Source organism: Dryobates pubescens, chromosome 9, assembly GCF_014839835.1.
Source record: "Dryobates pubescens isolate bDryPub1 chromosome 9, bDryPub1.pri, whole genome shotgun sequence".
Classification (NCBI taxonomy): domain Eukaryota; kingdom Metazoa; phylum Chordata; class Aves; order Piciformes; family Picidae; genus Dryobates; species Dryobates pubescens.
The window spans coordinates 4088280-4232458 of NC_071620.1; the positions used below are offsets into that span (position 1 = coordinate 4088280).

Sequence of the window (144179 nt, forward strand, 5' to 3'; positions counted from 1 at the left end):
GTTCTGGGAAACCTCAGTGTTTTAACAAGGTAAACTAATGACAGCTCAGGAAAAGCCATCATGAAATCAAACAGAAGCTTAGCAACTAACAGTAAACTGAACTGCGTCACTAATGTCTACTACAATCCATGCTTTAATATGCTAAACAAGAATTTCATTTGAGTTTCAAAAATCTGAGCACAGTTCAAAACACCACACAAGCTAAGACTCTTCTCCAAGTCACCTATCCAAATAGTGTGCACCAACATTAGAAGAGTCAATAAAGGCACATTCTAGTCTCAATTCCCAAAGTTATCTCTTAGGATGAATTGGTCTAAAAATAGATATTAGTTTCCTAACTGCAGCCAAAACTAGACAGTGTCACTGGCCCACACAATTTGCTTTTCCCATGATACTCCTGGTCCTCAACATGTTCTTTATATCAGTGGTCAAGCCAGACCCACTGCTGTCACAGGGTTCTTAGAGCTGAGAAAAGGGTAACTCTAACAATGTCATGCAGTGCTCCTTCCTTGCCATGCTTTGAAACTTACTTATTTTTAATACAACAAATTTCTGTGGTTCTGAACACTACTGTTTGAAGCTTGTACAGCTGCTGAACAACTGGTACATTAAATATGCTGAAGTACACTAAAATTAAATCATATTGCATTAAATATATTTAAACCATTAACATAATGCTATTGTTAAAACAGACAGCTGAGGTGGCTTAACGCTATCAGTGTCAGAACTTAAATGCAACAGAATCCATTAATCAAAACATTATGCTTTATATAATGAATTAATCATTCACCTGGCTTTCAACTGCCTCTGAACAAAGTATTCCATGACACAACTTTACTTACTGTACAGTTTAAATTAATAAAATGCTTTTAACCAAGGAGACTAATTGCAGATTACCCACTGAAATACAAACATTCCTCTGAGCGTGTTCCTTCTCAAGAAGGCTTTATGTCAGCATGTAAAATAAACTTGCACTTATATGCTGCATTTCAGTATATAACAATAAAGCCACTATCAGTGAAATAACTATGGTTAAATCTTAATTGACTGAGTATGAACCGTGTGTATCTGTTTTCAGCATTTCCAACCAGTGGGACACTAATGCATTGAATCTGACACAGAAGAGCACTATCTACAGGGAAGAAATATTTGTTGTAAACCAGTAGCATATTATGCTTGTAATGAAGCAAATGTATAGTTTATTAGATAGTTCAGAACGACAGTCTCTCTGAAATACAAATTTAACAACACTATTGCATAGTAGAAAAATGTAAGGGGGGGGAGGAAAAGAGAAACAGCTGTTAAAAAATTGAATGTATACAAAGAACTATTGCTGAATTCTTAAGTACAGTTTGCATACAGCTTAGTACCAAAAACCCCAAGACAGGATTATTGAAAGTAAACCCCACGACTACATTGTTTTTTGTGGTGTTTGGGGTTGGTTTTGCATGTGTGTGTGTGTGTGTGTTTTGGGGTGGGTTTTTTGGTGTTTTTTTAAAGCATCACCACTATTCAAGGCTTGGTTGCATTTTAATCATTCGTATTTCATACATCCTTTCACACAAAAGGCATCCAGAGTTTATGGCACCATTTTTCTTATTTCCAATCATGAGAAGATCTGTTGCTCCCACGTTCGCCTCAGAAGTGTATCCCCTGTGATATCTCTGAAGACATTCTGAGTAGGCATTTCAGTTATTTCCATATCAAATATAAAGACACTTAGTAAAAAAACTGTGTAATTCTGAAGAACAAATGCTAGTTTATTTCACAGTGATTTCAAAGGCTTATTACTCCCTCTTTATCCATTTCCATGCTAGAAATTTTGAAGACTGATTGTCATGATTATGCAAGGACAGGGAAACTGTTGAAGATTGTACAGAATCTTGACTTCACAGCACTTTCTGCTATTTGCCAATTGCTTGACAGCCAAAATGTTTAGCGGTAAGAGTTTTAACTTCTACCCCCCTACCCCCCAAAAAATAAACATAATAATAAGAGAATAATAATCATCATCAACTCTGTTTCCTTTTAATTTCCAAAGTCTTGTGGAAATAAAAGCCAGGATTAAGAAGTCGTTTTCATAATTATGCTTTCATTTCAAGATCAGATCTAAGGCATACATCATTCAGTGCAAAGTCACCCCACAACAGAGAGAGAAGACAAAACCCCCTTCATTCTCCTCTGTGGACTCTACAGGTACATGTGCAAAACCCAGCAAGACTGAAATAAAGATGGACACAGCGTACAAGGTACTTGTGCAGTTAATGTTTTCTTCTAACATTTTACCAAAACCCCAAAGTTTAAAAAAAAAAAATCAAATCATACACAGATGACTATTTCTATAGCTCTGAGTAGTGTCCCAGTGGCCAGCAATCTTAAAGCAGTTATTAAAATCCAAGTAAGAGTCCACAAATAATATTACCGAAACCATCTATGTTTCCCAGAACAAGAGCAGCATTTGTTGTCACAATATGGCCATCAGCATTTACACACACAGGTACTAATGTAAGTCAAGCCTATATTGTGTGTCTTGAGACTGACCTTACAGAAGGAATACAATTACAGTGTTTTGCTAACTATATATTCAACATGAAGAAACATAAATAGTGGTAGGAACACAGCTATAACCTCGAACACAAATCAACCAGAAATTCCATCAAGTACTTCCGTGCAAGAAATAGATGTCACAAGAGATGCTCTAAATATTTTTACTGTTTATTTTCTTGCTTTTTTTTCCCTCCTTGCCAACTGCAAGGGATAACTTTGAGACCTGGGCACAACAAAATGTAAAAAAAAAAAGAGAAAGAAAATGGAACCAAAAGGCACATACACATAACAAAAGGGATTCTTTTGTTAACCACCCAGTAGGCAACAGATTCTTTAGTGCTCACTACTTCTGCACTTGTAAAACACTGTTCCACGTGCATTTTTCAAAACAAGCTTCCTGAGCAACATGGGCATGTCCAGTATTAATTTTGCACATGGAGTGACAGACAGGTTGAGTGACCCAGTGCAGTTCAGAGTGAGCTAAAGTTAGTCTTGCCTTCCAAACTGTGCCAAATTAAGCAAGAGGATAAAGATCCAGCACGCTACAAAAACTTCAGAGGAAGTGAAATCTGGAATGCAGCATATGAGTGAGCACAAACCTATTAACCCCTCAACTTGACAAAGCCAAGAAGTTTTCCACGTTGCCAATTACTTTCTGTGTTCCAGTTAAAACTTTTCTGATGAATAAATACAGAGTAGGCATCCTCTTCACCTACAACTAATAATGTACTCTTGAAGCAAGGACCAAACCTACAGAAGACAAGAGTCAGCAGTTTAGCACGCCCTACATTCACTGTTCAGCTGTCTCCTGGAGAACGAACATAACCTTCTGGTAACGTGAGAGATGTGTATTGTACAGATGTGGCAGTTTCCACAATGAAACTCCAGATACAATTGATAATATTCATAATAAAAAACATAATTCTACAATCTATCTGAATACACGTGTGTCTGTGTGTATATATATATATATACACACACATACATACACACATGTATATATATATATACAGAAAATGATCTCATCCTTTGTACAGCTATAAACATCTGGCTGACATGGTCCATAAATTTTTTTCTCCTCTTTAGGACTGATCTTTTAAATAACAGAGTTTTAAAAAGTCCCTTAGATTTTACTTATTTTTTTTTCCCCCCTAAACACTATTCAAAACTGAAGAACTATACAAATCACCATACAAATGTGGTTGTATTAATAGTTCAGAAAGTCCAATTCTCCCATTTGAAATGAAATGGAGACCAGTGTACCTCAGGGTAAGTAATTCATCCACAAACAAATTCATTTTCTCTTTCCATGTAAATCTTCATATGACTTTATCTGCATTTCCACAAAGCAACAAATAGACTAAATTTGCAACACTCTTGCAAAAGGGAGTTGCATTTCACTGGGTAAGAGTGATTTCTGCTGAAGAGCAGCAAGTCAACACTGGCAATATCCGTGCCCTTTTAAGCTTCACACCTTGAATTAGCAGCAACATACTTGATGGGTTCAGTAGTAATTTTTCTTCCAGTATTGGATTACACTACTTTGCATATACAGTAAGTCAAAAGTGTAGTACTTGTGCGCAATATTAACCCACATTTACACCTGAAAACTCATAAATACACATGGAAATGAAGGTGACGGAGAATCAAATCTCATTTTAAGTTAAAACCTTTTCAGTCCACGCGTAGAACAGCAGTGAAAAACACATATAAAGGACAGCAGAAAATGAACGAGTACAGTAAGTAAAGCTGTAAGAAGCAGGCCACTGTTAAAAGGGCAAGTTGTAACTGCAATAGGTCAACAAAAGGTGTATGCAGACTGTACAAACTGCATAAATGCTTAAATGCAGCATTGTTTTGCACATCCCATACAACAGATGTGACTTTGTTAAGAATCCTATTAGAGCAGCTGGTAAACATACTAATAGACAAATGGCAAATGAATATGTACTTTCTCCAGCTTTTAAAGTACAGTAGTTATGGATTAGCTCTTTAAAGCTCTTCATCAGACTTTTAGAAGCCAAGGTTACATTTCCATGAGAAATGTAGGTTTCTGAATAAGAATGTTACAAACATTCACCTTCCATGAGCTTTCATCTATACCTTCTGAAGCTGAATCCTTTCAGTACTAGGAGTTTCCTTTTCTGCTCTTTCAAAGGAAACACAAGAACCTCTGTAACTTCCAAAGTGAAGGGTGTTTTAAGGCAGTAAAAGATATGTTAGAAGTTTCCATGACTCTTTATAGTTGTCTATGTGAATAAAGCGTATTACACACAACTGCTCTCATACATTTATGTGACTGTTACACTGTACAGAATATAACAATCTCGAGAAATTTAAAGTGCCACAGTTCAAATGTGCTTATCTGTCTTTTCATGGGCTTCTAGGCCATTTCAGGTGCTTTCAGAAACAAGCCCTTGCTTTATTTAAAGAGCAGTCTTCATAAGGGGAGAAAATTCATCCTTCACTGTTGTGCTAACTGGAATCCAGTGGTCGAACCAATTCTTCTTTGTAAACACGAAGAATAGCTTCACAAACAAATTTGTATTGACTCTGCGTAAGAAAAACAAAGAAACAAACAAATAAACGTTTAAGGATGACCATTAGCTCAAACTCCTGATTATACAGCAGTATGGAATAGGACTAACACTGCTCCCTTTTCTCCTGGAAAGGAGACACTAAGGACGAAGGAGAAAATCCAAGTCTCCTGGCTGCATTCACAGTAAACAAAAGTAACATTTACTCTTCTTTGAAGGACAAGCATTAAAGATCACACACCAAGGAAAACACGGTCCCTAAATTTAGAAGAACACATAGGAATAGGAAACAGGAAATTTGTATGAGTCTTTTGACTACCTTTAACCAGTTATTTACATTCTTTATAATCTCATCTATTTTATTTTTTATAAGACATCTAATTATTAGAAGTATTCTAACCTTGCCAGTTCTGCAGTTACATTTTATTTGGTCTGTTTTAAGCTACCAAAACTAGGTTTAAAGTTACCATATAGGATATATAGGTAAAACTGCCTTGCTAAAACCCTTTTGGTTTTCTTAAACCACCTACAGTACTGCAGAACGTGGATTCACTTTCTTTTCAATTTATGATCAGGCCACATGCCTCCTTTTGTAACAGAATGGGATCAAGAGCTTTGGAATGAGTATTTCTGAAGAGCAGCAGCCATGTTAATTCTTCTGTCACCCAACATTCCGTGCTCCTTTAGTTCATACAAAGTCTTCAGAAATTAGATTAGTATTCCTTTTCTCAATTATACTATTGCAAAGCCTATTTCTTTCATGATCTTGTGATGTACTTATTTGTTAAAAGCAGTTAGCCTGTGAGCCTGTTTTGAAAAGTGATACAAGGAGACATTAGCAATAGGACTAGTGCAGAACAAAAATCCATGTATGCTGAATGAACTTTTATGACTAACAATCTCAGAACCACAAGAAGATGGAAGGGTAAAAGAACTTACAAAGCTCACAGCATAATTCTCCTCTTCTTCAAAAGCACTTATCACTGTTGTCAAAACCCACAAATTAACACCAAAGGGATGGGATAGGATAGGATAGGATAGGATAGGATAGGATAGGATAGGATAGGATAGGATAGGATAGGATAGGATTGAATTAACCAGGTTGGAAAAGACGTTTGATATCATTAAGTCCAACCTATCACCCAACACCATCTAATCAACTAAACCATGGCACCAAGCACCCCATCCAGTCTTTTCCTGAACACCTCCAGGGATGGTGACTCCACCACCTCCCTGGGCAGCACATTCCAATGGCCAATCTCTCTTTCTATGAAGAACTTCTTCCTAACATCCAGCCTAAACCTCCCCTGGCACAGCTTGAGCTTTATCCAAAGCTCTGTGCCATGTACTCATAGAAGTGCAGCTTCACTTTTTCTAAATCCCTTTTTACATCTTTGAATTGTTCTCCCTGCTCCCCTGTATGTCAGCTCTCCTCAACTCTCTAGGAGCACCTGGAAACACTCTCCAATAACCGAAATGACAGCTATAAAAAAACCCACTTGAACTGTGAAAGACCTTAGGTTGCATTTAGAAAACTGCAGTTAGGAATGCTACCCTTGTCCATAACACGAAGTACATTTTCTCTTAAGTACAGAAAGTCTTAAGGGAAACTGGAAATTAATTTTCAGCATATCTCTTTTCCTGCCTTTTCTTTCAACCTTTCAGTCAATTACTCCCACCTTCAGTATCACTCTTTGTCCCTATTTCTTAATTACCTTGACTTTTCATTGTTATTGTCACTTGCATGTTTCTACTGCCTGAAAAAGCCAAATGTGATGCTCAGTTCTCTGTTCAATACTTCTGTTCACTTGTGTGATCAAGCTGCTGAACAAATAAGAATGAGCACTTCAGAGCTGCTTCCTCTGACTCAGACTACTTGTTTTCTTTGCTCTTATCTGTTGCATGTATTCTTACTGCTCTCTCAGCTGATAACTAATTCTATTATGTAAGTCCTAAAGCATGGCTTTATGTATTGTTTAGCATCTCTAATTTCTCCTCAGTGGAACATAATGGTTTAGTTTATTTTTTTTCCCCAAAAAACTGAAAGGCCACTCAGTTACACAACTTTTGTTGTAGCTTTATTACTTGGGTTGCAACTTTTGTGTTCTTGCTCATGGTGACCAAATTACAGGCCTTTTGAGAAACTACAGCTTTCATGGGATTAACTGCAGACACTAAACTGACCAGTTAATAACTCTGATGAGTCTATTCGTACTTAAGGAGTAGGCCCTGTCTGATACCAACCCACAACATCCATCTGGGTGCATGCATCATCTTAGAATTGGAGCACACACAATTCCCACAGGGCAGCTGAACAAGCTTCAGGCAAGGCTATTACAACTGAACAATGCCTAATGACTTATCCCAGAAGCCCTAAGCTGAATAGCAAACAGCAGCAGGGCTAGCTGGAATACAGGCACGAGAATGTGATAGAGCACTCAGAATATATCAAAATGCTATCATGCAGCGTTTTTGGTATTCTGGTTTCTCACAGCTGAGTGCTTGCTTCTGTGTCTCATCTAAAGCACGGTTCTGCTTACTGGCTTTTCACAAGGGTGTCTGCATACTTTGGAAATAACAAATGAACTTAGTTTCAAAGTATTGCTGCTACAGATCATCCCTCTCCTGACTGTGCTGATAGAAAACTGTGGAACACAGGAAGCAAGGTAAGGAATCCTATTTTACATAATCAGTTTTCTACACCTGGGGTTTGACTGTCAGTGTATTTTTTGCTACTAGCCATATTCTTCAGTTACATCAAACTGCAGAGTGCAAGGACAATTCCTGCTGATTTGCATTTTAACAGGAGGGATACAGCCTCCTGGCAAGCTGAAGTTTACTTCAGGCTTTCATGTCTGGTTCATGAAAATTACCACCTCTAGAAACTTTAAGCCTGGAACTGCTTGGTTCATTTTAGAAACTACGGGGCATAGACAAGTACAACTCCCAAAATCAGCATTCATATTTCTCATCTCATGACATCCTTTCTCATAACCTCAGCTTCCATTTGCTGTGAGAAGCAAGGCAGGGGACTATTCAGACAACTCCCTCCTCAACCATACAGTTTAATGCACTTCCAGAGACTGCACTTACACAGCAGCAAACATCAGTCCCAGCAATATGCTTGAACAATCTGTGTTCACAGAGCAGTAATGTTATAAAAGCAACCATAATTCCTGTTACTTTCATACCCTTTCATAAAGCAAGAGTTCTCCCCAGTCTAGTAAATCATAATGCAGTCATTAACCTGCAGTCATTAACCTGTTAGCAAACAGAACTTGTCTTCTCAAGCTGTATTCTTCCTTCCCTTGGTCAAATGGAAATCAAGGCATTTTCTTTTGAAGATGAGAGAGAGAAATGTCCAACTTAACTGTTGACTTCGTAGATCTAAACCCTTTTACTTCCATTTTTACTGAACATTTAGTTCTCTGAGATAATGTATACTGAATACTCTGTCATGCAGCCTCTACCCAAGAAAGCAAAGCCTCCCAAGCCTTCATCCTTGGTCTGTAACATGTTCAAAGCTGACACAAAATTGCTCTCATGATCTCTAATTGTCTTTGCTCAACTTTGATCTTAAAATAACCTTCTATTTCCATATTCTAGTTATTGGTAACAGTTAACCTTTCCTGAATTTACCTCCTGCTCTTTGTTTTCCCAGATTGGAGTAGTGACATGATTAAGCAAAATACAAATATTGTTCCCATTAAATTTGTCCTCCTAAAGTGGCCTCTGGTTAATCCTATCCTATCCTATCCTATCCTATCCTATCCTATCCTATCCTATCCTATCCTATCCTATCCTATCCCATCCTATCCTATTGAAAAAACACTTCCCATTTTCAAATGATACCACAAAAGTTTAATAACTTCTGTAGTGGTTTGAAAGGAAAGGCTCTGCTTTCCCTCCCCCACTGAGAAAGAGACCATGGCTAAACCCAGTCGGAGAAATGAGAGTATATTTTACAAGGAAACAGATTCTATGTAACACAACAAATACAGGTATTTTACAATATATACAGGAATATACAGCGAATGAACTCAACCAGAAACCAGACCCCCCACAGAGGGGGCTTCCCCCTGTGCCCCCTTCACCCCCTACCTCCCTTCTCCCCCAAAGAGGTAGAAGAAGAGACGAGGATGGTTAGTAGGACAGGGGAAGAAGCGGACAGGCCTGTTACAGGGAGGGAGTTAGTTCTTATCTCTTGGCAAGAAGCCCAGAAGCAGATCCAGCCGAAAGGGACAGCGAAGGAAGGAAGACTGAGAGAGAGTTCCCAGCTCCCCTGGATCCAATCTCACCTCCCCCCTATACTTGGCCAATGAAATTCGTTTAGACTACCAAAATATTTTATAAACATTTAGCCAGTGTGCCCCTTCCTTAAAGGCACAGCGTCAAACGGTCACAACTTCTCATAAGGTTCCCTGCTAGAATGAAAAGCAAAAAATCATTCTAGCTTCTTGCAGAGAATTTAGGCAAAGGGCCATGGTTTGTGTAAGTCTGCCTGCAATGTACAGAAATAAAATAAAATAGAAATAAAGGTAAGAAATATTTACAAAACATTTAAATACACATCTCACAAGCAAAGCAGCCTTTGCTACCACACTCTGTTATGCTAAATGTAGGAAGCATGAAATATAATGGCAACTGCAAAGGCAATGCTATGGGCTGCTTTCTTGGTAAGGAGATTAGCCTCCCTGTGAGGAGAGGCTGAGACATCTGGGGCTGTTTAGTCTGGAGAAGAGAAGACTGAGAGGGGATTTAATAAATGCCTATGAATATCTGAGGGCTGAGTGTCAAGAGGGAGGGGACAGGCTCTGCTCACTGGTGCCCTGGGATAGGACAAGGGGCAATGGGTAGAAACTACAGCACAGGAGGTTCCACTTCAACACGAGAAGGAACTTCTTCACTGTGAGGTTCACAGAGCCCTGGAACTGGCTGCCCAGATTGGTGGTGGAGTCTCTCCTTCTCTGGAGACTTTCCAGACCCATCTGGATGTGTTCCTGTGTGATCTGTACTGGATTCTATGGTCCTGCTCTGGCAGGGGCATTGGACCTGATGATCTCTGAAGGCCCCTTCCAACCCCTAACCTCCAATGATGCTGTGAACTGAAGACTTGTACAATTAGATCATTTTAAAAGAGATAAAACCCCGGATCTTTTTTCAAACGAGGCAAGTGCAGTACACATACAGAAAAGGAGGCTTCCCCTCCATCACTTACTGATGTTTGCACCATCATAGCTCGCTGGTCTCGCATCTTCCGCACGATGTCCAGAGGATAAACAGGTCGGTTGTTCTCGATTAAGCACATGGCCGTCTCCATAGTGACCAACACACCGGTGCGACCGATGCCAGCGCTGTGGGACGGGGCAGAAAAGCAGGCTTTACACGGGGTGTTTGCAGGGCACCAGATTCATATCACAAGCTTAATACTAGAATGCTCAATAGCCTTAAGACCTTAGTAAAATTAGAACTCTGTGTGAAGCGTATTGGTAAAGCAGACTCAGGAATATTTCCTGCCAACTATTGATTTTTTTTAATTAAAAACCCCCTAAAATATCACTTAAAGTAAATGGATTTTTAACAGTCAGGACTCCTTACAAATCTAAATGTACTGGTTTAGTATTTTTGACTGAAAAAAGGCAGGAGCTAATTGCCTGCTTTTTACAGGCACTTGAACAGCAGAAAAAAATCCCCACCCCTTTGCGGTGCCACTCAAAATGAAGTTACAACAGTGGCAGAGGATAAAAATGGAGAGCAACTTATATTGCAAATTATCACCTCTGTGATAATTACATGACTAAGCCATTTCACCAAAAGGTTGCAGGAGAAAGGGAAAGAAAAGAAACCCATCGTTTATATACAACACCAGGCTTCTGCTTTCCACAGCGAATGCTGGTACTGCACAGCTTAACATTTTTATGTCATGCAAGGAATCAAGCAAAGGTTCATCCTAAGGCTAAAGCAAATCTATAATAAAAAAAATTAAATTAACACATATGTACCTGCAGTGAACAAGGACTGGCTCATTCTCTACTCTCTTTGGTCTCATACTTGTCACAAACTCCAAGAAGTCCATGGAGTCATCAGGAACACCATGATCTGGCCAAGCGACATACTGGAGATGGGTGACGGTGTGCTGCTGCCCTGTCTAAAATACAGACAAGTTTTGGAAAAGTGTTCAGTGTTATGGCTCCTGTATGGATGTGCACTAGATATCAGCCATGCTTTCCACACTAAGTGCATTCTGCAGATACAGAATAAGGAATAAACCAGGTTGGAAAAGAACTTTGAGATCATCGAGTCCAACCTATCACCCAACACCATCTAATCAACTAAACCATGGCACCAAGCGCCCCATCCAGTCTCTTCTTAAACACTTCCAGTGATGGTGACTCCATCACCTCCCTGGGCAGCACATTCCAATGGCCAATCTCTCTTTCTGTGAAGAATTTCTTCCTAAAGTCCAGCCTAAACCTCCCCTGGTGCAGTTTGAGACTGTGTCCTCTTGTTCTGGTGCTGGGTGCCTGGGAGAAGAGACCAACCCCCACCTGGCTACAACCTCCCTTCAGGTAGTTGTAGAGAGCAATAAGGTCTGCCCTGAGCCTCCTCCTCTCCAGGCTAAGACCCCATGGTAACCGGGATCTCTACAAAATAACCTTTTTCTGCTCATCTTTGCTACCATTATGTAGTTGAGCTTTACCAAATGATTGCACTTAAATTTTTTCTGAAATGCCATAGACTGAAAAAATACAAAAACATGACTAGAAGATGTCATTAAAAAGTCCTCTTTTGCAAATCAGTGTGTGCTTAACCAGAACCTCTTCAAAAGAAACGAGGTAACACAGCAATTATATGCAACAGTTTGAACGGATTCTCCAAAACCAGAAGCATCTGAATGACAGTGTTCAGGTGAAACGAAGACTTGATTCATTCTAAAATTATCTGAGTCTCCAGTCACCTTCCATGTGTGTAAAGAGCATCAAGCCATGGATAGCAGCTAAGTGCCAGCAGCACAACCAAGGATCCCCAACAGCCATCTGTAGCAGCAAAAGACGGTTTACAAGCTCGGAAGAGTTAAATTTTACTTACTAGTAATTTGGGCTCAAAATTAGCAAGTTGCATAGTTTGGGTTTTTTCTATAACAGTTCACAGACATTAAGCATAACAAGCATGTTACATAAGACTTACTCAAGGTAAGAATGCACTGCAAGACCATGCATTTTAGTCCACAGATGATGTTTCTTGTGTGATTGTCTTAATTTTCTGCTACATGCCCTATTAATCCCTAGAGACCAATAGATTTGTTAATTGTCACAGGTATCATAGAATCATAGAATTAATAAGGTTGGAAGAGACCTCAAAGATCATCAAGTCCAACCTGTCACCCAACACCTCATGACTACTAAACCATGGCATCAAGTGCCACGTCCAATCCCCTCTTGAACACCTCCAGGGACGGTGACTCCACCACCTCCCTGGGCAGCACATTCCAATGGCTAACAACTCTCTCTGTGAAGAACTTTCTCCTCACCTTGAGCCTAAACTTCCCCTGGCACAGCTTGAGACTGTGTACGAGGTATGCCTCAAGTGTCAATACATTTTTCTAGTTATTTATGTTTTGACCAAGTAATTTTTCATTCTTTTTGTTGATCCAAACTGACCATTACATCACTCGCTTTGAAAAATGCACAAGTATCTGGGGTCAGAGTGGCTGGAGAGTAGCCAGGAGGAAAGGGACCTTGGGGTACTGGTTGACAGTAGGCTGAACATGAGCCAGCAGTGTGCCCAGGTGGCCAAGGTGGCCAATGGCATCCTGGCCTGTATCAGGAACAGTGTGGCCAGCAGGAGCAGGGAAGTCATTGTGCCCTGTACTCAGCACTGGTTAGGCCACACCTTGAGTACTGTGTCCAGTTCTGGGCCCCTCAGCCTAGGAAAGATGTTGACTTGCTGGAACATGTCCAGAGAAGGGCAACAAAGCTGGGGAGGGGTTTGGAGCACAAGCTCTATGAGGAGAGGCTGAGGGAGCTGGGGTTGCTTAGCCTGGAGAAGAGGAGGCTCAGGGCAGACCTTCTTACTCTCTACAACTACCTGAAGGGAGGTCGTAGCCAGGTGGGGGTCAGTTTCTTCTCCCAGGCAACCTGTGACAGAACAAGGGGACACAGTCTCAAGCTGTGCCAGGGGAGGTTTAGGCTGGACTTCAGGAAGAAATTCTTCCGAGAAGGAGAGATCAGTCATTGGAATGTGCTGCCCAGGGAGGTGGTGGAGTCACCATCACTGGAGGTGTTTAGGAAGAGACTGGATGGGGTGCTTGGTGCCATGGTTTAGTTGATTAGATAGTGTTGGATGATAGGTTGGACTTGATGATCTCAAAGGTCTTTTCCAACCTGGCCTATTCTATTCTATTCTATTCTAGTCTAGTCTGGTCTAGTCTAGTCTAGTCTAGTCTATTCTCCTAAAATGCCTCTTATTGATTAATAAAAGAATCATGTGTTCATCAGAAAAACAGCACATGCAGCTTACTATAGTAAGTAATACCCATATAGTAAAAAGGAAATTTAGGCTTGAAAGGTCAACATTAATTTTGACTTTTCTCACAATGCAAACAATTAATTTTGCATTTCACCTTTTCATTTGATGTTGGTTTTGGTCTTGGTTATAATACAATCTTCAATCAAAAAAAAAAAAAAGAAGAAAGAAAATAAATTTCACCACATGGAATTATACTAATGCTGAAATGGTCCTATAAGAGATCTCTTCTAAAGCAAGAAAAGGTATGCTCTTTGTTAATGAGCTTCACAAATAAAACCTTGAATGCTTAAACTCAGTGAGCTGTGTTAAAGCCTAGTTTCTGAACAGTAGATACCTTGTCAGTGCCATTTGGCATCTCTTTGCACCACTGTTTTCACTTCATTATGCTTCTGTACATCCTTGCCATAATGCTTTTCATCTACTTTTATTCCTCAGCTCTTTACTATTCAAAAGTAATTTGTTTTCCTCTACCATAAGTATTTGACAGAATAGAACATGTTCAGTGCAGACACATTTCAGAGAAGCTTTTAAAATGCTTCTGCAGTGTGGCAGGTTGAAGACACTTTTCACAGTCAAATTTATATAGATTTCTTTGGAAAGAGCAAATACAAGTTGTCCTTCATGTGCCGAAGCAAAAGTTTCAGTGAACCAATCTAAGAATCCTTAACATAAGCAAACTCAACATTTCCCCTCACAAACTGTTGTATGACATGTATTTGGCAAGGAAGACAGATGGTGTGGAAAGCCTCAGCCCAAACAATTCAGATGTTTAAAAAATACAGAGAGTCTAATTTCTGTTTGTAGCAGAAAGTGTTGGCAGTACACTCATTTGCATTGCTGCCTTTGTTTTATCTAATATCAATTTAACAGTCACTAGAAGGCCTTACATGCTGGCCATTCATAAACAAGACACCAGTCATTGGAGGTCTTTAGGAGGAGACTTGATTGGGTGCTTGGTGCCATGGTTTAGTTGATTAGTGTTGGGTGATAGGTTGGACTTGATGATCTTGGAGGTCTCTTCCAACCTGGTCTGGTCTGGTCTATTTCTATTTCTATTTCTATTTCTATTTCTATTTCTATTTCTATTTCTATTTCTATTTCTATTTCTATTCTGTATCTTGCAATTTTACTTCCTCTCTTCAGCAAAGGGCAATACTCTTCCTTTGCAAAATGAATTCATGCTTTGAATTGCTGCATAAATTGAGTTTTTTCTCTCTTCAAACCACCCCTTCTTCCATCACTAAGACACTGAGGTGCCAGAGTGGTTCCAGAGCTGGGCAATACAACTTTTGAAGGGTATAGAGAACGAGTCTTATGAGGAGGGCCTGAAGGAACAGTGATTGTTTAGTCTGCAGAAGAGGAGGCTGAAGGGAGACCTCATTACTCTCAATCTGAAAGAAGGTTGGAGTAATGTGGGAGTTGGTCTCTTCTCAGGTGATAGAACGAGATAAATGGCCTGAAATTGTGCCAGGGAAGGTTTATATTGAATATTAGGAAAAATTTCTTTGCTGTAGGAGTGATCAGGCATTGGAACAGGCTGCTCAGGGAAGTGGTGGAGCCACCATCCCTGGATGTGTTCAAGAAACATGCGGACATGGCAATTCAGAACACGGTTTAATGGCCATGGTGAGACCACCATGGATTGATGGTTGGACTCCATCTTTGAGATCTCTTCCAACTGAAACAATTCTATTACTCTATGACCATTGTAAAATCCATGGAAAGAGATAGCTTTTAAATTGAAAAGTAGCTTCTCTCCCAAAATCACTCTACTGGCATTGCCATTGTCTGCACAATTGTGCAGACAACAGTCCACATTATGGCACAAGCAGTCACCTCAATTACCTTGTCCTGGGAGCACCTCTCCTATGAAGAGAGGCTGAAAGAATTTGGGCTCTTCAGCATGGAGAAGAGAAGGCTCTGGGCAGACCTTACAGCTACATTTCAATGAGCAAAAGGGACCTACGGGAAAGCTGGAGGAGGACAGTTTAGAAGGGCATGGATGAGGCGCAATGGTTTGAAACTGGAGCAGGATAGATTTGGGTTGGACATGAGGAGGAAATTCTTTAAAATGAGAGTGGTGAAATACTGGAACAGGTTGCCCAGGGATGGGTTTGAGGCCCTGTCCATAGAGACATTCAAGATCAGACTCGATGTGGCCCTGGGCAGCCTGATCTAGTTGGATGTGTCCCTGCTCACTGCAGGGGGGTTGGACAAAATGATCTTTGAGGGTCCCTTCCAACGTGATGTCATCTGAGAATCTGTCCATTTTGCACTCACATTACACAATTTTTTCCTTTGGTCTCTTTGTTCTGGTCCTTAAAGTGTTCTGAAGCACAACAACCCCATGCAGTGCTACAGGCTAGGGTTGGAGTGGCTGGAGAGCTGCCAAACAGAAAAGGACCTGGGGATACCAATTGACAGCCAGCTGAACATGAGCCAGCAGTGTGCCCAAGTGGCCAAGAAGGCCAATGGCATCCTGGCTTGCATCAAGAATTGTGTGGCCAGGACATTGAGACTCTTGAGCATGTCCAGAGAAGGGCAACGAAGCTGGGGAGAGGCCTCGAGCACAAGCCCTGCGAGGAGAGGCTGAGGGAGCTGGGATTGTTTAGCCTGGAGAAGAGGAGGCTCAGGGGAGACCTTATTGCTCTCTACAACTCCTGGCTGTAGCCAGGAGGGGGCTGGTCTCTTCTCCAAGGCAACCAGCACCAGAACAAGAGGACACAGTTTCAAGCTGCACCAGGGGAAGTTTAGGCTCAAGGTGAGGAGCAAGTTCTTCACCAAGAGAGTTGTTAGCCATTGGAATGTGCTGCCCAGGGAGGTGGTGGATTCACCGTCCCTAGAGGTGTTCAAGAGGGGATTGGACGTGGCACTTGGTACCATGGTCTAGTAATCATGAGGTGTTGGGTGACAGGCTGGACTTGATGATCTTTCAGGTCTTTTCCAACCTGGTTGATTTTATGATTCTAAATATGAAAAAACCTAATTCCTTGACCGCAAAACCCCCAAACTTATTTGATTTTCTTTCATTTTGCTGCAAGACAGCATTCAGTCTTGGGGAAAAAAAAGGCAGGAAATGAATCCTTATTTAATTTCATGAAGCTTAGAAATGTTATAAATATTTCACACAGTTGCAGTGATTTGATTATTTTCAGTCACAGGTAAAGAAGCATTGAGTTAAAATGCATCTTGAAAAGTTTCTTCTTCCTCTAGTGCACTGATCTAATATGAACAAAAGGCCATGAGTACCGTTTCATAAACTGCTCTTTTGAGCTATTTCCCCCTAAAGGCAGACTTGAAATCTGTGCAACTTAATTCACAGGAAACTCTTCCACAAATATGTTTTTTCCAACAGAGATCAAATCTCTTGTGAGTTTGGAAGATATATCCATCTTACTACTAAAAGACACTTGTCTTCAAAAGGACCAGTCCAGTGATGCTCACAATTAGTTCAAGGAATTAATGAAAACCTGTTTGGAATTCAAATTACTTTTTATGCATTCTTCAAAGAACACAACAGTATCTGGGAGAGGTACTGAGTGTTTCAGAGAGGAGCTCTGCTGTGTTTTAACAAGCTATAAAGGTTTTTATTTCCATCTGAAATTTCCAATGCATGTGTCATTTTTCCTGTATGAACAGCTCGAAGTTGAGTCATCTTTTGAGTAGTCACTTCAAGTGTATGATTAAATTTTACTTTAGTTAAACTTGCCCTTAATTACAAGTCAAACCAACAAAAACCAAACAAAAACACCAACAAAACGAACCAAACAAAAAACCCCACAAAAACCCCACAAACCCCAAACTCCTGAAAACAATCTTGACCTCACCACAAGCACAAATCCATATAGAACTACCTCTACCATGCTTTTGTCCAACCTAGATGAAATCTATGCAAGCATACACCTTTACATTAGCAATGATGTTCTCACCTGAGAGCTATCACAAGACAATTCACACAGTTGAAGATCCTTTCACATCTGTTAAGATGCTCACAAAGGCACACTATATTCTCACACAATATGTGTATCAAAAAATTAACAACTCACCCATTTTCATTATGATTTTGACTTCCTAAATTGTAGCAAATAGACATCTAAAGTGAAAAGTCACTGACCACTGTCACCAGTGAATTTACTCAAAAATATGCACCAGTTTGGTAAGTACTAAGCAATAACAAGTATTTGAAAAGAGTAAATTGATATTTACATGAATCGTTAGCTAACCAAAGTTAATTGGCAATCAAGTAAGCGGAGTGACAGGCACTAGAATTTGACTACATATACTCAGCAGAACTGTTTTAATGAGGTTAAGTTTTTCTCTGCTGACATTCAAGTTCATCATCTGACTTAACTGGCTGAAAAACAGAAGCAAAAATCATGCTGCACATTGACTAGATAGTTTCCCCTACCTGTACACCATCTTAACTGAAATACTTAAGTACTGGCCTCTCACACGTTTATGACTACAAAGGAAATCTTAACCATGTAAAATACATCTGGAGGCACTGTCAAGTGTTAGATTCAGTTACAAATTTATGAGACTAAAGGATTAGTCACCTTGCTGTAAAAACATCAATTAAATGTTAGATTTTAAACCAGGTTATTTCATTTTTCTTACTACTAGCAATTCTAGTAACAGCAAAAGCTACTTAACTATACAGAAGTTTAAAAGATTGACCAGTACTGGATCTGTGGAACTGTAAATAAGCATTTGGTCAGTACAAATTGATTGCTTACACACGTGTCTTATGATACCATAAACACTTTATCTTTTCAGAAAGTACTTATGACTGTAGAATTTTGAGAAAGAGATGAAGACAGAAGTGTATAAGAAATGTGAGACAACTTACAAACAAAAGCCAAACTTCATGCCCTGGGTTCAGCCTGTGGAAAGTCTAGATGTGATCTGAACACACGCTTCACAACAAGCTGATATGCAAGAAGATCTCCATCTATTTACAGCACAATTTATTATAGAACTTCAAAAAATATGTTTATTTGAACAAGCTCTAATGAAATAATCATCCTATGTGCCACACATTGAGTACTGTGTTCAGTTCTGGGCCCCTCAGTTCAGGAAAGATGTTGACTTGCTTGAACGTGCCCAGAGAAGGGCAACAAAGCTGGGGAGGGGTTTGGAGCACAAGCCCTGTAAGGAGCAGCTGAGGGAGCTGGGGTTGCTTAGCCTGGAGAAGAGGAGGCTCAGGGGAGACCTTATTGCTGTCTACAAGTACCTGAAGGGAGGTTGTAGACAGGTGGGGGTTGGCCTCTTCTCCCAGGCAATCAGCAACAGAACAAGAGGACACAATCTCAAGCTGTGCCAGGGGAGAGTTAGGCTGGATGTTAGGAAGAAATCCTTCACAGAAAGAGAGATTGGCCATTGGAATGTGCTGCCCAGGGAGGTGGTGGAGTCACTATCACTGGAAGTGTTTAAAAAGAGACTGGATGAGGCACTTGGTGCCATGGTTTAGTTGATTAGACGGTGTTGGGTGGTAGGTTGGACTTGATGATCTCAAAGGTCTTTTCCAACCTGGTTTATTCTGTGTATAATACATACATATTCTTTTACAAAAACATGTGTGTATATATACACATACTTGTGTATACTGACAGAGATGTGCATGCTCAGATACAGAGTCTGTACCTACCTGTCTCTGCATGTATTCATTCAGCTTGTTTGGGGGTAACTAAAGATAACAGACATTTACCTCAACATTTGTAATGACCATTTCTCTAACAACATAAGCAATTGTGCAATCTTCAGAGTGGCATCTGACACGAAATCTGCCATATTCCATTGCATCTGGTGGATCAGGCCAATACTGATGGCATTTGGTCTGCAAAGAAAAATCAGCACACATCAAGACTGTATACAAGCACTATTATAGCCAAGCCACTATTATAGCCAATTTCTCCTCCTATAGTTCAGGGATTTCAAGGAGTGATACAAAAATCTGTTCTGGTTTGTCAGTGAGGTGTTTATATCTGAATTTGAAAATGACATAACAAAGTATGCTAAATTCTCTATAAACTTTTGCTTTAGTAATTTATAATAGGAATTCAGATAAATTGGATGCAAGATGCTTTCTGTCTTGTACTTATCTGCAATTGCTAAAATGACTTCTCAAGGCACAATGTAGGAGGAGGAATGGATGGGTTTATTCCACTTTAAGAAAAGTGTAGGGGGCAAATTTATAGCTAAATTCAGCCACCTAATAGCTGATTATAGTGAAGACAGAGCCACACTTTTCTTCAAAGTGAACAACAAAAGAACATGAGGCAACTGAAAAGATGATGCAAAAAGGGAAAACAATTCTGTGAGGATGGCCGAGCAAGAAACGACATGTCTAGGAGACGGTGGAATCTGCATCCATGGAAATTAATCAAAGCTTAACTGATGTTGCACTGTGCAACCTGCATGAGGTTCAAAGCTGTTTCTGCTGTGAGCATAGAGGAGTTGACCAGATGTCTCCACAGGTACCTTCAAACTTGACTTATTCTTAGATCCTAAAGCTAGATCATGCTGCAATGCAAAAAGTATTGCAAACCAGCCTATCCCCCCTATTCCAGCACTGTAGTCTCATGGCAGAGAGAAGGAGCAAGGCAGGCTCCATTTCTAAAGACCCTAAGAGTTAGCTCATTCTGCACAGAGAGAGGGAGCAGGAAAAGGAATACTCAATATCACTTTCACCCCTTAACACACAGCCTCCAGAAGTTCAGTGTGCCTGATACTTGTCTGGCTGCTTCCATAAGAATGGCTTCTCTTCTCTTCTGGAAAGCAAGTAGTAAAGGTAATGCAGTCACCCTAGCAATGTTCTAAAGATTGGTCCCCTAACTTAGGTATTATTTTTTTGGCCGCTAAGAACAATGTGTCACTTTAGTTTTAGACAGGAGTTCACTGAATGGAAAAAATAAAGGTTGCATTTTGCCATTTGATCATATTTTGTGTTCCAAGGTAAACCTATTTGAAAAACACAGAGTAATGCTTACAAGTATTAGTAGCAAGAACATGCTACAGAAAGTTATTGCAGGTTCAATTATCCACAGTAATTTGGTCACACTATGAAAGTTGCCCTTCACACATTTAAGAGAAAACTAAGCTCAGAAACTGGAAGAACTTATGAACAACTTCAGTTCATGAACATGTCATTTGTCAAAAAGATATACACTCCTTTTCTATGTCAGATGTAAGACTGAAGACAGAGACATTCACTTAAATGACTAATGCTATCTAAGTTCTGAAGTTATAAAAAGCCCAGAAACATACTTATTGATGCAGGAGAACGGAATTTGCCCTCTGCCTCAGCCAGGTTTCATGTAAGGCCATAATGGCAAACTTCTATGTGCATGTGAGCATACTTGATGTCCTTTACCTGTACTTTGATGTTCATGCAGTTTGAGGTAAACCAAAATACAAGTGAGAGCTGAAGTGGAATTCAACCTTAAAATTATACCCATGAAATATCCCAAAATAAAATATGTTAATCAATTCTGCATAAAACTATGAGGAACCATTTTCCCTCCTGCATTCTGTTGCTGATAGTAAAAGGCTGATCTTCAGATCTCTACCCCTGTGCTGCTAAAATCATAGTCTTCCTTTTTCTGGTTCACCTAGAGGCAGGTAAGAGAGGCATATCTAACATGTAATTACTGTAGAAACAATCCTAATGCAAATATCTATTCCTCATTTTCAAAAAGCTAAGCTTAGAGCAGCGCTGATGACAGAAAATCTGCCACCTCATTTCCAAACTGAGCAAAGGCTGAAATGTTGTGAAATAGACTGAGCTTGAAAATGTATTCCAGTGAGAAACTAGATCAGTGAAATCTTTGTCCACTGTAGGCAGCTCAAGCTTGCCCATCAATAAAAAGGTTTCAGTGTTCCATGACAGTAATCAAAGATTTTCATCTTCCACTTCTGCAGCTTGATCTTGGAGTCAAATTGCCATAATACAAGTCCACTGCACTTACAAGAAAGTAATACTGAAGAAAAAGTCCAGCTGAGGGATAGGAATATTCAAGGGATTTGCAAAACCTCAACTTAACAAAAGTTGCCAGACACTGTACTGAAACTATATTGTGTGTGGCCACAGCAGCTGAGCTGTAATGGTTCTCTTTACTGCCTCTAGATTTTAATTATTAGTATTATTACTAGCTCCAAAAGAAAGCCAACAAACTGACATTCCCAACACATTTCTATTTCAGCCTTAGCTAATTTGTATTGCCTATCAATTTGTGATCATTGCCTGTGCCATCTAGAACTATTTATTTTTTTTAGCAATTTCTTTTAAGACTATTACAGAGTGGAAAGAGGTGGAAAATTAGGTTAAAATGTCGTAATTCTGGGGGGTTTTAGGGTTGAATTTTCAATGGCTTGAAATCCAAACTTTACCCACTATGCACAGAATTGTTGCTGTACTAGTTTACCTGAAATACTTTCCCCTTCAAGCAAAAATAATGCGTCCACTTATACCAAAAGGACATTATTGGAGGGGAGAAAAAAAATATCCTAGAACACAAATCTTAACACCACTGAAAAGAGATATTCTAGAAGGTAAAATTTCCAGGGTTTGTGAAAAGGTTTGGCATTTGCCAATGGGGATACTCTGCTTTGAACATACATCTCCTTCTATCTCAGAAAGTTCACCCACAAACTGCAGGAGTTTTGTTTACCTTGCAAGCAAGCAAAACTGAGAAAGCATTTGGTGTATAAAGGTACCAGTAGTATGCTTAGAAGTTCATGACAAAATGCCTCAAAGGTTCCAACTCACTGGGCAAAGAAGAGACTAGTACTAATCTGTATTTCTCAATACAAGGAAAAGAAAGCAGTAAATTATTTGGACTGCAGATGAACACCTTATGTAACCAGACCATGGTTAAAATCAGTTGCTTTCCAGCTTTCACATATTTCAATCAGGAATTACATTGATGCTTTACTATCTTCACATATCAATCTAATGATTGATGTGTGTTTAGGATCTCAGTGCCAGATAAATTTGCTAATGTAGGACAGATCACATAGGAAATAAAGGCTACACTGAAGACATGCAAGAGCAATCATCTTTCCCACTTCTTAAAAAAATCCCAACTGTTCAAATTTCAGCTTCTAAAAACTTCAAACCCAATCCCTTTATGTATATCAATAATGTACAAACTTCATGTTTAAAACCACAAAGGATACAATAAATCAAAGTACATTTAAAATACACCAGATATTCCTTTAGTTTTCACTGTGATATTCTGAAATTAATAGGGTCCTATGATTAAAAAAGAATTATCAGAGAAATTCTATGAAAGAATCCAAACCATAAATAAAATACAAATAAAAAGTAAGCAAGTTAATTTCTGACTACCAGACAGCTGGATTGTTTTCAAAGGTGTAGAACAAAAAGAAAGTTGTAGAGTATCTGTTCCTCTAAGTTATACAGAAATCTTAGCATTCAGAGAAATGATTCAACAGAATAACCTGGACTATTTTAGTCTTACTTAAGCATAACAATAGGGGGGAAAACTGTTTAAAGGCACAGCACCTTTCTACATCATAGAAAGAACCTGAACACTTACTCGTCCTCGTTCAGTGAGAGTTGTTAACATGATGATCAGTGACAACTTGTGATCCCAGACTACTTGCCAGAAGTGTGCACACGTGTGTGGAAGAGGCCCCTGAGTTGCAATGTACCTGTTCACAATGCCCGCAGAAGGAATTTCCATCTATAAAGAGAAAAGTCTGCTTTCACTACTCAAGCACTGTTTTAATTCAGCATCTCATTCAAACAATTGGTTATGTGAAAAATGTGATTTAAACCAGATGTATACTATAGATTCTATCATCCTGAACTAGGAAAACATAGAATCACAGAGTGGTCTAGGTTGGAAGAGACCTCCAAAGGGCATCTAGTCCAACCCTCTCTGCAGTCAGCTGGGGCATCCTCAACTAGATCAGTGTGGTGGTTTGAGCCTTAACTTGAGCTCAAGAGCTCAAATGGGGACAAGGCTGAGAATCCCTCCCCCACAGCCCCGCTCCTCTTTCCCAATAGATAGAAAAACAAAAAGGAAGGGAGCAAATCCACCAAGAAATAATTTGGGTTTGGCTTGGAATCAGAGTATATATATATATATATATATATTTATGTAACAATGACAGGCAGGGTTCACAAGGGTAAGAAACAAGGATGGATGAGAAGGGGAAAGAAATATGAAATACAGAACCAGTCCTTTGCAAAGTGTGGAAGCAGCAGGGAGGACCATGTGGCAGGGGAGCAGCAAGCCAGCAGCAGCTCTCTTTCGTCCCCATGAAGAAGGAAGAGAGCAATGGCTGCAATGTCCTCCCTTTTATACCCCTGCTGGACAAGGCTGGGGGGGGACTGGAACAGACCAAGTCAGTTTCCCAGGGGGAGAACACCCTGGAGGGCAAAAACTCTCACATGCCCTCCCCCACTGTTTTCAGGATGGGCATAGCCTACCAGAATCAGGCTGCCCAGAGCCCTGTCAAGCCTCACTTTGAGTATCTCCAGGGATGGGGCCCCAGCCACCTCCCTGGGCAACCTGTTCCAGTGTTCCATCACCCTCAGAGTAAAGAACCTGTTCCTAATATCAAATCTAAATCTGATCTTTTTTAGTTTGAAGCCATTGCCCTTCATTCTATTAGAGCAGGCCGTTGTAAACAGTCAGCCTCAGCATTTGCAGTATATGGAAAGGCAAACAATTGTTACTGGTTAAAAAATCTGCACGTATCACAGTATACACCACACGCCTGCATTTCATGTGCATCAGGATGGTCAATTGTATCACATGAGACACTTCAACTTTTACATTTACAAATCCCCCAAATATAAAAATGAAAATCTCCTTATTCCTCAAAAATGATGCATTTTGCCTGCTGTTGTAATACAGAAAGTGAACACATGCAAAACGTTTTATGACTTACATTCACGTAATTTGCATTAATGTAATCTTCATCTCCACGCAGTATTATCCTTGTTGCATCATCTGCACACAAACACACGAAAGGGAATAAAATGAGCAATCAATGGGCATGTTTCCCTTTTAGTCAGTTAAAAAAAAAAAGGCATTATAGAATCATAGAATCAATAAGGTTGGAAAAGACCTCAAAGATCATCAAGTCCAACCTGTCACCCAACACCTCACGACTACTAAACCATGGCACCAAGTGCCACATCCAATCCCCTCTTGAACACCTCCAGGGATGGTGACTCCATGACCTCCCTGGGCAGCCCATTCCAATGGCTAACAACTCTCTTGGTGAAGAACTTTCTCCTCACCTTGAGCCTAAACTTCCCCTGGCGCAGCTCCAAACTGTGTCCTCTTGTTCTGGTGCTGGTTGCCGGGGAGAAGAGGCCAACCCCCTCCTGGCTACAACCTCCCTTCAGGCAGTTGTAGAGAGCAATAAGGTCTCCCCTGAGCCTCCCAATCCCAACTCCCTCAGCCTCTCCTCATAGGGCTTGTGCTCAAGGCCTCTTACCAGCCTCGTCACCCTTCTCTGGACACCTTCAAAAGTCTCAATGTCCTTCTTAAACTGAGGAGCCCGGAACTGGACACAGGTGTAGCCTAACCAGTGCTGAGTACAGGGGCACAATGACTTCCCTGCTCCTGCTGCCCACACTGTTCCTGATACAGGCTAGGATGCCATTGCCCTTCTTAGACACCTGGGCACACTGCTGGCTCATGTTCAGCTGCTGTCAATCAATACCCCTAGGTCCCTTTCTGTCTGGGAGCTCTTCAGCCACTCTGACCCCAGCCTGTAGGACTGCCTGGGTTTGTTGTGGCCAAAGTGCAGCACCTGGCACTTGGACTTGTTGAATGCCATCCCGTTGGACTCTCCCCATCTGTCCAGCCTATCAAGGTCCCTCTGCAGATCCCTTCTACCCTCTAACCAATCTACATCTGCTCCCAACTTGGTGTCATCTGCAAATTTGCTGATGATGGTCTCAATCCACTCATCCAGATCATAAATAAAGATACTGAACAGGATGGGGCCCAGAACTAATCCCTGGAGGATGCCACTGGTGACTGGCTGCCAGCTGGATGTGGCACCATTCACCACCACTCTCCTGGCTCAGCCCTCCAGCCAGTTCCTAACCCAGCACAGAGTGCTGCTGTCCAAGCCATGAGCTGACATCTTGGCCAGGAGTTTGCTGTGGGGGATGGTGTCAAAGACCTTGCAGAAGTCCAGGTAGACCACATCAACAGATGCACAAACAGCAGAATACAAACAAAAATAGATTACACTTTAGAAAATAAACTATACAGTTTTATTACATAGTAATATACAATTATATAACATATAACATTATATATTGTATATTTATTATATATAGTATACATTTTATAAAACATACAACTGTTATAAAAAATAAAAAAGGGAAGAAACTGTAATTAATACTTACAGGGTAGAACATCCTTATATCTATTCTTGTCCATATTATGAGGTAACTTTGCAAATGTAACAGCCAACCCTGGTTTCTTCCTATAAAGTTGCTGCAAAACATAATGAAAAATGGAAGGGTTTTGAGGGATGTGATTATGCTATACACACAAAACAGATTCATATGAAAAGACCTAGACTGTTCAAAAAAGATTATAATAATTTCTTTAATATTTTTCCTACCTATATGCAAAATTAGCCTGAGAGATTTTTCTATTCCATTTGGCAAGAATTTTTGTTATCACAGTATCACCAGAAAGAGACCTCAAAGATCACTGAGACCAACCTGTCACCACAGACCTCATGACTAATTGCTAATCTATCTATCATTGCTAATCTATCATCATCTTTAGATGAATTTCTAAGGAAAAAAGCCAACCAGGAAGTGTGAGTGATTGATAGAAACCATTTCCCTGCAAAGCTGCCTTTTTGTTACAAACCTGTAGATTGGAAGGAATAGAGAGCTGAGGATGGAAGAAGTGAGCAGTAAGAGACTTGAGAAGAGAAAATAGTTGCAGACTGGCATTTTAAAGAATCAACTGTAACACAAAAACATTTCAGACAAGCTTTTGTTTTCTGAACTAGACCCACCACATTTAATCCCACAAGTAACTGAAAAAAAGCAAAGCTTCAATGTATCACAATCACTTCACATGTGATTCTCTTTCAGCTGCCTAGGGAGCTGGTAGAGTCACCATCACTGGAGGTGTTCAGGAAGAGGCTGGATGGGGTGCTTGGTGCCATGGTTTAGTTGATTAGATAGTGTTGGATGATAGGTTGGACTCAATGATCTCAAAGGTCTTTTCCAACCTGGTTAATTCTATCCTATCCTATGCTATCCTATGCTATCCTATCCTTATCTTGCAAACTTCATCTGGAGTACAAGTGTATAGCCAAAATTTTAAGGTCAGAATGCATAAAATGCATCTTGCAAGAGACAACAAGAGGTACAGAGAGGGAAAAAACAAGACCACTTAAGAAATGTAATTATACAACTACATTTTTTTCTGTATTACATATACAAAAAAGCAACTTATAACTGAGTTACCAACTTGGCTGTGCCAATGTTAATATGCTTCATTGAACACTTGCCAAAGACCTTATTCTATTTTACATGCTTAATAAAGACTTAGACTCTGGGTCCATACATAAAGTGGAATGAAACAAATACAAGGCTAGAATCCCCTATGTTGTTTGAGAGAAAAAGAACACAAGAAGTTTATTCTGCTGTGAGATTTACTGGATCTTAAGACTCTGTATCAAAGCTCATGATGTTTTTCAACCTGAACAGCCATAAACAAGCCATATGAGTACTTGATAACACATGCAACTGAACAGCCTGAATCACTTATAACTCAAGTTCCATTTTACTAAAGCCAAGAGGCAATTTCTGCTTTTTATGGGAGACAAGAATTTAATGTTAAGGAACAATTCTGGATCTTCATTATTGTTGCCTGGCAAAAAGTTATTTGCCACTGACAGACCTCTTAAATTCTATTTAAGTAGAGGAAGATAATCTAGAAAAACTTGAATATTCACAGTCTACTGGCTAATTATTTTCTGTTTTACTAATGTGAATGCAGAGTTGGAGAGCCACCAAAGCTGATGAGTTGATGCTGAAATTATTTCTTTTCTTCAAAATTATCATGTTTGGATCCACAATGGCAAAACAAGAACATACACATTCTATACTCCCTTGTCACTAGAGAAGCAGTTAAATGACCTTTTGGAATTTCTTATGATAACACTGAAGGAACTAATTTCATAAAATATTAGTCAGTTTTCTATGACATTTCATGACATAGAATCATAGAATTGTTAGGATTGGAAGGAACCTCAAGGATCACCTAGTTCCAACCACCCTGTCAGGGGCAGGGACACCTCACATTACATCAGGTTGCTCAGAGCCACATCCAGCCTGGCCTTAAAAACTTCCAGGGATGAGGCTTCCACCATCTCTGTGGGCAACTTGTTCCAGAGTCTCATCACTGTCATGGTGAAGAACTTATTTCTAACATCCAATCTGAATCTATCCATTGTAGATTTGTTCCATTCCCGCTAGTCCTATCATTACCTGACACCCTAAAAAGTCCCTTCCCAGATTTCTTGTAGGCCCCCTTGAGATACTGGAAGGCCACAATTAGGTAGCCTTGGAGCCTTGGACCCTTCTCTTCTCCAGACTGAATAGCCCCAACTCCCTCAGTCTGTTCTCATAGCAGAGGAGCTCCAGCCCTCTGATCATCCTTGTGGCCCTTCTCTGGACATGTTCCAGCACCTCCAGATCCTTCCTGTAACAGGGGCTCTAGAACTGGATACAATACTCTAGGTGGGGTCTCACCAGAGTGGAGTAGAAGGGGAGAATCACCTCCTGGCTATGTGTCTCTTGGTGTAGCACAGGATGTGATTGGCTTTCTAGGCTGCAAGTCCACGCTTGCAGCTCATGCTGAGCTTCTCATCCCCCAGCACCCCCAGGTCCTTTTCTTCAGGGCTGCTCTCAAGCCAGTAGCTGCCCACCCTGTATCAGTGCTTGGGATTGCCCCATTATCTTCCATTATTCCGGGAGTGTGGCTGGAGCCTTTGCCAGTGAATACTGAAGAAGTCATTGAGAACCTTAGCTGTCTCCATATCACTTGTCAGCAGCTCACCTGTTTCCTTTCTGAGGGGGCCCACACATTCCCTAGTCTTCTTTTTACCATTAATATATCTAAAGAAATTTTTACTGTTCCCCTTGATCTCCCTGGCTAAATTTAATTCTAACTGAGCTTTAGCTTTTCTAACCAGGTCTCCTGCTGCTCAGGCAGCTTCCTGATATGCCTCCCACTCTAGTTGGCCTTTCTTCCACCCCTTGTAGAGTTCCTGTTTGTGTGACAGTGTGTCCAGGAGCTCCTTGCTCATCCAGGCATGACAACATGACAAGCATTATTTTATTAATCTATACAGCAGTTCTTCAAAGTCTCATTCTATATACAGGGAAATCTCAAAACAATGTAATGTGTCTGAGAAGTAACCATCAGTTGTTTATAGATTGCCAGGGAGGAACAATACAGAAGGAGAAGTTACAAATGTCCTGCAAATGGAAATTAACATTCTAACACTTTCACATCTACCTCTGAGAAGAAGATGAGGAATGGCCAAGTTGCTCCTGTTATTTCATGAAAGATGGCAACAAGGGAGAACTTGAAACCCTAACTTAAGGTATTAAAGATGCTTTAGAACATCACTGAGTACAAGTACAAAGTACAAGACTGACCTCTGTCAAAACTCCATTATTCTACTCAATAAAATACTGAAGAAAATTTAGTGAGCTTTGGGTATTTGAGGTGGAAACATGACAACTAAAACACATTTTTCTCAGCAGATGATATTTTAGGCAAGACTGATAACTAATCCCTCCCTATCCTACACAGCGCAGGGTGAAACTAAAGGGCAACCAGAACAAGAGGACACAGTCTCAAGCTGCACCAGGGGAGGTTAAGGCTGGATGTTAGGAAGAAGTTCTTCACAGAAAGAGAGACTGGCCATTGGAATGTGCTGCCCAGGGAGGTGGTGGAGTCACCATCCCTGGGAGTGTTTAAAAAGAGCCTGGATGAGGCACTTGGTGCCATGGTTTAGTTGATTAGATGGTGTTGGGTGACAGGTTGGACTTGATGATCTCGAAGATCTTTTCCAACCTGGTCTATTCTATTCTATTCTGTTTAATTCTAAGTCATATTTTTGCTTTCTTGATGTAAGACTGAACAGGAGCAATGAGCTTTCCAATTAACTAAGCCCTTACATTACTGGCTGGTCACAGCTACTGGTCAACATTAATAGCATTTGAGAGCTGAGTATTACTTACCTCAAACTGAATTAGGACAGTCCCACTTTCCAGCCCTCTCCTTAGCTGTTCCATTGACTCCTCCAGTGTATCACCACCATACTCAGAATAGATAGGAAGAATAGATTCTGAGAGATTGTGAGAATCCACTTCATCTTCTAATTTAGGCTCCACAAATTGTTTAACGACTGAAAGATGCAGTGAAATTCAAAAATACATTACAAGCAGCGTTAATGCGTTTGCAGCACATTAAAATTCACCAGCTTGCAAGAACAACAGAATTTGCAAAGACAAGGCCTCAGGAAAGCAAAGAGCAACAAATTTAATTGCTTTTCTTCATGTACTCTATTACTGTAGAAGCTACAGAGAGTAGAATGTCCCTTATAATCTTTCACAAGATGAAACCCCCCAAAGAATCTACAAAGGCAAAGAACTTCACTTTCAAGCACAATGGTGTTTTGGTCTATAACTCTTATCTTACAGAATGAACTGCTGAATAGGGTGATGAATCACAACATCCACCACAGTAAAAAAGGAATTTTAACTAAAAGCATTTAGAGAATTATTAATAGAGTATCTCTTTAAGAGGTTTATAGAAGCTTGGACCTCCAACAGCAAAACAGACTCAAAGATTGTTTAGTCCCTTGCCATTAGCAAAGCAAGTGAATAAGCTTTTGCAACTGCTTATGCTAACACTGAAGGAACTAACTTAACAAACTAGTAAAACATAAATGACTAGTTTATGACATTCTTTGCTAACATTAAAAAACATGACAAACATTGAGCTAATCCACATAGTAGCTCTGTTTCTATGAAAGCCTTTGTATCATCAAATGTGTTCAGCTGTGGTTATTCTCCGCAGTGATCAGCATGGCTTATACATGCCAAGCAAACGGGGAGCTGTTCAGACTCATACCTATACAACAATTGACGTGGGGCCACAGGTTATCTTTAGCTAAGAGCAGACTTCTCTATTTGGAAATAGGAAGGGGACAAGAAATGTTAACAAAAGACAGTCTCAAGCTGCGCCAGGGGAAGTTTAGGCTGGAGGTGAGGAGAAAGTTCTTCACTGAAAGAGTTGTTAGCCATTGGAATGGGCTGCTGAGGGAGGTGGTGGAGTCACCATCCCTGGAGGTGTTCAAGAGGGGACTGGACGTGGCACTTGGTGCCATGGTTTAGTCATGAGGTCTGTGGTGACAGGTTGGACTTGATAATCTTTGAGGTCTCTTCCAACCTTGGTGATTCTGTAAATACTGCTGAGACACAGTGGGAAGTCCTAAAGTAATAGGAACAGGACTGCTATTGGAAAAACAAGATCAAGATCCCATCTCTCTTCCTAAAAACCCATGAAATTTTAAACAAAATACATGCTACAGGAGAACATGTAATTTAAGTAGTTTTATTCCCTCCTGTTCCACAGAGATTCCTTCAGATTTTTAAGTCAAATTCCTTCAGATTTTTAAGTTCAAAAAGACATTAAAAAATGGATTGGATGTGGCACTTGAAGCCATGGTTTAGTTAGTCATGAGCTCTTGGGTGATAGGTTGGACTTGATGATCTCTGATGTAGTTTCCAACCTTATTGATTCTATGATTCTATGGATTCTATGATTCTAATCGTGTGTGTTAAGGTCTTACCCTAGCTATTAAGGAAAGCAAGTAACGAACTAAGTTCCCCATCATCTGACAGCTCTTTGGATCTGCATGTGTTTAAACACAAAGCAAGTAAAACCAAGATGGACAGGTTTCCCATATTTTAAATATACAGGCTTAAGGCGCTGCATGTTTCGGAGATTGTCTTCTGTCTGCTGGCAGGAGATTAGGAAGTAGCCAGCACAGGTCACAAAATGTCTACTGTAAGAATGGAAAAAAAGGGAAAAAAATCAACAAAAAGGCAGCTTCTTTGGTTTGTTTCATTGCACAATTGTACTCAGCACTGGTTAGGCCACACCTTGAGTCCTGTGTACAGTTCTGGGCCCCTCAGTTTAAGAAGGACATTGAGACTCTTGAATGTGTCCAGAGAAGGCCAATGAGGCTGGAGAGAGGCCTTGAGCACAGCCCTACGAGGAGAGGCTGAAGGAGCTGGGATTGTTTAGCCTGGAGAAGAGGAGGCTCAGGGGACACCTTATTGCTGTCTACAGCTACCTGAAGGGAGGCTGTAGCCAGGAGGGGGTTGGTCTCTTCTCCCAGGCAACCAGCACCAGAACAAGAGGACACAGTCTCAAGCTGCACCAGGGGAAGTTTAAGCTTGAGGTGAGGAGAAAGTTCTTCACAGAAAGAGTAATTGGCCATTGGAATGTGCTGCCCACGGAGGTCATGGAGTCACCATCCCTGGAGGTGTTCAAAAAGGGATTGGACATGGCACTTGAAGCCATGGTTTAGTAGTCATGAGTGAGTCTTGGGTGACAGGTTGGACTTGATGATCTTTGAGGTCTTTTCCATCCTTTTTGGTTCTATGATTTTATGAACAGCCCATCAGTATTCACATATCTGCAACTGGGGATTTGTCAAATTAGGCTATGTTTAAAAAGAACCCCATGAAACCACAACCAACAAACAACAGCCATTTGTAAGGGACTATTTTTTTTTTCTCATAGATTTTTAGGCTTGAAAAATAAGACTATTCGTACTAATTCATCTGCTTTTTAGCACAGACCTATTCCCAGTGCACCGAGAGCACATTTATGTAAGCGGGAGAGGGAACGCCACCAAGGTGAAGAGCAGCAGTCTCAAAAACAGTAGAAGTTAATCAAATTAGCCCAGTTACCTTTCCGCCTGACCAAAAGCGCGAGCTCTCTTGTGTGAGATTCTCTGCTGGCTTTTATGAACATGACCACCTGGTCGTGCGTGTGCTCCGAGATATCCCGGCCATTTATTAATACTATCTGATCACCTTCATTCAGTTTTGGAATGCATTTATCCGCCTGTTTCAAGACCAAAGAAACACATTAATATTGTTGCATGCAGTCATATAAGCAGGAACACATCAGGACATTAAGTTCATTGTGCAAGCCAAGTGTCCAGAGTCTTCCTGACAAAGTCTCATCTTCTGTAACAGACGTTCTATCAAAGGCTTCAGATCTAAAGCTGTCTTTCTTGCTCCAAAGCATCTCAACCAAGATGAAAAGCAGTACAAAAAGTGTACTGGTAGCTATAAAATGATTTTGTATTTATCAAACAGCCATCACTGCACTGCACTGCACTGGTTAGGCCGCACCTCGAGTACTGTGTCCAGTTCTGGGCCCCTCAGTTTAGGAAGGATGTTGACTTGCTGGAGCGTGTCCAGAGAAGGGCAACAAAGATGGTGAGGGGTTTGGAACACAAGCCCTATGAGGAGAGGCTGAGAGAGCTGGGGTTGCTTAGCCTGGAGAAGAGGAGACTCAGGGGAGACCTTATTGCTCTCTACAACTCCCTGAAGGGAGGTTGTAGACAGGAGGGGGTTGGTCTCTGCTCCCAGGCAGCCAGCACCAGAACAAGAGGACACAGTCTCAAGCTGCACCAGGGGAGGTTTAGGCTGGATGTTAGGAAGAAGTTCTACACAGAGAGAGTGATTGCCCATTGGAATGGACTGCCCGGGTAGGTGGTAGAGTCACCATCATTGGAGGTGTTCAGGTGGAGACTTGATAGGGTGCTTGGTGCCATGGTTGAGTTGATTAGGTGGGCTGGATTAGTTGATAGGTTGGATGCGATGATCTTGAATGTCTCTTCCAACCTGGTCTATTCTATTCTATGCTATTCTATTCTATTCTATCATCAAATTGCTCTTAAAGATGTAAATGTTAAGACACCAAGCCTCAGCAATCACTGCTGATAGCCATTTGAAAATGAATTTCTGGGGAACGGGTTTTGGGCACACACTTTTCATGGGCACACAGTTTTCATGCAGTGAATACTGAAAAGTCAAAACATAATTTTGATGAACATAATTTAAGTAATATGTCAGACATTCTCCAGACATGTACTTTTTAAAATGTAAAGAAATCTATGCAGTTTTCATCTCTCTGTTATCTAGCAGATTTTGTTTGGTGGATATGTAATGATGTCTACAAATACAGAACATTTTTTCCTCACTTCGTTCACTGAGGTTTTAACAAGAAGATGCAGGTAAGTAGCCTGCATTTGTGACAAATCCTTTTGCTACCTGTGCTGCAGTGAAGACTAAAGCAAGGTTTTCTCCATCTCAAATGAAATCTTACATCTTCCCAGGGATACAGCAGTTTATATTAACTGTTGAACATTACAGTTTGGCTTTATTCTGCCACACTTCCTAGTATGCTTAGTTCTAAGTTCAGTGCAAAGCAATTCAAGATATGGCTAGAACATGATGATGATATTATGAAGATAATTAAGGGACTAGAGCATCTGTCATATGAAGAAAGGCTGAGAAACCTCTGAGTGTTTAGCCTAGAAAAGTCTATGGAGGGATCTTGTCAATAAATACTTAAGGGGAAACTGCAGATAAGATAAGATGGAGCCAAACTCTCTTCAGTAGCACTTAGTGACAGGACAGGAGACAATGAGCACAAGCACAGGAGGCTTCATTTGAACATCAAGAAACACCTTTTCACGTGAGGACAAATGAGTACTGGAGCAGGCTGCCTGGAGACACTGTGGAATCTCCCACCTTGATGTATTCAAAAGTCATCCGGACACGGTCCTGGACAACTGGCTCTAGGTGATCCCTGAGCAGTGGAGGTTGTACAAGATGACCTGTAGGCCCCTTCCAACTTCCTGTGATCACTAATTAGAATGTGCAGGACTCTATAACCTTTTGAGTCTTGAGTAGTATAATAAATTTCTTTTCATTTGTACATCTTTTTTTCCTTTCTTTTCATTTTTTTTAGATTTTATTTGTTATATAAATGCTACTCTCTTTTCATAGTTCCCTGTATTTCTTTCAGGCCAGTGCAGGTTCCTTTAACTGTATTCATCTAAATACAAATTAATTAGCCTAATGAAAGAAACCATCACAAATCCCACAACTGGGAACAAGTTGTTCTAATTATACCTGATCCTGATTACACCTTGCCTGGCTTCCAAAGTAAGTTTATCAATGGTGTACTACATTACCATGCAGAAGACTGGAAGAGATGGACAGGAGAAGTGAGAATGAAAAAAATTCAACAAGAAAGTAAATTAATAATAAAAAAATAAAAACAGAGGCAAGGATAATAAAGGGGAAAAAAACTGGGAGCCACTTGTGTCAGAGAATAAAGGGAAGAAAATTCAAGACATGTATGAGTGCTACAAAAATGAAAGATGTATGCAAAAGGACAAAAATGCCAAGCAGAACAGCTGCTTGAAAACTTTTTTAAAAGGAGCACCTTCCCCCAACTTTTTTCCTAAGAAATAAGGAAAGAAAATAACAAAGGATAAGGGAGACTGACAATGGATAGTCAAGGATAAGGACTGGGAACAGCCATGATTTTTTTTCAACACTGACTTAACTAGGAGTTCACAGCATCCTGAATACTCCCTTGCCGTATTTTTGTACAATTTCCAAAGGCAAGATTGAAGAATGCAACTATGAATGACTGATTGATTGATTCAATTGCTTGAGATACTCTGAAATATAATTATTTGAAAAGGTAAGTGATACAGAACCACATCAGGTCAGTTTAGGAGAGTTAAGACACAAGAACAAGGAGGAAATGGTTTCTGATCTCCTATATTTGTCTAGAATTTAGATTTCTTGGCTGGTTGCTGCCTATTATTCTGTATCACAGAAGGAGAGTAATATCTTTGCTCAAAGAAACTTCATTAATCATGTGACATGTTCATGCCTCAGCTCTGTTACTTCAATCATCTGACAACATAAAATGCATCTTGAAGGAGATTGATTTCCTTCCATGTAAGCATAATTTGCAGATTTTTCAGCTACTGAGTTTTACCACACAATTAATTATGTCAAAGGCTTCCTATCCTATTGACAGTCCCAACGTTTCATCTTCTGCTTATCTCCTTGTTACCGCTCCAAGAAGCGTGCATACTGTTTTCCAGTGAGAAGGTCTCTATTAAATAAAACCATCATGACTTCTTCTGCACCACAGGACATTAAATAATTAACTTTTGTAGGAATGGGGGAAAAAAAGAGTGACCTACAAACCTGAGAACTGATCTTAGCAAAAATAGTACAAAACACCAAGGGCAATTCACAGGGTTGCGAGTGAATCTGGAACAGGTTAAAATAGCAGCAAATGCAATGAAGGAAAGGCATCATTGAGCTAAAATAATGGAAAAATGCACTCCATGGATTGCTTAAATTGAACTTCCAAACATCAGCTACACTTCATTAAACAATCAAGAATAGGCAAAACTGAGTTTAAGGGAAACAATATAATCACTGTTAATAAGCCATACTAAAAAATTAACCACTTTTTTTCCCTTTTGCTGTAACATGATGCAATTTCTATAATACTGCTGTTGAGTATGTCACTGATTTATTCCCTCACCCCTGATAACTTGTTTGTTTGGAGGCTTAGCAGGCTAGAAAGATAACTGGTGACTTGCACCAGTGTCTACACCACTAACTGGAAACGTGCAATGTGTAAAGTAGAAGTCCCATCCTTTCCAATCAAAGAAAAGAAAAAACAACCCCAAACAGAGCAGCAGATTCCAAAATCAATCTGAATCTGCCAGAAGAAATCACTGCCTCTGGAGAAGCACCTTTCATTCTCTGATTGCAGAATGAGCCTCTTTTCCCTACATTAACTTTGATATCTCATATCATTCGTAAGAAGTTTGCTTGGTTGACCATGAAATACTGTAAAGACTCTGATTTTCACTTTGTGGATTTAAGTTACAATGATCGTTTCCTGCTACCTATTTATTCAAATAATTTTTGCAGTTCATATAGGAGTGCTAAACACTGCACATAGGCCAAGCCACAAATCATAAATGTGACAAAAACCCAACTCCTCAAACAATCTCTCTTGTCCTGTGACTGCTTAAGTTTCAAAAGTCTACAGGATGTAAAGTACCTGAGATTTTTAGGATTAAGTCACCAATATTTGCTGTCAAATTTTCACTGAAATTATTTTATGAGAGTTGGGAAATATTTTGGGGGAAGGTGAGTTAAAAAAAGTGAGGTATTATAACAGAAATTCTCACATATTTATGTATTAATCACTTAGAAGGTTATCAAGATGTTATATTATTATGTCACAATTCAGTAAGAGAATTCAGCAGCTGTGCTCATTTTGATGGATGTTCCACACAGTATACAAACATTTCCAGAAGCAAAAATCCACGGCAAAATAAGAACAGAGGAAACATTCTGTGCACCCTTTCCCCTGTCAAGTATTCTCCCATCCTATAAAATATTTTTAACCCTAAGGATTTCCTCAGCCTGTTGTGGTTTGCCTGGTCAGTAACTGTCAGCAGGTTTTTCTCCCAAGTATTTGTCCTCTCATGACCACCCACAAAATTATTTCAACTACAGCATCCTTTGTCAAAGACTTTTACAGGTCTACCATCTTATGCATGAAGAACTACTGCACTAAATACAAAGAACCTGATTTCACTAACCAAACTTGTAGCCTGTAGTTGTTCTACTGGAATTCTCTGCTAATCTTTACAGATCCATACTACACCTCCTTTGGGGTTTTTTTGTAGGCTTCAGGACCTAGACTACTCCTTTAATGTTCACTAGCTTCAGTCATTGCTCTTACCCCTTATCAAATAATTTCCAGTTCAAATGCACTTTTTGAGGTAACAGGTGAAACAAACTGATATCTTTCTATTGATATCTTTCTACTGATATCTTTCTACTGATATCTTTCTACTGATATCTTACTTGCCTAATACTCCCAGATTTTTTAATCTGTGGTTTAAGAGACTGCTGGTCAAATTAATTCCTAAAGAGAACAGCTCAGCTACTATCTAATACTGGTTATGGGTGTCTAATTTCTGCATGTACACTACCTCTGAGTGGTGGAGGGAGTAGGAAAGGAAGAAATTAAAAGTTTTAAGAATTTACTTACAGGTGATCCGGGAGTTATTCTTGATACCACTAATGGCATTTTTTGATCTACACCACCCTAGAGGAATGTCAAGTAAAAACCACAAATATACCATTAAGTATAAACACAATTTAAAACAAGTAATCAGTTATTTGTGTTTGTATATAAACTTTATGCTCTGTCATTATAGGCAGAGCTGTTAAGAGTGAATTTTCATTAGTAAATGTCAGGGGAAGGGTGTGGTGTCTTTAACAATTTCCAGTAAATGAGATCAAGTGTCTTTGCTTGGCTATGTTATTTTAGTAGGAGGCAATAACCAGATCAAACGCAGCACTTATTCTAACCCAACCCTTCCAACTCGCCTAATTCAACACTTGAACTTGCAAGGTGGACAGTATTCTTACATGTTGTGATGAACCTGCAAGAGATCAGGTAGGAGCAAAGCCTCAGACTCCCTTATTATTTTGATATGTCCTTCTGTCAATGCCCCACGAATAAATGCCCAAGCCGAAAGGATCAAACCCCACCTCAATTTTGTAATTGTTGCTGCTTTATTTTATCTGATTAAATGGAATTTCAGTGAGGGAACACAAAAAAATTTCCAATAGTCTACTATCAACAGTAATTCCCCTTTTTCTTCATAAATTAACTTCTGTGTTTACAATATGATTTCTTAACTCATATATTCAATTGGATAGCTCAAACTTGTTTTATAATAGAGGTCTAATTTTTGAAGAGTTGATGCCTTTAATGAGAATTCCAAGTTTTTATTTAAGCAGACAAACAGGCAGTCTGCTTTGGGAACATGCCATGCCCATAGTATATGCAACTAAATAGCACAGAACTAGTAGAGACTTATTTCTGTAATTGTTGCTTTAGCATTTAAGGATTAGGCTGCCACTTGTAAAAGTTCTTGATGCATAAGAAATTCCTGTAGAGCATACTGCTTTCTCCAAAGCAGTATATTAAATATGAAAAACAATCATAGAGTCTCTATAAAGCATTTTTAAAAAATCACTATAAGATTGTTTTACCTTTAGATTAAATCCAAACTTCCCATCTTCATCTGGTATGATATGTACTAAAAGCAAATCTCCCTCAATTAGGTCATTCTGGAATAGGCAGAGAAAAAACAAACAACGACAACAAAAAGACCAAGCAAAATCCTTTCTAGTTTTTTCAAGGAAATAGTAGCAAATTAGAAAACAGTGCACCCAAACATAAATAGGCTGAACAAGAATATGTAAATCCACATTTAAAATGAGAATGAGTTAACATTACAGAATACATTAGATTATAAAAACAGCAACATGTGTAACAGTAAATACATTGTCTGTTTGTTCAGTCCTAAGGCTCTAACTCTGCTCTCATCTTCCCCAGTTGATGGCTCCTATTAAAATTTTCAATGTGTAGTCTTTAATAAAGGAAAACGTTAGGTTCAACACATTTGAATCAATCCTACTTTAAAGATTATGATTCTTCTTGCCCCATTTTTGTCCTCTAATGGGTGCATTAGTATCTTCTACAAGAGATATACAAAGACAGAAGGATTAAATGTTGGCAGCAGCTACTGGACAGGCAGGCTAGGAAGCTGTTCAGCACCCCTCCAGTAAAGGCTGGAAGGGGAGGAATGATCGGCAACTGTAACACTAGCAGGGAGCAGCTACTCTATAGGCAGTGCAGAATTTAAAGGATGCTGTTCAGCCACTCTGAAGAGGTGCCTGGGATAAAGCAGAGTTGTGCATGCTATCAAGACACAGAGCAGCTTAAGTTATTTAATCTTTCTCCTTGGAGGAAACAGGATTGAATCACTTAAGGATTCCCATTCCACTAGGAACTTGCCCTGCAGATGCTTCTTGAAGCCCAGACACCATGGAAATCATTACAGTTGGCAGGTTTGCCTATCACTGTGTACACAACCTTGGAGAAATTTAAGTAGCAAGACAAGATTTGGTCTTATTACTGCATAAAACATGCTCATGTAATCACAATTTTTGTGCCTTCTTAATCTCTACTTCAAAGTTACTTTTGGTATTAGTTTTGACTTGATGAACATGCAATTGAACATACCTTATCACAGTAGTATTGACTGGAATCTTCTGTTGAGCTACTTTTTGTAACGTTGTCATATGTTTCTAAGAACTGCTTATCCACTCCTTCCAATGGGGTAGAGCCAGAGTTGTTACTGACTCCATTGGGAGATGGAGCCAAGGCTTTCGGTGAGACAGGGGTCAGAGAGCTCTGTGCTGGACTGTTTCCCAATACAATCCTTCATTGGAAATGGATAAATAAACATTAAGATGTATAGTTTTCCAGATTTTCATATTAAATAGTAAAACTTGTTAAATAGTAAAATAGTAAGACATATTAAATAGTAAAACATGTTAAATCGTAAAACATGCCCTGTTAAAAGAGCAAGCAAACTTTGTACTTGGATTTGACTTTGAGTTCTTGAGGTACTGGGTAACATGATCTAAAACTATCACTTGATCAGTGGACATCCAGAAGAATGACAAAACAAGACTACAGTAGCGAAAAAAAAGGCAAGATATTTCCATGTTAGCAGTGAAAGGCAGTGTTGAGGTAGTACAGGAAATCACAGCAACATCAGAGCTGAACCCCAGGGGAAAGGCACTTCAGTTACCAATCCCACCCATTAAAACTTTGCTGATTCCACAGTCACTCTTACAAGGATTTTTTTTTTTCACTCCTCCCACTCAATCTCAATCTTGCGCCTCTGGGATCACAAAAGCCATAGTAAATTGCCAGAGAAATAGGAAAGTAAGTGACAAAGGTTTATTTAGAGTTAATATACTCTTTCACTGATGTAGTTTTAACCCTGTAGAAGCACTCAGAACTGAAGTGCAAACCTGGCCTAGCAATTCAAGAACCCTAAACTTCAAGGACAACAAAAGTTAGCAATTAATAATTGTCTGAGGTGCCTGGTGGTGCTCCAAGACCTTTAGCCACATGCTCTTTTATAAAAAGGATGAAATGCAGGCCTCTAATACAACTAAAATCATTCTTTAACTGGGTAAAACTCAGAGCAACCACACAAACTAACTGCTCTGTCTTTATAAAAACAACATCATAATTTGCAAAATACCTGTGTCCAAGAGAAAACTCAGAGTTTCCTGTTACTAACAGCACTGCGAATGGCAAAAACTGAGTCTTAGCCACTTCAACTACCCCAATGCAGAGAGACCTTTCACTTACATGATAGAACATCATGGTCAGTGACAGTGCATTTTGCAAAACCAGTCTGCACTGCTATTGAAAGCCCAGCACTGCAATGAAGCATATTTGATTCTTGGAAGTACACAGGCTATTGTTCCTTATTACAGTTTATCTATACAAGCAACATGAAATCCTCACAGGACTGAAGTAGCAGAAGCACGTGCAAGTAAACCCTGGCGTTCATATTTGTAAATTCAACATGAATTGCTGTTCTGATACCAGTTAAACTACATATGTGAGTTTTTTTAAACCGTCAGAACCATTTCCAGCAGCCACTGCTAGCTGTGAAGCAGCAGCAATATTACACTATAGAGGAACACAGTGTAGTTAGGCTCGAGGTGAGGAGAAAGTTCTTCACAGAAAGAGTAATTTGACATTGGAATCATAGAATCATAGAATCAATAAGGATAAGAAAGACCTCAAAGATCATCAAGTCCAACCTGTCACCCAACACCTCATGACTACTAAACCATGGCACCAAGTGCCACATCCAATCCCTTTTTAAACACCTCCAGGGACGACAACACCACCACCTCCCTGGGCAGCCCATTCCAATGGCTAACAACTCTCTCTGTGAAGAATGTGCTGCCCAGGGAGGTGGTGGAGTTTCTGCCCCTGAAGGTGCTCAAAAAAAGGATTGGATGTGGCATTTGAAGCCATGGTTTAGTTGTCAGGAGGTGTTAGGTATTAGGTAACAGGTTGGACTTGATGATCTCTGAGGTCTTTTCCAACTTGGTTGATTCTATGATTCTTTGAACATAGCTTAGACTTTTAACATACAGGACATGTATGTCCTGCAGCAAAATTTAATATTCAAAATGCTCATTTCTTGGCTTATGGAAATCTGAAAGGTGGTTGTGGCCAGGAAGGGGTTGGTCTCTTCTCCCAGGCAATCAGCACCAGAACAAGAGGACACAGTCTCAAGCTGTTCCAGGGGAGGTTTAGACTTGAGGTGAGAAGAAAGTTCTTCACGGAGAGAGTCATTTGTCATTGGAATGTGCTGCCCAGGGAGGTGGTGGAGTCACCGTCCCTGGAGGTGTTCAAGAGGGGACTGGATGTAGCACTTGGTGCCATGGTCTAGTCATGAGGTCTGTGGAGACAGGTTGGACTTGATGATCCTCGAGGTCTCTTCCAACCTTAGTTATACTGTGATACTGTGATACTGTAATGGCACTTAAAGGAATTACACTTTCTAAAGGAATTACACTTCCACAATTGTGGTTTTATCTACTAGCTTCCAGGACTTTTCATGAATCCAGTAAGGTCAGTGTACAAAAGGAGGAACACTGCATATCTAAATGCATCCTAATAAGTTTTTTATGAGCATAGTAATTGTAAAACCCCAAAACATAAAAATTGAGATTAGAGACCATAACAATTTTTTGGTGTAGAAAAAAAATAATTAAAAAACCCAGCAACACCAATAAAATATGGCAAATTATTTCAGTTAATGCTTTCTGGCACTATACAAGGAGTTACGAGATAAAATTACCAATGGATTTTCACATCATTAAACTTTTACAACCAACTTTTTTGTTAATATTGATGAGGAGTGTGGTAGACATAGGACTTCACACATCTTGATCCAAACAATGTTTTTTCACCGACCTTTACAATCTTTTAAATCTTTTAATCTTTACCCTTTATTTGCTTACACATTTATAGAATAGAATAGAATAGAATAGAGTAGAATAGAATTAAGCAGGTTGAGATCATCAAGTCCAACCTATCATCCAACACCATCTAATCAACTAAACCATGGCACCAAGCACCTCATCCAGTCACCACTGATGGTGACTCCACCACCTCCCTGGGCAGCCCATTCCATTTCTATGAAGAAATTCTTCCTAACATCTAGCCTAAACTTCCCCTGGCGCAGCTTGAGACTGTGCCCTCTTGTTCTGGTGCTGGTTGCCTGGGAGAAGAGAACAGCCCCCACCTGGCTACAGCCTCCCTTCAGGTAGTTGTAGACAGCAATAAGGTCTCCCCTTAGCCTCCTCTTCTGCAGGCTCAGCAACCCCAGCTCCTTCAGCCTCTCCTCACAGGGCTGTGCTCCAAAGCCCTCCCCAGCTTTGTTGCCCTTCTCTTGACAACTAGAGATTCTATAGTAGAAAGTTTAAAGAAAACTCACTTTGGTGATTCCTGTTCAGATGACCTGTTAAAAAAACAAACACAAAAACTAATAAGGAAAGAACATAAGTTAAATCTTCAGGAAATCAAAAACTACACTCCAGTAAACGAAGAAACAAAAAGCCTCCATAAAAGCCAAAAGGTATGCTCACAGTAAATTAAAGAATACTTAATCCTACATTGAAAGTCTGAATTGGACAGGTGTGGAGTTTATGAAACACTCAACAAAAACCCCAGGGCAGCTGTAAGAATTTTACACAAAGTAAAACTGAAGCAATTACACAGATGATGCCAATCTAGCATAGAGAAGAAATCACAGTTTGCAGTACATAGCATTTCCCAAAGCATCCAGTTAACTTCATCAGAAATCATCTGAAACAGTGAGGTAGCTGATATTACATCAATTAAAACAATATCTGAGATACATTTGGAAGTAAAAGTTACAAAAGAGCTGCTTGCAAAGCAAAGTAACTTTCAGGCAAATGGAATAGCTTTACAATTTAATTAAGTAGTGACCAAAAAACCTGGAGTGATCTAAATCCATGCTGGAAAAGCACAAGCATGAAGTAGTTTGGTTTGAATGGAGGGTTGCTGAATTGTCAGGTAGGAAGCAATTCACAGTATGCAGTTAAATTATCAATTATTGTTCTCTAAAACATCAGTACTTAGAATTATGTACCATGCTTTATCAATATTACAATAAAAGTAGCAGCAGTATCAGTCTAAGTTTCCTTACATGTATTCTACAATATGAACAAATTCTTTCTTGAGAGGCAGAGATGGTGAAGCTTCATGCAGTCATGCCCATCTTCTGAATCCTCTGTCATCCATCCCATCTCCCACAAACACCTCTGGTTCTCTTTGTTTCCAGTCTCTGTCATATTTTTACCCCTGGAGTGCCAGCAGTGCACTAGATCCTTTGGGCATGTCCACACACTTGCTGCCTTACCAGCCCACATGTAAATGGAACGGACAAACATTGAACTCATACTGTAACTGCTTAGTAAGAGCAGAATGTTGATTTAGGGATGTTTGGGGTGTTTGTCTGTTTGTTTGGTTGTTTTTTTTTCTGCCAGTAACTGCCAGTAACTGACCAGTGTCACTAATCTTGCAGAAAACTTTGTATCTTTGAAAATTTGACTCCTACATTAGATTTGACTGCAATTGTCCAAGTGTTTTCTAGTGGGAACAGAGGCAATTGGGTAGTGCAATGACATAAGCCTTATTTCCTTAGGAAGTCATGCTAAAAATAAAGAAATGGAGGGGGGGTGGTGGTGGTGGTTGTGGTTGGGTTTTTTTGTTTTGTTTTGCTTTGTAGTTGTGTTTTTTTTTTTAGCTAATTGATTTCCTCCTGTGATCAAAACAATGAATCTGTAAATCTTTCCTATGTTTTGCCACAGTCGAGTTACAATTCTACTGCCACATTCTGTGTAGAATTCAAGTTTTGCTAAAAGTTAACCCTTTCAAAAGCCTTCACCAAAAGTGTACATACGTAGAGTTGTGATGCAAATCAATGAAAGGTCTCTATTTTACTGTGTTATTTTACTGTGTTATCTCTCCTCTTTCTTTGCAATAGAGTAAGGTAGTTTGAGAGAGAGAGAGAAAACCAGCTTGGACTTCCATTCTTATACTGTGTATAAACACACAGCAAATTCTTCATTATCCCAGCAATACATTTGGAGACTTAGATGAGGGACATGAATTCCCACTAATATTTGCTGAAGGTTTATCTGTTGAATTATTGCACTTTAAATGGAACATATCAGCTCTGAAAGTTCATGTACCATTCTGTAAGCTTTTAAAGTGAAAAAAAGGTAATCAAAATGTTGATCCAGGTGACAAAACACAAAGCTTAAAAGAATTCATTAGGGACAATGCAAGCCGTGTCTTTCTGAAGCCCGTAGTAGCTCAGCATGCTAGAGATGCAGGACTTTGCACTGCTACTCACTGAAACAGTATTTCTAGCATCAATGTGATAAAGTACCTTGCACATGAATAACTAGATGACCTTCTCTAGCTACACAGTATTTCACATTTTACTACCCTATCTTCCTCATTTCAGAACATATGACAAGTACCCTATTTTAAGTCAGTAAAAGACAACACTCACCAGAGCAGCCATTCAACTTTTTCATCAAGAAGAAGAGCCATTCTTTGCAGGGAGATTAAACTTTCCATTAGAGCAGCTAACAAGCAAATACTTTCAAAGTGCAGGTATTTCCTTTTCCTTACTACACAATATATGGAAAATCTTCAATCTTCTGCTCACTATGGGATTGCTCTATTCATGGCTATCTTTACAAAAAATCCGCTTTGCCCTAGAAAGACTAACTCTACTCTCCTGTAAGGAGAAGAGAAAGGAAAGGCCTTAAGGAAAGAACCCTCCTTCACATTTTCATGTGCCCTACCAGGAGATTCTGCTATTTTGAGAGCTGAGGATGATGAACTACAGCAGAATAAAACCCCAAGAGAAAAGGGACAACCGAAACAATAGCACCGTAGCAAAATTCCCCCTTCACAAACAACTGAAGGAAACATCTGTAGGTTTTGCCCTTGTGCTGCTCTTCAAGTTCTTAAAGCTTCTTTTATTGTAACACCTGCAGGGCTGGGAAAACTGACTGTGCCAGCACTTCCATTATCACCTCTTTTCTGAGAGCCATTAAAAATTGGGATTCGTAAGCCAAAATAAGTGAAAGACATTTGCAGCGAGACTTTTTTTGCTGCATTTTAAAGAACATTATACAGAACATACACAGAATATTTTGCATTTCTATGAACAGAAGGCCATGTGGATTCTTTGTGCTGCCTGTTTAAGAGTACTATTAAAGAAAAACTTGAGGATGTCACAGTGATTTTCGATAAATTCCAAACACTCGTGTTTGCAAGCGGCTGCTGCCATCACCTGTATAAGGATACTTTCAGTTACTCTACATTGCCTTTACAGGCCACGTTCCAGTTTACTGAATGCAGCAGGTTTGGTAAGAACAAGGAACTGCTCATGTCTGTGTATGATTTAAAACTCAGAATTAATAACATTTAATTTTTTTAATTAATTGCAACTTTTTACCAAGAAAGGAGTTACTAGGACTTGGCTGAACACAGCTGAAGGGTACTTTCATCAACGGTTACACTTTCAAAACGCTGTTCACAAAAGGAATTATATTTGAGTTAAAATAGTGACGTGTTCCCACAGTACATTCACCAAAGCTCACTATGTAGGTGCAGCTCATTGTCTGTCAAAATGGAAAGCTGAAAGAATTGAACAAATGCAACATACGTTCAGGAAATCTATTTTCAGCGCAATACCTTCACCAGATGATGCATCACACTTAAACCAGGAGAGTATGTGAACTTCCAGAAATTCATAGCACAGTGCAAGTGAATTTCCTTTTTCTATACTAGTTCATCATTTCATTTCCTTCCCCTCCAACACTGGGACTGTACATATTATTCCATATCACCAGCAAGAATACAAGTTTAAAAAAGTTTATAGCTCTGCAAGCCTCTAAGACAAAAAAGGCTGTGCAGGAATATGTTGCATTTGCACTTGAGAGAAAGGAAAGGACCATACAGAGAAAATCTCCTTGAGTACTACTTGGCTACATGTCTTTGTTTTAATGGCAAATCTTGGGCCTTGGTATTTTAAACTGACCTTGGTATTTTGTAAGTTTAAATGTTGTTTTTTTTTACAGAAACATTTGAAACTACAGGTTTTTCAATTTGCAACAAATAATTGAATATAAAGATACAAGCAGACTAGTTGTTTGTTTCGTGACTTATTTACCTGAAGATAGAGGATAAGCTCTTTTCTTGTTGGTCCTTTCCTGTTTTCGTAACAGTTCATCACTGAACAGTGTGGCCAGCAGCAGCAGGGAGGTCATTCTGCCCCTGTACTCAGCACTGGTTAGGCCACACCTTGAGTCCTGTGTCCAGTTCTGGGCCCCTCAGTTTAAGGACATTGAGACACTTGAAGGTGTCACGAGAAGGGCAACGCGGCTGGGGAGAGGCCTTGAGCACAAGCCCTATGAGGAGAGGCTGAGGGAGCTGGGGTTGCTTAGCCTGGAGAAGAGGAGGCTCAGAGGAGACCTTCTTGCTGTCTACAGCTACCTGAAGGGAGGTTGTAACCAGGTGGGGGCTGGTCTCTTCTCCCAGGCAACCAGCACCAGAACAAGAGGACACAGTCTCAAGCTGCACCTTGGGAAGTTTAGGCTGGAGGTTAGGAAGAAATTCTACACAGAGAGAGTGATTGCCCATTGGAATGGGCTGCCCATGGAGGTGGTGGAGTCACCATCACTGGAGGTGTTTAGGAGGAGACTTGATAGGGTGCTTGGTTGCATGGTTTAGTTGATTAGGTGGTGTTGGATGACAGGTTGGACGTGATGATCTCAAAGGTCTCTTCCAACCTGGTCTATTCTATTCTATTCTATTCTACACATTAACTCCTGGGTGTGATCAAAAGAACTTGTGCTGGGGACGGACAGTGCAGTTCTGCAGTCCTTCAAGACAAAACCTAACAACTGCAACTAAAAATCAGCATCTTACATCTGCTTGCCAGTAGCTTTCTAAAAATATTTCAGATTGTTTTCATAGCAAAGCTGTTAATTAGTTATAATCAGCATTAACTAATACCTTCTTGGATTGTCTTAGACAGCAGGCTAGGCAGTAAAAAAAAGAGCCCTCTGAAGAAAATGTGTAGATAGTGTATATTAACAATGTATATGACAAGTGACTCTTGGCTTTCCTCCAATGAAAAAGAAATGCTGGAATTGCAAATCTATGTTTTTTCCCACCCAAAATGTTTCAATTATGTCAATTTAATTCTAGTAAAGATCAGCATGGCAAAAATGGGCAAGTTGGCTCTAAAAGACTTATTAATACACTGTAAGGTGTTTTATGGTTAACATCTAGCTATTCCTGAAGCGTGGCAGAAGACTAGGACAAGGTCCTATATTTTACACCAAGGATACACAAGTTAACTTTTTTATTATAAAAAAGCTTTAACTGAGAGGGTAAACTTCCCTCTTTCAATGGAGCCTTCAGGGAAAGAAAGATTTTGCTACACATGGAATGTGGACTAACATAAACTGATGAAAACTTCAGTGTAGAGAAAAGAAACCAATCAATTTTATGTGTATGGTTACTGCATATTTTACCTCAATTGTTAAAAATGAGAGTATTAATGACCATTTTGCTTGTTGAAAGTCTAACAGTCAAGAAAGGATTATTCACTCTGCACATTACAGGATCACAGGATGTCAGGGGTTGGAAGGGACCCAAAGAGATCATCGAGTCCAACCCCCCTGCCAGAGCAGGACCATACAATCTAGCTCAAGTCACACAGGAATGCATCCAGATGGGCCTTGAAAGTCCCCAGAGAAGGAGAGTCCACAACCCCTCTAAGGAGCCTGTTCCAGTGGTATGTGACCCTTACAGTAAAGAAGTTCCCCCTTGTGTTGAGGTGGAACCTCCTGTAGATTCTCTAAAACACACAGTTATCTGCTTAATATCAAATATTATAAACACACCCAAGAATGCATTGGAGATAACACATATAGAAAATTTGATTTATGTGAGGCAGCAACAGCAATTTCCACGGTGAGTAATATTATTTAGATACTGCATGGTCATTCAGTGCTTAGAGAAACCAATGTGTGTGCTACTTTCCAATTTAGAACATCTTTTTTTTTACTGTCTGGGAAACAACATAAAAGCAGACTTTACCACTGCATTCTCAGTAAGCATAGGATAGATGAAACAGGAAGTAAAGGGGTGGGGGGGAAACTATAGGGGAAAAAAAATATAAGAAAAAACCCAACAACATGCTAACTGGGAGGACACAATCCACAAGTCATGGAACACAGCCTGGCAACTTAGTCTGCTGTCTACAGCTTCTATGCTCATCATCTCCTTTCATGGACTGCCTCTCATTATTTTTACTCTTCTAGAAAATACTTCTACAAGTCCGTATTCTGCAAATGTTAAAACACAGGAAAGGCATGGCTTCCTGTGGATGACTATTCACAACATCAAGAGGTATCACTTTTATATATTATCATAGCTATTACTAACATCACTAGTTGAATACAGGTTGAATACAGAATTAACCAGCTTGGAAAAGACCTTTGAGATCATCAAGTCCAACCTATCACCCAACACCATCTAATCAACTAAACCATGGCACCAAGTGCCTCATCCAGTCTCATTTTTAAACTCTTCCAGTGATGGTGACTCCACCACCTCCCTGGGCAGCACATTCCAAAGGCAAATTACTCTTTCTGCGAAGGATTTCTTCCTAACAGCCAGCCTAAACCTCCCCTGGTGCAGCTTGAGACTGTGTCCTCTTGTTCAGGTGCTGATTGCCTGGGAGAAGAGATCAACCCCCACCTGGCTACAACCTCCCTTCAGGTAGTTGTCAACAGCAATAAGGTCTGCCCTGAGCCTCCTCTTCCCCAGGCTAAGCAACCCCAGCTCCCTCAGCTGCTCCTTACAGGGCTTGTGCTCCAAAGCCCTCCCCAGCTTTGTTGCCCTTCTCTTGACACCTTCCAGCAACTCAACATCTTTCCTAAACTGAGAGGCCCAGAACTAGAAACAGTACTCAAGGTGTGGCCTAACCAGTTCTGAGTACAGGGGCAGAATGACTTCCCTGCTCCTGCTGGCCACACTATTCCTGATCCAGGCCAGGATGCCATTGGCCTTCTTGGCCACTTGGGCACACTGCTGGCTCATGTTAAGCCTACTATCAACCAGTACTCTTGGGTCCTTTTCTCCCTGGCCATTCTCCAGCCACTCTGACCCCAGCCTGTAGCACTGCATGCCCTTGGACTCTGCCCATCTGTCCAGCCTGTCAAAGTCCCCTTGTTTATCCTTCAAAAAAAAAACCAAAAATCAAAATGAGAAATAAGTGTTTTGCAGAAGTTCTTACCTCCTACGTGGACTACGGCTCTGAGAGAACTCTGAATCACTGTCCTTTGATGTTGGAGAGCCTTTATATGTATAAAACACATCCTCTGTTCCAGTAATGTAGCTGATCTCATTTGTAAGGTTATCTACAGACGAGTGTCGTGGTTTGCAGATTTCATGACGTAGTCTAGGACTCCGCCTTAACAGTAAGGAACACAAGTTGGAAAATCAGAAAGTGAAAATTCTGCCCTAATGCACTCTGTAACCCAAAATCTTCATGACATGCCTTACAGGTCTCATTTTAAATAGTATTTTTTTAAACATTTTGTATTGTGTAGTAGAAAATCAGATCCTGCTAAGTTCAGTACACTGAACTGACGCCCAGGGAGGTGGTAGAAGCCTCATCCCTGGAGGTTTTTAAGGCCAGGCTGGATGTGGCTGTGAGCAACCTGCTGTAGTGTGAGGTGTCCCTGCCCATGCTGGGGGGGGGGGGGGGTGGAACTACATGATCCTTGAGGTCCCTTCCAACCCTAACAGTTCTATGATTCTATGATTTATTTCCCCCCTCCAATGCTAACTGTATTGTTAAAGTTCTAATCATAGCATAATTGGAAGGGACCTATGGAGGTCATCTAGTTCACCATCCTGCTCAAAGCAGGGGCGACTCAAAATCAGAACAGGCTGTTAAGACTTTTCTTCAGTCAGTTCTCAAAAAAATTGAAGGATGGAGATCATGCAGCTTCTCTAAGCAACTACTGCTCAAATATCCTTGCAGTGAAGCAGGTTTTTCATTATGGCCAGGAAGAGCCTCTCATTTCAACATATACTTCCTGCCTGATCCTCCCACCATGCAACACTGAAGAACTTTGCCTCATTCTCTAGCTAACCTCCTCCTAACTACTGACAGGCTATTGTTAGGCATCTGGGAAACCCTTGATCCTCCAAGCTTAACAAGTGTAGTTGTCTCAGCCTCTCCTGGTAGGTTAAGTGTTCCAGCCTCCTGACTACCCTGCCAGCTGGTGGCCTTTGCTTAGCTTGCTGCAGTGTGCATGTTTCTTGTATTTGTGGGCACAGAAGTGGGTGCAGCATTCCAATGAATGTTGAGCAAAACAGGGATAATAATTTCCTTTGACCTACCATCTCTGCTTGTTAATATTGTCATGTTGCTACCATGGTACACCAGATAGCTCATGTACAACTTGCTGCTGCTGAAGATTACCAGGTCCTTTTCCAGGGAACTGCATCACAGACAATACTGCTGTACTAGATTCTTCCTTCCCAGGACTTTGCACTCCAATGAATTTCATACAGATCCTATTGGCCAACTTCTCCAGGCTATCAAAGTCCCTTTGGATACTAGCCTTCCTCTGAAGCTTATTGACTCATCCTCCCAGTTTGGTGTTGCCTGCAAATTTTATGAGCAAACACTCCATTGCCTTCTCCAGGCCATAAAAATGTTAAGCAGGACTATTATCAAGGCAGTTCTCTACAGTTCTGAACTTACTTGCCACGAGGTAGACTAACACAGAATCATTTTGATTGGAAAAGTCCTTTAAGACCACCAAGTCCAACCACCTAACTCTACCAAGTTTGGTGCTAAACTATGTAGCCTAGCACCACATCTAATGCCTCTTCTAAACACCTCCATTGATGGGGATTCAATCATCTCCCCGGGGAGTCTATTCCAGCATTTGATAACCCTTTCAGCAATTTCTTCTAATATCAAATCTAAACCTTTCCTGGTGCAACTTCAGGCCATTTCCTCTCATCCTATCAATTACCATGAGGGAGAAGAGATCAGTGCCCACCTTACTACAACCTCCTTTCATGTAATTCAAGAGAGCAATAAGGTCTCCCTTCAGTCTTTCCTCCAGACTAAAAAACTCCAGTTCCTTCAGCTGCTTCTCATAAGACATATACTCCAGACCCTTCACCAGCTTCACTGCCCTTCTCTTGACATTCAGCCTCAATGTCTTTCTTGTACTCTGTTCAGTTTTGAGGCCCTCTCTACTTGAGGTGTGGCTTTATCAGTGCTGAGTACAGGGGGACAATCGCTTTCCTGGTCCTTCTTGTCACATTATTCCTGGTACAGGTACCCCCATATCTTTCTCCACTGGTCAGGTCTGCAGCCATTCTTCCCCAAGCCTGTAGCATTGCATGGGTTTGTTATGACCCAAGTGCAGGACCTGGCATTTGGTCTTATTGAGTTACATACAACTAGCTTTGGTCCATCAATCCAGCCTGTCCAGGTCTCTGTAGAGTCTTCCGACCTTCGAGCAGATCCAGTCCCTCTCAACTTAGCATCATCTGCAAATGTATTCAGGGTGCACTCAATCCCCTTCTCCAGATCATTAATAAATATGTCAAAGAGAACTGGCCCCAGTTACTGGTGGGGAACACCACTTGTGACTGGCGACCAACTGGATTTAACTCCACTCACCAGCACTCTTTGGGCCCAGTGATTCAGATGTTTTTTTACCCAGTGAAGTATTTGCCTACCCAAGCCATATGCAGCCAGTAACTTACCTCTGAGTCCAGTCATCCAATCTTTATGCCTCTTTTCTTTTCTAACCATCTTGCTGTCCACCGCTCCAGAACATAATATCTTAACTCAGGTATAATATTTTGGCAGACAGTATCAAAAGCCTTGCTGAAGTTAACATGACACCTACTGTTCCGTCACCACATACAGTCTCAGAATAACGATGTTTAAATATATATGTACACACTACATAATTATTCTGCTAGACTACATACAATTGGAAAAGGTAGGAGGCTGGAAGTTATGGGAAAGACTGAAATTTCATTTACCAGTTAGGGGTAACAGGAGGTGATCGAGAAGGAAGGCTTTTGGTCTCCAGATGCTCGACAGATAACGATCGTCTCATAGATGGGTTCCATACCATTCCACCTATAACTTTTCTGCAGTACTGGCTGTTTAGAGATCTGAAAAGAAATTAAAAACCACAAAAAAGGTACATAAATTATTTTCCATAGAAAATGTCAGCAAAATAAAATGTGCTGATGAAAGTAAATTTTGTTGTTATGTGCTCATGCCTCTGCACTTATGCATTTGTGTTCTTACAGAGCAATTTGGTGTCGTAGAATCAGTAAGGTTGGAAGAGACCTCAAAGATCATCAAGCCCAACCTGTCACCCAACACCTCATGACTACTAAACCATGGCACCAAGTGCCACATCCAATCCCCTTTTTGAACACCTCCAGGGACGGTGACTCCACCACCTCCCTGGGCAGCACATTCCACTAGCTAACAACTCTCTCTGTGAAGAACTTTCTCCTCACCTCCAGCCTAATAAAAATGTGTAACTCCTGCAACAACGCTAATCACAAGTGTAATTTTGTTTTAAAAGATGTAGGGGAAAACAGGGAATTCCACATGTCCTATTTGCACTGAACCAAGTACCTGACAAAACACAACTGAAAAACAGGCAACAGAGTCTAGAGGTTCCATGTGAAAACTCATAAAGGGACAAAATTCACTAATGGCTTCACAGAGGACACAGATTACTCTAGCCATCTACCTGCTGCCTCAGCAAAAAAGGGCTCCACCAGGCCACTCTCTACTGCCATAAGAAACCCACATTTGAGTGAGATGCTACTTATAGGAATAAACCATTAGAGAAAGATCTAACATGGAAAGGAGATCTCCAAGTCTGGGCTGACTCTTTTGACAAGAACCTGACAAGATAAGAGTTGTATCAGAACCTCAGCTAGGAAGACAATAAAGCTCCCTTACTAGTGGAATTGCACAGCATGAAGAAAATTTTAAAGTAGATCAAAATTGAGATAAACTAACCTCCATGCATCTTTTCACCCAGCATTCCACAAGCCAAAGAGATAAGCTGCTCATCCTAGAAGTTCTCACAGAAAATCAGCAACTCCTGAGTAACAAAGAAACCACCTTCTCCCAGTTTAACTTAAGAGGGAAAACTTCATTTGAAGCATCAACATAACAAAATCAGTTACCCATGTGTGTCTTTAAGCTTAGCAAACACACAGTCCATGAACTCAAGAGTAGCTTTACCTGTATTATCCGTGGTTATTTTTTTTAAGTCTTCTGAATACCAATGACAAGGCAGCAGCTACCCTGGTTTTCTCCAAGAACAAAGTTCTTTCAAAAAAGCCTTACGTGGGTAAAGTGCAGAGGGAGTACAGAAAAAGTGGATGCATTCAGGAATTTCACATATTTTCCATTAATCAGCTTTCCCCTATTACAAGTGCCTGTTCATGCATTTTTCCTATGCAGGTGACTTCTGAGGTTAAAGTAGGACATATGGACATGACATGACAAGTCATGATGGAAGCCAGAGCCCTAACTCCAGAATCACTTTAACAAAATATTCTCTAGATGTTTCAGTTGAGGTGTGTAACATAAAACAATCTCCTGAACTCCAAGCACCTGTTCTAATGTCAAATATGAAGATATTTCTCAGCAAACACAGTGAGAGACAGTCAATGTCTTTTCCTCCCTTGCTCCTAGTTATGGCTGAGGTTATCCTTTGTGAAAAAACAGGTACATTTTTAGCTTTCAGCAAGGAACAAGAGTGCATCTAGGGATGCACATTCAGTCCAGAAATGTTTAATGAACTCTCAGTGCCAGAGATGTGATTCAGCCTGCCCTTAGAATAAGTCTTACAGCTGCTTTATACAACTCAGCAGTCTACTTTAAATGAAATGCCACTAGTACTTTAAGGTAAGAGAATCCAGAAGGGCACAGAGATGTGTAAAGTAAAAAAATTGTATTAAAGGTTTGCAAGAGTTCAAGTATTTGAACTGTTGCAACAAACACTGAGGTATCTGCCTCACATGAATATAAAAGAACATCACACAAGAAAGCCACAAATTCCAGATGAAAACTTGTGATAATTAAGGCAGTACAACCTGAATTTAACCCCCTTCCAAGCTGACAGAACTAGGATGAAAAGAATTACAGAAGATAAGTGAACCTGAAAACCTCCAGGGTTTTAAGTGTGTAGTTGGTGGAGTTTTTGCTTACATGTGCATGTTTGGGTTTGTGGGGGGTTTTTGTTTGTTTGTTTGGGGATTTTTTTTCACTTGTTTTATCCAATACAATATCTTTTCGCCTTTCATAAGGCAGAATGCAGAGCCATTCTTGAAAAGGAACATGGAAGTTTGTCATTGTCTCTTACAACATTCCACAATCACAAACCAGTGGGAAAGCAAAAATTTTCTATATATGACAAATACTTCAGAAGTGACTTAATCACCCCTTTTCTGAAATCTTTTGAGAAAATAATTGGCTAAATGACAGGGACCAACTTTATATAGACTCTCCTCCTGAATTGCTGTTGCTTCATACATAATTCAGCAGCTTGATAGTAAAGGTTACTGAATATTCCCCACAGCAAACTCCTGGCCAAGCTATCAACCCGTGGCTTGGACAGCAGCACTCTGTGCTGGGTTAGGAACTGGCTGGAGGGCTGAGCCCAGAGAGTGGTGGTGAATGGTGCCACATCCAGCTGGCGGCCAGTCACTAGTGGTGTCCCCCAGGGATCAGTGCTGGGCCCCATCCTGTTCAATATATGCATTGATGATCTGGATGAGGGGATTGAGTCAGTCATCAGCAAATTTGCAGATGACACCAAGTTGGGAGCAGGAGTTGATCTCTTAGAGGGTAGGAGAGCTCTGCAGAGGGACCTTCTCCAGGCTAAGCAACCCCAGTGCCCTCAGCCTCTCTTCATAAGGCTTGTGCTCCAAACACCTCCCCAGCTTTGTTTCCCTTCTCTGGACACGTTCCAGCAAGTCAACATCTTTCCTAAACTGAGGAGCCCAGAACTGGATGCAGTCCTCAAGGCGTGGCCTAGCCAGTGAGTACAGGGGCACAAGGACCTCCCTGCTCCTGCTGGCCATACTGTTCCTGATCCAGGCCAGGATGCCATTGGCCTTCTTGGCCACTTGGGCACACTGCTGGGTCCTGTTCAGCCCACTATCAACCAGTACCCACAGGTCCCTTTCTGTCTGGCTGCTCTCCAGCCACTCTGACCCCAGCCTGTAGCACTGCATGGGGTGTTGTGGCCAATGTGTAGAACCTGGCACTTAGATGTGTTAAATCTCATGCCCTTGGTCTCTGCCCATCTCTCCAGCCTGTCAAGGTCCCCCTGCAGAGCTCTCCTACCCTCTAACAGATCCACACCTGCCCCTAGCTTGGTGTCATCTGCAAACTTACTGATGATGGACTCAATGCCCTCATCCAGATCATCGATAAAGATATTAAAGAGCATGGGGCCCAGCAAATGGAACAAAGTTTTTCATCTCAGAGTCAGTAATAACCGGTTGGCATGACACAATCCAGCAATTCCTCTGAGATACTCAGAGTGTGTATATGACAAAAAGGAATAAATGGTTCAAAACAAAGCAGTTCTGCAAATTTTCATATTGGATCATTTATCTATGTGACATTTTTACTTTCTAGTGTTTTTACATGTCACACAAAGAACAAGCTGCAGCAACAAAATACTTACATTCAAATACATTTTTAGGACATTATAACACAAGTTCTATTGTACTGACACCACATCATAGAAACTGAAACCACAGTTCTAAAATGTGTCAAATTGTTCACATGGAGATTTGGAGATATCACAGAGTCATCAATAAGGTTGGAAAAGACCTCAAAGACAGGTCCAACCTGTCACCCAAGACCTCATGACTACTAAACTGATCTATGGCCAGAACAGAGCTCTGTCACTCCAGCTTGAGCTATCAATTGACACAAATCCTCTCACTCCCATTACAAATCAAAGAATGCTTTCACAGAATACTTACTTTGCTGGATTTCTAGAACTCAAGGCCCAATAATGTGACAATATCTTTTTGTCATGAGGTAGTGACTTCTTTGCCTGAAAAAATGTGTGATGCTCTACACAAGATTTCCACAGATTCTTGCATGCTCTGTAATTTAACATGTTGAAGGCAATAATATGCTCCCTGGATTCATTCTGTAACAGTAGGAAATATTTTAATATATACAAAAAGATCAAAGACAGTAAACATGCTCATAAAATAGCAACAAAATTACTTTGAGCTTAAAAAGGAAAAATGCATTTAGGAAAACAAAACAACAGAAAACGTCAGCATATAGTAGATTTTGAGCTGGAAATGGCCAAAATAGCCCTCTAGCTATAAGGCATTCTAAACTGTGAAATGGACCATTTAAGCAATCATCCTAATCTCTACAGTGTTAATGAAATATTTAAGTATAGCATAGAAAATATTTTGTATGTATGAGTACAATACTAAATAACTAAATAGTTTCAGGTTTCCAGTCAGACCTTGACAAAACTCTTTTAAACACTCCATTAAGGATGCAATGTAAAAAGGAAAAAAATCCTAATCAATCCTAATCCTAATTCAAATTCTTCACATAAGGCTTCAGTTCAGTAGTGTTCTTCCAAGAGCCCCAGTGTGCAAAAAAAAATATCTGCTTGATAGTCTTCTAGACAATACTGAAGATGTTAACAGTGATCCACCGCGGGAGAAAAAAAAATAGCTGAAATGGGACTCGAGAGAGTTGCTGCCACTGCTGTTCAAATTCAATCTGCTTTCTGAAGGCCACACACAAGGCCACAATGAGCAGGTCAAAAGGAAGAACAACACAAAGCTTATGTACCTTGGTGCAAACTTGGTGCCAGTGAAACACAGGTACAATACAATTGTGCCACCCTTGATTTTGCCCTCACCAACTGTAGTAATTGTTGAACCATTTCAGATACCAGACAGTTTTGCACAAGACATAGCTATGGCTAGTTAATACTGTTATTGATAGTTAATACAGTTACTGATGCAAAGAAAAACCCAATGAAAGCTTAATTGAACAGACTTTAAGAATGCTGCCATGCTCTCCAAAAGAGAAATTACATTTTTGACAGCATTCAAATCTTTATGAAATAAATACACATACTTCATATGGTCTGTAAGTCCAGAGATATTTAATTCTTCAATATTCCAAAAAACCCTCTGTAAGTGCACTCATTTACTATCTGCTGTTACTAATCACTCTCAGGAAGTTCTGTTCCTATGCTTATTCTCACAGACACATTTGGAAATTCCTGCCCACATTAAATATTTTCTTTGTGAAATCATATCTTGTTTTTTCTATTCATATTGTGGCAGCAAAATACTCTAATAAAGATATTTTCTTCCCCCCTCCATTAAACAGACTAATTAAACAACAGTTATGCAAAAAGCACACAGCATTACGAAGATGGCTGCTAGCAGCCGAAATACCTTATATCAGTTTTATCAATTATCTTTCCACATTTTGCCAGCTTACGAAATGTTTTATGTCATGCAGGAGCTGCATGGAACGTCACATTTCAGCTGCTGAATTTTGCTTTTCTCCAAGAACCTTCCTTTCTCCCAAAACTGTGAGGCCTATGAACAGAAGGGACCTCACAAAGTTCCCCTGGATGGGATAACCAGCTCTTTAGCAGATTCACTGCATTGAGAAACTTTACAGGGCAGGGAAAGCACCAAAGAAAAGAGCAGCAGATACTGGCAAGAACAGGAAAATACAGTAAGTTACGAGTGTATTTTCCAGATGTACTGAAGAAAGGATGATGATGTGTATGTTGCACATTCAAGGGAGAAGAAACAGTCCAATATACTGAATGTGGAAGGATTCCACGTTGGAAAGGAAACAAAAACCAGGAAACAATGAGGGTCATAGGACCAGAACAGTGAAAGCAAGTTAATGAAACAGATTGTCAAAGGCAGGTCAATACAACAGTGCCTTGTTAAGGCTTTGTCTTAACATTTAAAGCAAAAAAATAACCAGCACCACTTGATTAAAGCAAAATTAACGGACTACTTACATGTTTTTGCCGTTGTTGTATAAAAAACTTTTTCCTTTTAAAGGAAATTTTTAATATGTTCACCCTAAAGGAAAGAAACAGACCATAAAATACTAAGGAGTGCTTAGATACAACAATGAAAAATAATACTGTGTACAGCATACCAAGAAGATTATAGCTTTTCATTATTCTATTACTTATATGCAGCTACCTCCTGAGCTGTTGCAAAGAGATGCCAAGAAACCCAAAGGACAAAATTTCAGCTATGAATCAAGGCCTTTTTGAAATTGAGATTCTCCCTCATTTACTCTTTAAATAGCTCACATAGCAATTCTCTTCCACCAAATCTATTCCTACAGCAAAAACCTGATGACATCCTTTATTAAGCTGCACAAATGTTAGATGTGTCAAGTCTGTATAACTTAAGAAGCATATGACAACTGTGAATAAAGGAACAAAATTTCAGAGCCTAATGACATGACAGGGTTGGTCATAAAACATCTGAAATTCCCCAAAGCCACAGAACTGGTTTTGTGATGTGAAAAATATCATGTACTTGTATTAATAATTAACAATACAGTTAAAGATCATGACTGTAGAAGGCTGAAAACTGTAAGCATGAGTGTTAACATATTTCAGTTCAACTATTAACACTGCTACATAATTTATGTAGTAATTTTATACAGAACTGAACACCTCTTCTATATTTACACAGTATGAATAAAGATTTTTCTGAGGTAAGGATTACAACTGGAATTGGTGCTCAGAAGCATTTTTCATTTTAATTACATGCTTATCAGCTTTGGTAAATTAAGTAAACTTCTAGGTTCCCGTGCACCTTTCTACAGCAAAATAAGATTTGTCTAAAATATCTGAATTTTCTCTGGAATACCTGAAAACCTACACATTTTGGAAAAAGAAATCTGTGATCAGATGGAACCATAGAGATGCCTTGGGAAAGTTAGTTATGGTCTGATTAAATCATATCTGCCTAGAAAAAAAAAAGCTACCACAAAAGGGTTTTGGAAGGCTGCTGCTCAAAGTCTCAGAATTTTCTAGTCAACCAGTATTGTATCACAAAACCTTAGATCTCATCAGGTATGAACTATATTGAAGGTCATCTCAGTTCTTTACCACAGTTTTTGCATTGCTCTCAGCAAGGAGGACAGTGGCATATTATTCATTCCCCACTGTCAGTGAGAGAGATGCACTTCAGTTGTCAAGCAATGTCCCTCATGGATGCCAGTTATAAAGAACAAAGGTAATGGAAAGAACAATCCCTACACTTCCACTTTAGAGGTGGAAACCTGAACATGTGTCATTTCTCCATCAATTACAGAACCATGAGAAACAGAAATTTCATTAACACCATTTTTTTGGTGAACAGGTAAATTGTTGCACGTTACTAGAAAGTTGAAATCATATCGACCTCTCCTGTTAAGACAACCCTTGAAAACCTTGTGCCATTTGACCTGCTAGCTCAAATGGTAATGACCTGCATTGCTTATCTAAAAGTTCTGGAATCTGAACTTTCCAATAAGTCATATAAACTTTCAGTTATATTTATTGAGATGCAATTCATGTATATATCAATACTTTCTTAATCCCAGTGCTACTCCACCTGAACTAGTACAGCTCAAGTTCTGTGCTTCTGTTTCTTTGCCACCACATTTCTTGACATAGAATAAACTTCAACAAGTAAGCTTTTTCAGTCATTCTCAGCTTACACAGTTGTTGTCCTGACCTGTCCTTACCCTAACATAAAGAGCAGAAATGCAGGACATGGGAAACTGACTTTGCAGACTAAGCGATAAACCATCCACTCAAATATAAAAAGCTAGCCAATATCCCAAAATACCTAAATTCTTATCAATTCCTCTCCTCTCCCCAGTCCATTTTTTCAGAAACAGGATTCACTGCATCACCCAAGCTGCACCAGGGGAAGTTTAGGCTCAAGGTGAGGAGAAAGTTCTTCACAGAGAGAGTTGTTAGCTGTTGGAATGGGCTGCCCAGGGAGGTGGTGGAGTTACCATCCCTGGAGGTGTTCAAGAGGGGATTGGACATGGCACTTGGTGCCATGGTTTAGTAGTCATGAGGTGTTGGGTGACAGGTTGGACTTGATGATCTTTGAGGTCTCTCCCAACCTTATTGATTCTATAACTCTATGATAATCACTTGAAACCAAATAAGGGCTTTAAGTCTCTTTATTTTGCTTCTCCTCTAAGTACAGCATCCCTTGCAATTACATTCCTCCTTCCTCAGGTACAACTACATCTGTTTCATCCAGTGACAAAGAACACTTTCCAATCTGACATTTTTATTTAATAACTAGAAATCATTTGCAAAGTTATGCCTACAAGCTGAGTGAATACTTGCATATGGTAGAGTCCACAAAAAAAGACATAAGGTTAGATTTGATCAAGTGCTTGAAGATGCCACATTCAAACCTTGCATTTAATGCAGTTACTCTTATCTGATGGCTCAGCCACCCTTATCACTCACTAATAATCTGTCTGATTACACAACATTCACAAGTCATTAAGTTTCATGGTTGACTTGTAAAACATTCAATACTTGTAGCTTATTAATGATGGTACAACTTTTGGGTCCTGTATTCTTATCATTCACAAGGGTCAAAAATAATTTGTCATTTAGTAAAAAAACAGAGTTACTAATTTCTGACTGAACTGTCCCAGCACATAGTAGTAGCAGTTGGTAATTTTGACCTGAAGTGAAAAGATATTTCCTTAAGTGTAAGCCTTAGACTTCTCCATTGCAAGATTTATTCAGAAAGATTTCAAATTTGCTATGTAAAACTGCTGAATTGTTTTTAAAATGTTAAATACAAATGTAGAATACATTCCTCTAGTAGTTCCTCTATAGTTTTCAAAGCAAAGACTCTGCATATGCTGTTTCATTTTTAAGGTTATTATCTAACCTTAATTGCTGCCAATGGTTTTGCCATTAAGATAATATTTTACTTGCAAAATGAATTTGGAAATGATCATAACAGTCAAGCACCCCGAAGAATAACATTCCAAAGCATGTAAAATACTGCATTAAACCTAGAGTTATTTTTTTAAACCTGTCTTGACTTGCATTGCCTCTGACTGTTCAGTCAGCTTCCTATGTAGGTTGCTTTGATTGAAAACCCTCCTTTTGCCAAGGCAGTACTCTCGCACTGCCTCTATTCCTGAAAGCTTTTGGTTCTCTGACTACTACCATATGGCATAATTGCATTGTTGTCACCCATTAATGCTGCAGAGTATGTTACTTGAAGTTCTGGAAAGCATGCTTTGATGGTGTTTGCTGCCACCTTGAGTTCTACCCCGTTTATGGTGGAGCTTGCTGAAGCCCATAGGAAATGCTCCTTACTACAAATGGTGTTACATAAAAAGCCTAAATACCATTTCAGTTACATAAATGTTGGTGTTCTTTTTGCATTCTCAGACATATACTACCATGTAAGGAATATCCTTATCTGCACACCTTCAGCTCAACTCAGGTTCATTAAAACTCCAGGCATTACAGAAATATATCCTGCTTTGAGGTCTAAAATTAAATTGAAGGTGTAACAAAAAATACAGCACAAGCTGCTCTGATGACTTTCCTTGTTCAGTCGTTTTTTGGGGAGGAGGGCCAGGCTATGGACACCATTCCTGCATGAAGAATTATGACTACCTCATTCAAGATGCTAGAAATGAAATATCAAAAAGCTATGCAATATCTAGTGAATTTTTGCTCCTTTCAATTTTAGAAGGTATTTTTGGAGAGTGAGTAGGAAAGCTTAGAACAATTAGCATTAGCTGTTGGCTGAAAATATTGCTGCTAAACCTCATATTTCAGAGTGGAAATTATTTGAATTGAAAAATTAATTGCTTTGTTGCTTGGTATTTTTCCTCTCAATTTTGTTTTATAAATGAGAGCTGTTTTTTGTGAATGATATTTTGGCATGTATAGTTTACACTACATGTAGTTTATGTAGTTCTCCAGAAGTAAAAGTAGCACAGCAAATTGTGGATCCCTCCTGTTTTCTTCTGCTCTTTTCCTCCCCTAAAAACACCATCTCATCCCAGATTTCACAATGCCACCTCTATGGTTTTCAGGAATAGCTAGTATCTATTTGTACCTGGGAAGTACAAGACTTGCAAAAGACAGAAACTATGCCTCCAGATGGCAGTTTTTAAAACCTGCAGCCTTGAAAAGAAACTGAGAGGGCAGGGCTTAAGACACAAAGACAAAGGAATAGAATAGAATAGAATAGAATAGAATAGAATAGAATAGAATAGAATAGAATAGAATAGAATAGAATAGAATAGAATAGAATAGAATCCAATAGAATAGAATCCAATCGAATAGAATAGAATAGAATAGAATGGAATTGACCAGGTAGGAAGAGACCTTTGAGATCATCAAGTCCAACCTATCATCCAACACCATCTAATCAACTAAACCATGGCACCAAGCACCCCATCGAGTCTCTTTCTAAACACCTCCAGTGATGGTGACTCCACCACCACCCTGGGCAGCACATTCCAATAGCTAACAACTCTCGCTGTGAAGAACTTCTTCCTAACACCCAGCCTAAACCTCCCCTGGTGCAGCTTGAGACTGTGTCCTCTTGTTGTGGTGCTGGCTGCCTGGAAGAAGAGGCCAACCCCCACCTGGCTACAACCTCCCTTCAGGTAGTTGTAGACAGCAAAAGATGGAAGACTATTGTGCTTTAGCATTTTACATTTAGAAATGTAAAAATATAAGATGCAGCATAACTGCATTACTGACATACACTTAGGGATGGTTACAGTACATCCAAGTTAGTTGAACTACAACTCACTGCAAAGAAAAAAGAAGAGAAAAATCCAGAGACTATGCAGGATCATTTCCACTAAAATTTAAGTTGAAACTAATTTTGTGCTTTCCTATAGGAAGTATCTGTTAGGTTGTGTTCATAATTAAAGGGTGGAATGACGGGAGTATTTAAGGAATATTGCTAAAAATAACCTTCCTACACACTTAAGGGGCAAAAAGCAAGTTAAATCCATTAGAAAACACTTTTCTGTCATGATTAAGAACACTGTACCATCTAACTGAAAATGTTATCCAGAAAAAACATCACATATTACAGAAGGAAATGATGTGTAACATGATGATTGGACTCCATGCTCTTAAAGGTCACACTCTAAAAAAATTATGATTCTATGATTAAGCTATACTTTATCAAGTATACATAATATACTCATACTCATTTGAAAAAAAGAAAACTGAAATTCCAAATAACTCATTTTACTTTTTTTGTTCCCCAAGAAGTACATTTCTTCTTGCTGAATGACAAGATAAAATGATTAGTCCATTAGCTATTGATCTTTACTAGTAATGCTGATTTAAAAACTATTATTGAGTATAACAGCAGAAAACCTCTAAGACCACAAGGTCCTCCTAATCATGTACTCACACCTGCATGTGAATTACCTTGATCAAGACTTCATATAGCACAACAAGTATAAAAGTCCTGGAGAATCAAACACCTAGGCAACAGGCTTCATATTTATTTCAACAGAAGGCAATGATACCCCATAAAGAACAAATTTGTGTACTACAGGCTTCTTTCAAATAGATGTTGAAGCAAATGGAAATAAAATTGAAGAGACTAGCCACATTATTTTGCTAGTAATTTACCAGGGATAGAAGCTTGTGCAGATGAGTTTTCTATATACAGCAATTCCACCAGATGCAATCCCAATCATAAGATCTAAATTATGGAGATCCTGCAAAAGAAACATACTGTAAGAACACAAATGCAGTTTGTGTCATTCCCATTTATCTACTTACAAATTAATGTTCAAGTATTCTATACTTGCTACTCCTGAGGAGAAAAATTCAATCACATATTTGCTTCTCTTTTTTTTGGTGCTACCTACAAGGTATTACAAATTTTAACTCATTAAAGCAAGTTGTGACATTTCATCTTGCTACACTAGATATTCTTTGGGTCAGCACTAGACTAAAATGTTCAAGGCCAATCAACCATCTAAAAGAAGCTGAAGCACTTCCCAAGGTCAGCCAGGTAAATGTTACAGAATTTTGGGAATTAATCACAAATATCCTGATCTTAAACTGTTTAAAATGACAAAGAGAATAATTTACATTACTTTTTTTCCAGAAAGGTCTTACCCACAAATAATGGGTAGGTTACCACAAATCTGCCTAGGACATAGAGCCATATAGAAGTGTTCAATTATGAACTTAGCCAAGAACTGTGCAGCAGCTCAACACGCTCAACTGCAAAACCAAACTGAGAGATTTATAAGTCTTTTTAAGTTTTGAGACACTCAAGATGACACATATGCCTCCATGTAAGCAAACACTTCAATTTGCAGAAAGAAAAAGAAAAGGATTGGGTGGGGAGGGGCAGAAATCACTTGGTTTGAATCTGAACTTGCTGGAGTGCGTCCAGAGAAGGGTTACAAAGTTGGTGAGGGGTTTGGAACACAAGCCCTGTGAGGAGAGGCTGAGGGAGATGGGGTTGCTTAGCCTGGAGAAGAGGTCACTCAGGGGTGACCTTATTGCTCTCTACAGCTACCTTAAGGGAGGATGTAGACAGGTGGATGTAGGTCTCTTCTCCCAGGCAGCCAGCACCAGAACAAGAGGACACAGTCTCAGGCTGCGCCAAGGGAGGTTTAGGCTGGAGGTAAGGAAGAAGTTCTATACAGAGAGAGTGATTGCCCATTGGAATGGGCTGCCTGGGGAGGTGGTGGAGTCACCATCATTGGAGGTGTTCAGGAGGAGACTTGATAGGGTGCTTGGTGCCATGGTTTAGTTGATTAAGTGGGTTGGATTGGTTGATAGGTTGGATGCAATGATCTTGAAGGTCTCTTCCAACCTGGTCTGATCTGGTCTATTCTATTCTATTCTATTCTATTCTATTCTATTCTATTCTATTCTATTCTATTCTAAACATGACAAAAGTTACAAATCTCAGCTTCCTGCTTCTAGATGATCAATGTGTATTAACACATTATTTCACAAATTTCTGAACCTGCATAAATGTACATGTCAGTGTAGAACTTACTGTTTAAAGCATCATGTTTGATGATTCAACAACTCAGAAGTTGTTTTGGACTATTTTGTAAAGTATGGCCAAAAGTCAATGGATTCCCTTAAAACCTTCAGTATCTCAGCTGCTCCTCTAGATGGTACTCTGTGCTCAGTTAATATGAAGCTTTCTTGTAAGTCCAATATCAGTTTCTTTATATCAGTAAGGTATACAAGAATAAAACAGGCAGTGTTTGCTCTATCAATACTGTGGAGAGTCCACAATGAATCCTTTCAGAATAGTTGAACAGAAGGATGATACAGGCAGATGAATGAATGAAGCTGAACCTAATTTGCAATGGGATGCATAAATCTTCAGTGAAATACCACAGCAGTTCATAGAGAATGAGCATAACTTATTTAATACATAGTGCATTGCCACTGAATACTTACAAGATAAGAAAAAAAGAAAAATACCAATCTCATCCCTCATTGTATAATAAAAGAAAATTCTTAGGTAGGGAGCAGTCCAAATGTACTCAAAGGTAACCCAGAACAGGATGAACTTATTAATAATCCTTGTAAACCTGCTGCCCCACCTTGCCAAGAACTGCTGCTGGAGGAGCTGGTTGAACCTCCACTGGAAGAAGGTCTCAAACTGCCACTTTTAGTCAACATAAAACAGGAATCCAGAATTGACCCCCTTTAATACTTGGGGAGAAAATGAGTTATTTCAGGAGATTAACTGCTTCTAAACTAACTGCCCCTGCCATAATACAGCCAACATAAAGCAGGGCAGAAACCTGTATTATTAGCGCCTGGAGCTTACTCCAGGTTCCTGATTTTAAAAAGCCATGTTGTGAATTAAAAAACAACCTGAGAAGAAAAAGCTGAAAACCTATACAATTCAGCAGAAGTAAAGGCTTTGCTAAACACTTGAAAGGGATTAATTAGGCTAAACTACTCTATTTTTTTCCAGGAGCCTTTTCAGAACAAAGTTCATTCCCCACCTCCTTTTGCCCAAGTCCAGAACACTAACCTCCCGTTTTGTTACAATGAATTCTCTTCTGTTAAATCTAAGAAATCTGAAACCAAGATTTTGGACTAGCATAATGAATGAGGGTTGTCCCAGATGAAAGATGATGGAAATGTACAGTTGCTTCCCTTTCAACGAAATCTAAGCTATTCAACTGCACAACTGAGAAACAACATGCCTTTTTTCTTTACCTATTTCTTTATAGACCTAAAAAAATTATAAAGAAATAAATGACCATGCCAGGCATCCAGCTAGTTAAATACTCATTCACATTTGATTTAATTTACAATTACCACCTGGACTTTTGTGGGCATGGAAATAAGATTGATTCTACTGACTTCCTGTCTTCATTTCCCTGGCTAAAAATGAAAGATGAGTTAATGTCAGACTAATTATTGAGCCGACAAAAAGCAGTCCAGAGTTAAAAGGAGATTAGGAATTAAAGACATCTCAATAGTTGTAAGGTATTGAATACACTCTCCTGAGCTTTTTAACACAGTTTCAATTTTTAGTATTACAATTTTAGCAGTTCATATTTATCCTCAGAGAAAAGCAGCAGAAGGGCTTGCAAATGAAAACAGAGCTCAGAGTATATTCACTAATGGAAGTTTCATGCTTACCAAGTTGCCTAAAGAAAGGTCACATGACTTCTGCAAAATATTTAACTTTGTACCATAAAACATTAAAATTATGGAAACCAGCTATTCATCTGTTCTTCAAGAAACATTATCTACTCTCAACTACCAGTACAAGAGCACCACCTTCTTTTGGCCATTAGTGTAAAAGCTAAGTGCTACCTGTTTCTTCTGCCAGGCGCAACATAAGAGGACTAAGATACCTCATCAGCAAAGAGCTGAATTGTAAGATCCACAGAGATAAAGTCTTTCAGAAAGACAGTTTAACTAGGCCCTACTAAACATGCTCAAAGCACTGAGATAGGACAAAACTGGAGGGTTTCAACCCATCAAGGTTGAAAACTGTGTACTCAACTCCTTCCCTGAAATGTTTATACCTGAATGCATGCAGCATGGGCAATAAACAGGAGGAGCTGGAGGCCACTGTGCTACAGGGAAACTATGATATAGCAACCATCATGGAAACCTAGTGGGATGACTCCCACAACTGGAGTGCTGCAACCAATGGGGACCAACTTTTCAGAAGGGATAGGAAAGGAAAAAGAGGCGGTGGAGCAGCCCTCTATGAAGACATATGAAACATGAACGAAATATGAAAGGGAGACATATGAAACCATGCAAATTAATGAAGGTGATGATAGGGTTGAGTCCTTATGGGTAAGAATCAGGAGTAAGGTCAGCAAGAGTGATATTGTGGTGGCAATCTGCCAGAGACTACCCAACCAGGATGAAGAAGTAGATGAAATTTTTTATAAGCAGTTGAAAGAGGCTTCACAATCACTACCCCTTGTTCTTGTGGGAGACTTCAACTTTCCAGATGTCTGCTGGGAATAAAATATATCAGGGAAAGAACAGTCTTGAAGGTTCCTGGAGTGTCTGGAGGATAACTTCTTGACACAACTAATGAGGGAGCCAACCAAGGAAGGTGCCCTCCTGGACCTGCTTCTTGTGAACAGGGAAGAACTTGTGGGAGAAGTAAAGGTTGGAGGCCATCTAGTGCTCAGTGACCACAAGATGACTGAATTCTCTATCCTTGGAGAATCAAGGAGAGGGGTTAGTAAAACTGCCACCTTGAACTTCCATAGGGCAAACTTTGGCCTATTCAGGAGACTGATTGACAAAGTCTCTTGGGAAGCCACCCTTAAGGATACAGGAGTCCAGGAAGGCTGGGTGTACTTCAAGAGGGAAAGGCACAGTCCGGGCTAAATGGAGACCTTTGGCTGGATCTCAAGAACAAAAGGAGAGTCTATGGCCTGAGGAAGAGGGGACAGGTCTCTCACCGGAACTATAAAGATGTAGCAAAGCTATGCAGGGAGAAAATTAAGAGAGCCAAAGCACAGCTACAGCTCAACCTAGCTACAACCATTAAGGATAATAAAAAATGTTTCTATAAATTCATTAACAATAAGAAGAGGACTAAGGAAAATCTCCATCCTTTGTTGGATGCAGACATGATTAAGGATGAGGAGAAGGCTGAGGTGCTCATTGCCTACAAATGGTCACTTCCACACTAGGATACAGTATTAAGACAAAAGTATTTTTGGGATTCATGTCAGAGAGATAGCATGATCAATTAAATCCCAGAAACCAGTGAAATACTCAGACATGGCTCTTATCATTGCACACCCTGTGTCTGAAAAATTTCAAATACATTTTTAGTGGTCATCTTCTATGCTGTTAAATACTGCTTAGACTTAGCCTGGAATCAGGAAACAAAGGAATATTAAATCAATTGTTTTAAAAGTCTGTATTCCCAAGTCTGTGTTAGAAATTAAGAAAAAGGAAACTCTTAAAACATCTGCCAACTACATCATAACACTGAACAGAGCATTCACTTTGTTTCATGCTGACACATTCAAAAACTTCAGTAAAATTATTAAGTAAAATACACTGCAGTATTGAAACAATTCATCTTTAAAATACACTGCTACTCTTTTCAGGAGATCCAGCTTATTTGATTGAAATTCTGGCATCCCTGTTATACAGACATTATCTTCAAATTACCCAACTCTCTCATTAAAAATGACACATGATAAAGTCAATATTTAAGTATTACTGGGTTTACTACTATTAAGTTCATGTAAAAAAAGCCCACATCTAATTTTTTTTATCTCCCCAAGTGAAAAATCACAATGTAAACATACTCTACCACTGTGCAATTCCACTCCATAGAATTCAAGTGTTCGTGCTATATTTATATAGCAGGACTCTGCTTCGGACTGCTTGAGGCCACTAAAAGGGGGAAAAATGGTTAAGTAAATTCATATGGACCATAACAAAAAAACCACAAGAAATGGTATTATATTTATTGCAAATGTAGAAAAACAGAAGAATCCCACAGCCCAATGTCTGAAAAATAAACCTCTTTAAATAGTGCCACGAGTTCAATGGGGAAAGACCTCCTTGATGCCTCTCAAAACCCAAGCCAATTATACACAATATTGTTATACCTTAGCCATTTTTGGCTGGTTCTTTTCAGAAAAATCATTTGTATCTGTTTGGTTTAAAGCAATGAGGAATTGATTCTCCTATAAAAGCTTCCTTTATAACAAGTAGCTCCACCTGCAAATATTCTATATGGCATAGTCTCTCAGAAAGAAGTAATCTAGAAGAAAGATTAGAAGCAGAGATGTACTAAAAAACTCAAGAGGGAGAAAGAAGATTAAGTAAATTGAAGTTAGGAAACTCACCAAGGAAAGCAATCTGAGTGTATCTGCAATCTATAAATCCCAAACCACTTTTTCTCCCGTGAAGTGTGTTGCAAAACTAACAAGGGTTTTGTCTTGTGGTCTTCTACAAAGCTCTTTGATGAAAGTTTTGATGAAAATCCCCACACCTCAAATAATCAGATTATGTATCTTTATGGGATGACTACATTGAATCTACTAGAAGTTTTAAAAACAGTAGCTAAAACCAGCAATCCCTCCTTAGATGGTTCTCCCATGCAGTCTACTAATTTCTCACCTGAGAGGAATGCAATGTGGCCTAAACAACATTCCTTTAGGCATGATAAGAAAAGTAGCTCCTTCCTATACACTGCAGGGCCAAGACCAGTCAAGAACTCATCAGGCAAGAGGCAGCTCTAAACTGGAATCTGTCATAGCCTACACATTGTGCTGTGTCCAGTGAGCCTGGTCGCAGCACAAATCAGCAATTCAGGCACTAGCATATGTTCAGGTAACAGTAAAATGATACTGAGTGCTGCCTGTAATATTTACACACATCTGAGTAGAAAAGATCCCATCTCATCCTATCATAACTGCAACTAAGTGCAAGTAAAATCAGCTTTTGTTGGGTAATCTTCCAAAACAACACCCATCAAATAATGTTAATAAAATGCAATTTAGATACAATCTGTAAAAAGCTGACAAAACATTGTGGTGTGTTAACAGCTCCACATACAGCAGTAATTCTCATTTTTGAAAGAGGCTTTATGTTCCAAGATGGACATCTGTTACTTTCAACTAATGTGCCCTATTTCAAATTTCAGGCCATCAAAATGCTATGGCCTGAAACAGCCACTCCATGAAAATGAAAGTTACCTTGAACTGGATAGCCACTGCCAGCAGTGTGGCCTAAGTATGTCCAATGTTGGGGGAAAAAAGCAAAGGCGGGGGGGGGAGGGAATAATCTACTGCAACATTAGTAGACCTTATCTCTTTCACTGTGGTCAAAAGGTAAACAAAACAAAGCAAACAAAAACAAAGGACCGTTTTACTACAGAACAGGATGCTGAAATTATTTACAAGAATACAGTTTTATTTTGCTTTGATTTTTACCAATTTTGATGAAGAACTCTGGTTAGAGAACTGAGGAAAGTCTATTGCAGATCAGTAAGATATGCCTGCAAGTTTTAATTCTAAATGTGTGTACATCATCTACAACAGACTTAATCAATTAAGCTTTGTGTCTTGAAGGGCCAACATGAGAAAGTAAGTCAGCATAGACCCAGCTTTTTTTCTTGTTATACCTCACTACTCAGAGATTAAATGAAACCTTGAGGTTGCTAAGCAGGTGGTTAAATTGGTTTTGGGGTCCTTTTCCAGTATTTCTAGCTGTTGATACACCAGGGCTAACAAATATCATGTAGAATGCAAGCATCTGAAGGATGCAAATGCATCCTTCAGCTCAAACTCATGCCTTGATCTACAAAGCATCATGAAAACATTACCAATTTGGATAATATCCACATCCTAAGACTTCAGGCTGCTTATGTACTAAGCAAAAAAAAAAAAAAGGTTAAGAAAACCCTGTTAGTACAAACCACATACAAGAAAAAACACCTGCAGATTCAGGGATAAACACAGAAGGAAAATTTACAAATCTATAGCAGTTAAATATGACAACAGTTGCTTTCTCAGCAGCTACTTACTGTCCACTGAAAAGTGTCTGATACGAATGTGGTCAACAAAAGTACTTTCTGAGATTGTGTAAAACAGAAACTGGCTACAAAAATTTGTGTTAAGCTACAACATACAAGTTATAATGTAGCTTCTCAAGTCTGTATCTCAGTTCTAGCCTTTCAATTTTCTTTTGTAAAAGCTTCCTGAAGAACAGACACTAAAGAATGAAAAAGGATTGCTGGCTTTGCAATCCGACAATCTAAGAATGCAAATTGAAGAGTGGTAATAAATTAGATAGCCCATATGGTCTACAGCAATTATTTATTCCAGATCAGCTGAAGTGTCATTCCAGAACAACACTGTTCTCCTCAAACTGTAAAACAAAATAATTCTCCCATTCTGGTGAATACTAGAAGCATTCTAGTCAAATATGCAGCTGGCACTGATCTAGTCAAAACCACGACTCATATGTAGTATTCACTATGAATGCCAGAGGAAGCAAGAAATTCTGCCAGGATACACAATTATTTGCCTCCCTTTGCATTCCCAAATAAATAGGACTATGGATCTAAGTTTCAAAAAAGGTGTTAGAGCAATAAAGAACAAATTTTTCCAGATCCAGTCTAGCCAAGTATTTTCTGTCCAGAACTTCAATTACTACTTCCTATGTGAATTCAAATATAGCAGTAAAAATTCTCAGTCATCAGTGTTTTACTAGTGAGAACACTCACTGAAAAACCCAAGAAAATACAGTAGTCTTTTCAAGAAACCCTGCTAGACCTTCATCTGGACCAACAGTAGCTTCTAGTCTTTGCAGTTCAGTATCCCTGGCTCTGACATCACTGCATACATAAGTTTGTTTGAACCACTTTAAGTATCTTCAGAATCTTCCCTGAGCAGTCTCTGAGACAATATCTTCCTTAAGACAAGAAATTCGTGCCTATCCACAAGTCTCCTCCAAAAACTTCTGAGTCTACTGGAAAATCCAAATTAATTTATGAGAAGTAGAGGCCTCAGCTGTTCTGCTCCTGAACATGAACTGCTAGTAAAACAGCCCAAATTAGTACCTACATAGAAGGAATGCCTGTAGTTCAGTGGTTTTCTCTCTTTCCCTTCATAAATGACAAAGCAAAATGCATGTTCTGGACTGCTAGACAGCACATATGGAATTGAGAAATACTCACTACACCCACTAGAAGTAAAGAAACAAGAGGGAAAGCTGAGAGTACTGAATGATGCCAGAAGAAGTTGACGAATATTGGCAAGGAAAATGGAAGATATTTCAGGGTATATACCAGAGAAACTAGGAGAGTAGGGAACTATATCTGCCGCAGTATAGCTACAGAGAGGAAGAATAAGACTGTGTTGATTGTGATTTCATTTGCTCAGATGTTCACAGACAGTTTCTTAGGTTGGTATATTTGCATTTCAGTTTGCACCCAAATCAACATCACTGATTCCAAACCTGCAGTCTTACAACAGACAGATTGGCAGTCAGAAAGAGTAATTAGCAGTGGACCGACCAGAATAATCTGTTGTAGCCTTTATACTACACTCAGGAGAGTGGAGAGAAAGCACAACTGTAGTGTTGCATGGTTGGGTTTTTTTTTTTCTATAGACAGAAAAAAAAAATCAATCCTTGATCCAAAACCCCAAAGGTCTAGTTCATTGCTCTAGATTATTGCTATTAATAATGTCTAATGCTAACTGATCTACTTGTTGTTAGAGCTAGAAATTTATATCAGTGTTTTCACACAACAGCATCTTACTCTGAATATGATTAGCCTAGCACTTACATGATAAAACAAAAATGTATTTAATAGAAGCTGTAAGAAATGAAGTTATTGTACTGAAATTCCTGAGAACTTGAATCTTACTTCTGGCATCTTTTTTCTTTTTTCTTTTTTTTTTGGTTAAAAAAGAGGTGAGAAAGAACTAAAAATTGTTACCTGTGTTGCTCATGTAGTGATTCTACTTTGATAATGAAATCTTTGTTCTGCTCTGGTATGAAGTTGTAATTTGACAGATATCCTGAGGGATGTACTGAAGCATTATAGTCTCCTAGTTGTGCTGTTAGGAAACAAGAAACACAAATGGAAAGTTTCCATAGTTAGTTGATTATTACTTGTAAGGAATTCCTTTTATCAATGAATGAATATCCTCAGGGATAAAATTACAATCCAAGATTAAAATAGTTAGGCTTATATGACTGGCCTCTTGGTTAGTGTAGCAATCACGACTGATGTGCTAAGAGGAAAGTGAAATATAATATGAATGGCTAATGATATATTTATCTTCAGATGTACACTAAAGTACCAAAAAAAATATCTGTACCATTCAATCACTTTAGACATTTTAAGTGATCCCCTCTTGGCACAAATGGAGAACAGAAGATGATTCACCGCATAGCATAAACTAAAGCAGTTAAGGTTGCTCAACAGTAACTATAAAGTATTCATGGATGAAAATGCTTCTGGAATCAGAAAATAATCCACTGCAGCATAATGCCATTTTAAACAGTCAACATAAAAATATCGACATGTATTACTAAAATAGAGCATTGAAATGAGCAAAATACATGTAAAGACATTAACATGTTATTGGCAGACTCCAAAAAGGATTAAAATGCTCATTAAGTGGGCATTGACAGAAGGAAAAGTATTTCAACAAGAGGAATCTGTATTCAACTAGGGACAAGAACATGAACTAACCCACTCGATAACTAAGACCTTCGAGATCATCAAGTCCAACCTGTCACCCAACACCATCTAATCAAACAAACCATGGCACCAAGTGCCTCATCCAGGCTCTTTTTAAACACTCCCAGGGATGGTGACTCCACCACCTCCCTGGGCAGCACATTCCAATGGCCAATCTCTCTTGCTAGGAAGAACTTCTTCCTAACATCCAGCCCAAACCTCCCCTGGTGCAGCTTGAGACTGTGTCCTCTTGTTCTGGTGCTGGTTGCCTGGGAGAACAGACCAACCCTCACCTGGTTACAACCACCCTTCAGGTAGTTGTAGATGACAGTTAGGTGTCCCCTGAGCCTCCTCTTCTTCAGGCTAAACCACCTCAGCTCCCTCAGCCTCTCCTCGTAAGGCTTGTGCTCCAAACCACTCACCAGCTTTGTTGCCCTTCTCTGGACACATTTCATCAAGTCAACATCTTTCCTAAACTGAGGAGCCCAGAACTGGACACAGTACTCAAGGTGTGACCTAACCAGTGCTGAGTACAGGGGCAGAAGGACTTCCCTGCTCCTGCTGGCCACACTGTTCCTGATACTGGCCAGGATGCCACTGGCCTTTGGTATCTCTACTGGACAAGCAGAACTAGCTATCCATTTTGCAAAAGGAAATAACACTTCACACTCAGGAGCCCTTAAAAAATGGTTCAGCCTAGAGATGACTGCAAATTGCTGCTTATGACAGCTGGTCACTTTGCAGTAAGACAGAATGAGAAATTAGGCACTAATTAAACCAGAGGAGGATTTGTAGGGGAGAGAAAATGCCAACTATGCGTAGACAGTGGTTGTCTCCAAGTTATCTATTACCATTTCAGAATGGTAGTTGTTGCAATTGTAGCTTAAAATCAACAGTTAAGTAAGAATAGCCAATTAAAAAAAAAAATAATTGCACACCCCGTCCCCCCAAATTAGAAAACAGAACTTGCACTAAGTTGCTAATTCTGCATCTCAAACACAACACATACTTCAGAAACCATGCAGTCACAATCAGGAAAAGTGTGGGGGACAGCAAAGCATAATCTAAAGTACAAAGATTATTAAATTTTTTCAAAGCTATAGAGGATGTAAGACTTAAGAGAACAGTTATCAGTACTTTCTAAACATTAAGAAGCTTTGCAGAACTAGTGCATCTTAAAACTGCTCTAATCTTCTGTCATTTGAGTTGTGTTCACCACTAGTCTTTATCGTAACCCTGTAGTACATGAACCTTGACCTTCACTAACTGTTCTTTTCCCCATTTTTTGTTATGTTACATAAAGATATTTAATAAGTTCATCCACCTTAAAAACATGAAAGAACAGGACCAAGTCTACAGGGCACTGTACAGAGCCAGCTCATTCAGTGAATCATAGAATAGCAAGAGCTGGAAGTGACACCTCCAGACATCGAGTTCAACTGCCCTGCCAAAGCAGGATCACCTAGCGCAAGTCTCGCAGGAATGCAACCAGACAGCTCATGAAAGTCTCTCGAGAAGTGGACTCCACAATCTCTCTGCAGCCTGTTCCATTGCTCTGTTATCCTCAAAGGAAAGAAGCTTTTCCTTCACATTAAGGTGAAACTTCCTGTGTTCCAATTTGTATCTGTTGCCCCTTGTCCAACCATAGGACACCACTGAAAAGGGACTAGTACCTTCTTGACAGTCCCCCTGCAGATACTTGTAAACATTAATAAGCGCTCCTCACAGTCTGCTCTTTTCCAGACTAAACATCCCCAAGCCTCTCAGCCTTTTCCTCATCAGAAAGATGTTCCAGTCCCTTAACCATCCTCTCTGTTGGACACTTTTTAGTATATCCTTGCCCCTCTTGAAATGGGGAGCCCAGAAGTGGACATGATACTCCAGATCTGGTCTCACCAGGGGAGAGCAGATGGGGAGGAGAACCTCCCCAGACCTGTTGTATTGCCTGGTACAACTGCAAATTATAACTAAGGAAGAACAGTTCAAAATAGCTACAGAGCTGCTGCGGGTAAACTATCAGGACAGTCTTAGAAGATCTGTTGTACAGAGAGATGAAGCTCAAGAGCAGCAGCAAACCAAGGGGATGAAAATGGGTGTGAATTTCAATTAATCTCTCCAATCAGATTCTTGTATTGGGAATTCCATCACCACCATACAGATAACACTCTGGTACTGCTGATGACAGGTACTGCTAGAAATGATAAAAGGTACCTGTGAGTGAACAGCATTGTTGCAGGCTTCAGAAGAACAGATGGGATATGCACACAATCCTCTGACTGCCCAACACATTCCAAAAATCCATTTATTCATCAAGTCTGACTTTGCTTCTAAGGAATAAGGGCTACAGGTGCTCTGTAGAGTAACAGGAACCTGACTGACATCTCAGCGAATCTTGCAGCTTACATGATATCCTTCACTTCACAAAAGCACAGGCAGAGAGCACACACAGACAATAAAACCCAAATGCTAGCTATGAAAAGAGGCAGATCTCTGTAAAGTAGGAAGTCTCAGGTTTCAATGTTAAGTTCTGTAAGAAGAGAGAGGAACAAAACAAAGACAAGTTAGACGAGTCAGGCAAAAAGAAATTTGATAGGGGAATTATGTGTTGCAACTCTCACAGTGGAGCTACTGTTGATATCCTTCTAAACCTTAGACTCCTCCCCCTCTTCCTCTGGGATCTCAGCCTTCTCTCATTCCCAGAACTCTAACATAATCTATCTTCATTCTAGTTCCCAAGAGACTTGCTCAGCTTTCCTCTAAACCTCAACCTCACCAGCCTTCCTGTTCTTAGAAGAAGGCAAAACTCATTTGAATCCAAATCAACCAGTCAACCTCTTCCCGAACAAACTCCGAAAGATAGATAGCAGCGTGCCAGAGAAACCTCCTCATTCTCAAAGCAGAGCTGAGAGAGGAGCAATATCATAGAAGTATCCCAGTCACAATAAATCATTGACGCTCAGGAAAATAGAAAACTTAGAAGTATTCATAACATCATTTATTGGCTTGGTTGCTGTGCTTTAGATTCAAGTCTCAAACCAGTAAGAGACTTACGCACATAAGAACGTATTCACACCAAACCCATGGGGCTTCTCACATACCAACAGTAAGTCACTTAAATGGAAACTTACTGAAAAAATAACCCAACAAAAATGGTGCAAATTCATCTTTGTGACATTTTGAATATAAAAGCAATACACACTCTGCATAGATCCTTTATTTAATTTTATGGCCTGTAAACCAATCCCATATTACCCTAGTAAAAAAACCAAACCAAGACACGTCATTTATCGTTGGATTATCTCTTTTTCCAGTACACAAATATCCTTCACATTTAACAAGTTCAAAATTGTTTCATATGCACCTTAAGTTCTCCTTAAAAAAATATTTTAATGTCAGTTGGCCATTTCTGCCATGAAGCACATTTACTGATAATAAACTATCAACTTATTCTTTGAAGTTGCTACTCAGCCTCAGCTGTGTTTAGAGCCAAATGTAGTTACATGCCGTTTAGTATTCACAGTATTCACACCCACTTGTATTCCCCTGTAACTTAGCACCACCAGATAACACAAGGTGTGCCACAACGGCACAGAGTAACATGTGAGAGCTTTATTTGAGCACAGCAGTGCTGAACCCAAACACCTGTGCGAAGGGAAATGAGTAGAAGCAGCACTCCAGCAGCACAACAGACATCACCACCACTGTCTCTGTGCAAAACTCTGACAAAGCCTGTGAATATCCTGTCACGTGAAAACATCAGTTAAAAAGAAAGAACAAAAACATGAGCAATGAAAGACATATGCCTCAGCCCTCTCACAAGTGACAACTACTCCACCTTTTAAATAGAATCATAGAATTGTTAGGGTTGGAAGGGACCTCAGGGATCATACAGTTCCAAGCCCCCTGCCATGGGCAGGGACACCTCACACTACAGCAGGTTGCTCACAGCCACATCCAGCCTGGCCTTCAAAACCTTCAGGGATGAGGCTTCTGCCACCTGCCTGGGCAACCTGTTCCAGTGTCTCATCACCCTCATGGGTGAAGAACTTCTGCATAACATCCAATCTGAATCTACCCATTTCTAGTTTTTTTCCCATTTCCCCTAGTCCTGTCATTACCTGACACCCTAAAAAGTCCCTCCCCAGCTTTCTTGTAGCTTTCTTGATACTGGAAGGCCACAACCCTCAGAACCTTCTCTTCTACAGACTGAACAGCCCCAACTCTCTGTCTGTCCTCATAGGAGAGGTGCTCCAGCCCTCTGATCATCCTCATGGCCCTTCTCTGGACACGCTCCAGCATGTCCATGTCCCTCTTGTAATAGGGGCTCCAGAACTGGATGCAGTACTCCAGGTGAGATCTCACCAGAGCAGAGTAGAGGGGAAGAATCACCTCCCTTGACCTGCTGGCTCTGCTTCTCTTGATGTAGCCCAGGATGTGATTTGCTTTCTGGGCTGCAAGTGCACACTGGTGGCCCATGTTGAGCTTCTCATCAACCAGCACTCCCAAGTCCTTTTCTTCAGGGCTTCTCTCAAGCCAGTCACTGCTCAGCTTATACCAGTGCTTGGACTTTCTCTGACCCAGCTGCAGGACCTTGCACTTGGTCTTGTTGAACCTCATGAGGTTGTCATAGGCCCACCTCTCCAGCCTGTCAAGGTTCCTCTGGATGGCATCCCTTCCCTCCAGCATGTCTGCTGCACGATGCAGCTTGGTGTTGTCAGCAAACTTGCTGAGGCTGCACTCAGTGCCACTGTCTATGTCGCCAGCAAAGATGTTAAACAATAATGACCATATGATAAAATGACCATAAGCTTGTTGCACATTGTCATAGGATCATAGAATCAGTATGGAAAAGACCTCAAAGATCATCAAGTCCAACCTGTCACCCAACACCTCATGACTACTAAACCATGGCACCAAGTGCCATGTCCAATCCCCTCTTGAACACCTCCAGGGATGGTGACTCCACCGCCTCCCTGGGCAGCACATTCCAATGGCTAACAACTCTCTGTGAAGAACTTTCTCCTCACCTCCAGCCTAAACTTCTGGAACAGCCTGAGACTGTGTCCTCTTCTTCTGGTGCTGGCTGCCTGGGAGAAGAGACCAACCCCCACCTGGGTACAGCCTCCCTCCAGGTAGTTGTAGACAGCAATAAGGTCTCTCCTGAGCCTTCTCTTCTCCAGCTCCCTCACCCTCTCCTCACAGGGCTTGTGCTCAAGGCCTCTCTCCAGCCCCGTTGCCCTTCTCTGGACATGTCGATACAAGGCAAGTTACAGATGCACAGAGCAGCTGGAAAACACCTCAAAGCCCTTTCCAGCCCTTCCATAGAGCAATAGGATAAATATGCATCACCAAAATAATTACACAATGATTTTAGTATGCTTTCCCTTGACAATAATTTTTTACAAATATGCAAATTCCAATTAACCCTCAACCTGTTTTTCTGTTTGTTTAATGAGAAAGGTCTTCCTCTGGCTGTTTTCCACTATCTGTTTGGAATGCCCATCAGGCTCCATTCTGGTTTGCCTGCAGAATGTCTTTTTCTATTACCACCCTTAATGTTTTTGCCAGTTGCAGGCAGACAAGAATGATATACATTCATCCACATTGTCACCTTCAGCATACTACAAAGTGCCAAGCAGTTTCACATACCTGACAAATAACATTTTTTGAATAAAACATTAATAAGAACAATGGAGTTTCTTACTCATGAGTTTACCTTCCCCATGACTGCTCTCTAGGTGATCAACTTCCCTAGAACGCTTTTGCACAGCTATTGTAACACACAGTAAGTTTAATTATCGTTTCCAGTGACAATGGAAAGCTGCCCTTTTTTGTCAGCAGTACAAACACACCTAAACAAGAAAAATGTTATTCTTGTGTTAACTTTTTTTTTTGAGAGATTTAACAGATCTAACAAGCACACTTTTTCCATTTATATTGTCTGAAGGCTGCTTTAATAACAGGCAGCTTCTTTACAACGCATTGCCAGAAGCATTTTGAGCACTCCACAGTAAGAGATTAGGAAAGACAATTTTCCTTATTTTTCAGTGCCAAGTATCAGAGAAGGTAGTTTGTCAAGTATGTTAACAAAATAACAATTGTTATTACTTACATTGTACTGCATATGATGCCAGGACTACAGCAGAATTAATTGGGCATGACAACCTGGAAAGAGAAGACAACATTTTTATTTAAACATGGACTGCATACATGTGTTATTGACAAGGTCTCTGCAATTAATTCAGTACCTAAAGACTCAAAGAGTAAAGTTTGTTGCTGTGTAAGTGCTTCTTAAGTTAATGTGGTGGGTCGAAAATTACACACACACACATAAAATTGCCAAGCAAATGAAGTATTTACAAGCAAAACTACAATCTAGAAATGAAATGCAATGAATATGTACAAAATATACAATATTTACATATATATATATATACAGTCTGTAAACAGCACAAGAACACCACTAGACAAATCAGGGGGCTACTAATACCTTCCCCTTCCCTGCTCCCTTCCCTGAAATAATTAACTAGGAATAAAAATGACATGCTCATATTCTTGCTGGATACGTATTTGGGAAAGCAAAAGGAGGAGGGATGTTTATGGGGGTCTGGACATTATTTTAAGAGCTGCAGTCCTGTGTATTTAAAAGTAGACAGAAACACTAAAAGTAGCTAAATGACTAGGGACTAAGACAGTTTAGATCTCACAAGCAAAACTAACTCCACAGAAGACAAAAGCCAGCATCTAAAAAGCAAGCTACACGTGGCAGCAAATAATCAAATCACCTTTTTTCTTCTGTTTTTAAAACTGTATGAACACAGCAGAATCTTAAGCAAAGGAACCATTGGGTATATGCTCACCACATACAGAATGTAGCCCTGAAATAATGAGAAGTGTCTTTATGAACTTCCCTTTGCTACTTACTCCTGGTTATAGCACTAGACAGTGGATCTCTGGATTTGGAATACCACGCCTGGCACATCATGCTTTGTGTAAAGATCTCTCAGGCTGACCCTTTACCTGCAGATGCATTGCATCTCCTACAGCTCATTCACAACAGTCTGCTAAACTGTTCTTACTGAATTGAGCTATCTCAAAATTTGTAACATTTCTTAGTAACTTACTTTACTTTTACAGCAATATTTCATAAGCTACATTTTTTTGTTCCAAGGATACCCTCAGAAAAAGTTGTGGATGGTTGGGGGAGAGATTTTGTTGTCATTTTGTTGGGGTTTTTTCTTTGTTTTGTTTTTGTTTGTTTGGTAAATTTGGAATGGAATGGAATGGAATGGAATGGAATGGAATGGAATGGAATGGAATGGAATGGAATGGAATGGAATGGAATGGAATGGAATGGAATGGAATAAACCAGGCTGGAAGAGACCTTCAAGATCATCACGTCCAACCTATCATCCAACCCACCTAATCAACTAAACCATGGCACCAAGCACCCCATCAAATCTCCTCCTGAACACCTCCAATTTCATCATTATTTGGTTTTTTTCTGTTGGTTTATTTTGAGGGGGGCTTGGGGTTTTGTTTGTTTGCTTTCTTTGTTTAGTTTAGAGGGGGCTGTGGAAGCTTGTGGGCTTTTATTTGTTGTGGAGTTCTTTGGTGTTTTTTGTTCTGGGGTTCTTTGGTGTTTTTTCTTGTTGAGGTTTTTAGGTGGCTATTTTTTTTTAGAAAAAAGCAATTCTAGAGAAACTAAAAAGTGTTCTTATTACCTTCCTTCTGCAATATCAGTCTTCAGCTGCAGGAAGAATAAGTGCCTAGGAAAGATTTAAAAAAAAAAAAAAACAAACACAAAACAAACCACAAACACATACATTTATTTTCACATGTAAAAGGCACAGTTTAAATAGTTACATGGATTAGTTTTATTTTATTAGATCTCCCAGCAAAGTACACAACCAGATGAGAAAAGCTGAGTAGCATTTGCAAATATGCAATCATTCATCCACTCACTCACACAAGTTTTAAACGCCTCAGGCAGTCTGTACCACAACTCCAGGACCACAGTATTAAGGACACCACACTTAATGTGACAAAAAACCCCAAACCAGCACAGAATTGGTCTCTCTTTCTCCCAGGAATCATCCTGAGTGTAACTTAAAAAAACCCAAACCAAAACACAACAACCAAAACTCAAGTCAAAACGAACAAAAAACCCCCCACCAACCCAAACAAACAAAACAACACACATTTGCCCACCTCTGCCTTCCCCTCCTCTCAAAATACCAACCCCAAAACAAACCATGATAGTCTGTCTTGGAACTACTCAGTGGAAGATAAGACACTTCTTAAATACTATATGGTGACAAAAAGCTTTTATACAATTCTCCAACAGCAGCTCAGTCTTGCTTTTATTAGTATGATTGACCATACTGCTTACAGTGGTTTATGAAGAACCATAAACAGCAGGTCTTTGAATAATTTCAGTTTAAAACTGAAGAACAGCTTGCAACTGCATGACTGGCAAAAATCAAAACAGGTTAATAGCTAAGTTTTATCAAGCCACTGAAACTACAGCCAACGACAAATTGTTACAAAATGTCAGGATTAATGGATGCTGTGGATTCTGAATTCCAAATGATGTGCAGTGAACAAAATAAAATATTCAGTTAAAGCTTTGTGACAAGTTAATTGAAAACTGCTTATAAGTCACCTACCCTGCCCCCATGAAAACTCAGAATCTGGTTAAAGAAGAAAATTTTGAAGTTCTACCATAAACTGAAGTGGAATAGAACTTTACATGTTACAAGAAATGGGCTAACTAGAAAACAAGTACTGTTATCTGTTCTTTTCAAAACAAACAAAAAAACCCAACACCCTCCCACACATTAAATCTACTACACATGTTCACAACTGACTCAGTGTTGATACTAAACTTCTAATATAGATTTAGGACACACAGTCAGATTAACCATTGAATTTCCCTTTTTTAATCAGTGCTTTTCCTTAATAAAGGGATCCAGAAAAAAAAGCACTAGGAAAGTACTTAGAGCAACAAAGGGCTCAAATATTAGGAAAGAATCCAAGGTATAAATAAACCAACTGCTACCTTTGTACTTATACTCCAGCTGCATTTTGGGGTTGTAGGCTGTCTATAGCAGAAAGCATTCATTATGAGCACTGCATCAAGCTGTCAGTTCCAAACATAGCATCATAATATCTGTCAGGGTTGGAGGGGACCACAAGGATCATCTGGTTCCAACCCTCCTGCCATGGGCAGGGACACCCCACACTAGATCAGGCTGGCCAGAGCCTCATCCAGCCTGGGCTTAAACACCTCCAGGGATGGGGGCCTCAACCACTTCCTTGGACAACCCATTCCAGGGCTTCACCACTCTCATGGTGAAGAACTTCCTCCTCACATCCAGCCTGAATCTCCCCACCTCCAGCTTCATTCCATTCCCCCTAGTCCTAGGGCTACCTGATACCCTGAGAAGTCCCTCCCCAGCCAGCCTTCTTGTAGGCCCCCTTCAGATACTGGAAGGTCACCTCAGAGCCTTCTCTTCTCCAGACTGAACAGCCCCAACTCCTTCAGTCTGTCCTCATAGAAGAGGTGCTCCAGCCCTCTGATCATCCTCGTGGCCCATATTTAATACAAATAGCTATATGAAGCTATCTACCTAATAAACCATAGTTTGCCAAGCTGTGGAGGTGGGAAAGGAGGATGTTACACATTCTTAGTTCAGAGAAGCAAATATCAAACAAGTTACCTGGTTTGCTCTTGTTGAAGAGTGTTAGGATCAGGTATAAAAAACCTTACGCGAAAATGAAGGGTGCAGGGGAAACCTCCTGCAACATTTTAGAAGAGCAAATGAATTTTTTTTGTATAAAAAAGACCAAGGTTATTCTTTCTATATTTATAGAAAAATTACATGAACAACCACAAAGAAATTTCATGCATTTTTCTCATGAAACTAAAAGAAGTCACAAGAAGTCTTTCCTGATACCCAACACCAACTGCAAGCATAAAATTCTCTCAGATATTTTGGTGCTTTCATTTAAAGTACTTTGTATGTGCTACTTCATTTTAAAAGGCATTATTTAGTTATCTTTACCCCATAGCTAAAAGAAGATGAAACCCCAGAAAATATATTGGAACACCTCAGTTGGGATATTAGTTGATTCTACCTTAATTGTAAATGCAAGAAATTAACAGAAGTTCATACAAGAAATTAACAGAAGTTCATACAAGAAATTAACAGACGTTCACCCTGTTAACTTCATGTATCCTCATTTCAATTCATACACAATCTGCAGCACAAGGTTGAAATAAGAGAGCTGAAAAACAGCTCAAGTTTCACATCACAAACTGGGACTCAATGTCACTTGGACTTCCTAACATGACTGGGGTCATGTTGGCCAGTCTGTCCTTCTTGGTAAGTATTTGGTGTTACCCAAAGCTGTTTATGAACAAGACCTACTATGCAGGCACCTGGAGGCATGTGGCATTGGTTTTTATTACAAACAAGAATAAACTTTTTTTTCCTTATTCTACTTGAGACAAGAAATTGCCAGAATCCATACATGAAACTGGATCCACCCACTTCCCTCAATCAAAATCCCTGTTCTTTACCACCCCTATCAGGGGGAATTTATTGGCACTGTGATATGACTACTACTTTTGCAGACAAAGCTGTTCAGAAGCCAGGTTTTGATGCATCGAAGCCAGTGATCTCTGAGGTCTTACTAGCACTCAGGTACCAGTAAAAAATGTAGAAAGCTTTGCTGAAAACACTGGCAGAGATAAGACTTGCTTTTAAAGAAAATCCAGCATCTGGATGAGCCAATTTCCAAGAAATGTATTTATTCTAGTCATAGGAGCACAGAAAAGCAGGATTACACAGCCACAAGCAAGGCATCAAAAATAAATCTTACCTTTTAATTGTTTTCTAATAGGTTTGTTGGGTTCAAGCCATCGCTGTGAAATGAAAAACTATTAGATGGATTAAAAATATTTACAAAGAAGTACTATTTATGTGTGTGTGTGCATGTATGTATACACATGTATTCCTGCACACACATTTATTACCTACTATACTTACAGGTGATTCTACTGAAGTTTCATTTTGCTGTAAACCAAAATACTCCTTCTCCATCACACCCAACTGGTTATAGGTCATATCCAACAAAATCTGTCCAGTGTCTTGTTTCTGAAAACAAGAAAATTTCAGAAGTGGATTTCTGCAACAGTAACACATTTCAGAGAATCATTTAGATTGGAAAAGACATTTTAAGACACAATTAATTGAAATAAATTCATTCAAAACAAACAAAAAAAAGTCACGATTACACATAACTACTCGTTCCTTGGTTCTGTTTCTCAGCACTTAGAACTTTATGTTGGCAAATGTATGCTTTTCTGGTTTATTCTGGTTTTTGGTTGGGTTTTTTTTAAGAGGCTTCTCTAAAAACAAAAAATACATTAGGCATGTGAAATTTCATAGTATGAATTGACATGAACTCGAGCCCTTCAGGTTAGTCCAGTAATTTCATTTGAAACAGAAAACTCTTCCCTTGACCACAGTCTCGAGGAACAACGCCCTTCTCTAGAGCTGTAGCCTGCAAGGGTGGTTTACAGCCACATGGGGCTGCTCTGGCCCCTGCTGTCACCACCAAAGCAGCTCACCCTTTCTGTCTAAAGACAAAGTCTGTACACATCAGGGGGAAGGAGGATGCTGAGCTCCAGCCATAAGATCCTGTACTTCGTTTTCAACTTCCACCTGCCCCTCAGTAGCTGTTCAAGCACTCTACTTTCCATTTAACTGTTTCTCAAGACAGATATCACAGACCCAAGAAGGCCAATGGCATCCTGGCTTGTATCAGAAACAGTGTGGCCAGCAGGAGCAGAGAAGTCATTCTGCCCCTGTACTCAGCACTGGTACTGTACTCAGAAGACAGATATTTCAATTCATTTTTTTTAAACAGGATACCATGTAGTTGAGTGCTTTAATTAGCAACATATTCCACAGTTCTCCCTCATGTCACTCTTCTTATTACAAAGATGGGAAAAGAACAAAAATTTAAGCAAAAGTCCACATCCACCTGGCTACCTTAGTTATTTTTTTAATATCTAGCAGTTCCCACTGCTAGAGCAGAACACCTCATTGCTTCCAGATCAGGCTCCAGCCAACTACTGGCCTACTGTGAAAAGCTGTGCAAGTTTTCTGGAGCAAAGTTGCATATGAAGAAAACAATGTGGGCAAAACTTCATTGTCTTATGTATGAGACCACCCTTTCCCTTCCAACAACCTGCCATCTTGTTTAACTCTCACAACAAACAGTCCCACAATTAATGGGAGTCTGCTTGGGCCTATAATTCTGTGAGCCGTCACAAATGCACATTCCTACTCCATCCTTTCACAGAATCATAGAATCAATAAGGTTGGAAAACACCTCAAAGATCATCAAGTCCAATCTGTCACCCAACACCTCATGACTACTAAACCATGGCACCACGTGCCACATCCAGTCCCTTCTTGAACACCTCCAGGGACAGTGCCTCCACCACCTCCCTGGGCAGCACATTCCAATGCTAACAACTCTCTGTGAAGAACTTTCCCCTCACCTTGAGCCTAAACTTCCCTTGGCACAGCTTGAGATTGTGTCCTCTTGTTCTGGTGCTGGTTGCCTGGGAGAAGAGACCAACCCCATTCTGACTACAACCACCTTTCAGGTAGCTGTAGACAGCAATGAGGTCTCCCTTGAACCTCCTCTTCTCCAGGCTCTCAGCTCCAGGTCCCTCAGCCTCTCCTCACAGGGCTTTGTGCTCGAGGCCTCTCCCCAGCCTCATTGCCGTTCCCTCGACACATTCAAGAGTCTCAATGTCCTTCTTAAATTGAAGAGCTCAGAACTGGACACAGTCCTCAAGGTGTGGCCTAACCAGTGCTGAGTACAGAGGCACAATGACTTCCCTGCTCCTGCTACCCACACTACTCTTGATGCAGGCCAGGATGCCATTGGCCGTCTTGGCCACCTGGGCACAGGCTACTGCTCCTTTGGATGCTAAAACAACAACACTGATCAAACTATTTTTTTTTCTCAAATAGCATAGTTCCAGCTTAGAAACAGAAATCTCAGCAACAAGCAAGGACCAGGTGACGAAACATTCCTCACCACACAAAGCCAGGGTATTGTGCATCTGTCAAGGATCTCTGCTCAGCACCATCAATGAGGTAGGTTCTGCTATGAAGACTGAGATTTGCTGTCAGAGGTTATCCATATGTGCACACAAGAGGGCCCTATGAAAACAGCAGACCTTAACCCTCTGAAATAATGGGCATTTCCTGATGTGAATACATTCATGTTTAGCACTGTCTTTCTATACATAGAACATTTATTTCCCCAGGGCTGTGTTTTTACAAGCAGAATGTTAAAACACTTCCAAGTGACATCACATAACACCTGCACAACTCCAAAGGCTAACTGCACATCTATGGTGGATACTTCGGACACAAGCTAAACGAGCAACTGAAGTTATACTGTGACTGCAAGTTGTAATCACGGGGGATGAGACATACATATTATTTAATAATGAAATTGTTCAGGCATCTCAAATTTTATTATAAACACCCCCCCATGGTTGGCAAAAGAATCTGAATTCCAACATTCCTGACTTCCTTCATTCTACTCTTTTTGCAACAGCATTATCTCCTAATTCCCTTCTCATGCTTCTGGTCCTTCACCCTAGTTCGGATGCCTTCACCTTCACTGACCAATCATTATTCTGAACTATTAGAAGCTTTGCATCAGCCACCTTACAACCACACAGCATTCACCTCCATTTAAATCTACCTTGAAACATATTTAATCTCATGTTGGATAAGGACCAAAAAAAACCCCATAAAAAATTAAAGCAGTCATAACTAATTCTTACTACATTCTGCATGTGTCACAACAATTTCCTGCTATATATAAGGAATTACTAGAGTTTAATTTCTAGAAAGCTACATGATTTTGAAGAGAACAAGTCCCTTCACTATTTTTAATGGCAAGTGCTGCCTAGAAGCTGAGGTGAACTTAGAATTCACCATCCTAAGCACTGCATAAATGTAAGTGAAAGCCTAGTTCTTTGGAGTGGAGGGGGTCAACATGCAAGTAACCCTTTCCAGTTTGTTAACTTCTAGAGGGTAAAGGGTACAAAGTGACATATTGTACCTCTTCCCTATCCCTCTCTCAGAAAGAGCTCTGCCCCCACTTTCTGGCAATGATAACCTCACACTTAAGCACTACCTAAGCTTTACAAATTCAGTCTTACCTCAGACATAATATCCACTGCCTGTCATGTGCTGCTTGAGGTCATCCCTTCCTAGTTTAGTCTGTCCTGTGCCCTTTGGTCCCAATATGCCCACGAGACTGAAAAAAACACTACACTTGCTTTTAATTTCTGCACTGATTTTACACAAAACTAGTTTGTTTGCTCTTCTGCAAACTCCATCCTTTTCTCTTCCTGGAAATTATTTACTCACCTGATGCTTTCATTCAGAGCATGCAAGATTTTGTTTAGCTAGAACAAACAGTCTGTTCTTTCCTTGAGTCCAGACTTCTGCAGAGTATCCTAATTGTGCTTTCTAAGCCTGCCTGACTGGAACTTCCCTCTTTTCTCTGTAAGTAGCCAGAATCTGCACATGACATTCTTTGGAGGGTGACCTCAACACCAAGACCAACACTTAATACTTTTGACTCAACTGGAGATTCCTGCCTGATGCGTAATAGTGCTCACCTTTTTCAGAACACTTAAGCAGCTCAGCCTGAAAACTACCAGTGTTCTTCTCCTATATTGTTTGCAACTGAAAATTGAGCTTACAAAACACATTACCTCATCTTATAAAAACTATTCATTTACACTGCTGGTTTTCTTCGCTGCAATGACTCCTTGTTCCAGAGAAGCTGCTAACCTGCTACCACATTCTTTTTCATCTATTGTTAATAAAGCCTCAAATCTTACATTTTTTATTTGCTAAAAAGAAATGGAAAAAAAACAACAACAAACCAACAGCAACATGTAAATGAAATCTGACAGCTGAAAACTCTGCTCATGTACTTTTCAGCAAGAGCTACTGTTACCTCCCTGCCCATGCCGTAACTCTTTGAGATTCCATACACTCCAATGCTGTATTTTCCGTCATAAAGGTTGTACAAAATATTTACCCAAGCCCACAGAGTTTTGACCCACCGCTTTTCCTCTGCCTCAAAAAATATTTAAAACAAACATATACATGAGGTTAGTCATTCCAGTGCCAACTTTGGAAAAATCTCCCCTCCACTAATTCAGTCCTTCAGCATTTATTATGAAGCCAGGCCTCACAAAGGACTAAAACTGAGAAGCTTGGTGGAGATATATCACTTTCTTACCGTTCTCAAAGGCATCATCAAATTCCAAGCTGTCTTATTGTTTCTAGTTGCAGAGTATACTGCTCTGCCTCAATGTACAACTAAGCACTTGTTGAACAGCCAGCAGTGACACAGATAAACAACTAACAAAACATAAATATTTGCAAATAGTATCCAGTAGGAAAACTTAGTGACAAAGATCCAACAATTCTGCCTCATTGCATTTTACAGTTATAAAACTCACCCCCATGAAACCCACAAACCTTTAGGGCTTGTATCTCTGCCTATCATTTTAAATACACCAACAGTAATTGCTAGTGTTAATTTTAACAATCATGTTCCTTCTCAAATATTGGAAAGAGGACCTTAACTGAGATGGTAGGGAAGAAAAAAGCACTCCTTAAGATTTGAAATTCCAGTCATGCAACTTTTCTGCAACATGTCCAGAGAAGGGCCATGAGGATGATCAGAGGGCTGGAGCACCTCTCCTATGGGGACAGGCTGAAAGAGTTGGAGCTGTTCAGTCTGGAGAAGAGAAAGCTCCGAGGTGACCTAATTGTGGCCCTGTACGCTGCACTGGTTAGGCCACACCTCAAGTACTGTGTCCAGTTCTGGGCCCCTCAGTTTAGGAAGAAGGTTGACTTGCTGGAGCATGTGCAGAGAAGGGCAACAAAGATGGTGAGGGGTTTGGAACACAAGCCCTATGAGGAGAGGCTGAGGGAGCTGGGGTTGCTTAGCCTGGGGAAGAGGAGACTCAGGGGAGACCTTATTGCTCTCTACAACTCCCTGAAGGGAGGTTGTAGCCAGGAGGGGGTTGGTCTCTTCTCCCAGGCAACCAGCACCAGAACAAGGGGACACAGTCTCAGGCTGCACCAGGGGAGGTTTAGGCTGGATGTTAGGAAGAAGTTCTACACAGAGAGAGTGATTGCCCATTGGAATGTGCTGCCTGGGGAGGTGGTGGAGTCACCATCATTGGAGGTCTTCAGGAGGAGACCTGATAGGGTGCTGGGTTGCATGGTTTAGTTGATTAGGTGGGTTGGATTAGTTGATAGCTTGGACGCGATGATCTTGCATGTCTCTTCCAACCTGGTCTATTCTATTCTATGCTATGCTATGCTACGCTACGCTTCGCTTTGGAAGAGGTGATCCTTCTCAGTTCCAATTCTCCACACTCAGGAAAGAACAATTCAACAGATTTCAGCAGCAACAGTAAAAACTGAGAAAGTGAAAACCTAAAAAATATATTTTACAACATTGACAAGACACAGAATTGCCTTTTTATGAATGTATCTTGTACCTGCATCTAGTCATTTCTGAAAGCACCTACATAGAATAATGTATTATTTAATACTTTGCTGTTAATTTGTCCTATGGATAATTACACTATGTGATATGTGTGTTTAATTTCTTGGAAGCATGGAATTATCAATTGAAATGCCATCTGGAAATTAGTGAAGTATGGAGCAAAATCTATAAATCAGTGTTGTGATGTGACAAAGAGTTTCTTGAAAGCAACACAGACAGACTTAACTAGTGGGGAAAATCCATTCAAAGCAAAATTTATTTTCCATTAATGTGTGCCTAGCTGATTCCCAGACTGATCACAGGCTTGAGTTATTCTTTGCTCCCAGACCTATAACTGAGTGATATTGGCAATTAAAAGAAAAACACACACAAAGTCAGATACAAACTTCACAAAGCTGATCTTTTTTCTGTCCTCTAAGCAAAACTTGGATATCCATTTTCCACAGATGGCATCAAATCCTCTGGAGAACTAGACCTTGTGACACAACCAGGGTGCAGCAAAGCCTGTTGCTTAGGCTGATATCAAGTTTAGATAATCAGAAAGGGTCATCCTGGCAGGTAAGTACAGGTTCCCTGAGTACAATTATCAAAGCTCAGTACACAAAGAACATAAATTCTTGGGTAAACTCCTTCCTTACATTAGACCTTAACATAGTGCAGTAGCCATGCTCTCCACTTCTTTTCAATAAAGCAGTAATAGGTCTTGAATTACCTCTACAGCAGTTCAGCATTACAGCTGCAGTAAAGGAGGTCCTTCTGGTTCCTGGATGAAGGTGGTAACCAGCAGATGTACCCTAAGAGTGTGTTGAAGGCAGGCAGAGATAGTAGCAAGGTCTAGAGTTTCAAAAGGGTTCCCATTTATTGTATTGCACTCACAGCTTAAAGGGTAAAATGAGAATCAAAGTTCACTTGTGCAGGGCTGGACTTCAAGTCAAGCACTAAACCTGAAGCTGCATGAACATTTTTTTACAAGGAAGGCTATACTATTATGCATGGCTTTTGAAAAGTTTTAAATTCCTCAGTTTTCAAAGATCTTTGGGCAGGAGGGGAAAGTAATTATACTAGCTCACTGACAGACAAGGCATGCTGGAGACAAACAATAGAAATTGTATACCAATGTGTTGTTCCTTCTCTTATATAGCTACTATTCTTGTACCACACCCCCAAATGATAGCAATTTTAATATATATATACACACATAGGTATATAAATATACATACTTATATGTAAAATACATACTATACCAAGAGACTAATTTTGTATTTATTGGAATGAAAATAAAAGGTCTCTTCCAACCTGGTTCAGTTCTATTCTATTCTATTCTATTCTATTCTATTCTATTCTATTCTATTCTATTCTATCATCTGTTTACCTATCAAATCATTTCTATTTCAATAATATCCAACAAAGTTCAATAAAAATCAGTCTGTAAAAGGAACTGTAATAACACTTAGGAAAATAGAGTTTTCAGGTGAATTTTTGAATCTCCCATAAGACAGCATGGCATAATCTGTGGTATCTAACAACTCAGCTTTCTCAGTAAAACGCTTCTTCTCAAATAGGGCAAACTGGATCAAACGAGTGTCATATACACAAATTCATATAATTACACTTAAATTCCAGCATAGTTCTTCTGCATGTTCAAATAACTCTACTAAAAAATTACTTAAGGAGGGAAGCTTTTTGTTTTCATTTAAAATGAGTACTGAAGGTTACAAACTAAAATATTTACAGACTAAAATACATGGAGTCCAAACCTCTGTTAACATCCTTTTTTTTTCCAGCTCCCAGATAAAGAAGCACGAAAGGCTGAACAGAACTGTCCTACTAAGCCATATCATCTTCACAAGTTACATCATCTATGCATTTCATAGAATTTGTACTGACATCACTACAGGAATTTGCAAGGCTTCCTCCTTTTGGCACTACCAGCCCCTTCATGGGAGAGAAGGAATGCCACATCCAAATCTAGGAGTCCCTTTTGAATGTGAATACTCATTCATAGCTCATCATGATCACTAGATCTGCTTTTTTCATGGTGCCCATACCATACAGAAGACCTGTTTCCAGATACCATCTGCATGCCACCATTTTATAACATTTCAGTTGGTTGGTTTAAAGAAAATTAAAATAGCACTTTAGAAAACCATTTCATGACCAGTAATTCTGCAATTTGTAATGGCAAAGTTACATCTTTGACACAGCCTGATCTAGTGGGAGGTGTCCCTGCCCATGGCAGGGGGGGTGGAACTGGATGATCCTTGAGGTCCCTTCCAAGCCTAACAATTCTATGATCTTCTGGAAATCCCACGTGTTCCACATCCTTAGGATTCCATATTTGACCTTCAGCTTTCAAACAAATTTCTATGCATGTTAAAAACAAAAAAAGAAAAAGGAAGTGGCTTTACAAACTTACATTGACTTTGAAGCTGTGTACTGAGCCATCCAAGAAGTGGACGTTACAGATGATCTCTGATCGGGTTTTCTCTTTTGGTAGTTCTGATGCTCGTATGTTACTTATCCTCCCGCCTAAAGCTCGCAAACGGGAGTTCATAACTATTGCTGAATAACCTATAAAACAAAAATCATCCTTAATAACAGTTTTTAGAAGTCACTGCATTTCATCCATGCTTTTTTCAGAGAAACCCACAACTTCGTGAAGACCTCACTGCACCTTAAACACCTACAGTAACAAACGCTTCCTATAGAAAAGAGTAAGTTGGAAAATCAACACGCTGTAAACTAGAACATAATTACATAAACAGAAGGGCTTCCATGTTCTAAAAGTGATCATTTTTAGGCTGTCAGGTAATGATAGGACTAGGGGAAATGGAATAAAACCAGACATGGGTAGATTCAGATTGGATATTAGGAAGAAGTTCTTCGCCATGAGGGTGGTGAGACACTGGCAGAGGTTGCCCAGGGAGGTGGTAGAAGCCTCATCCCTGGAGGTGTTGAAGGCCAGGCTGGATGTGGCTCTGAGCAACCTGCTCTAGTGTGAGGTGTCCCTGCCCATGGCAGGGAGGTTGGAACTAGATGATCCTTGAGGTCCCTTCCAACCCTAACACTTCTATGATTTCATGATTCTAAGAAGAGTCACAGGTACCCCCTGCAATGTATAGAATAGAATAGAATAGAATAGAATAGAGAGACCTTCGAGATCATCGTGTCCAACCTATCATCCAACACCACCTAATCAACTAAACCATGCAACCAAGCATCCTGTCAAGCCTCGCCCTGAACACCCCCAGCGACGGCGACCCCACCACCTCCTCAGGCAGCCCATTCCAGTGGGCAATCACTCTCTCTGTGTAAAACTTCCTCCTAACCTCCAGCCTAAACCTCCCCTGACGCAGCCTGAGACTGTGCCCTCTTGTTCTGGTACTGGTTGCCTGGGAGAAGAGACCAACCTCTGCGTCACTACAACCCCCCTTCAGGTAGTTGTAGAGAGCAATAAGGTCACCCCTGAGTCTCCTCCTCTCCAGACTAAGCAACCCCAGCTCCCTCAATCTCTCCTCATAGGGCTTGTGCTCCAAGCCCCTCACCAACCTTGTTGCCCTTTTCTGGACACGCTCCAGCAAGTCAACCTCCTTCCTAAACTGAGGGGCCCAGAACTGGACACAGGACTCAAGGTGTGGCCTAACCAGTGCAGTGTACAGGGGCAGAATGACCTCCCTGCTCCTGCTGGCCACACTGTTCCTGATGCAGGCCAGGATGGCATTGGCCCTCCTGGCTGCCTGGGCACACTGCAGGCTCATGTTCAGCCTACCATCAACCAGCACCCCCAGGTCCCTTTCCACCTGACTGCTCTCCAGCCACTCTGTCCCCAGCCTGTAGCTCTGCTGGGTTGCTGTGGCCAATGTGCAGAACCCGGCACTTGGATGTATACTTAGGTTAGGTATAGTCTACTTAGTTTAAATCAGTAAAAAACCCAAACACTTACTATAAAGCAGGACAACCACATCAAGAAAAGTTTGTATCACCTGTAACAAGTAGATATCTCACCCCCTTACAGATTTCCTATAGATTTCTATATTTACCATACAAATAAACCAATTCTGTTTACTTTCTACTGATGAAAGAGTTGAGTTAATGCAGATCACTTTCTGTTAAATACCATTTTGTTTCAGGAATAGATAGATAGATAGATAGGTAGATAGGTAGATAGATAGATAGATACATGTATATATATACACACACACACGGTATGTAAAGCACCTAGAATTAACATTAAAAGCATGTCAATATTTTACAGCCTAGCATACATAAATTCATGAAGCCAGAAATGTATATCTTAGAAGAATGCTTTTGAAAAATCTTCATGAACACCAATCTCTGAAAACCAGTTTTCACAAATGAAAAAAACCCCCCACCAACAACCAGAAGACAAACAAAACCCACCCCACAACTCAGAAACCTCCACCAAACAGAAAAGCGCCATTCACTGAAATAAGAGATGAATTAAATACAGTCGAGCCTGTAAGCATTTCAGGTCTCCCTTCACTGGATCAGTTTACCATTAACATCACAGCTGGCAAGTGAAGCAGAGGATAGTTTTCCAGGTTAATTACCATACCAATTACCAAATCGTTATTAGAGGCTAGCTACAAAGAGACTTAGATAATATGAGTGTTTCCTAGACCGCTGGCCAAGCCAGACAGGCTCAACATCAGGACTCTTGCAAGTTCCCCTTATTTTTCTTAAAACATTGGCTGGATTTTCTTTCACAAGCAACTAAAGAAAATGAACACCTTACAATAAAATCACTTAGCAGTTCTGAAACATCATATCTCATCACACATCACTGCAAAAAGCAGATGTGGAATGCATGAAGAACCACGAGGTACAACACAGCCCAGAGTACAAAAGGCAACAAAGAAGCGTAGTTATCCATCCTCCGGTAACGATGTGCAATCTAGACTTAGAAGCAGCTAAACCAATTCCCCTCTCACAGAAAACTCAGAAGTCAGATACACAAAAAGCATTTAACAGGTACTCTCATACTTCTTTTGTCAGTCTTTAATTGCTCATTTATTTAGCATTTTTTCCCTAGGAGATCAGCAGTGGTTTCCTAATCTTTCCCAAACGTGTGGAGTTAGGCTGTCTTTTAAAAGGAGGGGGCAATCTTTGGGTGAATTCAGAACACTGTTTCCACATGCAGCACTACACATTCCTGTTGCTTCATAGTATGTTAATTTTAAAATGTTTTACCAATCCAGGAAGTGGGCTTTTTATCCAGGAAGGGTTGCTGACATGTAAAACATGCAGTGATCTAATTATCAAGGATATAAAAGAAGGTGAAGGCAGATTATGATTGTATGTAATACCTCCAGTTTCACATTCTGTCGTTTTCTAGAAGCTAATTTTTTAAACTATTCAGCAGTGTGTTCATCTTTTATCATCATAATCGATTGCCTACATCAATTATACTGCAAGTTTTTCTCTCCCCTTTGACCCAGGGAACTACAGGCCAGTCAGTCTCACCTCTGTGCCCAGTAAGATCATGAAGCAGATTCTCCTGGAGGCACTGCTGAGGCAGAAGAATAACAAAGAGGTGATTGAGCAAATCCTGCCTGACAAACCTGGTGGCCTTCTAGGACAAGGTCACAACATTAATAGATGAAGGCCAAGCAACTGACATCATTTACATGGACCTGAGCAAAGCCTTCAACACTGTCCCACACAACATCCTGGTCTCCAAGCTGGTGCAGTATGGGTTTGAGGGATGGACCACTCAGTGGATAAAGAACTGGCTTGATGGCCACACCCAAAGGGTGGCTGTCAATGGGTCCATGTCCAAGTGGAGGCCAGCTGCAAGTGGAGTCCATCAGGGATCAGTCCTGGGACTGTCTTGTTTAACATCTTTGTTGGTGACATGGACAGAGGCATTGAGTGCACCCTCAGCAAGTTTCCTGATGACACCAAGCTATGTGGTGCAGCAGTCATGCTGCAGGGAAGGGATCCATCCAGAGGGAACTTGACAGGCTGGAGAGGTGGGCTCATGACAATCTCATGAGGTTCAACAAGACCAAGTGTAAGATCCTACATCGATACAGGCTGGGCAGTGACTGGCTTGAGAGCAGCCCTGAAGAAAAGGACTTGGGGGTGCTGGTGGATGAGAAGCTCAACAGCAGCCACCAGTGTGCACTTGCAGCCCAGAAAGCCAACCAGAGCCTGGGCTGTATCAAGAGAAGCATAGCCAGCAGGTTGAGAGAGGTGATTCTCCCCCTCTGCTTCACTCTGGTGAGACCTCACCTGGAGTACTGCATCCAGTTCTGGAGTCCCTGCTACAGGAAAGATATGGACATGCTGGAATGTATCCAGAAAAGGGCCATGAGGATGACCAGAGGGCTGGAGCACCTCTGCTATGGAAACAGAGAGTTGGGGCTATTCAATTTGGAGAAGAAAAGGCTCCGAGGAGACCTTATTATTCCAGTATCTGAAGGAGGCCTATGAGAAAGCTGGGAAGGGACTTTTTAGGATGTCAGGTAGTGATAGGACTAAGGGGAATAGAGCAAAATTTGAAGTGGGTAGATTCAGATTGGATGTTAGGAAAATGTTCTTCACCATGAAGGTGGTGAGACACTGGAACAGGTTGCCCAGGGAGGTGGTGGAAGCTCCATCCCTGAAAGTTTTTAAGGCCAGGCTGGATGTGGCTCTGAGCAACCTGCTCTAGTGTTGGGGGTCCTTGCCCATGGCAGCAGGGTTGGAACCAGATGATCCTTGAGGTCCCTTCTAACCCTGACAACTCTGTGATTCTGCGAATCCCCAACCTTTCTTACTTGCCCACCCTCTTCCCTCCCCCTCCAGTTTGAACCAAGGTTCCTCTGTAGAAAGCCCAATATGTTACATGGATATCCTAGCCCACACTTCAACTAGATTTGGTAGGCTAGATTTAATTTTCAGATTACAGTGCCCTATGTTCTCTATAACCATGTTCTCTAACATTTATTATGGAGGCACTTATGTATTAATTTCTATGTGAAATTCAACCACTGGCCCTGATAAATAAAGTAGTATTCTCTAAACCCAGCCCCAGGTCCTGTTGAATGCTGTCAACTAGACACAACAGATGACAGGAATTTCACCCTAAAGCTGCCTGTGGAAAGGATTAAATTCTATTTTGATGTTTCTCATAACATAATGAGAATTGTGAGTGCTATCAAAGACATCATAAAATATGAATTGCTCTTGCTGAACTTATACAGGTCCTCCAGCAAATCAGACCTGCTCTTTTCCACGCCATAAAGCTGTTAACACTCTGTCTTCCAGCATTCTTAGAAACTATCCAAGAACTAGAACTAACAGGTACTTACATACTGCTGTTTATAAAATCAGAGAGGTGCTTAGCTTTAGAGTACAGTTATAGTTGGGTTTTATGCTAGTTCTTCACAGTTGCATTTGTTTTGATACCTTCAGGTTATATGCTGGATGCCCCAACTGAAATTCATCATAAGAAATTCAAATCTGCTAGTGTGATCAGTTTGTACCGAGTTGAAAAACAGGAACTTGGAATTCCTTGATTTTTACAACTCTATGTAAAGTCAAACCAGAAACACATCCAGAGTTCATGGTTTGTGTTTAACAGCATTCAAAGAGCCCCAGCTGAGGCTGTCCTTGACAAAGCCAGCTAATCACAGAGCGAGATAAATGGTTGAGTGTTTGGACAGCATAGCCATTAGTCAATTGGAGCTCAAATAGCCTCATCAAGCCACTGGAAACTGCCTCTAGCTGGGAGTCACAAGCCAAGAAAGCCAGGCTCTCCACTTCCCACCTACATGGCCTTCACCACTGCTCTGCAGACAGTAAGCTGAAAGAGCTATTTGACAGGTGTTACACCACCAGCACCAGCCTAAGTAATTCTGCACGTTCTATCCTCACATGCTGTACACTCGGTCAGTCCGTAAGAAAACAACTCTGCAAACCCATGAAGATCAAGGAAAGAGAACCCAGTAAGACCTGTGTTTAAAGCTGCAGTTTAAACAGGTCTAGATTACTGAAATAACGTATCAATCTCAGCAACTCCCTGTTTTATATGCACTATAAAGGGCTACCTGAAAGCACATGAAGCAACCTGCAATGGCAGCTGCTTCTGAGATAGGTGGGATGGTCACTGAGGTCTCAGGTAAGACTAGATGCTGGCACTAAACACCACTGATCAGCTTCCAGCCCTGAGCAACCAGCCCTTGCACACAAATCCCAGCTCCTGCTTTGTAGCTTTGGGCAGGAGGCTAATTCACAAAACAAGCCAACAAGAGATAAGACAAATTGGAACATTATCAACAAGTGAAGAGGTTAGCAATTATTCCCTTTCCCTAAAATAAGCATCTCAAATCCAGAAAGTTGAGTTGCATTTTAATTAAAAACCAAACCAATCCATGCTCAAAACACACTGGTTAGGCCACAACTTGATTCCTGTGTCCAGTTCTGGGCCCCTCAGTTTAGGAAAGATGATGACTTGATGGAACATGTCCAGAGAAGGGCAACAAAGCTGGGGAGGGGTCTGGAGCACAGCCCTGTGAGGAGAGGCTGAGGGAGCTGGGGTTGCTTAGCCTGGAGAAGAGGAGGCTCAAGGGAGACCTTCTTGCTCTCTCCAACTCCCTGAAGGGAGGTTGTAGCCAGGTGGGGGTTGGTCTCTTCTCTCAGGCAACCATCACCAGAACAAGAGGACACAGTCTCAAGGTGTGCCAGGGGAGGTTTAGGCTGGATGTTAGGAAGAAGTTCTTCCCAGAAAGAGAGATTGGCCACTGGAATGGGCTGTCCGGGGAGGTGGTGGAGTCACTATCACTGGGGGTGTTTAAGAAGAGACTGGATGGGGCACTTGGTGACATGGTTTAGTTGATTAAATGGTGTTGGATGATAGGTTGGCCTTGATGATCTTGAAGGTCTTTACCAACCTGGTTAATTCTATTCTATTCTATTCTATTCTATTCTAAACAAGTGAAGAGTCTAGCAATTGTTCCCTTTCCCTAAAATAAGCATCTCAAATCCAGAATGCTGAGTTGCATTTTAATTAAAACCCAAACCAATTTATCTTCAAAACACAGTTATTTTTACTCTAAGGTATAAAAGAAATGTGGAATTCTACCCCATAATCAAAGCAGGCAAGAGGCTTTCAAGAGCAACAAAGATAGCTGCACAAGGAAGTTAATGTTTTCTAAATACATTAAACACACTTCTGGACAAGTTTGGTTATTCATGACTTCTCCTACAAGCATAATGTGTTTTTCTCTACTTCTTCACTGAAGTCTGACTTCCAAAAACATCTCTTTCCATACCAGCATTTTGTTTCTTTCCAACTCACTTAATAATTGTTGGTAAAGAAACTGATGACCTGATTTGCAGTGTAACATTACCATATTTGTTACCAAGGCAATAAATTATGAGCATATTTCACGAGTATATACACAAAGACCTTCTATAGATGAGACTACATATACATATCAATAGTTTTTGTGGGGGGTTTTTGTTTGTTTTCTGGTTTGTTGTTGTTTTAATGATTATTCATTACCATCATTCCCCTGGGTAAATGAGCACCCCTGCAAGTGAGAGCTCTCATGGTGGTTGTTTTTTCCTAGAAGGGGACTATTGTTCTCTAAGTGTTCCCTAAGATTCTTTATAATTATATGACTGAAAATGTGTAGCTCCATGTTGAGCTCTTGAATACTGCAGAATCTGTGGGAACATCATTTATGGAAGGATAGTGCTTCTAACCCACTTCCATAGTCTTAAGTGATCACCTCTGACTTTGAAAGAAAACCAAAAAAAGTAGTATTAAAGGCATGCCCAAGTCTTGTATGTATGTTCAATAGCATTTTATGCTTACCTATTACTCTATTTAGAAGAGATTAAGTAAGTAAATGGGAATACAAAGTGGTATTACAAATTAAAGGTGTCTTTCTATCAACATATAGCCCTAAGCCAACCAAGAGAAATGCTCTTCAGCATGCACCAGCTTTCTCTATTTGCTGGCTAAAATAATCTCCCAAATTATCATCAGCAAAATTTAACCCTAGTGAATCTGAAATCTTTGTAGTAATTTATGTCCTGATTATTCTTCCCATGTAGTCAAGAATTATTTACACGCCTCAGAGTCACATCCATCATCAATACATCTTAACAAGAGTCATATAGAAGATTGAAGTTTAACACCTATGAAAAATGGGTTCTGTTTTCACCTTCTGCAGGGAACACACTTAGTCTTTTCTATATTTCAAATGGGAAATTAGGTATGTCACCATTAATACAATATTCAGCCCTATTATTACACAGGAAAATCCCATGAGGTATTTGCGCCAGGGGAAGTTTAGGCTCAAGGTGAGGAGAAAGTTCTTCACCAAGAGAGTTGTTGGCCATTGGAATGTGCTGCCCAGGGAGGTGGTGGAATCACCATCCCTGGAGGTGTTCAGGAGGGGATTGGATGTGGCCCTTGGTGCCATGGTCTAGTAGTCATGAAGTGTTGGGTGACAGGTTGGACTTGATGATCTTTGAGGTCTGTTCCAACCTTATTGATTCTATGATTCCATTCAATGAATCTTTTCTACATTTCAAATGAGAAATTAGGTATGTCACCATTAATACAATATTCAGCCTTAATATTACACAGGAAAATCCCATGAGGTATTTGTTTTGTATGCTAATCACAAATTATTACTAAAGCAACAACCAAAGTAAAAAGCAAAAGCTAAAGTCCCTTTTGAGCAACATGTGCAGGTCATCTCTTGCTCATCTCCAGTTATTCCTCACAGTCTTTTCCTGGCATACTGATTATAAATTATACAGAAAGTAAATTTGGAAGACAGAAGTATCACAGCATTATGAATCTTTAATAAACAGAACTAGCATGAAGGCATTAGAGGATTAAATGTGGTGTAAAAATGCCTTTAAATTGAGATACAAAGAATCAAAGACTTCTTGCAGTATCTTCTTACTTAACACTCGAATAAAGATTAATAATCCACATTGAAAGTTTGTGTGTGTAGACATATATGCAACCTCATAAGCAGCAGCTGCAAGCTTTCCAAACATCATTCTTAACACAGACAGAAATATCATTATAATAGACACTCTTCACCCCAAAATTAAAATCCAGATTCAGCTTGTATTTGCTTCCAGCAGCTAAGATGTGTGGTATAAGGCAGCACAGCACAATTACTTAACTGTCAGGTAAATAATTAATAGGTTTAGCAAAGCATTCTGAGAATATATGTCATCAAAACAGCAGGAATAAGGTTTCAGTCATTCTAGTTACCATCCTTTGTTTTTCAGAAATACAGATCTTACAGGAAGAGATTTGTAACAGAAAATCAGTCCGACAACTAAAACCAAACAAAACAAAGTAAACCAAAGCCAAAGCAATCAAAAAACCCTCCCACAACTAAAAAAAATGTGTAAGCATAGGTGTTTTAATGTTATGCCTTAAATGGGTTTGAAAATACCTACAGCAGCTTACATTCTTGCACATCTTGCCCCCACAATATTCACCAGAACTAGCAGAGAATGAAGAATAATTCTTCCATAGTAAAATATGATACCTCCTCTTCATCTGATAGCTCTTTATGGTGGAGTTCACCCACAAATAAGCCTTCAGGGTAGACTGTAAATATGATAATATCTCTATTTGCTTATTTAGAATGCACTTGAAAGCATTTCAGTTTCAACGAAGGTAGTTATGAGGGGGGAAAAATCTTGATTTAAAACCAAAAACCAAACCACAAGCAATTTCCAAAACTCCTTTGCTAACCGCCACAAAATTTCAACCTAACTTTCTATTTTCATTTCAGAAGCCAATAAGTAGACAAACTGGATTGTTCTTATGTCTAGAAATCAGGCACCTACTGTTCAGCAGGCATTGCCTCCAGGAAAACTCAATATATACAGTTGAATAAATGGAAAATATCCCTATACAACTACAAGAGGTTAGGCGCTCAATTAGCCCATAAAATTGAAGTATGAAGTGCTTTGCAAGCTTTTCCTGCACTTCATTTAGCTTTCCATGACATCTCTGGTAAACTTGTGTGGCAAAGTTCTTTCAAAGACAAATCCAACTATAGATGCAGCAAGCACTAGAGGACGTGAGTGAGAGAGGAAATAAGCCTAAATTTTTCTCCTAGCATTACCCTGTATCTTCATTGATATGTCCCTAAGAACCCACTATGCCAGTAAGATGCTGAAGCAAACACTGTGAAAAGCTGTGAATACCTGGTGAAGCAAAGCAAGCCACACATTCAATTCAATTCTGCTGCTTGGTACATGTGTACACCCACACAACTGCACCGGGGATAACAGCCCAGTCTCTTGATGAATGGCAGAGAGGGATTTGACAGGCTCAGTACTCTCAAAATACTGTATAGGTGTGACAGAAAAGGCCTTGCTATCTTCAGACCATTCATTATACTAATATTGGTTAAGCTACAAAAGCAGAACTGTACATATAGCAATAGAATAGAATAGAATAGAATAGAATAGAATAGAATAGAATAGAATAGAATAGACCGGGTTGGAAGAGACCTTCAAGATCATCGTGTCCAACCCATCAACCAATCCAACCCACCTAAACAACTAAGCCATGGCACCAAGCACCCCATCAAGTCTTCTCCTGAAAACCTCCAATGACAGCGACTCCACCACCTCCCCAGGCAGCCCATTCCAATGGGCAATCACTCTCTCCGTATAGAACTTCTTCCTCACATCCAACCTAAACCTCCCCTGGCGCAGCCTGAGACTGTGTCCTCTTGTGAATAACAGCACTAACTAAATGAATTATCCTTTAAAAAGGAATATTCATGTTAAATTTCATATATATTCATTCCAAGACAAGTGTTAGAGAGGCAATGTCTCCGTTTCAATTTTCCTGTGATCCTTCTTCTTTTTTCCCCTCCCTCCCCTTATTTTTTTTCCTTTCAAAAGGTTTGCATTACCTACACCCTACAAACTTTTACCTGCAAAATCTTAACATGTACACAGAATCAGATACACCAACAGTTCTTGCTGCCCAGAATGAAGAGGGTACAGACTGGCCAGCAACAAAGCAGGACAGGCTGCTGTTAGAGGTAAATAGAGATTATTTGGTCAAAACAGCAAATTTTTTAATGTAGTTGTAGTCTTTACCTATGGGGACTAAAATAATTATCCCAGCCTCTCAGCAACACTTTCAACAGCAGAACTGGTTATCTGAACATTTAATCTTGAAATCAGATAACCCAGAAGTAAATAAACTCAAGATGATCTTACTGGTAGAAAAACAACATCAGTGCTTGGGTTCTTAACACCCTTTAACGCAACTTCTGAAGAAAATACTTTGGTCACATTTGCAAAGGATCAACCCGTTTGTATGAATGACCCTTCAGACTTTACAGGTGCCACTGTGGTCATGCCAGCTTCACTGCTGTTACTTATCATACATACACATGTACTTACATGTAGCTAAGTCATGACAGGATCCAATGTGTCATCTTACATAGTGTGAAGCACTACTGTTAAGTACTGGATTAGCACTAGCACAGAAATATAGATTCATAGATTCATAGAATCAATAAGGTTGGAAAAGACCTCAAAGATCATCAAGTCCAACCTGTCACCCAACACCTCATGACTACTAAACCATGGCTTCAAGTGCCACAATCAGTCCCTTTTTGAACACCTCCAGGGATGGTGACTTCAATAATAAACAAATAAGCAGTTACAGATATTATAAACTGTAGTTACTTGAACTGAGTATTGTGTAGACATTAACTTCTAATGCATGTCAGTTCCTGTGGCATTGCTAGTGTTAAGACATGAGAGCTGTCTGATGTTGGATATTTCTGACATACAGAGATTTCAGGCTTAACATCATCCAAGTATGAAGTCATTAGTGTGATACATAAAGAGGCTGAGGGAGCTGAGGTTGTTTAGCCTGGAGAAGAGGAGGCTCGGGGTGACCTTCTTGCTGTCTACAACTCCCTGAAGGGAGGTTGTAGCCAGGTGGGGGTTGGTCTCCTCTCCCAGGCAACCAGCACCAGAACAAGAGGACACAGTCTCAAGCTGTGCCAGGGGAAGTTTAGGCTGGAGGTGAGGAGAAAGTTCTTCCCAGAAAGAGTAATATTATCTACTGCACACAGAATGAGTGGGAGAAGAAAAACAAACAGGAGAAAAAAGCAACTTGAAGTAACCGTAGAGACCTGTTCCCTATACTGTTCAAGTACTACAAAATGCAGATGAAAATGAGCCACATTTGCAAAGCTTTCACATTTTCAGTAGTTTCTGTTTGTCATGTAAAAGATCTTTACGATGTTTATTTATAAAATGACACCTTAAGCCAGTGTGCTCAGAGCAGTAACAACTCATTGCTCCATTTCCTGCACCATGGCAATTGAAGAATTCAGGAACTCTACAGCTTCCTCTATGGCCTGTCTCGCCTTTAAACAGCACCACAACACAAAAGAGAAGCAGCACACTGGGGGAAAAAAAGGAAGAGCTATGACAAATTCATATCTTAAATAATGTCTTTTGGGGACTAAAAACAACACTCTCATTAGAAACTGCAAAGTGAAGGTCAAAGTTCACCTTCTTCAGCTTGACAGTGTCATGTTAACAACAATGAAGAGTGGAAGAACATGAAAAGGGAAGCTGAGCAATGCAGTCTCCAGCTACCAAACACCCCCCATAAATAGCTCAGGATAGACTGAGGTATATGAAGGTAATTTTTTTAAATGCCATGCTGTAAAATCACATAATCAGAGATGAAACTGTGTCCACAGCTACAGCTGTTTTGCAAAGAGAAGCTACTAAAATGTTCTGAAACATCAGGCAGGTGTCAAGCTTATTATCATATAAAAAAATTAAACACAAAAAGACCTCACATTCTATTAGCAGGCAACAAACTGTATTTGATGGAACTGCTGTATGACAGTGCTACCAAGTAAAGCTGTGCTAATTAAGCAGAGTTTTAACCATCTGCATTACAGATACAGGAAGGGATGTGGAAAAACAAATAAACAAACACTCTTTCTAAGGATTAAAACAGATATATCCAAACTATACTTTTAAAGGGGAAATTGCACTGGTGTACTATATCCAGGGCATGATACTAGTCATAAGTCTAGAAACAACCCATCCTACTTCTGTTGATTTTAAAGACACAAAACCACCCTGTAAAACAGGGCTTTCCTAAGCAAATGTCACACAACCCCCTAGGCTTGCAGGTGAATACTAATCTCTACTTCCTCTAGTGTAAAATAAGTAAATAAATAGAAATTTAATTTTTCAGAAGCCATGAAGTGACAAAACTCTGCTCTGAATGTCAGAAAAGCACTGTCCCCATATCAAATTCCCTATGTGAGACACACTATTTTCTGATAACAGACAGCAGTTCATAGCACTACCTATGAATTAAAAGGCTATTGATCTACATTGGAACAAAGTTTCCCTTCTAATGCAGCATGACTGGCCTATAAATAAATAAAAACAACCACAGCATACCTCTTGTGAGTTGTCTCCTACAGGTATGAAATAAAATGTCTAACTTTCCAAGACAAGCCTCTCCTCTTCCTAAAGTGCATATCCAAAGGAATTTTCCTAGAAATGAACTAGTTCAATAGAAGTTCTCTTTCTACAATATTTGCCTCCAATTAACACATTACATTCTGCACATTAAAGCTACAGTTACCAGACATTTCATTCTCTTCAAGAGGAATGATGTCATTATACCTTGTACTTCATCCTCTTTGACTAAAAGGAGTTAAAAGTTTTTACTTGAAGAGCAAGAAAGAAGCACTTCACAGAGCAGTGTATGGACTCAACTCAAGACTATTAATCTGGGTGTCCATATTCTACTTCTGATGATGTCACAAATGACATTCTACAAACAGGTCACTTTATTCTGCTCCAAATTGAACACTGATCATGATTGAAGTAATTGACAAAGCATACTTTTTAAAACCTTGAAGAAACAGGCAGCATGCTGTAGGTAACTGGATTACCAATGAGCAACTTAAGAACTTGTTGTTACAGTGCTATCTACTTACATAGCATGACTGAAGAGTAGAACATGACCAGAGCTTAAATCCACCATCTGAGACAGATGCTGCTGACAGTGCTGACTGCCATCCATTGACAAGGGGGGTGGGGAAGAGAAGGAAAACAAACACCATAATCACGGCTGGGGGAGTATAAACCCCAAAGAAAGCTAACTCCACTTCTAAAGAAAAGGAAAATTCTGTGTGAATTTCAGTGATGCATTGATCCACAGTGATCCAACCTGGGGTCAGAGTGGCTGGAGAGCTGCCAAACAGAAAGGGACAGGGGCTGCTGATTGACAGCCACCTAAACAAGAGCCAGCAGTGTACCCAAGTGGCCAAGAAGGCCAATGGCATCCTGGCCTGTATCAAGAATAGTGTGGGCAGCAGGAGCAGGGAAGTCATTGTGCCTCTGTACTCAGCACTGGTTAGGTCTGGAGAAGAGGATAGGGTAGACCTCATTGCTCTCTACAACTACCTGAAGGGTGGTTGTAGCCAGGAGGGAGCTGGTCTCTTCTCTCAAGCAACCAGCACCAGAACAAGAGGACACAGTCTCAAGCTGCACCAGGGGGAAGTTTAGGCTCGAGATGAGGAGAAAGTTCTTCACTGAGAGAGTTATTCATCATTGGAATGGGCTGCCCAGGGAGGTGGTGGAGTCACCATCACTGGAAGTGTTCAAGTGGAGATTGGATGTGGCACTTGGTGCCATGGTTTAGTCATGGGGTCTGTGGTGACAGGTCGGACTTGATGATCTTTGAGGTCTCTTCCAACCTTGGTGATTCTGTGATTGTTAAAACCTGAGAAACAGCCTGAATTTAGAGATGACCAAAACTTTCTTTCTTGTGAGGCCACAGCGTGAGTGTGAAATCTACCCAGCACTTTAAAAGAAGGAAGAAAAGCAAATAGAAAATATAATGCAAGAGGAGCAAAACCAGAACATCACCACACAGTAGTATGCAAAGCCAGCACTGGTAACATTGCTGCCTTAGAACAATTTTATATTGACAATGAATGCCTACCTCATGTACACATTCAATTAGCAAAGTTGCCACAAGTCTGCAAGCACTGGGATCTTCAGCTGCCTGGGACTCGTATGAAGTATTCAGATATAAAATAAAGCCATTAATAGTGATACCTTCACAAGCTTAAGCACATGCAACATCAGAAAGTCTCCCAGTATCAAAACCACATTTACATATTTGCCTGTCATTACAGATTTCTAGTATTTCCCAAGGGTTAGCCAAAACAAAAGGCTTGTTTGCTTCCACAAACCTCTGAAGCAGGCAACAGTCACCGAGAGCAGTGATGAAAGTTTTCTCCTGCAAATGGTACTCAGCTAACAACCTCAAACAGGTTATTAAGGAATTTTTCACTATAAGCTCTATTTTAACCAGAACTCTCGATCCCATACTAGCCATGCAAATTAAGGTTTGCACTGTCACCCAGCGTTTCCAATGACAGTCATTATTCAGCCTGTTTCTCAACACAGCATAGGATTGTGTGACACTCAAACTCCAGCAAGAAATGTTTCAGCAGCAGCAGCAAAAACTCCTAGAATTTTATCTTTTTTTTTTTTGCAAGATAACATTCCTGTTGGAGAAACCTCTTTATCTCAGAAGAAAGCCTACCTTGTAAATTCTGTTAACGAAGAAAATGCTCTTTAGAATTGCTACAAATTACCATTCTGCACCCAGACTTTTCTTTCAGACCTTTAAAACTTCATGGAAGTGTTTCCTGTACATTTGTGCTTCACATATTCTATAATCCATGTTCTGTAACAAGCTTTGAAAGTATATTCCCTCAAGCATGACAGGTGATTTCCTCTACTATAAAGATTACAGACACCAAATTGGAATGGGCTGCCCCGGGAGGTGGTGGATTCACCATCACTGGAGGTGTTCAGGAGGAGACTTGATGGGGTGCTCAGTGCCATGGTTTAGTTGATTAGATAGTGTTGGATGATAGGTTGGATTTGTTGATCTCAAAGACCTTTTCCAACCTGGTTAATTCTATTCTATTCTATTCTATTCTATTCTATTCTAAAAGGTCCCCAAAAGGTCCCCAAAGGGATCTGGAACAAAGCACTGGAAATCACCCAGTTAACCACAGAATGCTATTGCAAAAGTTAAGACTGTAAAATAATCTAACCACTCTTTCCACTAAAAAGCATGAGAAACACAATAGCAATTAGAAAATTAAAAGCTATATTATGATGGAAACATAAAACTGACAGCCTGACTTCAAGCTCTGAGTATAGAAAAAAAAAGAAGTAATACTTTTTGACATTATGGTGGTACTCGATTTCTCCTCCAGGACTGTTCAAAAATGACATGTTCAGAAGATCCTGAAGTCTCATAAGACTATTTTTTTTATAAAGGAATTACAGAACATTCTACCTCTCAAACTACTAGAAAGAACTTGAAAAGGTTTTGCTAAATTCTTGCAAATCAAGGGCTGGAACCTAAACAAGCTCTCTAAAACTACCTGAAGGGTCGCTGTAGACAGGCAGAGGTTGGTCTCTTCTCCCAGGCAACCAGCACCAGAACAAGAGGACACAGTCTCAAGCTGTGCCAGGGGAGGTTTAGACTGGAGGTTAGGAAGAAATTCTACACAGAGAGAGTGATTGCCCATTGGAATGGCCTGCCCAGGAAGGCAGTGGAGTCACCATCATTGGAGGTGTTTAGGAGGAGACTTGATGAAGTGCTTGGTTGCATGGTTTAGTTGATTAGGTGATGTTGGATGATAGGTTGGACGAGGTCTCTTCCAACCTGCTCTATTCTATTCTATTCTATTCTGTTCTATTTTGTTCTATTCTATTCTATTCCATTCTATTCTATTCACACACCTCCTGATACTTTGATTGTAGCTGTTACATACTCAGTTTAACACAACCAAAGGTGTTGCTATATAAAGGTTTGCCATGTGAGGAAACATGGGGAGAAGAACTTCTCCAGAAAGTTTACAATCATGTTTACTAAGTCTGGAGGAAGAAGCAGCAAACAGATACTGTGCAAAGCCAGCCTATGAACAGTGCTTTGTAAACAACTGTCATGGAGGAGCATGCTACTTTTTCCTGTCTATTTTCATCTCACCTCCCCCACCTTTGACTAGCTGATGAATTTGTATTTTAAGCTTACTGAAGCACACCTCTTTTCCTTTTCTTTTTGTTGCATTGCAGAGACATCAAAACATTATTTACCTTCTCTCTAATAGGATCTGTTTGCCAGGGCTCACAGTGGCATTGACAGTGTACAGCCTTTGCACAGGACCTTTAACTGCACAGAGAGGATAGGTAAACAAACAAACAAAAGAGCAACGCTACCATGCAGAATGGCTAACCACTTTTTCAATTCCCTGCACATGCTTCTGTGTCCTCATATTTAAAGAAGAAAGCAATTCCTACACATAGCAGGAGAAAAATAGAGTAAACAAATGACAGGACATGTCCTGGCTTGCAAACAATCTGTGCTTTCTGGTTTTCTATCAACATTTAAACAGTGTACGCTTTAGACCAGCAAAATCTAAACATTTACATCTTTACAGCCCTGTTAGGTAACTTTTTCATCACCCTACAAGACTAACATGCACCTAGTGACCACAGCATACTGTACTACTCTGAAAAGCATTCACCTAAAATAGATACACCCATCTTCCCACCACTATAAACACGGTGGCAACTATCTTTTGGTCAGTTACTTCCTTTCAACAAATCAATTCACTTAAGTCCTCAGATAGTCAAAAAGCAGCTGTTTGGTCAGCATGTAAAGCAGCTTTGGCGTCAAGTCTAGCCTGGCTGGCCAGCCAGGTCTCTTGCAGCATGGAAAACCTCACTGGAGCAGAAGAGGCGAAGCATCCTTCACCATCACAGGGTAGGTGAGAATATTTGGCCAGCTTTTACCATCTGCCACAAAGCTACCGAAGCAACACACTGGTTAGGCCACACCTTGAGTACTGTGCCCAGTTCTGGGCTCCTCAGTTTAGGAAAGATGCTGACTTGATGGAACGCGTCCAGAGAAGGGCAACAAATTTGGAGAGGGGTTTGGAATACAAGCCCTATGAGGAGAGGCTGAGGAAGATGGGGTTGCTTAGCCTGGAGGAGACTCAGGGGAGACCTTATTGCTCTCTACAACTACCTGAAGGGTGGTTGTAGCCAGGAGGGAGTTGGTCTCCTCTCTCAAGCAACCAGCACCAGAACAAGAGGACAGTCTCAAGCTGCACCAGGGGAAGTTTAGGCTCGAGGTGAGGAGAAAGTTCTTCACTGAGAGAGTTGTTCATCATTGGAATGTGCCGTCCAGGGAGGTGGTGGAGTCACCATCACTGGAGGTGTTCAGGAGGAGACTTGATGGGGTGCTCAGTGCCATGGTTTAGTTGATTAGATAGTGTTGCATGATAGGTTGGATTCGTTGATCTCAAAGATCTTTTCCAACCTGGTTAATTCAATTCAATTCAATTCTATTCTATTCAATTCAATTCTATTCTATTCTATTCTTCTTAGTTGGGTGAGCTCTTCACTCACAACCATCAATGAAGAGGTGTGTCTGCCTATTCCAGCGGCTACAAATGATGTTCACAGAACTATTCTCACAGCAGGTGTCCAACCCCAAACCAAGGCAAACACACCAGGAGTCTGGAAACTTGAGGCCAGTGAAGGAGATACCCATCATGGGGCCATGGGAAGACAGCCTCCATTTACATGGTGCAGGAGCAATGCAAGCCACAACTGGAGTTCAGGGGAGTAAAATGGAGTGGAGCTGTGCGAGTTTGGCAAGGCGACTCAGTAAAGAGCTGCTTGCTCTTGAGTGGCACACTCGTTTGAGTTTGGGATATTTTATAATTTGGTTTAGCTTTTTTGTGTGTTTTGTTGGCTCTGTTGGGTTTTTTTTTCTTCAACTCTCCTACTGACAGAGTGCCTTCACATGGAATTCAAGCCCCCCTTGACAGATTTTATTTGTAACACAGCCATCCAACAAATGAGCATTTCGAACAAAGATTCCTCTTGCTACCTGAAGTAACAGAAGTTTCTAGAACTTTGCATTAACAAGCTTCCACCCACAAGCAGGCTCATGTAATTCACAAAATTAAACAACCACCTTGCCTGACAAGGCACATCTACCATCCACTGTGTATTAACTGCTGCTGGTTTTCAGAGTTCTAAACCTAGAGGTTAGTTTGGGGGTTAAGTTTCAAATCACTCAATACACGAGACCGTATCAGGGAGTTCTAAACACATCCCAAATTTTGCCAAGTCGATGAGACATTCCCCAATCCTTCCTATTTCAGCTTTTGTACGCCTGGCTGGGAGGCAGGACAGTTATCTACTTCCCACAAAGCAATCTTAGCATGCTGTGGCAACCGATTACAAAGGAATGCAGGCACTTGGCCAGCGTTGCTGGCTTATACTGCAACAGGAGCAAAGAAGAGAGGGCTTTTGTCACGGTGCTGAGATCTGGTGTCTTTCTCCTGGTTTCCCCACCATATAGGTGCTTTTGCATGGCAGTGATGATGAGTAATATCTCCCAACAAGCAAATTCCTCAAAAGTTAATGTGGAAGGGTTGAGAGAGGCAAAGAGGGAGCTGACTCCAGCACTTTATGAGGTCAGAGCTGCTTCACTGAGAAACAAGACAGACGTTCACAACCACTAATACTTTTTCCTTAGTAAGGTCTGTGGAGACAGGTTGGACTCGATGATCCTCGAGGTCTCTTCCAACCTTAGTGATACTGTGATACTGTAACTCTGCCACACAGCTGAAGAATGTTTTAAAGGAAAGGCATCAAAAAAAAAAAAAGGACTACCTGAAAACACAATACTGAACTTGTGGTTTTGTTTCAGACTAGTCAACTGAACAAAACCAAGAGACAGAGAACATCAATGACAAAACAGTCCATTTCCCTGGAAAAACCCTAATTGTCATGGGATCTTTAAATGAGAAATTCAATGCTGTTGAGATTATGTTACCTTACTAACTGAACAAAGTAGATTAACAACTTGATTTTGACAACCATTAGAATCATAGAATCATAGAATCAGTAAGGCTGGAAAAGACCTCAAAGATCATCAAGTCCAACCTATCACCCAACACCTCATGACTACTAGACCATGGCACCAAGCGCCATGTCCAATCCCCTCTTGAACACCTCCAGGGATGGCGACTCCACCACCTCCCTGGGCAGCACATTCCAATGGCTAACAACTCTCTCTGTGAAGAATTTTCTCCTCATCTCCAGCCTAAACTTCCCCTGGTGCAGCTTGAGACTCTTGTTCTGGTGCTGGCTGCCTGGGAGAAGAGACCAACCCCCACCTGGCTACAACCTCCCTTCAGGTAGTTGTAGAAAGCAATAAGGTCTCCCTTGAGCCTCCTCTTCTCCAGGATAAGCAACCCCAGCTCCCTCAGCCTCTCCTCATAGGGCTGTGCTCGAGGCCTCGACCCAGCCTCGTTGCCATTCTCTGGACATGTTCAAGTGTCTCAATGTCCTTCTTAAACTGAGGGGCCCAGAACTGGACACAGTATGCAAGGTGTGGCCTAACCCGTGCAGAGTACAGGGGCACAATGACTTCCCTGCTCCTGCTGGCCACACTATTCGTGATGCAGGCCAGGATGCCATTGGCCTTCTTGGCCACCTGGGCACACTGCTGGCTCATGTTCAGCCGGCTATCAACCAGTACCCTCAGGACCCTTTCTGTCTGGCTGCTCCCCAGCCACTCTGACCCCAGCCTATAGCACTGCATGGGGTTGTTGTGGCCAATGTATAGAACCCGGCACTTGGACTTGTTGAATGCCATCATGTTGGACTCTGCCCATCTGTCCAGCTAGTCAAGGTCACTCTGCAGAGCCCTTCTATCCTCTAACTGATCAACATCTGCTCCCAACTTGGTGTCATCTGCAAATTTACTGATGATGGACTCAATCCCCTCATCCAGATCATCAGTGAAGATATTAAAGAGGATGGGGCCCAGCACTGATCCCTGGGGGACACCACTTAGTTACTGGCTCCCAGCTGGCTGTGGCACCATTCACCACCACTCTCTGGGCATGGCCCTCCAGCCAATTTCTAACCCAGCACAGAGTGCTGCTGTCCAAGCCAGGGGCTGACAGCTTGGCCAGGAGTTTGCTTTGGGGGACAGTGTCAAAGGCCTTGCTGAAGTCCAGCCTGCCCCACATCCACCATTAAAACCTTTACAAACATTTCTAAATTTTCAGCTTATGCTGCGATCAGTAACAAAGACCATGACCCCATAGGGGTCAGGTTGCCTACCCTAAATTACACCTGCCTAAAAATACTCAGTTTATTTAATCTTAATTGCTTTCCTATTGCAAAATGTACTTTGTCATGACCAGTTTAAGTGGTATGCTTTCCTGCAACAGCTTTCTGAACCTGACAACAATATTTACACATGCTGAATGCATTCAATCACCACCTGAGCTTTGGAATCAAATACAAATTCTGGCCTATGCCACATACACTTTAGTACTACTATTAAAGCCCAGAATTTCACCTTAGCAGGTTTGACCCTTGCATAAATGGAGTGGGGAATTCTACTTCAGCATGTAATATAAATTAACTGCTGAATCTATCAAAAAAACTTTGCCAAATTGATAAGTAAGGTATGTCACCTTTAACCACAGTACATTCATACAGTCCCCCTTCTGAAGAAATACAACAAGAACTGGAATCCTTTCCAACTAAGACAATTTGCAAGACCAGAATATGTAGCAGAGCAGTTTTGCTGGGGACTGAATGAAGGCTTGCAGTGGTCTGGCTGTGAAGTATTTAAAAACCTAGTGGAAAAATCATTAAGGGAATACCTCCTGGTTTAATTCTTCCTGCATTCATGAAGAAACGGCTAAAGAGATTCCCCCTTCCATAAATTTCATAAGCATTATATCAGATGTTCACATGAACAAAATAAATCAGAACTAATAGAGCTAATTGAATCAATGATTAGTGCAGGCTCTTGTGGGTATAATGGAGTTTCAAGCAGAAAAGCCAGACATGAAAACAAGTACTGGATGAATAAAAGCATAATGGAAAGGGTTGGAACAAAGCAAACACTGACAACAGCATGACAGCAATGCATAGTGGAGGAAGAAGAGTTATCTTTAAACCAATGAACAAGGTTAGTTCCTAAGGAAAATAAGAGCATTTATAATTTAGGATGTTCTCATTTTTGCAAATTCCTACTAGCACCATTAAAAATAATACAATAGAAAGAAAAATGTTTAAACCATCAATTACTGTGAAATACAAGTTGGGGGGCTGGGGTGGGTTTGGGTTTTTTTGTTGTGGTTTGTTTGGTTTTTTAAATGCACTTTCAAGTTTCAGCATCTGTAGTGGATTTCCCTTCACAAATATTATTATGATTTCATGCCAAACCTTAAACATTTCCTCAGCAGCATTGGGTTTTAGTTCTGGCCAATCTCAACGTTATCTGCACAGTTGGGTAAGGAGTCAGATGCATCTCATTTGATTATTTTGAGTTCTCATACTGCTGAATGTTAGCCTTTTGTCGAACACTACTCAAACATGTAGAGCACAGACAGTTGACTAAGAGTCACCACACATGCACATTACTTTCTGTGCCAGACAGGCACTACTACACTTAAATACAGATCTTAACTTCTTGTTTTGAGTGGCAGCAGTCTGACACCATCAAACAATGTCATGCTGCTGTAACTAAAACTCAATGCGGAGGTTCCAGCAACTCATTAACCACATGGCCACAATTCTCCACCCAGGCCCAAGAAGCAAGTTCACAACCAATGCCAAGAGATGGTGTTTCCAGAGCAACAGTGAGGTGTGCTAATGCAGAATCACAGAATCACAGGGGCTGGAAGAGACCTCTAAAGATCATCTAGTCCAACTTCCCTGCCAGAGCAGGATCACCTACACCAGATTACGCAGGAACGCATCCAGGTGAGTTTTGAGTATCTCCAGAGAGGGAGACTCCCCCACCTCCCTGGGCAGCCTGCTCCAGTGATCTGTCATCCTCACAGAGAAAAAAAAATTTCTTCATATCTATGTGAAACTTCCTATGCCTCAACTTCCACCCACTGTCCCTTGTCCTGTTATTGGGCACCATTGAGCAAAGCCTGGCTCCAACCTCCCAGGACTCACCCTTTACATATTTATAAGCATTGATCAGGTCACCTCTCAAGACTCCTCTAAGTTGAAAAGCCCTCAGCTCCCTCATTCTCTCCTCATGCAGGAGATGTTCCACTTCCTTTATCATCCTCGTGGTTCTGAGAAGGCTGAGGCTTCCTCACCAAGAGCAAACCCTAGGTGAATCCTTTGGGCTGCCTGCCTGAAGAAAATGGACCCATTGCAGTGGGCATTTAAAACCACCAACTTCTTTACTTTATGACTAGGCCATATGGTGATCTCTTCTCTTCTTCCTTCCTTTCTCTGCCAAGGGAAGAGGTCACCAAAATTATTATATTTTTAATTGTGCTAATGGTAGTTAATTATAAATCTAGCTATCAATACAGAAAGGTGACAGCACACAAGTGCTATCTGTCTGAAATAGATCTGTGATTGCTGTAATTATGCAGAAGAATCAGAGAAGAGCACAAACATGTACACAGAACATCCAGAGGAGGGCCTCAAAGGGCTAGACCACCTTCCCTACAAGAACAAGCTAAAAGAGTTGTGATTGTTCAGCCTGGAGAAGAGATGGCTCCAAGAAGATCTCATAGTGGCCTTGAAGTACTTAAAGGGAACCTACAGGAAAGCTGGAGAAAGACTCTTAATCAGGGAATGCAGTGATAGAATGAAGGGTAATGGTTTAGAACTGAAAGTGGATGTATTTAGATTATGTATTAGAGAGAGCCTTCAGTATGAGGGTGGTAAGACACTTAAGTTCCATTCTGCAAGTCTAAATTTTTAGGCTTTCTTCTGCACTGTATGCATCTTGCATGTTATACACACAGAGACCAGCAGGCTAACTTAGATCTTAGGGTTATCTCCTGAGTCAGCACACAGCAGAATTCCCTTGGTAACATTTGGAAGGCTAGTCATCATGCTGCTACAGGGAATGTCAAAAGAGTACATCAACTTTGAAATGATTTCTACAACTAACTACTGGGGCAAAACTAGAAAAAAAAGCCCAACCACTACAGCTGGCCATTGTTGGGGGGAAATAAATAAATAAATCAAAATCCAGAATTTCTTCTGCAGCAAAGTAATATGTATACTGTGTGTCTGTATACATACATATGTAGCTCAGCCATGAAAAAAAATCTTCATTCAGGCATTCATCACTCACAGATAACCAATACTAAAGCAAAGATAAGATATTTGGTACTATTAGTCAAATGCTTTCCAGTTACACTTGAAACTAGGCTTTTCAACCCTGCTCTAGCAGCAAATCCTATAGAAGGCAACCTGACATTTACTTTAGACTCTGCTCTCATAAATAAAAAATAACTGACTGCCACTATTATAGCTGCTCCTCTAATAGAGAACAACTGTGTCAACTCTCCTAATAAGAGTATGGTGTAGTGGTAGACTTTTGCGTTGTTCAACTAACCTATTTCCTATATTTATTTTCATCAGGGAAAAAAACCCATATAATATTTTAACAAGATCAGTGTTATTTTCATCAAGCTATCACCAGTGTTATAGAGAAGCATAGCTATATATGACCTAGATAGACCACAGAATCATAGAAAAACCTAGGTTGGAAGGGATCTCTGGAGATCATCTGGTCTAACTGTTCTGGAAAGTAGGGCTTTAAAATAGATATTCCAAGATTCCATCAGGTCAAACCTTGAATACTTCCAGCAAGGAAGAGTCTACCCTGCTTCAGGCAACCTATTTACAGGGTTTAATAGGTTGGGGTTTTTTTTCTTTTCTATCCAGGCTTCTCATTTTGAAACAAGTAAACAAAAGCAAACAAAAGCAAAAAACAAGCTGTGGTGGTTTTAGTCTATGCCTTTAACCCACCACACAAGCAAAGAAAACAAAACACCAAACAAACAATGCCTCCCCCCCCCCAAAAAAAAAAAGAGAAACCAAGCAAAAAACCAAACCAAAAATCACAAACAGAACATTGTGAAAACTCTGCAAAGAGAAGAACAAATATAGAAGTAGTTTAGTACAATAGTAATTTCATCCTCAAATTTCAACACACTAACCTTACAGAAGTACGACTCAGAATCAATAAGGTTGGAAAAGACCTCAGAGATCATCAAGTCCAATCTGTCACCCAACACCTCATGACTACTAAACCGTGGCTCCAAGTGCCACATCCAGTCCCTTTTTGAACACCTCCAGGGATGGTGACTGCACCACCTCCCTGAGCAGCACATCCCAATGGCCAATTACTCTTTCTGGGAAGAACTTTCTCCTCACCTCCAGCCTAAACTTCCCCTGGCACAGCTTGAGACTGTGTCCTCTTGTTCTGGTGCTGGTTGCCTGGGAGAGGAGACCAACCCCCACCTGGCTACAACCTCCCTTCAGGGAGTTGTAGACAGCAAGAAGGTCTGCCCTGAGCCTCATCTTCTCCAGGCTAAACAACCTCAGCTCCCTCAGCCTCTTTATGTATCACACTGTCTAATGACTTCATACTTGGATGATGTTAAGCCTGAAATCTCTGTATGTCAGAACTTATCCAACATTGGACAGCTCTCATGTTTAACACTAGCAATGCCACAGGAACTGACATGCATTAGAAGTTAATGTCTACAGAATACTCATTTCAAGTAACTACAGTTTATAATATCTGTAACTGCTTATTTGTTTATTATTGAAGAACTTGGCAATATTCAGCAATCCCTTTCGGTGGCTACTTCTGGCAGCATTCACGGGCACACAGGCATGCCAAGGGGTCTCTGATCATGTATATACTACTACACTCATCTCTTAAGATCCCAGGCTGCCACCCCTCTATGTCTGAGAGCTTCCTCTTTCCTGCTCAAGCCTTCAAGACCTACACATGCTGCCATACTGTTAATCACACTTCCTGTCTTGCCTGGACATGAGTTAGAGGATGTAGAGTGAAGTGATACACGTAGTGGCTGAACCCAAATCAACCAGCTGCTCACTCATTACACTGTGAGCAAAGATGGTAGGCTGAACATGAGCCTGCAGTGTGCCCAGGCAGCCAGGAGGGCCAATGGCATCCTGGCCTGCATCAGGAACAGTGTGGCCAGCAGGAGCAGGGAGGTCATTCCGCCCCTGTACACTGCACTGGTTAGGCCACAGATCAAGTACTGTGTCCAGTTCTGGGCCCCTCAGTTTAGGAAGGATATTGACTTGCTGCAGCATGTCCAGAGAAGGGCAACGAAGTTGGTGAGGGGTTTGGAAAACAAGCCCTACGAGGAGAGGCTGAGGGAGCTGGGGTTGCTTAGCCTGGAGAAGAGGAGACTCAGGGGTGACCTTATTGCTCTCTACAACTACCTTAAGGGAGGTTGTAGGCAGGCAGAGGTTGGTCTCTTCTCCCAGGCAACCAGTACCAGAACAAGAGGACACAGTCTCAGGCTGCACCAGGGGAGGTTTAGGCTGGAGGTTAGGAGGAAGTTTTACACAGAGAGAGTGATTGGCCATTGGGACGGACTGCCGGAGGAGGTGGTCGAGTCACCATCCCTGGAGGTGCTCAGGAGGAGACTTGATAGGGTGCTTGGTTGCATGGTTTAGTTGATTAGGTGATGTTGGATGATAGGTTGGACATGATGATCTTGAAGGTCTCTTCCAACCTGGTCTATTCTATTCTACTCTACTCTACTCTAATATACATACTAGCTATATATATGTGCATAGTCCCACACTAAAACCCTATTCTAAGGGCAGGCACTAACCTGCTTCATACAGTTCAGCTGGATGTGGCACTTGGAGCCATGGTTTAGTAGTCATGAGGTGTTGGGTGACAGGTTGGACTTGATGATCTTTGAGGTCTTTTCCAACCTTATTGATTCTATGAATTTATGAATCTATGAATTTAATGTCTTGAAAACATTACATTTTATTTTTAATACAATATTATGTTGAAACTAACCAACAGAGCTGGACATTTGTGGTAGTTTTAGGCTATGCCTATAAAATTTTTCCCAGATCTTGAGCAGAAAAGTAGTAACATGTACATAAATCACTATTGTGAAAAGGAAAATAAAGATAATTCTGAACAATCCCATTGGAAAGATATCTACCATAAGATCTTGTTCCCAAAACAACTTCTCTCTTCTTCACTCTGGAGAGATACTAACTTGCTTCTGCTTGACCTTGGCTGCATTGTTTTGGTATTAACATCCTGTGCTCCTTTCTCCCTTCTTTTGTACAGGGGGGTAAGTGGGGGCAGAGAGGGAGAAGCTAGCAGCTTCCCCTGGTCTTTGACCAGGGGGATCCTTGTGCTGTTTATCAATTGTAAATATCTGTAAATATTTTAGATACTGTATATTTTGTACATATTCATTGCATTCCATTGTAGATTGTAGTTTTGCTTGCAAATACAACTTTCATTTGCTTCCAACTGAGCTGGTCTGGGAAAGTTCATGATGGGGGGCAAATTTCAACCCACCACAAGACTACTGGAGTAGGGATGGGCAACGAGTGTGCTATTCAGACAACAAAACAGACTCAGGAGTAAAAACGTTCATTTGATTCAACGTTGGTTTAGGTCACCTGACAGCAACATCAAAGCTAAAAGTACTGAAGAAACAGAAACTTTTGCCTCATTTACTTGTCACGTATCACCCGCCAAAAGAGATCTCAACGGATGGAAAGGAAGCCAGGCATGTCGCGCTATCCGACCTTATCTGCTGGCAAGAGGCACAGTCATCGGTTGCCTTGAAGCTGCCATCTAATCAATCCAGTAAAACAGGCTTTTTTTATTACCTGTGCTAAGAGTTCAGCTTTCCCTTATAACATACAGCAAATGGTTGCAAAGCCAGTTTCCTCCTGGCTGCCAGAAAGAAAAGCAAACTGGCTTCAAGGAAAGACGCAGGCCATCTAGAACCAAGAGAGGTCATTACAGAATTTGGGGTGCCTGAATCTGGCAGCTGAGTACCATTGATACACAAAGGATTGACCCAGTGCTGCAACCATCCATACAGCCAAGGTGACACATACAGGAACACTTTTTTTCAGAGTTTCTGTAGCATTTGGCCTACAATCTACTTTTGTAGAGAAAGGTATCAGGGTAATTATGTTATCTTGGGCATAGAGGAGATTTTACTTCAGTAGTGGAGAGGTTGAAACCAAGTTTGGCATTTAACTTAGCATGTTCTGTTTACAAATGCTGGAGCACTGGGAAGCAGAGGGGAAAAACAGGGGGAAAAAGTAATAAATATCTACTTTTGGCCTTTGGTATATGAGGCAATAAAAAAGCTATGATGCTCGGCACTTAGCAGACTGAACAACGTGCAGATTTATTTTCTTCATATCAGCTTAACACCAGTTGTATTTGTCTCTGGCTGCTTGCTTTGATACCCAAAAGAGAAATTTTATACCAGTTCTCTTATACCAGAAAAGATTTACTTCCTGGGTAATTTGAAGAAAGAACACAGATGACACTGCTTCAAGAAAGTCAAACATAGCAGGCACTGGTTAACAAGTAACAGAGTTTATAATTGCTCTTGCTCTGGAGATGACTGGATGACAGAACCAACTCTAGACCTCAGTACATCAGATTCTAGAGAATCACTTGTTAAGACTGCAGTTCAATTTAATTAATGATCTCAGCAGATACTATTGGAAGAATATGTTAGTCATCAAAACTGCTTTTAATAAAGGGTCAGAGTGCCCCTTCACAATCTAAGGAAAATCACAGAATCACAGAATGTTAGGGGCTGGTAGGGACCTTGAGAGATCACCTACTCCAACCCACCTGCCAGAGCAGGATCACCTTTACCAGGTCACACAGGGACTCATCCAGGTGGGTCTTGAATATCTCCAGAGAGGGAGACTCAACAACCCTCCTGGGCAGCCTGTCCCAGTGTTCTGTCACCCTCACAGTGAAATAATTCTTCCTCCTGTTTCCATGGAACTTCCTGTGCCTCAACTTCCACCAATTGCCCCTTGTCCTGTCATCGGGCATTGCCAAGCAGAGCCTAGCTCCATCCTCATGGCACTCACCCTTTATGTATTCATAAACATGAATGAGGTCACCTCTAAGCCTCCTCCAAGCTGAAGGGTCCCAGCTCCCTCAGGCTCTCCTCATAAGGAAGATGTTCCACTCCCTTAATCATTTTTGTGGCTCTGCACTGGACCCTCTCAAGCAGTTCCCTGTCCTTGAACCGAGGGGACCAGAACTGGACACCTTATGAGTAAGCTTGGTTTCCTATACAAAACATCACAACTCCTCTACAACTATTCTGCTCCAAGAGGATGGTGGCTTTTTGAAGAACTCATGATTTCAGCATCAAGAAATCAACACAAGTTATTCTAGTGACAAATTACATTTGTTGCTGGGTCTATTCTGAATATACATAGCTTCATATTCCACTGAGTCATACCACTTGGTTACCACAAAACCTTCAGTTGCTCACAAGTCAGATATACCTGTTTAGAAACCAAGTATATTTAGGCAACAACATAAAACCAAATGCACCACTGTCTCAGTATTTAATGCCAATATACTCAGTTCAATATAAACTGACACATAAACTGGGTTTACCAACTTACCACAGACTCTAAACAGCTCTGCAATTGTGGTGTTCTATTCATACTGATAAAAAGAACTAACTAATTTTACATTAGAGACCAGAGTCGAGTGTGGTATTTCCATCACATCAAAAGTAAGGATTTCACAACTAATAAAGCTCTCCCAAAAAAATAAAACTTCCCAATGAGAGAAGCAGGAATGCATTTCAGCAGCCAGGCCACGGTGAAAACCAGTGTAAATTTACCTTCACGTTATGTAATCTATTGAGATAAGGAATTAAGTCTCTAAGGAAATGGGGGGAAAGTATTTAAAGCACTCTATTTGTGCTTGAGCATTTACCAAACACAAAAGCTTGTGCCAAAAGGGTAGTATCACAACAGACTACCTTCCCTTACCATTAAGTGCAAGCAGTTTCAAATACAACAAGTCAAACATCCTATACCAAATAGAACAGAATAAACCAGGTTGGAAGAGACCTTCAAGATCATCGCATCCAACCCACCATCCAACACCACCTAATCAACTAAACCATGCAACCAAGCACCCTATCAATTCTCCTCCTGAACACCTCCAGTGATGGTGACTCCACCACCTCCCCAGGCAGCCATTCCAATGGGCAATCACTCTCTCTCTGTAGAACTTCTTCCTAACATCCAGCCTAAACCTCCCCTGGCACAGCCTGAGACTGTGTCCTCTTGTTCTAGGGCTGGTTGCCTGGGAGAAGAGACCAACCTCCACCTGTCTACAACCTCCCTTAAGGTAGTTGTAGAGAGCAATAAGGTCACCCCTGAGTCTCCTCCAGGCTAAGCAACCCCAGCTCTCTCAGCCTCTCCTCATAGGGCTTGTGTTCCAAACCCCTCACCAACTTTGTTACCCTTTTCTGGACACATTCCAGCAAGTCAACCTCCTTCCTAAACTGAGGGGCCCAGAACTGGACACAGTACTCAAGGTGTGGCCTAACCAGTGCAGCGTACAGGGGGAGAATCACCTCCCTGTTCCTGCTGGCCACACTGTTCCTGATGCAGGCCAGAATGAAACTGTGTATTTGAAAACAGCCAGTTGGAGGGGGTCATCATGGTGGCCAACTACTGTATAATAATGTATCAGAAAACCATGTTATTAACAGAAATTGTCTGTTACCATTACACTGGCAGATAGGTGTTTGTTTCACACTTTGAAGAAATGTGATGTTGCAAGCCTAGGCGTTCAAGTACCACAAATAAAATGCTCAAGTACCACAAGTAAAATGCTCCTTATTCATTTCAGAGAGATACTACCTGATATACAAAATGCACTGTCTAGAAGCAAAATGCAGTTAGTCAATTAAGTGCTTCTAGTAAGAGTACATTCACACTCCATCAGTTATGTGGTACTTTCAGTTACAGGTATGAACTAAAAGTATAACTATTTAATCTGAAAAATAATAAATTGCTATCTGCTCAGAAAAGGCATAAATCAAATATAATCTTTCCCATTATTAAGCACTGACTCATTTCCTAGCTACCATAAAAACACTGTGTTCCCCTTAATCCTGGAGTATTATCAGCTCCAGGGTGCCAAATCACCAGCTTCCTTCAGGTAGGTATCTTTATTCTCCAAGTGTGCATTTTCAATACCAATAGGAAGCAGACATAACAAAAGCTGGAAAAAGAAACTTACAATCCACTGAATGTAATGAACAGAAAGTTGCAATTAAGAGAGCTTCTTTACGACATGAGTAGCTCTAATAGAAGGGGAAGTTCTGGAGTGTCTCGGGGATTTTTGGCCACTTGCCACAGCACCGGTGCACACTGACTGGTGCAGTCCCACAGACTTGCCCTCGGCTTATGAAACTTTCTGGCAACTACTTCAAACAAATGCGTTGCTAAGTCGAATAAATTTGGAATCAAGAAGAAGCAGTTGCTGAATGTTCTCTGCTTTTTAATAAAAAGCCCTCCATCGTGGCTTCAAATATAAAACCACACACACTTGTGTGTAGCCTGATTGAAACCTACTGTTGATTTAACAAAGCACAGCACCACAAACCTTCTCACAGGCACAAAGCTGCCCAACAGCTACCGATCTGAATTCTCTCAATGACACCTCAAACTGTTTGTTTTGGAGTAGAATGGAAGGTATAACTCTCATCCACACATTATTTCATTAAACACACAAATAATTCAAAGTTTTAACTAGGTATTCAAACTCATATGTGACTAAGTTCTTTGCAATTTCTTTCAGATGTCACACAAAACAAATTACATTTACAGAAACAAGCTTTGAACAAAAAAAGGCTTTCCAAGTTCCTTATTACAATAGGATATTTTCCATAAAATGATTCCCAGAAGACATGATCTCTTTTCACACTAATCCTGAATAATGAACAAGATCATTTTGAGAGTGGCTGATGATGTACTCAAACAAAAGTCCACCAGTGAATTTCCATCAACTGAAAATTGTGGCACTATTTTTGACAGGCATTCAAGAAAGAAATACATGAAGATGGCAAGGGGCACAACAGAGCGTGAAACTGCAACCAGGCTTACTATATCAATGAAGCAAACAGAAAGGCATCATAAATTGCATCAGTTCATGAATGGAGAGAATCAAGATTTAAAATTGAGTTAGGCATACACAAGGCTGGAAATCTGAATAGAATAGGAATAGGAATGGAATGGAATGGAATGGAATGGAATGGAATGGAATGGAATGGAATGGAATGGAATGGAATGGAATGGAATGGAATGGAATATACCAGACCAGGTTGGAAGAGACCTTCAAGATCATCATGTCCAACCTATCATCCAACAAGTCTAGAGAGAGTGAAAGAGTGTGAAAGAGTGAACTGTCAGAGAACAAGAATTTTATCTCCTTAAAGCCTTATGACAATTAGTAAAATCCACTGACATACTGGGCCTAAAAATAAGAAGCCAGGGCCATGACAAAAGTTTGGAGTACACCATAAGTATGGAGTTCCCTCCACTCTGTAAACCAGGATTTTATCTAAAATATTTTAAACGAGTTTCCAAGGTGCTTTAATAAATCTTTACCAATATAGGAATACCTAGAACCGTGTGCAAAAACTAGAAACTGTCCCATCCTCTAACCACTGAAAACTAATCAGGACAACTTGTGCTCACCAGGTTGCTCAAAAGCACCTTCCTTTCCTACAGCAAACATGGACTAACACATTCTGAAACAATTACATGAAGATAAGAGAAGCTGTATTTTAGCACTCCATGTGCTAGCTGATCTTCAACTTGACCACAGAATCACAGAATTAACCAGGTTGGAAAAGAACTTTGAGATCATCAAGTCCGACCTACTACCCAACACCATCTAATCAACTAAACCATGGCACTAAGTGCCTCATCCAGTCTTAGTTTAAACACTTCCAATTACAACTTGCTTTATCTACAGACTATATGTGTTGTTTAGAATGTTAGCAACACATGCAAGAAGCCACCCTTTTCCAGACAAACCATCAGCATTGAAGCAACCACAGCAATCAGAAAATCCTTGCATGTGCAGAACTTCAATTACATGCCCAAGTTTGCCTGCAATCAAAAGTTGTGTCTCTACCTGTACCATTATTGTCCAAAAAGTGCCGTCCTTTCCCATCTGTGTAAGAATATGAGGAGTAAAAAAAAGAGCACAAACCCCAAAACCACCAAAACAAAACACAAAAACCCCACATAACATGAGAAGCATTTAACACTGATATAGATGTAGAAATAAAAGCCAACTGAGCACTTGGGATAAAATTATTAAGCTTTAAAACAGACCCACGAAACCTCAGTGAAAGAGATCAGGATCTACATTCACACAACTGCAGGCAAAACAACACAAGCGCAACACTACAGTACAAAAGCCCAGATGCAAACAAGTCACAGCTCAGGCTCCCAGCTTTGATTCATAAAATGCGTCATTCTGCACAGCATAACTGTATCACATAACTTGCTAGGGAAATAGCCATGGTTACTCATCACAGTTTGGTGTTATGATCTGGTTGCTTTCCATAACACTACACACGCAAGATTAAAATCTGTCTGGGGGTGGAGGGAGAGGACAGTGGCAAATCAGATGTCAAATTCTTACTACTTTCATACTTTAAAGTGCAAACAAAACAGCATTTGACTTTAGAGTGAAATATTTGATTGTGGATTTCAGCTGCTTACAGCTGTCCTTTTTCCAAAGCTATTTTGTAAACTCGTGTTTAGGCTAAAAAAAAAACAACAATGAATAGAATAGAATAGAATAGGTTGGAAGAGACCTTCAAATCATCGTGTCCAACCTATCAACTAATCCAACCCACCTAATCAACTAAACCAAGCAACCAAGCACCCTATCAAGTCTCCTCCTGAACACCTCCAGTGATGGAGACTCCACCACCTCCTCAGGCAGCCCATTCCAATGGGCAATCACACTCTCTCTGTAGAACTTCCTCCTAACCTCCAGCATAAACCTCCCCTGGCACACCTTGAGGCTCTGTCCTCTTGTTCTGGTACTGGTTGCCTGGGAGAAGAGACCAACCTCTGCTTGTCTACAACCTCCCTTAAGGTAGTTGTAGAGAGCAATAAGGTCACCCCTGAGTCTCCTCTTCTCCAGGCTAAGCAACCCCAGCTCCCTCAGTCTCTCCTCATAGGGCTTGTGTTCCAAACCCCTCTCCAACTTTGTTGCCCTTCTCTGGACACAATGGGTTAATAGTGTAAATAATAAATGACTTAGAAAAGTTTTCTCCTTCTTACTATACTTTGGCTTTACTTTGTGTACAGGGCATGTTTTATTTGAAATGTAAAAACACATTGTTGAGGCATCCAGCCTTGGTTAGTAACACTGGTATCTGTCAGAATCAATAAAATTAAAGTTACCACCAAACTACTGGAACTGTATTTGCCAGCTACAAAGACTGAAGCTTTTTATGATTCCACAGCAATTCTACAATTGTTTCCCTTTCAAAAAATAAAAAAAATTGAAGCACAGTTTAGTACTGTCCACCTTACCATTTCAGAAACTAAACCTTTCAGTTTGCTTGAAAGGTTATGTGAATTTAAAAGAACAGTACACAATTAGCTTCCCACTACATTAATAATAGAAGAGCAAGGCAAAGTTAGAATAACTTTATGTACATCCAGCTTTCTTCTTCTTGTAGAGAACTTGAAAATATATTGACTGTGTTTTCACCTCAATGATGATAAACCTCTTCAACCCCTTATAAAACTTCACCACCCACTGTGATAACAGATGTGTACAGGACTGAATTAAGGACTGGCTTTCACTCCCCTTTTTCACTAACTTCTGTGAGCAACATCTCACTAAATCTTAGTGGAGAAGTTCTAAAAAGCAAAACAAGGGATCACTATAGAATCATAGAATCAAGAAGGTTGGAAAAGACCTCAAAGATCTTCAAGTCCAACCTGTCACCCATGATCTCATGACTACTAAACCATGGCTTCAAGGGCCACAAGCACTGGTAAGTTACTACATTAGTACTACACAGTATTAAGAATAACTATTTCATAAACTTCAGAGTGCACAAGGTACAAGGCTGAATTAGTAAGATAAAAGCTGGTTGTTAATAAAGATGATAGAAAGCAGGTGGCTGTGACAAGGACTATTACATTTCCTCTTGAAAGATACTGAATTGGTCAATAGAAACAAGCATGCAACATGCTACTTCAAGTGCACTTCTACTTTATGATGCAAGGATAAGAATCCATATCACTTTAGGCAAAGCAACACCTTTCAAAAAGCCCCAAATTCCTGCTGCTAGAGGAAGAATTATGATCACTTGGCTTAGAAGAGTTCCTCTCAATTCCAGGTTCTGAAAAACACACTTTCCTCAGCAGGGCTTTTAGTCATACTACTTCAAAGCTTGGGACATTCTCCCTCTCTCTCCTCCTCATCATACACTGCTATAAGTGCTTGTATGAAACCTAAACTTGCAAAGAAAGGGAACTGATGATGTTACAGCTGATAGAGCAGATTAACACATGCCTGTACCATGTGCAAGCTTCCCTCTTTCTTGCAACCTCTGTTTTGTCTGTAAAACTGTATTACTTGGCTACTGTTCTTTAATCTCCATACTGAAGAAGCTCGCAGAAGTTTATCAGGGGGAACCTAGTCACAAAACTCCAATTAGCCCAATCCTCATGATCCTCCTTGCAAACAGGCAATTAGGACAATATGCTGGCTTCAGACTAAGGGCCATATAGTCTGCAGACATCCATTGCATTCTTTATGCAATGCTGTTCACAATGAAGATTCTTGGCGAGAACTCCATTAAGATGCATGCTGAAATGAGATAGCAAGAGCACGTGAGAAGGCCCTCAAACTGTGAAGTGTGCCAGCCATAGCTAAAGGAATCTCAGAACAGTGAAAAAAATTCACAGAGTCATAAAATGTTAGGGGCTGGAAGGGACCTCGAAATTTTATCTAGTATAAATCCCCTGCCAGAGCAGGATCACCTAGAGCAGATCACGCAGGAATGCATCCAGGCGGGTTTTGAGTATCTCCAGAGTAGGAGATTCCACAGCTCCCCTGGGCAGCCTGTTCCACTGTTCCATCACCCTCACAGTGAAAAAAAAATTTCCTCATGTTTCCATGGAACTTCCTATGCCTCAACTTCCACCCATTGCCCCTTGTCCTGTCATCAGGCATCACCAAGCAGAGCCTGGCTCCATCCTCTTGGTACTCACCCTTTAAATATTTATAAACATTAATGAGGTCAACCCTTAGGGTCCTCTTCTGCAGGCTAAAGAGACACATCTCCCTCAGTCTCTCCTCCCTTAATCATTTTTGTGGCTCTGCAATGGACTCTTCCAAGCAGTTCCCTGTCATTCTTGAACTGAGGGCCCAGGACTGGACACAATATTTGAGACGAAGCTTCACCAGGGCAGAGTAGAGGGGGAAGGAGAACCTCTCTTGAGGTACTAACCACAGCCCTCCTAATACACCCCAGAATGACATTGGCCTTCTTGGCCACAAGAGCATATTGCAGGCTCATGGTCATCCTTCCATCTACTAGGATCCCCAGGTCCTTTTCCCCTTTGCTGCTCTCCAGCAGGTCAGTCCCTAACCTATACATGGGGCTGTTCTTTCCTGGGTGCAAGACTGTAACCTTTCCCTTGATGAATTTCATTCACTTTCTCCCTGCCCAGACTGTCCAAGTCTTGCTGAATGGCAGCACAACCCTCTGGTGTGTCAGCCACTTCACCAAGTTATGTACCACCAGCAAACTTGCTGACAGTACACTCTGTGCCCTCATCCAGGTCATTGATGAATATATTGAATAGTACTGGTCCCAGCACCGACCCCTGAGGGACTCCACTAGATATAGGTCTCCATCTATACTCTGTTCCATTAACCACAGCTCTCTGACTTCTTTCCTCTATCTTTCCTTTTTTTTTTTTTCCCCTGGAAACTGGTTTTAAAATACCTCATATCTTACAGAAGAGTGCCAGGTGGAGAATCTATAATCCAAATGTATGCCCAGAGCCCAGATTTTGTTGGACTTGTCCAACTTGCAAGACAAGAACACAGGGAACTCACTAGATGAGCAACAATACAGCAGTGCACCGAGCACCAATGAGGTTTTGAAATTTCTGTTGAGTTTCCTAGCCCAGCAGATAGGAACCTTTTGCTGCCATCACTCATAAGCAATGTTTAGAAATCTAAAACACAAAACCTAACAGATAGACATGACCAGACTTCAGCACCACAGCAAATGAATTGTGTAAGCAAGCATCAACGTTTTCCTTAAGGAGAAGATTCTGAATGCAGTTTGCCAACAGGAGGAGAAATTAAGTCCAAAACAAGCCTTCATTAAGCAAAAACTATTGCAGACTGGTTTTTATATTATCTGATTTCTAAGCACTTCAGGAAGTATTCTTCTATGCAGGGATACTAAAAGAAGAATAAAAGGAATACAAAGTCCCATACAGGGCATGTGACTAAGTTTCATATTACAATGTTAATAATAGAAGGAAGAACCCAATAAAGTTCACTGCATGCTGATATGAAGGCAACAATATCTTAGGCCACGGGAAGACTAGAATAAATTAATTCAAGATAAGTCAGGCTAGAACTTGCAGCACATCTGCTACTCCACTCCAAATGCCTTTGTGCCTGCTCTTTTCCCTCAGTAAACATCCTGAGAGAAGAGTAACTTACCTCCCATTAATTCACACTTGTCACGAGGTAAGACCATAAACACAGTTTGATTTTTAGGCCTTGGTAACAAGAAAACACGATAGCTCATGAAAAGCATCTAACTCCAAAACAAAACTGTAGGCACAGATTCTAACACCTCCACGTAACCTGGACTAAATTGTCTAAACCTTGCTTTGCCTGTGACCTTAAAGGACAACCCCAGTTCAGAATTACTTGTTGACTAATTGATCTGGGTAGCTTCCTACCCAAGTGACATCCATCCCATGTTCCAGCCCAAGGTATCCAATGCTCCATCAGAGACTGAAATGTCATGGCTATAGATTCTCATCAGCCAGACACCTGCAAGTTGGATACACTAGTGGTCATCTCTGTCTTTTGATCACTGTCTGTGGAGGTGTTCAAAAAAGGCATGGATGTGGTACTTGGAGCCATGGTTTAGTTGTCAGGTGGTGTTAGGTAATAGGTTGGACTTGATGATCTCTGAGGTCTTTTCCAACCTGGTTGATTCTGTTGTGCCAAACCAATCTTGTTGATTAACCTCATGCACTATAGAATGAAAATACATATTGCACTGCTACAAATTGGTAACCAGAAGATAAGAGAAGCCAACACTTCAGACTAACACTAACTAAGAAGAGGAGGAATTGCTCTAGCCTGCTGAGGCCATGCCTGGAACATCCTGTCCAGTTCTGGGCTCCCAGTGCAAGATGGACAGTGAGTTACTCGAGAGAGTCAAACAGAGGGCCATGAGGATGACTAGGGGTCTGGATCGTCTCCCTCACCAGGAGAAACGGAGAGACCTTGGGCTCCTCAGCCTGGAAAAAAAGAAGACTGAGAGGGGATCTTATAAATGCATATAAATATTTAAAGGGTGGAGGTCAATATTATGGGGCCAAGTTATTCTCAGTGGTGGCCAGTGATAGGACAAAGGGCAGTAGGTACAAACTAGAACACAGGAGGTTTTAGTTGAACTTAAGGAGAAACTACGTTGAGTGTGACAGAGCGCTGAAAACTGGCTGCCCAGAAAGGTAGTGGAGTTTCCTCTGGAGACACTGAATACCTGCCTGGATGCATTCCTGTGCAGTCTGATGTAGATACATCCGTGTTAGAGCAGAGGGGTTGAACTAGATGATCTCCAGAGGTCCCTTCCAATCCCTGCCATTCTATGATTAAAATATTTGGTTTGCTTAGTATCCTCAAAACTGTAGTTTTGGGCAAATAACTGAACAATGCCGTTCTCTTGCTTTTGCACTTCAGTGCAAACTTTGCAGTAGATGATAACAAGCTGTTGCCTCTGACAGCAACCAGTTCTCAACTTCATGGTTATAAAGTTTATGGAATGGTTTCCCATTAAAAAAGAAAAGAAAATAGAAACAAAACACAAACTTCCTACAAAACTTAGAATGCACATTTACCATATCTAAAATAGTGTAGTTGGTAACAATGGTCCTCACCACCATTAAGCTTTAGTTTACTTTTAATTGCTTGAGTAGTAATGAACAAATAGCCCCATGTATAGATGCCAGCCAGGCAAATATTATTTGTGAATACACAAAGTGGCAAAATAAAAAGCTGCACACTGTTTCTGTATTTAGTCCACCTTGGAGATTTTAACTCTAATGACTTCTGCATACAACGCTGTCAGTGTTGTGCCTACATAAGGTTACTCTTTCAGTCTATGTGAAGCTATCATTTACTTATCAGTACAAAAAGTAGGTCACAGCTGAGAAATATGTGGAGAATCATAATGCTATTATAAAAACCTCACCCAAGGTCTTTAGAAATTCATTGGTATTTTAGACCACTGTAGGTTTATCATGTAACAAGTCATAATCATATGCAAGAAGGTGGTGTTACTACCACACTAATGTTTTCATGATCATCTTCTGCATTAGTAATATTACACCAATAAGACAAACTGATAAATTAAGAAGCAGTTATGGAGCTTACTGGAGATGCAATTAAATTACAAAGTTCACTTAACTGTGGTCTTATTATGATCTTGGATTGTACTAGAAGTGTTTTGGAGGCATAGGGGTAAAAAGTAAAGTATTGTACAGTACATCATGTCACCATGAAACTACCCAAAATTTCTGTCCTGAAATCATGAACTATCCCAGTTTTGGAATGTGCAAAGAAAAGATGATAACTTAGAGAAGAAGTTATGCTTATTGTATCACAAAGAGAGGTAATAAGTGTTAAGCTGTTTTTTCCAGGAATCTACTGTCAGCAATACTTGTGTTTAATGGAAGAAAATTAATCTTATCAGCACAAATTGATTCTTCAAATGAACGCTTCTGTTAAGTGTACTTAGAAATATGTGGAATATTACATTTTTGTCTTATGAACTAAAACCAAAGGTGTATTAGACATTTGCCACCAACTCATCAAGACAGCTTAGCCATCAGACATTGCTGGAGAATGTCAGCATTGTAAAAATTCAGCATTTGTATTTCATTCACAAGTTTTTCCAGACATAGTAATGAAGATGACCTTTCTTCCCCAGATTCCTGTTTGCTAACAGTTTCTTTTGTGATCAAAACTGCCCAGGTAATTCGGGACAATTTGCTGCTTCTACAGATTAGCTTCACACAAATTTATTTGGGGGGGGGGGAGGGGTGAAGTGTGCAAGTGTAATACCTCTTCAAAGCTCCGTAAGCATCTACACATCTAACCTCATGTTTTGTATATAATTTTTCTATGCAAAACTGTGCAGAATTAGTACTTCAGTAATACCTGTATTTCTATCAAAAGAGCAGTTCTGCATGATCAAAGAAGCAGTGCCGCTGTTCAGTATTACCAAAGCACTAATTTCTTCTTATTTCTACTACATAGGTACTAGAGCAGTAGCAATTTGTATGACAAGCTGTCCAGCCACGACAGAAACAACCATTCTAGCAGGGGAAACAAACAAAACAAAACAAAACAAGGCAACGAGCCACTGAAGGAGAGGCTGACTAATTCTGTGTAAAACTCTGTAAGGAGAGGAAATGAGAAGTGCTTTGCGACAAATGGAATTTTGTATCAAAAGAAGTATCACCTTTTAAAGGTGCCCTTGCATTTGTTTCACAACGCCAGCAAGCTAACTTGTTTTCACACTTCGTACGTATACCTGTATTATCTATATGCTAGAGAGATTACTGATACGGATATGTTATGCATTGTGAAGTTTTATACCGCCACACTCCAAGTCGGCACTCAAAATGCTGACAGTAACCTCTGTGGAGACCTGGCAGCCCTCGAGGCGAAGTGGCTCCTGACACAGCACCAGAGATTAGTTATCTCTGGGCTTGGCGTTTTGATCGCTCGGCAAAGCCGTGCCCAGGCACCGTCCGTCCGAGCGGGCAGGGGCCGGGCCGCTCCCGCAGCACTCTGCTCCTAAACCCACCTAAAGCATTCGGTACTCGGACGGGTTCCAAAAACCTCTTAGGAGAGGTGCTGCGACAGCGATCTAGGGGAAGAAAAGGTCAGAGAACAGCCAAACCAACCCCACAGTAAGAGGCAGCAAAGGCAAGAGTAGGAGCAAGCGGGGAGAGGACAGCACCTTCCTCACTCCCTTCCCGGTGACTCGGCGGCGTCCACCTGTCCATCCGCCGGACCCTCACACTTTGCTGAAATCGCAAGGTGCGGAGCGGAACAGAAAACAGAGGGACCCCGCGGAGCGCAGCAGTGCCGCGCCCCGGGGCGCCCCGATCCGCCCGCTCCCCGCCGGCACGGCGGACTACAGGCTAACAGTCAGCCTGGCACCGCCGCTCACCTTCCCGATTGCTTTCGCACTCGCACCCCGCTCCAGCCCCTCCAGCTGCCGGGAACAGCCGTCGCCCCTGCCGCCGCCGCTCTCCCGCGAGATCAGCGGCCAGCCCAGCACCGGCGCCGGGCCAGCTGCCCGCCAGGGCACTCCGCCGGCCGGCCGAAGAGGAACCGAGGAACGGGGGCGGCCCGGGCAGCACTGCCGCCCCCGCCTCCTGGAGGCGCCCTGGCGGCGCCAACTTTTCCCCACAGCCCGGCTTCCGCGCTCCGCGACGCTCCCGCTACCGCCGCCCCGCCCGGTACCTGCCGCGCCGCCCCGCGCCGCTGCTGCCGCCCCGCTCCCCCAGGTGGCGCAGAAGACCGTTGCGGCCGCCGCCGCCGCACAGACCGAGGCGAGCAGGTGCGGAGAGCGGGATCAGAGAGCCGACCCCGCACCCGCCGCCGGCTCCTGCGCCTGGGCAGGGCGGGGCGGCGAGGAGCGAGAGAGCCCGCCCGTCCGCACGCGCCCCCTAGCGGGGCCACCGGCCGGGCCCTGCCGCCCCTCCACGGCAACTCGCCGCTTCGGCTTCGCTCGGATCCCTTCGTCACTTTCCGCCGCTTCCGGAAAGGGGAATGGGCGAAGCGGGGCGAGGTTGGGAGCGTGCTTGGTAGAGGAGTTACTCTAGGGTGGCGCTTCCTTCACACGCCTTGCTGCCCCATGGCGGGGGCTGGTTGGCGGGCGGGCGGGCACCTGTCCCCGCGTTGCGGGGCTGCCCGAGCGGCTGCTGGAGCGGTTCTTATCGTATCCCTGCCCCGGTGGGAGGGGAGGGGAGAGCAGGGCCCGGCCCGGACCTGTTGTCGGAGGTGCCTGGCGTGAGGGCTGTGCTGCCTGGCTACGGAGCATGTCGCGGGTTTAGAGCGCGGCGCTGGGAGTGCCCCATTCCAGCCGCCTGAGGCCCAGGCCGGCTGCCTGACACTGCCGTGGTGTAGGCCGGCGTCGTTGCCCGAGTTATAACGAGGCAAACACACGTAAGTGAAGTATCATCAAAGAAAGCAGTTCGTAGCACGCCCAGCCTGCTTGCTTCTCTTGAGGAAAGCGGGCAGGCCTGGCCGTCGGTGAGGGCAGGGACTGGGGTCCCCAGACGATGAGGGGAGATACGCCCTGCCTTCTGCTCTCCTTGGTTTCTTGCGCGGCATGCTGCAGCACCGTGTGGAGGGATTAGCTCGGGTCTTGGAAGCAGCGTAACTGTCAGAGAACTTTACGCCCATGCTAATTAACTGAGCTTTGCAGCAGCGCTAATTAGCTGAAGCAGAAAACCTCAATGGCCAAGCAATTCAGTCTTCTGTTTTCTCCAGTGGCAAAACCGGTTAAAGAAATTTCCAGATGCTTGTTCCAGCCCTTGCGGCGCAGTTGTGCTAATGCAACTGTAAATGAGATCTGAAACAGTCCAGTTACTAAAAAAAAACCTCCAAAGTGTGACACTTGGATATTATTTTTATGATCTGTTTTGCCCCTTGCCTCCAGGTGTTTCTGTTAATGCAAATGCAAGGGTAGGAGCAGGGGGAGAGTGAACTGCTGTGCCAGAAACATTGTGCAAGAGACACAGATCCAGAGAAGAACAGACTTGCCAGAGAGTAACATCGCAGATTATTTCTTGACATGGCTCTTCTGTTTCAAACCCCCAAATCACACTTCCCAAACTGAATTTAGGGTTCTCTGTGCTCTGTCACATATATGCCTGCAGTGGATACGTGTCTTTCCTAAATTCAGCGTGGCTCTTGCGGTCTGCATGCTCTGCACTGCTTGCCTAGTTGGACATTTTTTAGTATGTCATTTTGCTGGCCAGTTTGGGTGATGTAACTTGAAGGTAGCAACTGCAGATGCAGTGAAGGCAGAGGAAGGGAGACAGTTTGTGCATGTCTGCATAGTACTGCCTATATAAATTTGATTATTGAGAGGAGCATAGCTATAATCACATTTTCCCACCATGGACAGACAATGCATGTTGCTGTTCAGCATGGCTGTTCTGCAGGGTGTTTCAGATACCCTGCAGGTTCCCTTTTACAGTTTTATACTCATAAACATGTTCATTAATCATAGAATCAATAAGGTTGGAAGTGACCTCAAAGATCATCAAGTCCAACCTGTCACCCAAGACCTCATGACTGCTAAACCATGGCCTACACTGAGAAGCAATCTATCTGAAAGACTTTATTGAGGACACCATCTAATAATCTAATCCCTCTTTATTTATAAAAGGTACATAGACTTAATATTCTACACATCTAAATCCCAATGAAATATTCAAAGTCAATAGGCTTAATTCTAAGTAACGGATTTTGAGACTAGAAATAGGTTAATTTGTTAACTTTAATGTTCCTCCAGAATGTGAGAGTATTTAACTCCAGAGTGATGGAGTTCACCAAAAAACACTGGTACTGTCATCATGGGTCAGCCCATTGGGTCACTGTGGGTCACTGAGCACAGTTAGTTCAGTTGGTAGAGCATGGGACCCTTGATCTCAGGGTTGTGGGTTCAAGCCTGCAGTGAGCAGCAGTGTCCTTTATAGGTGGGTTGGATTAGTTGATAGGTTGGACAAGATGATCTTCAAGGTCTCTTCCAACCTGGTTTATTCTGTTGTGTTTCTATCAGAACCTATCCTAGTTAATGAGTGAGGATTAGATCCCTCTAACACTTAGTATGCCATGGAAGAAAGTTAAACTTCCTTTAAATTTATACTCTCTGTTTTCCAGAGAGTCTTAAGTAATTTGTAAGAAATAGTCCATAACCTCTTCCTTTAGAGGGTGTGCAGTAAAATATGCTACATAACAGACACATTAAATTAATAACTGGCCAAGGGCCAAGCTGCTACTCCCCATATTAAAGGTTGCTGTGGCTTGCTATCCACATTGTCCCATGCAAATCCATAGCAGCATTAATGTAGTGACAGGATAGCCAATACATACTAATTAGTCATAGCAGGGCCTGATAACTTATAGAGATGAAATATGAGACCATTAGGCATTTGATTTAGCTGTTCATTTCCTGTGTTTCCTTTAGGACTAAAGCCGTGCATCAGAATTCATACTGATGGTGTGTGAAGGAAATATGTAATCTCAGTCTTCCCATATGTTAAAGCTATTACCTGTTGTAGCAAGTACTGTCAGTCATTCCAGTGAAGAAGAGTATCCCCTGCTCTGTTGACTGGGACTCTGAAATCCCTGTAGTCTGTTGACTACAGCTCTGAAATTCTGTTCTTGGAAAGCGCTTTCCAAAATTCCTTGGTCGTATGGAAAGGCAGAGGATTCTAGACTAATTGGGATGAAAGAAAAGAAGCAGCATAGTAGCTATGATTGCCACTAAAGGATACCATAGCAGTGCTAGTGAATTTCTCTTACTGATAGATGGTGTTTCTCAGCAAATGTGATATCAGCTAATAACAAAAATAGCTATGTATTAAAAACACTTCTGTATGCAAATGTTCCTACACATCCAACTTGTTACAAACATGCTAAATTAAATAAATATTACTTCATCACCTGTAAGTCATTTTCCTATCACATAATGAAACATGTGGACTGTTGTAGTTTGAGCTGGGTGCCCCCCTGGTGCATTCACTTCCTGTGTCCAGAAGTCCAGCCCAGAGGGATGGACACAGGAAATTGTGTATTCCCTACCATAATTCTTTGCACCACTATAAGATCCAGTGCGGGGTCTGGCACTTTCTCTTTCCTTCCCTCTCCGAGACTTGGTAACTGGGGGAGAGATCTCCCGGCCATGGGCCTGATTGGGCCCAAGGCCACAGGGGGATGGGCAGTCTCAGGCCTGGCCAGCTGAGACTAGCCCAGCAGAGGGAGGGGGAAGAAGGAGCCCGGGGGTTTTGGATGCACCCTCAGGTGGGGATGGGATCTTTCTTTGTCACTGCGCTTTGAGTTTTCTGTAACATTCACTGCTTTCTATTTAAACTTTCATCACTTTTGCAATCCGTTTGTCTGAGTCGTTATTTCTGCCTGTGGTGGGGAGGGGACCTGCCCCAACCCATTACATGGACAAAATTAAACATTAAAATAACAGCCTGGAATTAAATAAATAAATAAAGGGGGGGGGGTGGGGGGGTGGAACTTCCACCACTCCCCTCCACAAGAAAAACAGGATAAAGGTTGTCTCTGTTAATGTCACCTTCTGTGGCAGAGGTATTATTCTTTTCTGCAATTGCATAGACACTATTTTTTTTCCAGGATTTCTCCCATTTGCTGCACATCACAATGGCTGCCTTGAGCATGCAGCTGAAGACATCTAGGACACTTATTTTTTCCCAACTTGTTCCTGCATGTGTCTATTCATGTTTCTGAGCACTTCAAAAATAATAACCAAAAAAAAACCCCTCACAGCCTCAGCCTCTGTTCAGTTTACTAAAAAAAAAAAGAATTCACACAAATACAGATCAGAAGGAAGAAGTCCAGCTGGAGTGACTCCCTCGACCTTACCCAGAAGTGCTGCCACAGTAGCAATTTCTGTAGCTACCTAATCAGAAGTCAGGCACTGATTAAAACTAGGGAAGGGGGGGGGGGGTGGGGGGTGGGGGGAATGTGGATAATGTTACTTTTAATATAGATAAGGTATCCAGTTAGGTTAACTTTTAGTGATATGAGGAACAGTATAGCACTGTAAAAAGTTGAGGAAGAAGAGAAGGCTGCTTATTTGAGCTGCACAGACAGATAGCTTATATTGCCACTTTACAAGTACATGAAACCACAGTGATTTCACAGCTTAGCCTGGCTTGCTTTTCTCAATGTTAGTAGCCAGGGAAAGATTACCTGGAAAAAGTCCTGATCACTGCCAGGCTGTGACTTAGATGTAGGTAAAGCACAGAGCATGTTCTAAGACATAGGCTGATTCTTTTACACTTTGTATCTGGTTTGGGACAACCTAGAGGAAAGAAATCTGAATAGCTGATTTAGCAAGCAAGTCTAATGAAGAAAAGTTAAAGATTTGGACAGGCTGAGGGTGGGCATAGAAAACAATTGTCTTCAGTCATGTACAGCTTCCCATGTGGCTGGGATGAAGTACAAACAGCTTCAGTCAAAGGAAAGATTATAATTGCAGGTTAGAACAGATCTTTCTACATATAAGCCAAACTACCCAGGCAAATGGAAGAATCCTTTCACTGCATGTTTCAAGTGTACTTTAAGTAAATGTATTGTATCTAGGGGTTGATCCCTTATTGGAGAGGACTAAAGAAAAAGACTTCCTGAGTCCTCTATCAATCCATATCTCTAGTCTGTATGACCCATGGAGGGAAAAATGCTTTAGGCAAGCCTCTGCTGAATAAATACATGTGTGTATGAATATATAGGTATATATTCTATTAATATACCTCTATGTGTACATACATGTGTATGTGTGTATATAGGTATTCTATGAATCCATGAATATGTGCACACACACACACACACAGAGACACAGATTTTCAGCAGTTAATCAAGTTTAAGAGATGTCCTTCATGTCAGAATCACAAATGTACTAAAACTTTTCAACAGGTTACATTCTGCTTAAACTCAGTTCACCTTGAGGCAGAAGATCATGGTGGGAAACTTCACCCCAGATAACGAAATTATGGTACAGTTGTAACTGAAGCTGGGTCTTTATGAGGAATGCTTGTCTGACCAAAGTAGAATAGAATAGAATAGAATAGAATAGAATAGAATAGAATAGAATAGAATAGAATAGAATAGAATAGAATAGAATAGAATAGAATAGAATAGAATAGAATAGAATAGACCAGGATGGAAGCAACCTCTGAGATCATCGATTCCAACCTATCATCCAATACCATCTAATCAACTAAACCATGGCACCAAGCACCCCATCCAGTCTCTTCCTAAACACCTCCAGTGATGGTGACTCCACCACCTCCCTGGGCAGCCCATTCCAATGGCCAATCACTCTTGCTGGGAAGAACTTCTTCCTAACATTCAGCCTAAACCTCTCCTGGCACAGCTTGAGACTGTGTCCTCTTGTTCTGGTGCTGGTTCCCTGGGAGAAGAGGCCAACCCCCTCCTGGCTACAACCTCCCTTCAGGGAGCTGTAGAGAGCACTAAGGTCTCCCCTGAGCCTCCTGTTCTCCAGGCTAAGCAACCCCAGCTCCCTCAGCCTCTCCTCACAGGACTTGTGCTCCAAACACCTCCCCAGCTTTGTTGCTCTTCTCTGGACACATTCCAGCAAGTCAACATCTTTCCTAAACTGAGGGGCCCAGAACTGGACACAGGACTCAAGGTGTGGCCTAACCAGTGCAGCATACAGGGGAAGAATCACCTCCCTGCTCCTGGTGGCTACACTGTTCCTGATACAGGCCAGGATGCCATTGGCCTTGGCCACCTGGGCACACTGCTGGCTCATGTTCAGCCTACTGTCAACCAGTACCCCAGGTCCCTTTCTGCCTGGCTGCTCTCCAGCCACTCTGACCCCAGCCTATAGCACTGCATGGGGTTGTTGTGGCTAATGTGTAGAACCCAGCACTTAGATGTGTTAAATCTCATACCCTGGCACTCTGCCATCTGTCTAGCCCATCAAGGTCCCTCTGCAAAGCTCTCCTACCCTCTAACAGATCAACTCCTGCCCCCAGCTTGGTGTCTTCTGCAAACTTACTGATGATGGACTCAATGCCCTCATCCAGATCATGAATAAAGATATTAAAGAGCATGGGGCCCAGTACTGATCCCTGGGGCACACCACTAGTGACTGGCCGCCAGCTGGATGTGGCACCATTCACCACCACTCTGGGCTCGGCCCTCCAGCCAGTTCCTAACCCAGCACGGAGAGCTGCTGTTCAAGCCACAGGCTGCCAGCTTAGCCGGGAGTTTGCTGTGGGGGTCGGTGTCCAAGGCCTCACTGAAGTCCAGGTAGACTACTGCCCCACATTACATTAAAGTAATTTATGTGCTTGCACAGTCTTCATGGGTTTTTCCTCCCACACTTTGGCTGCAATTACCAGAACTGTCTATATTTACCTAGAGGCATATATGAAGCATGTTGTGTTAGGTGCTCATTTGTGGAAAACACATCATGAGGCATGGCTTAGGGTGGATAGATACAGGAGAAAAATTGACACTGGGGCTGTACCTACAATGTTGCATTTAGTCTTAAACAGTGAAAAAGCACCAGGCTGTAAAATGTATTTCTAAGGCAAACACTGAAAATACAATTAATTCAATCATTTAGACTTAGGCAGAATGATGTATATGTTGCTGAGAATTAGTCTGCATATGCACATGTAGAAAACTGAGTCAACTTTTTTATCTCTACTTGGATCATCTGATCAGTAGTATAGAGAATACATGTTTACATTAAAATTGGCCTTTCTATCACTTAGAAGTACACACCTCAAGTTGTCTTTTTGTCTTTGTCTTCCTTTACTCCTCCATATGGTCACCCAAGGATTTCCTCTTATCAGCTATATATAACTATTGTAACTTAGAAGAGATGGAGACATACTGTTACACTTCACATACTTTTCTTGCATATATATAACTGCAGTAACTTACAAGAGATGGGGACATACTGTTATACTTCACATGCTTTTCTTGCATTCATCTGTAACAGTATTTCCCTGCTTCAGGATATGCCTTTTTGAATTTAAAACAAAAAGTATAATTCATAGGAGAGAAGTGTCAAAATAATTTTTGCTTTGTCTAAAATTTGCAACTGTTTTACATTCAGCAATTAACCATTTAAAACACATTTAAATTAATCTTATTTAAGTGAATCCAGTATTGTTTAGCCTGGAGAAGAGGAGGCTCAGGGGAGACCTCATTGCTGTCTACAACTACCTGAAGGGGGTTTGTAGCCAGGAGGGAGTTATCTCTTCTCTCAGGCAACCAGCACCAGAACAAGAAGACACAGTCTCAAACTGCACCAGGGGAAGTTTAGGCTGGAGGTGAGGAGAAAGTTCTTCACTGAGAGAGTCATTCGCCATTGGAATGTGCTGCCCAGGGAGGTGGTGGAGTCCCCATCCCTGGATGTGTTCAAGAGGGGATTGGATGTGGCACTTGGTGCCATGGCCTAGTCATGAGGTCTGTGGTGACAGGCTGGACTCGATGATCTTTGAGGTCTCTTCCAACCTTGGTGATACTGTGATACTGTGATATTTAACATAGCTGCACAAGGGAAGCAGCGTGGGACTGTTCTAATTTTCTGGTTTGTTTTTTTTAATTCAAAATTTTGTTTCTTTCAAAACAGCCACTCCCTGAACTGTAACAGGAGCCCGTTTTAAGTTCTGTGTCATTTGAATCTGAGCTGGAACAGTGAAGGAAGCTGCTTGAATTGAAGCTTGAACGATATGGAATTGAGCCTTCAGGGAGTGCTGGGCACTTTTCTTGTCATTCTGGTTGATTGATTTGCATTATGTGGGTGGGGAATGCTGTTGATCAGGCTGTCCAGTTTAATGTTGTACTGGTTGTGTCAGCTTTAAAGTGAAGTACAATCTCAGCTTTCAAGTGAGGGGTGAGCATACAGGACACTGCACTGCAAGCCAAAGTAAGTAAAATAGCATCATATACACTTTTAAAAAGTGCAATATTTGGGTCAGCTCAGAATGTTGCATGCTGCAATACATTATTATTAGTCCCTTGTACTGAGTAAGTTCCTTATGGTTTTTGGTTTTCTGATTCACACATATGAGCAAGCTGAAAGAAAAGTCTTTAAACTTAATATCAATCTGGTGATTCTGTGAGAAACACGACTCTAAATTTATCAGGCAACAAACAGAATTACAGAATGAACCAGGTTGGAAAAGACCTTTGAGATCATAAAGTCCAACCTATCATCCAACACCATCTATTCAACTGAACCATGGCACCAAGCACCCCATCCAGTCTCTTCTTAAACACCTCCAGTGATGGTGACTCCACCACCTCCCCAGGCAGCACATTCCAATGGCCAATCTCTCTTTCTGTGATGAACTTCTTCCTAACATCCAGCCCAAACCTCCCCTGGTGCAGCTTGAGGCTTTGTTTACTTTCTTCAAAAAGAACAAGTGAGACATCACTACACTTTCTCATTTTCTGTGAACCATTTCTGCCCAGAATTTTTAACTGAGTAACTGTTCTTGCTCCATTGCTGTGACCACTGTGAAAACCGAAAGCATCTTCCAACAGGTCCCATAGAGGCCAAGTAATGACATTAGAGATTCTGTGTTATTTGGCAGCCTTCATGAATAACCATCCCTTTTGAATGTGTTACCATATAGCAGAATTCATGACTGCTCTCACCAATGGAAAATAAAATCTGGTCCCTCTTCCCACCCACTCCCCACCCCCTGAGAAGGAAACCATGCTTCAGAAGATTAGTATCAGAGTAGCTTCTTCCTGAAGGTCACAATT

The 144179-nt window shown here is 41.0% G+C and overlaps 1 protein-coding gene across 1 annotated transcript; it reads right to left on the reverse strand.

The window, feature by feature from the left end:
- Nucleotides 1-4388: 4388 nt before the first annotated feature.
- On the reverse strand, nucleotides 4389-93878 carry PTPN3 (protein tyrosine phosphatase non-receptor type 3). Its single transcript, XM_054164260.1, has 26 exons — nucleotides 93741-93878; nucleotides 85732-85839; nucleotides 85565-85607; nucleotides 84400-84478; nucleotides 82402-82446; nucleotides 80790-80842; nucleotides 73928-74048; nucleotides 69780-69867; nucleotides 64609-64697; nucleotides 58954-59017; nucleotides 56906-57078; nucleotides 52910-53044; nucleotides 50121-50297; nucleotides 43200-43223; nucleotides 39902-40100; nucleotides 38866-38943; nucleotides 37853-37909; nucleotides 32638-32794; nucleotides 29893-30059; nucleotides 26017-26107; nucleotides 24537-24598; nucleotides 23174-23320; nucleotides 19321-19449; nucleotides 11087-11232; nucleotides 10303-10438; nucleotides 4389-5100 (listed from the first exon to the last, which is right to left on the reverse strand). Exons 1-26 carry the CDS (start codon nucleotides 93876-93878, stop codon nucleotides 5023-5025), a joined length of 2784 nt encoding a protein of 927 aa, XP_054020235.1. The 3' UTR covers nucleotides 4389-5022.
- Between the last annotated feature and the right edge of the window lie 50301 nt (nucleotides 93879-144179).

Excerpts from the sequence above, each read along its gene's own strand:
- PTPN3 (XM_054164260.1), bottom strand. The coding sequence starts at position 93,878 with ATGAACTCCCGTTTGCGAGCTTTAGGCGGGAGGATAAGTAACATACGA. Across the intron at positions 32,795-37,852 it reads GAATAACTCCCGGATCACCT|GCGGATAAATGCATTCCAAA; the intron begins GTAAGTAAATTC and ends GTCTTGAAACAG. Across the intron at positions 30,060-32,637 it reads GCTTTTGGTCAGGCGGAAAG|TCGTTAAACAATTTGTGGAG; the intron begins GTAACTGGGCTA and ends TGCATCTTTCAG.